Genomic DNA, 124,796 nt, shown 5'->3' with positions numbered 1-124,796 from the left:
TCATAGTTAGATAGTTAAATAAAGATGATTCCATTGCAAAATTGCGGTGTACTCAAATGTACTCATAATGTGAACCCAAATGCACTGTGAGGAAAGGATGTCCTCTAGTGGTCATGTTTGGAAAATTTGATTTATGAAAGCTAGGCACAATGGCTTGGAATATTCTTATATACTGTATTTCAGTGAGAAATAAGGAATTGTATTTGTCACCGTTTCGATCATGGAAACATTGATAGAAACATTGTTTCAACTACAGCCCTTATTCAGATATTAGAATCACAACTCATGCATGGTATGTGGGGAAAAAAGTGAGAAAAATATTCTTATAAGCATACTACAGTGTTGCTGTGTTTGTTGAACTGTGTTGATTTTGCAATGTAGCTGTTTTTCTGTATAAAACAAAGCCCATCTATGTCACCCTGGGAGTATAAAGATGCAGAACTCCCCTCAAGGTGGTCCCAGGCAGGAAGGAAAGGGGAAGTGGAGCAGCAGTAATTCACTTTCACAGCACAGCTTTAGAAACTGTTTAAGTGTTGCAGTTAATGCTCTGTTGAAGGTTTCACAGAGCAAAGGCGCTTGTAATCTTTGGATGTTCGTGGTCCACGTTGGCCGCCTGGCAACAATAAAAAAAACAATTGCCCTATCACATTTAGAGTCCTTGATTATTGTCATTTAGTCATTTAAAACACGAATGTCAAAAAAATGCCTGAGACAGTCAGCTTAAATTTGTAACTGCCACGCTCACTTGTCTGTACTAGATTCAGTTTGTAATGTAGTGTATAGCATCAAAAAAAAAGTCATGGTGAACGTCGTTCCAGAAACTCAGATTCGAACCAAAACATTCATTCATTCATTTTCTACCGCTTATCCTCACGAGAGTTGCGGAGGTGCTGGAGCCTATCCCAGCTGTCTTTGGGCGAGAGGCGGGGTACTGGTTGCCAGCCAATCACAGGGCACATATAGACAAACAACCATTCAGACTCACATTCATACCTATGGACAATTTGGAGTTGCCAATTAACTTAGCATGCATGTTTTTGGAATGTGGGGGGGAAACCGGAGTACCTGGAGAAAACCCACGCATGCACATGGAGAACATGCGAACTCCACACAGAGATGCCTGAGGGAATCAAACTCGGGTCTCTGAGCTGTGTGGCTTGCGCACTAACCACTCACCGCCGTGCAGCTGAACCACAACATGCTCTAACCAAATACACCCAAAATGCGACAAAACAGGTTCTAAACAGAAAACACAATTTAAAAAGATTTACAGTTATTGTGATACGTGTGGAAAACAATTCCAAATGAATATAAATGGCAACTGAAAGGAATAAATAAACATTTAATACCACTTTTACCTTGATTGAAGACTTAATTACTGACAAAGACAGTGATGTCGAGCAAAAAGGGAGGAGAATAGAGGTCCCAAATGAACGACAAACAACTCACGCCGTATCTGAGCTCGACACACGCAGTGTATAAACACGACAACAACTCTCACCATATTGTACGCTAACCAGAAAATGTACGCAAACCGTGGCAAAAATTTAGCCTACATTTTTGAATGCTTGCATGCTAACCAAGTCATCCACTAACCGAGGTTACTTTGTATTTGAATGTTTAGTAGCTGTGTCTCGGTTGTACAGTGGGTCATATATTTGTCTAAAAATTGTGACAATCTGGCCAGTGATGAACTCCAATTGTGCTAAAAACTATCATGACCAGCATGAAAAACAACTGTAAACTTTTCAGAATTTAAAAGAATACTCAGTATCACATGGTTTCTTGATCCCACATTGTGCTCCGGTGTTCTTTTCCCTTTGAGCCTGTTGGTGATGGTCAAGCTTTCCTAAGCTAATCCTTGGTATAAGGCAACACCGATGGTCTAGTAGTTGACGTGCCTGACTTCATTTACAGACAGTGCGTTCAGTCCTCACTCGGTGATGCTGTGAATGTGACTGTAGGTTGTCTGTCTCTGCATTTGCCCTGTGATTGACTGATGATCAGTCCAGGGTGTAGTTGGGCTTTGGCCCAAAGTCAGCGCAGTGCTAGGTGCCAGCTCCCTCTGCGACCTTGAGCAGGATAAGTGCTAGGAAATGGATGGCTTGATGGATCATTGTCATTTGAACTGTGGTCCTCCTCTTTTGTAACGTAATGCTCAAAGGTAGCATATGTTTTATTTTCAGTAATGCAGCCACTCAGTCCTTGCCAGACGAGACAATCAGTGAACAATCAGTCCATGGAGTTATGGCCTTTTGCTTCTGAGAGTAACAGAAGTGATTATCAAATGCATTATCCCTTCAGAGAAGGCAATAAAGGAAGTGACTCCTGCCCATGGTTCCCTTACTTGTCAGCCACAGATTTGGTCTGTCAGCTAATCACGCTGCCAACCAGCCTCTCTAATGAATTCACAAGGCCAAAAGGGGCTGCAAAGCTTAAATGAATTTCAGTCACCTCGATCTGATCAGGATTAAACATGGTTTGATCATTTAGATCTTGTACACACAAAGCAATTCAAATGGATATGATAAAATATTATGAACAATTTTGATGGGAGCATCCTTTGGTGTACCATTTCATCATAAAGAAAAACAACATACACAAATCCAAACAAAACAACTAAAAAAATTCCAAGAAATTTTTTTTTTAGACCAAGCTACATAAGTTCTATGTATTATATGCTCTATGTATTACAGTATTTATTATCCATCCATTCACTTTATATGCTGCTTATCATCACTAGGGTCTCAGGGGGTATGCTGGATCCTATCCCAGCTGACTTTGGGCAAGAGGCAGGGTACACCCTGGACTGGTCGCCAGCCAATCACAGGGCACATAAAGACAAACAACCATTCACACTCACATTCATACCTATGGGCAATTAACCTAACATGCATGTTTTAAGAATGTGGGAGGAAATCGGAGTCAGTATTTATTATAATAATTTTATTATAATCTACAAATTATGTAATATTAATAACTAATATTAATAACTAACATTATTACATTATTATTACATTGAATGGCAGGTCAGACTGCTGCCGCTGTGTCAATATTCAGACAAATAATACACATTACAAAGAAGTGGCAGTGCGCAAGGCAGGATTGGAATCGCACTTTAAACATTGCAATCCAACCTACTTACCTACAACCTACTCTGAGTTTTAGCCCATGAGGTGAGATCTTGCATGGTGCTCCAGAATGAGGGCTGTGTTGTTCTTGACTGCTGTTGATTCTTAACTTGCATTTGTTATGTTTTCAAATGATCTTACCAAAAGTGGTTTCTTCTCACCAAGCTTCTTACAAATTTGTGTATTTCATGGGAACATTACTGGTCGTTGAGGGTCAGAATTATTGCTGGCCAGGAAGAGATTAAATACATATTTCACTCAATGAAATACAAATACATTTGAAACCTTTATTTAATGTTTTTTTCCAGATTTTTTGTTGATATTCTATTTCTCACTGTTAAAGTGGACCTATTATGCTAATTCTGACAACATTTGTAGGTCAAAAAAGTGGAAAAAGCATAATAAGTCCTCTTTAAAGAAAACCTACCACAAAACTATGGACTGTTCACATCTTCTTAGGAGGGTAAACGCACAAGATCAGCAGGGGATCAAAATGATTTTCCACTTATTACGTCATCATTGTAATGTTGACGAACTGGTTCTAAAACCTTCACTTTTCTCACTACAACTTTTGTGACAAAACAGCTTGATAATGCTTTTTTTCAGAAATCTGTACAGTATTTAAATAAAACATCTCACTCAAAGTGTATTATATACTGTATTTAGAGCTTGAGTTTACTTATACCCAAATCATATCTACGGGAGCCAGGGCAGAAGCTAGCCACTGGGGCTGACCTAGGAGATGCTGGTTGGTCTATCACAAACCCCAGGAGGCCTCTCGTTGTTGAGATACCTTGACTTGAGCCAGGTATGGTTGAGTTCATTAGCTCATGGGGGTTTAAGTTTGTTTGGTTGTGGTACTGATGGCCAACCGCTGACTGCAGAAGAAGAAAGATAAAGTATCAGACAGAGCTTTTGGATTGATTGTAACTGTAAGTCATTATGTGCATGGATCTGGACCGTTACCTGAGGTTCAAAGATCTCACACTTCACATCTACAATCTTCCTGTTCTGGAATTCCTTCCCACCACTGAATCTGAAACCACCATCATCTACATCCTCCAAGTGTGAGGTCAAACAGAAGCCTCGATGCTGGGAGAAATACAACAAAAAACAATCTTAATTTAATGTCTGTAATGTTTCATACTTTATGGGTACATCCATTAAATTACCAATCCATTTTACATTAATATGTGTTCAGATTGCCAAAAAATGTGTGTAATATCTAAAAATTACACACCCTTGGACAGTCCTGCAGCAGTGGCGGAGCCAGAAATTTTTCATTGGGGTGACCAAGGTGAGACTATTACTTACATAGGGCAATAAGTTCCATCCATTAATTTTCTATACCGCTTATTCTCACTAGTGTCATGGGTATGCTGGAGCCTATCCCAGCTGTCTTTGGGCGAGAGGCGGGGTACACCCTGGACTGGTTGTGGCAATAAATTGATACTTCAAATGTCTAGGTGGCCAGTTGGATGGCCATAGAATGGCCATCATTGGCACTGCTGAGCTCATCTGTGGTCGCATCCGTCTTAGGAGAGGCAGTCGCTGTGTGTGACTGGCCAATCACAGAGTGTGAAAATGAGCATTTTCTTTAAACATGAATATGGATAATGACGAAATGTACTTGTTTCATACTCGTATCTGGCAAAAATGCACTCCTTAATAACGTGTATCCGGCTCATCCCTAGTACGTACCACAATACTTGATTTGTTTTTCACTTCTTGTCCACTTTACTCAATCTATGAAAGGATCCGAATGCCGTTGGCTTTGTGTTTTAATATTTCAGCCAACTGTCGCTGGAAGGGAATTGACTCTGTTGTTTCAATACAAAGCATCGCTGATGACACATCACTAATCCCAATGCTTCCAAAGTCCCCAAAGGAGCTTTGTCATCGACTGTTATCACTGTTAAAATAATAAAATGTAATGTAATATGATGAAAACACACTAGGAGTGGTAAAACACAAAATACTAGGACGCCTGACTTTTGGTTTATACTTACGGCAAACTGTGTGTCCATTGGTGGGCAGTTTCCCAGGTCACTGTCTTCTGTTTTATTGAGGCAAATCGTCTGTACAATGGTGAATTCAACAAAGTAGGATGGCCCCGCAACCCACTAATGAAGTGAAATCCACATGTTGAAACAATTCAGACTTTCCATATTCTACACACATTTTGACTTCAGTGACTTTTTCAACCTGTATACTGGCTCTTGTAATATTCTCCAATGTGAAGTAGTGGGCATAGTGGCGCTCTTCATTGAACCTCAGCAGAGAGAGCTGTGCTATGTCCTTGATGACTGGCTCATTCACATTCTCTGCTATGGGGCAGTCTGGACACATGTCCAAGACTTCAGTGGCTGGAACTAAACACAAATATGAACGGGTCAAAGGCAATCAAATAACAGCACCAAAAACATCCATCCATTTTCTGTGCCACTTATCCTGACTAGGCGCAGGGGTAGTGCAGCATATCTCAGCTGTTTTTGGCACACCCTGGACTGGTCGCCAGCCAATCACAGGGCACATATAGACAAAAAACATTCACTCTCACATCCATACCTATGGACAATTTGGAGTCACCAATTAACCTAGCATGTTTTTGGAATGTGGGAGGAAACCAGAGTCCCTGGAGAAAACCCACACACGCACGGGGAAGACATGCAAACTCCACGCAATGATGTCCAAGTGGATATTCGAACCCAGGTCTTCCCGATCTCCTTGCTGTGCATAATGCATAATGATGCAAATGTTATGTGTTTTGCCTAAATTAAGCATATTCAAGCATACAAATGGCTAAATGAACTACGATAACAATATAAGACATTCAGAAGATGCATTCAAAGATGTTGCAATGATGTGCAGTATTCTACACTGGTCATTTAAAACATAAATAAGACTAGAGTATAGGTTTGATTTATGTCTTAAATGCCTTTCTTACTCTAAACTATTTCTTACTATAAAACTATAATATAACTATATAACTATATAGTGTAATGAAGCAGAATGTACAAATGACGAGCAAAGAAACCCGATGATATACCTTCACGAAGTGCACAGGAGTAACTTTGAAGTCTGACTTTTGTGTCAACATAAACAGATACTTGACACTCCCCGTATACCTACAGAAAGAAAGCAATGCAAGGAAATATTCAGTCAGTCTGAAGGTGAAATGAAAAATGTATTTTTGTATGAGGTAAACATTTATTGCCATGTTTTACTTACAGGAACAGAACCAAGTCTTCGAATTTCACATTGTTTCCATGGTTTATTGCTTATGATGTGGCATTTAGTCTCAATTACATCAATGTTTAGCTTATAGAGAGACTCCCCTTTGTTCTGGATACACACACAAACACCTGCCAAATTATACACTTGACATTTGAATAGTATTGTGCAGATGAAGTATTGATTATCTGCTCACCTTTTCAGGGGTGTGTGAGAAATCATACAGCCTGTTGAAGCCCAGAATGTATCCTTGAGTCCGATCCTTATTTATTTGATCCAAGGCCTCCTCTGCAACACGCACAACTTCTGGGCTACTGCAGCCAGAGAAATTGGCTCCGGCTATGCCCCCATGTGGCAGCACAACCAGATACACAAACAACAGATACATGCTCATCTTCAAAACAAACAGGAAAATCACTATACTATCAGTCTTTCAAGGTAAATCACCATTTCTTGTTTTGCCTTGGTCTCTACACCCTATTTAAGACCCATAAACCTGTTTTTTCTGGCGCATAGGTGATTCTGGACTTTTCCCTCCCTGTAGGGTGAGTAAATAGGAACTATCTGATGCTCTATGGACCAAAACCTCAGGGTCAGAGTTCACACTCCTGCAGCCTGGTGTTTTTATCTGTCAAAATGTTGAAACTCTAGCTATACTGCCTTTGTGCATGCAGCCCCTGGACTTTTTATATCACCTTAGTGGAACAGGAGCTGTTAACAGACAAGTGCCATTGCAATTCAAAGATATAGAATGCCACATGGCAAGCAGCAACAAATGTTGAAATGATCCCAGTTTGGATAATCCAATATGTATTGGATTATCCATTTTGACCACATGGTGGACAAGTGGTGAGCATGTTGGCCACACAATCTGGAATATCTGGGTCCGAATCGCAACCATTCACACTCACATTCATATCTATGGACAATTTAGAATGGCCAATGAACCTAGCATGCATGCATCACATAGAGACGTCTAAGCAGAGAGTCGAATCCAGGTCATTCAGATCTCCTGCCTGTGTGGCCAACATGTTAACCACACCGCGCAGCCTATTCATTTGAATAAGTGAAAGTATTTCTATCAATAAACTTATTTGTGAACAATATAACAATAAAAATCGATTATCGCTCCCTCACGTATATCGCTGTTTCTTTTGCTAGTTTTCTAAAGTCAGGCACACGTCAATTGTCGCGGGGTACTTGAATAAAAATGAAAAACAGTTACTGCCTGATACTCAGTTACATGTGTGCTTGAACGCCTCAGCGCAGACCTCACAGTCACAACAAAAACAAGAAAAGAAACACAACATGAAGTTCTTCATTGCTCTGTGAGTGAGGTGAATAACTAAGCAAGTTTGGTGATTATCTTGGGCATTCAGAGTGGTTAATCTTCAAGGTTTCGTTTATATCGGTGGTATTCCCCACTAGTTATTTTCTGTCATATCCACCAGGGGACAGAATACCCAGATAGGTATAGATATGAATGTGAGTGTGAATGATTGTTTGTCTATATGTGCCCTGCCTCCTCCCCCAAAGTCAGCTGGCATAGGCTCCAGCATACCCTGTGACCCTAATGAGGATAAGCGGTATAGAAAATGGATGGATGGACTGATAATATCTATTTATAGATCTACACTGTACAAACTAAACTCAAAACTGAAACCAGGAAAATGTAATAAAATGGAGAGCTCTGAGCATACAAGCATTAGTTATTATTATGAGTTATACTACATGTTGAGTACGATCAATATGTACAAGTTGACTGGGCTGCAGAAACTTGGACAGTACTTCCTGCATCTCTCCCCTGACAGTTCACTGCGTATAAAACATTAAAAAACACCTAAAATATGCACAAATGGAGGAAAATATGCCAAAAAATTCTTTATTAGCACCAATTCTCAAGTACTGTGAATGTGCAAGCAATGGTGATGTGAGTCGCCAGTTCTGGGGATGTTGACTTTAACAGGTTTCACTTCACTTGACATTAACGTCAACATTAGACAAACAATGGTTTTCTATCATGTAATAAAATTATGCAACCAAAAAGAATCAGGTGACATAAGAACACACAAAAACGTCATGATTGGTGACATTGTTGTTGGAGAGTCAAAGACATATCTTTTTCTGTCACTGTGAGGAAATTCTGTTGGTGTGTGTCTATCTGCCATGTTAGGCGACCGGCTGGAACAAGGGGTCTTTGTCAAATAGTTCCTCCACGAGGGTTTCTCTTTTTTTCAGTGCTGCGCACTTAGATGAAACTGACGTTGGGAAGGCCTGAATACTTGGTTGCATCTCACCAGGGATCTGGGGATCTGGGATAAGAGGCAGGACAACTCCTACCTCACCTGAAGGTGTACTTGCAGGTGAGGTAGGGACAAGGTCAACGGGAGGAAGGCCGGAAGGCACCGGTTGCTTCATGGCAGGCAAGACCTTCACAGTTCCCTCTGGATGGTGATGTACTGTCGTCTCGTGGTCATGATCATGGTGATGATGGTGGTGCTCATGCTCATGCAAGTGAGCGTGTTTGTGGTCATGGTCCAGAGCAAGCTCATGGTCATGTTCATGAGTGTGAACCCCTGATTCATGTTTGTAGTCATGGTGATGGTTGGGTGAGTCATTGCTGTGGTCATGTGCCTTGGCATGGTGAGTGTGCACATGGTCATGTCCATGTCCGTGGTCGTGGGAGTGGTCGTGAGCGTGCTGATGAGCACTGCCATCAAGATGGTCGTGTGTGTGGTGGTGGTCACTGTCGCCAGCATGCTTAGCATTTTTATCATGGTGAGCATGAGTCTTGGTGTGGTCATGGATGTGGTCGTGAGTGTGTGCTGCGTCTGCAGCATGTGCTTCATCATGATTGTGGCTATGTGCGTGTGTGTCATTGTGACTGTGATCAGTTTCTCCACCCAAAAGGTGCAATTTCTTTTCACGGTCAGCAGCCTGGAAAACACAAATGAGAGTTGTGTGGTACCATAAATGTTTTGTATTGCCAAACACGCCGGGCAATTTTAAGGCTTAAAGCCAATTTAACGTACATCACAGGAATATTTTTGCAGCTAGTTATGTCATATTTCATTCAGGAAATATAGCAAGAACAGCTTAATTGTAAAATTTGGGTTGTGCATTACCATTAATGGCAAAAAATAAGCTTGTTGAAAATTAGCTAGAATACCACAAACACTATTGAGGAAGCCATATCCTGGGACAATCACATGACTGTGACATGACACCCACTCCAAAATGTTTCTAAGGGGCTTAATGAGTTAAAGTGAGACACACAAGCACTAGCCATTATCTCTGCAACAGACTTTTAGTACAGGTTTGACTAGTCAAACGGCAGGCACAACAATCCCTAATAGAAATGACTAATAAAATCACAAACTACACCACTGTTCATACCTCATGTCTGTTTATACTGTCTGTTTATACTGCTCATACTGTTAATTATTTAATTTTGTTTAGTTGTTGTAAATTGTTATTGTTATTTTTTACTTTCTGCACCGAGAAGACTGAAATTTCATGTATGCTGTATGTCGAGCATGTATAGCATATTTGACAATAAAGTTGACTTTGACTTTTGACTTATATTAGGTAATACTCGGTAATATGTGTTTACATGTGAGTATAGGGGTGTTAGTTTATGTCTACAGGGCTCTAATAATGATCAAAACAGTATATAGAGGGTCGTAAAAAGCTTTTCTATGTTCTAACTACAAAAATATTTGATTCATAAATAAGGAATCCTACATCTGAATTATTGATTGTGTGAATTGTGTGAATGAGATGGTGTTATAAAAGTACTTTTAATGTAAGTGAACCCATTTACATTTACAGAATGAAAACCATATGAGGAGATTTTTTTGTGGTCTTACCTCAGGCTCATAGATCTCACACTCTACACTGATGTCACCATCACTTACGGGGGTGTGGAAGTGGGAGGCCTTGCAGAAACCTTTGTGCTAAAGGGAAGGAAGAAGTCATGAGATGAAATATTTTTGTTTTACTTTTACTTTTACTTTACAAGTATTTAGAAATTAATAGAAAGGAGTTTGTCAAGACTCACAGTAAACTCGCATTCCATGAATGGACATTTGTCATCGGGGCCTACATCTGTGCTTTTGTTGCAGGTTGTCTCCTGGATGGTGTACTCCACATGATAATACATTCCCATCGCCATCTGAACAAAAATGAATAGGCATAGCAAAATGAAGGGCCATCACAAAGACCTAAATAAAAAAAAGAAGAAGCGGGTACTCAAATAATCAGACATTCAATTCGGTAACTATATTCAAATATTGCCTCCATATTTAGAGTATAGACATCATCCACATTAATAGGATGTGTTACTCTGTATCCATCCTGACTTTATTAAGAATGTAAGCCCAATAAGAGTTTACTGAATGTATGTAAAATATATGGTCAAGTGCAGTGGTTCTCAACTGGTTTGGCTGTGGGATCTATCATCAGCACTCAATAAAAACGGCAACCCCACTCAAATCTTATATTTAAAGGGCCTGTTTGCAAGTGGAGCGGCATAGCAAGCGAATAGATAGACAAGATCTCAAGGTGCATTAGACATTGGGTCATTACATAATTGTTTTATTGGCCGATGCAAAGATCCACGACCCACAAGTTAAGAATCACTTGTTTCTCTGCACACGTGTCTGTGCACAATATAAAAGTATGAAAAACAGGCACAGGAAGTCCTGATGTAGTAAGTAAGTGTGGATCATACCCCTGCAGTCGCTCTGGCAATTTTCAACAGAGAAAAGCGATTGGTCAGTCCATTCTCCTTGTTGAACTTCTCCAAAGATTTAGTCACAGTCTTCTGAATCTCAGCGTTATCAAAATTCACATGTGATGAGCAGTCTGGGCACACTTTAGACACCCTTGCAGCAGGTACTAAATAAAGACAAATTATACAGTATATTAACTATACATATACATTTGGGTGTGTGTGTGTCTAGCACAGACAAAAACCACAAAAAGAGAGTGTGTGAAATTTAAATGAATAAGTACCCTTTACCTGGTCTAATAACACAGTTGTACTTGTAGAGACGCACCACCCTGTGCACCCTGTTCATGTAGATAGCTGCTTTGCACTGTCCATATACCTGTATAGAAATGTTATAGGAATCATTCAAAAATGTATTAATTAGTGGGTTGGTCACAAAAGTAACATAGTAGAAATTAAATTAGTAGATTGCATATATTGTCATATGTTTGTTATATTTTTCATTGTGTTATTGGATATTTTATTTATCAACAAATATTGGTTTACAAAAAAATACTAGCATTTTGTTTCAATTCACCTTCACCTTCATTCAACTCATATGGATATAAAATATATTTATGTACTGTATGTGTTGCTACTAACAGGGGTATCATGCGTGGGTCGAGCCTCGCAGTCCTTCCAGTCCTTCTTGCTGAGGACACTGCAGTTGGTCTCCACAACATCCAAGGTTAGATAGAACACAAAACCAGTTTCTCCCTGCAACGCACATCACACACAATTAATCAATGCATTTATAGTATTTCTTCAACCGGTCACAAATTGTTTGAATTGAAGGCTGATGAGTGATTATTAACTGCATACATGTTCAAATTTAAATTGCTGTTTGAATGTTCCTGTCTTTTAGTTGTTAGTGTTATTTAGTAAAGTAGTAACATTTTGTTTTTATTAGCAAGTAAATTAACCTCAGAAGTACTTTGTGCTTCGAATTTTGCCTCTTCGCTCTATTATGGTTTTTAAAAATATCTATAATATATATAATAGTTAATAAATTGCTGTTTTGTGGTTGAAAACGACCCATTATTAGTCACAAATATCCAAAATTAAGCAACTCCTAAGCATATTGGTGCCTAAATTAAGCATTTAAGGCATTCTGACATTGCTATGATATGTTGTATTCTACACTGGTTATTTGGTGTCAGTAATGTTCCAGTATTATTTGGTGAGACACACACGTTTGTATTATTTCACAACAGAAACAATAATCCCTAAAACAAACTATTATTGCTGAAAACAATGCCAAGCTAAAACTCAACTCTGAACCCTCCCCTCCCCACACTTATATCTTAAATGACTTATTTTCACTTATTATGTCTGCTGTGTCATACGAGTGTAAAGTTAACTTTTGTGGTGTTAGTTCACATCTCGGGGCGTGAGTAATGCAAAAAAACATACTTAGAAGGTTGTAAACAGGTTGTGCTGTAAAATATTCCATTCATAAATACTAAATCCTACTTAACGGAAATTCATTTATCAGGAAGGGATTACTGGACTACTCAAATGTGTTGTCACTGAAGCCTGAAACAGCCACTGTTATTACTACACAAGAAGAAAACACACACAAAAGGTGCTATAGGTCTATTAGGAGTGTTCACTAGTGAGACTTACATGCTTAGAAGAGTGTGCATTGGACAGGCGGTGAAGGCTGAATATGTAGCCCTCCTGCCTTTCACGGTTGATCTTCGTGAGAGCTTCCCTGGCAGCACCCATAACCAAAGCATCATCACAAGACTCTGCCTCCATGGCATCCTGGTTCACTGGCATCCCATGGATGTGCACACATCCAAGTGCCAACAGTAGTGAAAACAGCAAAGAGTTCTTCATGGCTTCAGGCCTTGGATGTCTCTCTCCAAAGCATGCACACCCTGGTAGAAGAGATTTGGTTTATATCCTGCAGCTTAAACCCACCCCTCTGAAACCAACCAGCACACACACATTTGTATTGATTTACTCCTCATCACCCCTGGTAAATATAACCATTGACCTTTGACATGATTTTATCAGGGTCAGGCTGTTGTTCGACCTGTCGTTCAGATGGTCTGTTCATGTATAGACTTGCATAAGAGAGCCTCTTTCTCATTATAGTCTCACTCTTCACTGTGATGAAAGGGTCAGTCACTTGATCCACTCATGAAACTGATAGAAAAGAACCATGCAATATTTTTAATTCAATCAGACATTCATGACCACTGGGAAGCACACATCAAATAGAATCATAAGGCCCCCACATTCTAAAAGTGAGTGATTAATTAATTAGAAACACTGTTTTACCAGGGCTTTATCCATATGGAATTATTGTGAGAATATTTAATGCTGGGCTGGACGAGTGGTTGTCACAAGTAAGAAAGTACTCAAAAAAAGCCATTTATGAAGTAGGCTTGTTTAGATTTGTTTCTTTAGTCCTAAAAAATTGAGCAAAATGCAGAAGGGGCTACACGTGAAGTGGTGAGTGCGCAGGCCACACAGCTAGGATAGTTTGATTCCACCCTAGGCCATCTCTGTGTGGAGTTTGCAGGTGCTCCAGTTTCCTCCCACATTCCAAAAACATGTTAGGTTAATTGGCTATTCAAAATTGTCCATAGGTATGACTGTGAGTGTTTTTTTTGTCTATATGTGCCCTGTGACCAGTCCAGGGTGTACCCCGCCTTTCGCCCAAAGACAGCTGGGATAGGCTTCAGCACCCCCGCGACCTTTGTGAGGATAAGCGGAAGAAAATGAATGAATGAATTGCAGAAGTTCTAATGAAATTGGGTCTATGTTGGATTTTTACTTTTGGAAGCAGTACGTTTTCTATGAGCACAGGGAGCACAAACTATCTAGGGTTGAATTGTAGCAGTCTTTGAACTGTGGCCAACATTTGAGGCTCCTCAAAGTCCAAAGTAAAAATCAATATTTGTTGTTAAAATGCTGTTATGCAAGAATTAACGAATAGACTTACATAAGCCACAGCTCGCACATGACTATTGATACTAAAAAATCGTACTTCTTCAGTCCATGCACTCGCACACAGAAATTACAACTATATGAATGAAGCCAAACCACTGAGTGATGCAGAGGTGCTGAAGGACAGCATGCTGGCCTTGTGAACGAGGTGGGATCTGATGGTCAAATTAATAAATATATGATGCACTTTTAATTCACTTGAAATACTTGTTTTTATTTGATGAACTTTTATTTTGTTTGTATGACATTCTCCTTTATTTAAAACAGTTCAATGTTTGTGGAATACTATGTTGGAAAGTCATGTAAAACAAAAGCATTCATTTATCATCACTGGAATAACAATGTTTTATCATTATTCCATAAACATTACCAAGTCATGAACTATTTACAATTTTCATATTTTGAACAGAACTGTGTGTTTATGTGTGTGAAACTGTGTGAAATTTTTGGTGTAATTTTCGCAATCTTCATTTTCTCTGGGGTTCCAGGGTTCTTCAATAAGGAGTCTTAACATATGCAGGCCAGCAGGAGGCGCCAAATGTCTTCTGTCCAAGCAGCTGCCCAAAGATGGGCAAGTTGGCAAACAAGAGTTAAAATGCCAATTTTTAAGGAATTGGTGATCAATCATCCATGTGCACATGAGCACACACACACACACACACACACACAGCATTGATTCAGGCATACACACAACTCACCAGCTCATTGTCTCATCAATCATCTCACTGTGGCCATGTCAGATCAAAGCAGTGAATGCAGCCACCCAGCAAGGCTGCTTTTGATAATCATCTGAACCTGTATGCTGTTCCACACGTAGGCCCATCCAGCTCATTATGCCTCACCGTGACTGGGTTACTGATGAGCTCTCCGAACAAACTCAGCAGTGAGGCCTTATGTTAATAACATGAATAAAAATAAAAACACAATAATAAAAAATATATATTTTCAATGAAAATATAAACGCAACACTTATGGTTGCCGGTATCTCCAGATTGAATAGGCCTACAAAAAAAGTCTCAAGAAACTGTTCTCTCAAACGCACAAGAATATAAAATGGTCATTTTGGTTTGAAGCAATCTGTTTTGGTTGATATCTAGATCGAGTCCTCCTTGAAAATTGGACAAATTCCGACCAAATCAGAACCTTCATAGTCTAGACAGAAGGGTGAATCTAAATAGTGGACAACTTTGAGTTTTAGTGTTTGCGGCAAATTTTGAAAAACTTTAATAGATCAGCTCCCCAAGTTCAGACCTTGACCAGTGTCCTCAAATTTGAGGAACTTGAGTGTCCCAACTTTTGCGTGACTCCTAAATTCCATGGGGATGCAATCAACGCCTTTAGCACAAACAGTGAGTAAGATAGCGGTAATGCTGATTAGAGTTGATCAATTCAGAGACGAATAATGCAGGACCTAAACATGGATTTATGCATGTTCACTGAGGTAAATCAAATACTGTATTTTTAAAATTCCATTACTTTGAAATAGGTTATGCCCTAACATGGACAAGATTATTATGTCATTTTCTGTAGTGGCTTTGGCTGTCTCTCACCTGAAGTCAGCTGGGATAGGCTCCAGCATACTTGCAACCCTAGTGAGGATAAGCGGCATAGGAAATGGATGGAGCTTAAAAAAAAAGCACAATATGAAATAATGGATATATTTAGTCATCTTATTTGTTATACTGTGTAGCTTTTAGTCTGATAACAAATGCGAATGTAATGCTAAACGGACCGTAACAAATGTGTGCGGGTTTTTTTCTGTTTTGATCCAGGTCAGAGTAATGAATTACATTGTAAACATAGCCTTCATCTGCAGTATGTGTTTGTTTTTACTCACTGTGTTTGAATCTGCTTTTGGATCCTGAAGAAAACCATTACATGAATGTCCAATCAACCATGATACAAGTGTTTGCATACATTCCTCTTTTAAAATGGAACCTTTGGCAGCACCCCATGCCTTAAACACTCACATGTGTTTGTAACAAACCAGATACACAGATTCATGCTCTTGAGGTCACTTGCTGAATGAAACTCAAGATGCCTTCAGGCGTCAGAAAAAAGGACCAAAGATGTAGATATGATATCATGTTCTAAAATCCTAGTAAGTAAAAGGTTTTTGCACTAAGTTGTATCTCTTGTCATACTTTTATTTTAGCTAGTTGAGCTCATCAAAATTTTCTTGTTTTTCACAGTGAGTAGGCATTCAAGTTGCAACACTATAGATACTATATGACTTAAGCCAGTGGTTTTTGCAGCACTACCCTTTCATTTATTCATTCATTCATTTTCTACCGCTTATCCTCACAAGGGTCATGAGCGTGCTGGAGCCTATCCCAGCTGTCGTCGGGTGAGAGACGGGGTACACCCTGGATTGGTCGCCAGCCAATAACAGGGCACATATAGACAAACAACCATTCACACTCACATTCATACTTATGGACAATTTGGAGTCGCCGATTAACCTAGCATGTTTTTGGAATGTGGGAGGAAACCGGAGTACCCGGAGAAAACACACACATGCACGGGGAGAACATGCGAACTCCACACAGAGATGGCCGAGGGTGGAATTGTGGATGAGACTCCTTTTCAACCTGCCCAAAAATTGTCAACAACTTTCCTGTGTGTACAGATCCTTAGACTTTGAAAACTCTCATTTCAATCATCATTTACATAGAAAATGTGGGTAGAATTCTTGCATTGCATGGATTTTTTTTGCCAGGGGTCACAACAGCAAGTTGATCACAAGAATGTTTTTTGCTTAGTTGTTATGCCAGATGCCCTTTCTGGTGCAACCATGCCCTCTGCCATACAAGGCAGAAGATGCTTGTACGATTGCACCACAGTGAAATATTGCAATTGCATGAATTTTTATTTCTTTAATAACTATACTGGCTGATGTTTGGGTTCTTAACACTTACCACTTTGTGCTAGTGGATACTTTGCTTTACATTGATTATAATGAGATGTGATTCGGAGCATGTTTTGGCTGCTTTCCCAGCTTGTGTTTACAATGTAGTTCAACAAAATTCCGGTCAACACATATATTGTACAGCTAAGTTGATATAAATGTGTGGCTACTGTCCCAGGAATGTTCCTATTTCTGAAGGTGAATGTTCGTGGTTACATAAGATTACCAAACTATAACAGGAAATGCAGCCTTACAATTTCATAAAGGACATCCGGTGTTTGCTATATTTTACCTTCTCTTATTTGTAATAATTCATTACTTATACTATGATGAAGGAAACAATGAAAGAAGACTAAAAAGGCATCTGATGTCGACCTTTTTCAAACCACCCCTTACTCCCCAGGCTGCTGTGATTGAATTTCTGTCAGTGTACACCGCTGTGGGTGGAGACACCATCTGCATGCTATGTTAAACTGAAGAGTTCTGCTGTTAGGTACCACACTGTACTACTTCTTCCTCTTCAAAAATATTGGGATCCTTAACATTTCACAATGTGCAAAGGACTGGCAACACTTCCTGCAACATGCCTGAAAAGGTAAGATTAAGCAACAGCTAATTCAGGCTAATAAAAAGCTTAAATCCAAATTCCATTTGAAGACATTAATAATTTGTTTCCTCTTTGCATTATATTAACTTTAATGTAGAAAAGGAAAATATGCTGTTTTGCTTTGTTGCTCAAATCAGATCATCAATCCAACAAGGCACAATTTCAAACAAAATACAAATGTTTTATGTGTGACTCGATTCTTTTCCTTTCTGCAGTGCTAAAGACATCAAGCACAAATTAAGCATTTTGCTTCAGAAACAAGATTCTCAAGAAGCAGCTCAAAAGCAGAACACTCAAAAGAATGAAGCAACTGCAAAAAGGTCAGAAGAAATTTCTTTTTTTTTGGTTGTGTTTCAAGTGTCGGACTATGATATTGATGCTTGTACAGTAGGTAGGCATGTTGAGGGACATCTAATAATGGACGTCCGATTTTTCCAGTGAGGGCAACATACAGACATTAAAGACATTTCAGACAACCCCTTCAGTACCGATCATTTTAGACAATTGTAACCAAGAGTGCTCACACGTTTTCAGCCTGCAAGCTACTTTTAAAATGGCCATGTTCGTAGTGTCCATTAGACACTTCATGTATTACGTCCAGTTAGTATTTGCTGTCAAACAATGCCAATATACAAGAACTGAAAATGTTTATCAAAAAGACAATGCAGCCGAATTCAAGGCAACATATTAAAAAGCTTTCAGAAATGGGCACATTTTCCAATTAATCATGAAATAACAGTTTAAGAAAGGAAAGTATAGACAGTCAGAAAATCAGGACAAAGAACAGAGTAACCCTTAGTTAGTCTATCCATAATCTGAATAATAAAGATGAAAGGTGATAATAATAAAGACGTGTGTGTATCTTAAAACATCTGTTTACCACTTAATCTTTGCGGGGTGGGGGTGGGGAATCAGGAGGGGAGCTTAATGTCATCTGACATCTACAAAGTGATTTACGCAATTGAACCAAACCATAATTGCAATCGACCCGTAGCTCACGATCTATATAATGATCACCCCTGATTTTGACTGATATTTCAAAGCACACAGAATATTGTGTTCCAATTAGGAAAGTACTTGTTACATCAACTCATCATATGTATGAAAGACACCTGTCAGATCAGATCAGTTGATATTCAAATTTCTCTATCACCATAGGCAAGACAAAAGAGATGTCAAACAACCCCAAGGACAAGATTGTAGACCTGTAAAAGACTGCAAAGTGCTACAAGAGGCTGGGTGAGAATAAGACTAATTCTATTAGTATATAAGTAAGTACATTATGAGTTATAAGTAAGTATTATAAGTAAGTATGTTACTAAGAATAAGTATATTTTAAAATATACCTGTACATACAAGATAACAGCCAATTGCTGTTGCTCTGGGAAAAATAGTCACAGTATCAAATACTTTCTATACTATCGCCATTTTGGATTTTTGAAACTTCTTTTCTGCATTTCAGGGTGCCCACTGCTGCTGAGGTGGAAAAATGGAAGGAATCGTTCGTCCATGTGATGAACAGTGAAAGTGAGTGTGTGTTACACATGGAAAAAAATATGTACTGTAATTTCTCAATATGAAAGAATATAAAATTCCTGAAAATTACCTTTAACAATAACTGTCTAACTGATTAAAACGTCAACTCTGTGTTATTGGTGAGTATATATTAGTATCAACATTCAAGTTTTTCTTGTTATATTGCTCCTTTTGGTTGCCAATAAATAACTTTAAATACACTATTTGATGTTAATGTTAACTCAAATCTAATGTTGCAATGTTGCGGGCCAATATGACAGGACTATGCATTATGACATCATATTGATAACAAAAAAGGTCCAATGGATCCAGTGAGGTTACCCGTACAGTGTTTTTTTTCCCTTGACATGCTGCAACAACGGCTTGTCGGAACGTCCCCTTAGCTCAATTGGGAACAAACATGGCGTTGATCATATGGAACGTCCGACTGTTTCAGGGGAAGACATTTTGCCAGCATTGCTGTGACGCCTGGGGCTTGTTCCTATCGCATTAAGAAATAAAAGATTTAAAAATATATCAGTATAATATATCAGTATATGTCTTGAAAAGCCGTAAGTTATCAGAAAAACTTAAAATTTATTTTTGTCAAATTATAACATAATTGTTGCTTAAAGTCGTCATTCTGGTTAGACAATGTGGTCCTGTCTTGATCCAAAAACTCTTAACATATAGCCCAAGCTTTACATACATTCTCATGCTCTCCTTATCTGCTACGTGTCTCAGTGCATGACTGGATGGCCCCTCTGGGCTTTGTGACCAATGCTAAACAGCTAGTGTGTGTGTGTGTGTGTGTGTGTGTGTGTTGAAGAGCATTGCTCTTTCGGGAACCAGTTGAGATCTGTCTGACCTGCTCTTCCATGACCTCGTCCACTGAACCGGATGTCATGATGTTTTTCAGATGTCTGACTTGAAGTTTTTTCATAAATGTTTATGTAATAATTTCCTGTGGTCAAAGTTACAGTGAACCGAGTCTTCAATTTATGTTTCATAATTTTTGAATCATGATGAATCTGATTCAAACTAAATTACAAGTTGAGAGCCATCATTACTGTCGTGGTTCACAAACTTGCTCAAGATGAATTCCTTGGATTGCCCCTAGTCCGAGCATTGACTAATGATCTGAATAGGGTGTAGTCCATCTGTCACCCAGAGTCACCTGGGGTAGGCACCAGCTTCCTTATGAGCAGGCTTCATATAGATGATGGATGAACGAGTGTGACGAGTGTAACATCTGTGAAATGGGGGACCCAGAGTGTTCCAGGCTTCTCTCCTTAAGTCAGCTGGAATGATGAGGTCCAGCATACCCAGAATCCTAGTGAGGACAAGCAGTATAGACAATAGATATAATGATAGATCTTATAATGTATCTCAGGATTTTATCTTTAGAATATGACAATGGCCAATTAGAAAAAAAGAGCAGACCAAGAAATACCCCCTGATCACACTTTGAACACCTAAATTTCACGCAAACATTTGTTTTTAGTAAAGTGCACTGTACAGTTGTCCCTCACTACATATAAAGTTGCAAAATTACTCCCTCATTTTATCACTTTTTTCATGAATTAAATAATTGATAAATTATTGCTGTTTGGTAGTTGACTATGGCTTATTACTTATTATTCAAAAAGTATTGAAGGTCAAGTTATACATGGTATTCGGGTCACTAGATGTCAGTAATGTTACATTCACAAGACATAATATTGCATTTGATCATCTTCACATGGTATAGTCAGCCATGGCATGTCCGACATGACATAATGAAAAAGGTTCTGCTCCCATTTTGTGTGGAAGTGGTAAGTTTTTGTCCTTCTTCCCATCTCCTTCTCTTGTTAAATTATTTCCAGAATTGGACATTCATCTACTTGTTTTTTTTTAGAAAGAATGTACATGTATTTTGAAATCTGATGATCTGTAACCATGATTGACATTTAAATGGGATATGTTTTGTTTCTTTGTTAGTTGGTCAAGCAGTGTTTACCCACTTCTTGAGGTCAGAGTTCAGCCAAGAAAACATGGACTTCTGGGTTGCTTGTGAGGACTTCAAGAACACCTCAACTTGCAAGCTGGCGAAGAAAGCAAAGTTAATCTACCAGCAATATGTTGCTGTAGACGCTCCAAATGAGGTGTTTTACAGTTACAAAACATAACTTGTGATTTAAACCAATACAAATATCATTCAGTCTTCAATCATTTCGTCTTGTTGTGTCTCATCAAGGTAAACCTAGATGCTGTGGCCAGAGAGGAAACGAGGCAGATGGTTGAGACTGGATCTCTGTCTTGTTTTGACGAGGCTCAGAAGAAGATATACCTTTTGATGGAGAAAGACTCCTACAGACGCTTCCTAAAATCCAAACTGATTCAGGATTTATCTCAAGGCCCCAATTCTGCAACACGGAAGAACTTAAATAGTGACTGCCACTCCACTGATATCTGGAAAGGATTAGCTGGTGGTGCTTAGACAGGAACAAACATGTAAGAACATTTCAGAAACTTTCGAAAAGGATGATACAAAGACATGCATTTCATGTTCATGTTAACACAATCCGATGGCTTGCAAGGTGACTTTTCAACCTAAAATTAACTTACACTGAAATACGGCACAGCTTTACAGTTACACAGGAAGAAGCAGAGCTTACTGTATTTCACAGCAGTTACTGATAGTTTGTTTACTTTCTATGTTCATGTACAGGTTAGTATAAAAATAATAGTGTAATAGTGAAGTTAATAGATAGCTTATTTGTTAAGAAATTTAAAAAAGGTGTAAAATTGACAGTGTATTGCCCAGTGTGGTGCCTGTGTGACAGTTTGTTTATTTTCCATTTTCATGACGCAGTTCTGGTATTGTGCTCTTATTTTCACGCACCTGCTGCTAATTGTTATTTTGTTCAGCTGGCGTTGGTCTTGCTTTGTCAGAGCATTTCAGTCTTATGCCATGTGTGTGTTTGTTACTGCTCTTTGCAGCGATAAGCTTGTCCTGCGCTGCTGGTTCTAAAAAATAAAATAAATTTACCTGCACTTGGGTCCTGCTCTCTCTGTCATGGGGTTGCTGCCACTGAATTACATCAAGCCTAGATGTGACAGGCAGTAAATACAATAATAAGTACAGGAGTAAAATATGAAAATAAAACTAGATGAGGTGATGTCAGCAGACATTGCATGTGGATGCTGAAAAGCTGAAGCAAAACTGAAAGGCTTTGAAATAAAAATTTAGAATGAGCCCAGGAGCTGTTCGGAAGCTGAAGCTTGACTGAAATACTGTGGAAATGTGGTAAAACGTACAATGAATAAAAGACAAAATGGGTAGTTTATGCTCAAATCAAGAATTGAATCAACCATTTGTGGTTGTGGATCCGAGCACTCCGATTTAATGTGTTTTTTCACAACAGGACAATTCAAAGTGGTTTGATATCTTGGGACTTGCTCTTAGGATATCATTCATTCATTCATTCATTTTCTACCGCTTTTTCCTCACGAGGGTCGCGGGGGTGCTGGAGCCTATCCCAGCTGTCTTCGGGCGAGAGGCGGGGTACACCCTGGACTGGTCGCCAGCCAATCACAGGGCACATATAGACAAACAACCATTCACGCTCACATTCATACCTATGGACAATTTGGAGTCGCCAATTAACCTAGCATGTTTTTGGAATGTGGGAGGAAACCGGAGTACCCGCAGAAAACCCACGCGTGCACGGGGAGAACATGCAAACTCCACACAGAGATGGCCGAGGGTGGGAATTGAACCCTGGTCTCCTAGCTGTGATCTCTGCGCGCTAACCACTAGACCGCCGTGCCGCCCTAGGATATCATTACTTTACTTAAATATGAATACTGCATCAAAACGTTCTGCTTGGGAATGATATTTGTGGTGATGGGCATTTCCTTTTGCGTGTAGAAGATGTCGCTGTCCAGTGCTGAAATTTCGAGATGAGCAGGAATGGGCAATTCTTGACTCAGATTTTCTGGCCTCTTGACCTTCACATGGACATAAGAGCTCTTCAAAGCAGAAGATGATCTCAAGCTGAAACCAATGTGGGTTGATGATCCAAAAACACCAGTAAAGAGGACATGAAGGTAGTTGGTGTGAGAGAGACAGATGCAGAAGACAGGGTTGGATGGAAGCAATTGATTTGTAATGAAAGGCAATAACTGCAACTTACCTGAAAGAAGAAGCACTGCTGTCAAGAACCCAAGACACACGCTAATAATAAATACACACGCTAGAACAAGGAAGATGGCGTCAAGACAGTTGAACACAGGGTTACATGGGTCAAATGAGGGAGGCCTGCTATCTACCCGAGCACCAAAAGATGGCCCAAGTGGCAATTGATGGCAGCCTGCACAAGCCACGGTGAGGCTGAAAGTAAGATGGAAATCTCACGAGTGCTAAACGTGCATAGTGAAGTGGCATGAACAAGCTAAGAAGCATGTAGAACTCACCCACAAAAGCACAATTGTAATTACACCAGGTGACTGCTGCACATACAGCCACCCCAAACGCCATCACAAACCAACCAGAGAGGAGAGGAACTACTGCACAAGGGCAATAAAAAGCTTTAGTTTAAATGCCCTCACCTAATCAGCAAATGGTGAGCAAACAGGTGCACTCCAACAGGCAGGCAGGGCAGACGCTGATGAGTGCACATTGTGCATCTTATTTTGCCTGAAGCCATATTAGAAATGCTTGATCAGCCTCAGACTCTCAGCCTAAGCAGAGCTTCATTCAACATTAACCTGCTTATCAGTGAATGTTCTCTCCTGCCTCCCTCACATCAAGCAGCTGTAAGGCCTGCTAATGCAATCCTGACAGGATCTGGCCATTTAATGTGATCATCCATGCGAGGAAGCACGTAGACACAGGCACATAGAGGACCACCTGTCTGCTTCACACGTGCAGCATTACAGGAAACACAACACTTTTACATTGCTGGGGCTCCTTGTCTTACACCATTTTTATCCCTCATTACTCCATAACCCAAATTTTGTACTGCAGGACTGAAAAAAAACCCGTTAGTGATCCCGCATTGATAGCTGCTTTGTGCAAGCAGTATTTCCACTATCTAGAATGCAGAAAAAGGGAGGAAAAAAAATTCAGGTCTCAGTATTATGGATAATGGGCAACAAATCTTAAAAAAGTGAGAGAAAAGAAGAGTTTGCTTATCCCGTGGGCAGTATAAATATTAGTAAAAGACATTAAAAAATGCTAATTTCCCCACTGAGGGACAAATAAAGGTTATCTTATCTCTTAAAAATAAAGTAACTATATAAAAATGAAGAAAATATTGAAAATATACATACATTAAGGTAAATATGATCTTTAAGATCAGTGAAAAAATAATGAATATGGGAGTAAAAAAAGGACAGAAACATTGTATAATGCATAGATACCATATAGAATAGAATACCATATTATTTTATTATTATATTTTCACCAACACCACATTGTTGAGGACAACAGCTATAAGTGAAAACAATTATTTCACATGCTGATAATCTAATAATGCCTTAAAATATTAAACTCTTACACTCTGGGTCCCAACAGTCAAAGCAACCAAAAGAAATACCAAACCCCAAGGATGAAGTCAAGCTGCTCCCAGGAGCTGGGATCAAGATAAAGATCAAATGATAACTCTTACCTGTGAGTGTATATCCCAGCACTTTTCTGGAAGTCAGAATGTGAGGGAGTGAAATCTTCTTGTGTAGGGCAACTGCTTTTCGCCTTCTCAAGATTGTATTTTTATTGTACCATTGCTTCGGTGAATCACACTGCTAAATAAATCAACAATAATGAATCGGTAATTGGAAACCACTATGCGAGTCTTGATTAAGACAAATGGGTACCTGGAGGAGCGTGGCCCTGTTCTTTCCAGGATCACTCACAGGACTCCCTTCATTAGATATCATAATTGGTCAACAAATTACCATTGTTGATGTATAGTATCCATGGTTTACAGTGTTCCAAGTTTTGCCATTTAATTTTTGTGTATGCACTCCTATAAATTAATTACTTGTTTTTGGTCGGTAGGCGCAAGACTTGCTGTGTTTATGAAATGAAAGCATTATTTTATTAAATTTTCATGTGCTGCTCTCTGAGAAGCAAGTTTGAGACTAAATCTGACATGTAAAATACGTCAAACTCAATATTCACAAATGTCACTAAACCTCTTTGGGGCCTAAAGGCCACTGAGCCTTTCCAGCTATTTCTAGGAAATAGCAACGGATGTGAGCTTGAAAGCCTCTGACTGTGTTTGTGTTGGCAGACTCTCCCTCTGCCACATCTGTTTCCGTTCTGTTTTTCAGACATTTTCACATTCCAAACAAATGTATTTATCATAAGGCCAAATTTGTAAGAAAGAAAAAGTATTGTGATATGCTAACATAATCTTACTTTTCTTTACTTTTATTAACATGGGACCACAAAAAGCCATTTTATTGGACCATAATAATCTCCCATAGGGGATAGCTTGTTTTCCAATTAGTTTTCTCCATTGGTTACTGAGCCTCAGCTGGGTCACCACATCATGTAAAGTTAGCAGTGATACCATATTAGGACAAAAGCCTTCAACAACCTGTTTTTAATTACTGTGGTTCAAAGACGTCATCAACATTGTGTCCTATGAAAGCTATGTGGGAAGACGAGGGAATATTCTATTGTTAAACTCTGATGCACTTCACCAGGCTAAGATGCTGTGTGAAAGTTTAACAACATGTTTTTGTTTTGTTCCGGGCATGCCCAGCCAGGACAAGGCCCTTGGGCAGACCTAGGACAGGCTGGAGGGAGAGCTGGCCTGGGAACGCCTCGGGGTCCTCCCCGAGGTAGCTGGGGACTGAGAAGTCTGGACTTCCCTCCTGAGACTGCTGCCCCCGCGACCCAGACCCGGATAAGCGGAAGACAATGGAATGGAATTGACACGCTACACTGAGTGAGGGACAGGAAATCTAACAGCCCACAGTTAGGCGTCTACTATGTCAACAAATACAGTGCAGCCCAGCTTCTTGACATTGAGGGGCTGATGAATGCGGCCATGTATGTAGGAATTTTGGATAAGAACTGAAGATGGGTCGTGGATGTCTCTTCCAGCTTGACAATGACCAAAAACACACAGACAATGCAACAAAGGGGTAGTTCAATAAAGAAGCACATCCCGGACTGGCCTGGATAGTTTCCCGACCCTAATGCCATAGAAAATCTGTGGAATGATCTGAGATTTTACGATACTGTCAAGAAACCTTTAGGATTTGGAGAGCATTTGTAAAAAAGTGTGGATCACAATTCTCAGAGTTGTGTGTAACCCTGGCAATCACTTAAAACATGAGACAAGTAAATAAATCCAAAAAATCATTAGAGGAGTATGTAGTGGATATACTGTATTTTTATGTGGTCAAGACAAGACATACATGCAAGATTGTGTTGCATATTCAGCACTGTTCAATCTCTTTATTTATGGCAACAGACTGGCCAATCTATGCCACAATGCGCTCTGCACAAATGACTAAGTGCTGAATATGTAGATGATAATATTATTAATATTGATATGACATATATGCTTTCATAAAATAAAACAAAACAAAGTACATAGCATCACACTTTATGAAGTCGCATTGCATGCAAACATGAAATCCACCATTGTTCCCATCAATACTCACTTGCATGTGTACTTAAAATATATATATTGTATGTTGAATATACGAGTATGTTACTGAATTACTCAGTAATTTTAAATGCATTGGATATATCAGTGAAATTATGATTAATTACCAGTTAATGATACTTGCAGAACAGAAACACCCTATTTTTCATGTGCCAGGTTTTCTAATAGCTTTGTATAGACCTTGCGCTCCACATGTTCTATTCTGTGAGTCACTCCTACGTGATCTCCCATCTTAGCAACTTGCAGTTCAGCGGCCGAGGAGAATGACCACTGAGCCAACTCGCCATCATTGCTCTCACAGAATGGCTCTCAGCAGAGCCTAAATAGAAAGTTGGTGAGAGTCTTTAAATTGGTGTGTGTTGTGAGACATGAGAAACCAGAAAGCGAGCATTATATTTTTCACTGTTCATATGATACATTGTAATTTGCAGGGACACATTTTATTTTTTTTAACATGTCAATACCACAATAACAAACATGATTTTTTTGTTTACACCAGGAGTGTCCAAAATGTATTATGAAACGAGAAAGCATTTTAGCAGTAACACGGATAATAATATAATCTATAATATAATAATATGCTTTGACACCAGTAACAAGCAGCTGACAAGCAGCCGTGCATCGTCTTATGCTAGGAGTCCACTGGGCCGGTGCAATTTGCTGTGGCGCCTAGTGTCACAAGTGGAGCCAAATGTCGCAAACAACCCGCCTATTGGAATCCACTGGAATGTAATGGCGCGTGCCAAGTTGCGCCAATGATGCTCGGAGACCACTGGGCCGGTTGGTGCCAGTTCGTGCTGGTTATGTGATTGGCGCGCAGTGGCTCGCTGTGGCGCCAAATTAACGGCAACATGGCAACATGCCGAGCAAACATTAATTCAGCACCACAGCAAGCCACTACGCGCCAATCACATAATCTTTGGCGCGAACTGGCACCAACCGGCCCAGTGGACTGCGAGCATTAGAATAACTCCATAGTTTTGTTTTAACCTGTTTCCTACATTAGAAATGGCCCCGAATCATTTGATTTTTCAAGATGCAACCCTCAGTGGAACAAATTTGAACGCCCCTGGTTTACACTCATATATATTAACATTGCTCAAGAGGGACAATTAAGTTTTCAGACTTTTAAGGACAAAAGTATTGGGACCCCCACCCTTACAGAACTACTATTGTAGTTCTTCCTTGTTTCGTGGTTTCTTCTACAATCTCACCCAAAAATGCTTTTTTAGATATGGCCTTTGTACACTGGGACATATCATGCAGGAGTAAAATAAAAAAGTACAATCAAAATGAATTTTTCCTCTATGCGGCCTTTTGTGGGGGAAAAAAAGGTTTTGGCTTACTGTAAAGTGTCATATTGGCTTATTTATTGTCCCAAGACTTTTGTCCAAATAGTGTATTTTGTTTGTAAATCACTGATACAATGCATGCAAAATATAAAAGTTTATGTTTTCTGAAGCAAGTAAATGAATTTAAGTCTCTTGGCATGTAATTTGCTTATCTTTCCTTTTTCATTTTTATATACTCTTTTCTATACTCTATAACTTTAGTAAAGGAAGTCAAAGGATCCTTCCTCCTTTGGAGTAAAAGCAGATTTAGTCAGCCGACCCGTTTAATTTTTCAACATGGAAGTTTACTGACATCAGCTTTGTCCAAATTAATTATTTGCCAAAGTCGTTTTGTACTACAGAGAACAAAATTTGGTGATGTTACAAATACATTCTGAGCAGCTCAAAAGATTGGGATTCATGTTTGTTTTCAGTGGAGAGGTGGATGTCCTATTTCCAATATAGACACTCCGCTACTTACAAACATACCGCCGTGCTAAAATGTTTCTGCGTTCAGTGTAGCATGACGTGTTTGGTGTGATAAAATTAGCCCATCCATCATAGCTAATGGCAGGATTAAGGTGGATTATAATGGCAGCGGTGTTAAAATGCCAACAACCTTCTGGAACATAACTAGTTTGTAAGTACTGGAGCGTCTGTATAGTATTTTCCTTACAATTAGTTCCTTTAATGTTTAAGTAAGTTGTATTTATATGACATGTGATTTATTTTAAATTACAGTGGGACCTCGGTTAGGGTGTGTTTTTCAATTCATGTTGCAAATTTACACCAAAATTTTGCCTTGTTCTGCATACATTTTTTAGTTAGCCTACAATATGGCTCATGTCGTGTTGTTATTAATACACTCATTAGCAGCCTATTAGCATGCAAACAAAATGGAAACTGGAACTGAAAGTCATTGCTCAGTCGCCCATCTATGATATCATCAGCGTCTGATTCTGGAATTCTTTGCAAACAGTTAAGTGGACTACCATTATTACTACATTTGGGTTTGACCTTCTGGAACGGATTAATGACGCTAACCGTGGTTCCACTGTATTAATGAATCCCATTTTTCCAAAAACCTCACCTCCTAACCGAGCTGCTCAGTCTCCTGCTCAGGTTTAGTTGACCAGGAGTTCCTGGTACTGCTCAGATCTCAGGAAGCGACCAAAGGAGTCCTTTTCCATCAGTGAGTAGATCCTCTTTTGGGCCAGGTCAAAGGTTTGAGGTGACAGATCCACCAAATTCCTCAAAGTCACATCCTTGGTGGAGTGGTCAATGTTTACCTATGGCAACAGAACATATTATATGTCATCACTTGTTTGTCACCTATTCAGATTTTAGAGTCAGAGATGAATCCGAAGGATGTCATGTCAGTTACCTGTGATAAGTAACTGATTCTGAACAAAAGATGGAAGTATTCTAGCGCATATTTAGTGAGTGAAATGTACACACAGAAATGCATATTTCAAAAATCAATCACTAATCAACTAATCACATGCTCTGTTTCCTTGACATTCCTTGAAAAATCCTAGACCCTGACCTCTTTGGGTCCCTCAAACTGGATGTAGTCTTCATATATCATTTTGGCCTTGGCCGCCATTTTCAGCGGGTCCTTGGTCTTCTTGAAATCCTCACAGGCCATCCAGAACTCAATATTCTCATCACTGAACTCAGACTGCAGGAAGCTACGGAAAGCTGCAAGACCATCTAATGGAAAGATGGAAATAAACATTAATATATTCGTACGAGAGATTTACTTTATGTACTAGAATCATTTTCTGTTTTCATGATTTCATCTGGCCCTCACAGTGTGTGCTGAGAAAAAATGATGTCCCGTGGACAAATGTAATTGAAGTATTGCTGTAGCAAAATAAGCTTAAAGCTCTTGGGCTTTTATCTGCCATCTAAATGGGTGGCCTGGGTTAAAATAGCTTTGATTTGCAATCAGGTTGAGGTACAGGGACACACACAGATAAGTATACACACACATTCACTGATGACAAGCAACACAAACAATGTTTTAAGTATGCAATTTATTGCAAACAAGCATTAAACTGGCTGTCCATCAGATGATCAAAAATTTGATATCATAGCTCCAAAATAACCCCTAAAATAGAAATACAATTTTCGAATTCCAGACTATAGATGCTTGCCGTGATTGGAGTAACATTCCCACTAGCCTCCTGGAAACATTGGCATCAAGCATGCCCAAACCAGTTTTTGAGGTGATTAACAAGAACTGGAAAGCTACTCCTTACTGAGTCCTTCTTTGAAAAACGTGTTCCTATTATAGGAGGGTTTGGGTTTTTTAATGGTATAGTTCCAACAGTTGTATTCTTTCAAATAACCATTCCAGTTACAGTCTGGTAGACAGACACCAGCCTGCAAGAACACATTGTTTTTTTTTTTGGTTAGGAATGGTTAGTGTTCCATCATGGATGCTTTAAACAGTGATTCTCAACTTGTGGGTCACGGCCCACTGCCATTTTCAGTGGGTGTCTGCCAAAAACAATCAGTACTATTCGCTTGCTATGTCACCACGAGTAGCATGCCATGTTTATGGGCGACTCAGTTAAGCTTGAGGGTGGATTGTTGTACCATCCATAAATAAATAAAATATTTGAGAAGTTTACATTCAAAACGTTACACAATTTGTCTCGCCTTTTGTCATAGAAGGCTGATATTAGGTCCCACAGCCCAACCAGTTAAGAACCACTTCTTTCAAATAATGATTGTGTTATTATTTTGGTATAATGCCTATAGTAGTAGTAGAGTCACGACAAAAAAATCCACATTTACAATGTCTGTGATATAACTTGTATTAACATATTTTGTGTGTATGTGTTGTGAATAACTCGAAAAGAGACTAAATGGGACTGAAATAGCAAATAAAGTAGACCTACAATTGTTGTTCAAGACTTGGTCAAGACTCTCACGCCACTCAGCAGCTTCCTCACGTGAAGGCCTGCATACGGAATACTTCATGTTAACCAAACTGCTAACAATCACCTGCACACTGAATCTTTGCTTATCTCAAAGCAACAAATACAAATGAACCGTTGATTGTGGGCCATAAGTAACTACGCTCTTATGTTGTGCCATGCGTTTGTATAAGACCAAATAACCCTTTTAAATATACAAATATGGAAATTCCACACTCAAATTTTAGAACTGAAGAAGCCTTTTGGATGAAAGGAGAGATGTCTTAAATGTCCATCCCCATAGTCTGATTTAACAGCAAGAGTGGCTGTTGAATGAGTTGTTTTGCTATTTGTCAAGCAACCAACCTATTTTTTTTATTTGCTCATGATGCAAATATTAACAGTAGGTTAAAAATGGCTTCTCAAAAAATATGGTTGATGTTTTCTAACATGACAATTCACAGAGATACTGTTGTTGCTGCTGCAAATCTCATCTTCAGAGCCTTGCTAAATCAGACCATTCAACCATTTAATCTGCCTGGAAACCAGCTGCTACCAGTTGATTACATCTGGTCCTGTACTGTACAGTTTCAGTCACTCGGTCAGTAGTTTACATACACTTATCATGGGAATTCATTTTCCATCAATTGTCAATTTTAACTCAATGATTTGTTTTTTTGCTTAATGCTTTATTCATATGACAACATGTTATTTTGTGAAGGTAGTGCAGTTTATTTTTGTGGTCTTGATTTTTGTTGATTGCCTGTTTCTGCTGTTTCTTCCTGTTTTGTCTTTGCGTTGCAGGCAACATGTGTTGCAGCTGGGTTTGGGGCAGGCGGGGCAGGTGGATGCAATCAGTAATTAGTGGCATTCATAAGCCTTGCATCCGCACTGTGACTCTTCTTCCTGCCTAGTTTTCCCCTCAATTTTCCATGTTGTTGATTATTATTCACAATTATTCCAGTTTTTCTTTCAAACTTTTCTGATTTTCTTGCTGCGCCACACTTTGTTTTCGTTCTTTCTTTTTTCTTCAAGTTGTTTTCCATTTTTTCTGTGTTTGTTCTATTCATTTTTGGCCACAACAGTGGTTCACACCTATTTTATGCAAGGTAACTTTTTTCAGCTGCAGACAATCACTTTTTTACATTCACTCATGACTCTTGTTTTTACACTGTGGCCCCAAAAAAACAATGATTTGTTACATTTTCACTTACTTTGATAAACAAGAGTTTTAATTTACTTAGAGTTCTCCAAACATAAATAATAAAACAATTTTACTTAAAATATATTTATCATAATAAGCATACAATGGCTAAATGGACAGAAATACAAATGTAAGGCATTCAGAAGACTCATTCAAAGATGCTGTGAATGATGTGTATTATTCTAAACTGGTCACTAGGTGTCAGTAATATTACTTTAATGTTAAGTCACACAAGCACACACAAGCACCTGACTTGATCACCAGAACTACAGTCTTTGTTGTTATTTCGTGTTTGAATTATCTCAACAGGCACAATATTCCCTCACAAAAATACCAAACATTAAAACGGCTAATGTTGCAGCCGTAAGTCAAGCTAAAACTTAACTCAACCCTGATGTCTCTTCCTGTCCGCTCACCAGTCCTGTGTTATAGCAACACACACAAGCTGAGGTCTTATTCACGGCATACTTACTCTTATTATTTCTAGTATATTGGGTAACAGGAGCGACTATAGGGGTTTCAGTTCATGTCTAAAATATATAAAATATTAAAAAGGCTCTCTCAGTGCAGATCAGCTTATTTCCAGCAGCATCTAAGGTACTATTGCTGTAAGGTGGAAACATTTTTCAAATGTTTTGCTCTTTCCATCATGTTGTTGCAAGCTATTTTCCCACAAATGATACAATTACATACAATTCCCTCCCCGTTTTTCAGGACTTACTTCTGCAGCTTCTCCGGCTTCTTCTCACTCTTTTCCGGATAGGGAATGATGAGATCAATGGCATTTTCCGGCTTTTGCAGTAAAACTCCCAATTTTGACTTGATCTCTTTTGCCCTGCAAGACACAAAGCAGAGTGGGGAGAGAATAGCTTGTGTGACTCCTTTCACTCGCTCTACAACCCTAAAAACATGACATGATTATTTTTACATTGGGATTTGGAAATCTATGACATACCAGGGGAAAAACAGGAATTGAAAAAATCTTTTTCTACATAGAAGTTAATTACTATTTCTAACTTGAAGAGCTTAAAAACAGTCCCTGTCACCAATGTTAGCAATACTATACAGTATAGTGGTTTAATCAATGCAATCTGACAAAAGCATTTTCAGAGATCAATAACTAAAATGCATGTATACTAATCAAAAATCTTGATTATACTAACTATATTTTATGTTTTTAGTGAAATGCAAAGCCAGACAAATAAACAAGATTATATAAAGAATTAGGGCTCACCTTACAAGGCAGGTTTGGGGCAGGGCAGCTAAACCTTTACACATTTTGCAGAAACCTCAGACGCAGTGCTTAAAAAGCTGTTTTAATATTTACTATTTAAGTCCAAAGAGAGTCTGCGAGAGTTCCTCTTGCTTTCTGACCCTGGTTTTCAACACAGGGGGGGTTTTATGCAGACATGCTCTGGGCTGCTGGCCAAAAGTTAAGCCAATCAGACTGGAATGTGTGCAGCACAGGCGGCCGGAGAGTCTGGTCGAAGGAGAGCAAGTGTTTTACATGTGAACTTCTTTTTATGTAGATTGAGAGTGTGAGGGAGACTTTATTGCAGCATCCTCATCCTTAATTCACAGGAGCAAGCCATCCAAACTCCTTATCAAAGATGTAATCATCAAAACAATATTGCATGTGTTTCTGTAAACTGTCTACTTACATGTAAACCATGTCTGTTATGTTCTGTAAGACCATTACTCATCACCCACACACTGAGCATCAAAAAGTCTTTGGTAAATATTTGTCTCCACAGAATGATGTATGACAACTTGAACAACTTTGGCTTTTGAAATAATTGTAGATTGGGGGGATTCAGATTAAGTTACCAAAGTAGATATGCAGTATTCAAAATACGTAAGAAATTGTGGTTACATAACTAAAGATTAAAAATTATAGTGTTGCTGGGAAAACTTCCTGCTTCTCAGCTTTGCTATACTGCTTTGTAAAAAGTTGAAAATATGACTTGTTAAACGTTATGTAATGTATGTAACTCTAATCACTATTAGTGCACAACATAAACTTGCTATATCTCACACAAAGCAATGAAGAATTTCATGCTCTGTCGCCTTCCTTCTTTGTGCTCTGTGCTCTGAGACGTTCAGGTGCACCCGTAAATTGTCCCCACTTCGGGAACTTAGACATTACATAACAAAGTAGAAATTCAAACTCAGCTTTTGTTTCCTGCTGCTCATTTCCTACCTTGCTTGTGTATAACCCCCCCCCCCCCCCCCCCTTCTGCTCACTAAAGACTAATGTGTGGCTTTAACAAAAAAAGCCAAAAAAATCCGAAAGCTCATTCACTTCAAAGAGCCGGCTCTCCGAGTCGTTTGTGACTGACACCTCCCTAACTTACAGCACACAACAGGCTGAGAGCTGACCATTATTTGAAGCTGTCACCCGGGTAACCTCTTCACCAGAGGAAAAAGTATTGTCTGATATTGACCAATACAAAGTATAACCATACATATGTCTAAATGCAGGATGGCCCATATGTTTCCATACATAGGAAAATGTATAATGTACAATTTTCATGTTTCAGATCAGATCCTGAGATATCTCTATTGATTTATATTTTTGGGGGCAGTTGAAGACCGTGGTGTATCAGGTAAAGATACCAGACATCTCAAAGAATGTACCACCAACACCATTACAAGCCCATTACAAGAGTATAGGAAGACTAAGAAAATGGCAGTTTAAACAGAAGGGTTTGAGAACGGTCTGCAGAGTTCCTGATACAGTATGTAGTAACAGCAACAGCGAATGCTCGGTCCCCCAACATTTGGCACCTGGTTCTAGTTATGGGGGTCAGGAGAGAGACGGCGGTGGGGGGGGTGACGTCAGAGAGATAAGAGGGGGGTTTAAGGTTATTGAGGGCTTTGTAGATGACGAGGAGGAGTTTGTACTGTAGCCTGTGGAGCTGTTGAAGATAAGTAGAGCTTTGGTCTCTGGAAGGGGAAGTCTATTGTGGTAGTCGAGTCTGGGTGTTAAAGCGTGAAAGTATTTCTGTGGGGAAGACAATATTAGGCGATATTATGGAGATGAAAGAACAAAGTCTTTGTGGTGATATTGATTGAAAGAGGGTGGACTACATTCTGATACCAAGGTTGTGTTTCTTTAAGATAAAAATGTCTGATAGGTGTTGAACAGGGTTTTATTAAAAATATATATCATTATTATACATAGTTTAGTTGTGTATGTTGGATCTGCACCAAACTTGAGAAAAAAAGACATTGTAAATATATTTTCACTGATATAACTACAATTTCCCATGTGATACTCCATGCTGATACTAGAATTAGGAGGAAGAAACTGAAGCTGTTCAAGAGATTCGGTGGGATGCTTTTGTATGAAATGCCCCTTTTAATTACTACAAATTTCAGAAATCACACAAAACTTCTATGATGCCTTCTTATCAAGCTGGCTTCAATGAACTGAAGGTGACTGAACACAAGGTCGGGTGACTAAGAAGTGTCCAGTTTCTCAGCGCTTGTAGCACACTAATGTAAGAGGAAATTAAATGCCTCTTCCCACAGCACCATAAATTGTTTTCATTAAAATGTTTATTTGCAGAGGCTTTTCAGATGAAACTGTTTCCTAGCACAGGGGAAGAGAAGCTCTACAACTCCTGTTTAGGACATAAATATGGCAGATTCGTGACAAAAATAATTGCAAATAATGAAGTATTCGTTTGCATTCTTGCCTTAGAGAAATAAATGACATTCCATTATTCCGAGGGAACATTTTCCATCAGAGGTCAGTATGAAATACAAAGAGTGAGTGTTTCCTGGCTACTGCATGATGGAAAATGTATCATTCTTCCTCAAGCTCTTGCTGTGAGGCTGTCTTGTTGACACAACTCTGCAGTATTGTGCGGACATTGGGTGTGGTGCCTTTGTATTGACAGGCCAGGGTGTTAGTCCCCCTATTAAAGAAAGGGGACCAGAGGGTGTGTTCCAACTACATTGAACCTCTTTTCATATGATTCGGTTTTTGCATAAAGGTTTTGACCAACTTTTCCTTTCTTTCTTGTACACTGTTCTGATTATCATTTAATATTGCATGGAACTAACTTGCATTTTAAACCCTTTTGGTATGTTGAATCTTCTGGTATTTTTAAAGATGTGGATGTGCTACTTCCAGCATTGCTTGTTTATTCAACTGCCTTGGATCACACATCCAACTCCTTCAATCTCCTCCATCCAACCCCGTCTTCTGCATCTGTCTCTCTCCCACCAACTACCCTCATGTCCTCCTCCACCACATCCATAAACCTCCTCTTTGGTCTTCCTCTACACCTCTACCTGGCAGCTCTAAACGCAGCATCCTTCTACCAATATATTCACTATCTCTCCTCTGGACATGTCCCAACCATCTCAGTCTGGCCTCTCTGACTTTATTTTCAAAGCCTCTAACATGTAATGTCCCTCTGATGTACTCGTTCCTGATCCTATCCATCCTGGTCACTCCCAATGAGAACCTCAGCATCCTCATCTCTTCTACCTCCAGTTCTGCTTCCTGTCTTTTCCTTTGTGGCACTGTCTCTAGACCAAACAACATGGCTGGTCTCACACATCACACATCCAACTCCAAATCTTGCGATATTTAGTTGAATACAAAATACAAGAGTATCCTGTCAAGCTCATTCTAAAAATGTTACACAAACTAGTCCGCTCCACCGACTACAGTGCCAATGTACTGCATGAGTTTCACTGTGTTCGTAGCTTGTCTTTGTTACAAAACATGCCTGTGCGCAACAGGTTCAATGATTCAAATCCATAATGATTTCATAATACTTTTCAATAACTCTTATGAAAATAAAATTGAGGCACGACAGAAGACAGATATGTGATTACAGAGGAACTTTTAGAGTTACAAATGATTTAATATTCCCCTAGGGATTGTCCCCTCCTCCTAACATTCACTTAGTGAGTAAAACTATGACAAAATTGTGTATTTATTTGATATACTATTGCATTATGTATTTTTCTCTATTATATTTATTATTTTTTCAATGTACTTAATGTTGTATTTCCTTACGTCCTTCATATCGGCCTGGATTACTGTCATTTTCCAGACTTTACTTTACTTAACTTTCAAAATTTTTAATGTACTTATTTTGTTCCTCTATTGAGATCTTGTTGTTGCTTAATCTTACTCTTTGACATGAACATGCATTCAATACCGTACATTTACCATCTCCATTTGATTGCTCACTTCCATTTATTGTGCCCATCAGCTCCCAAATGGCGCCAGTGATTTAATTTCATTCATGTCCATCATGTCCATCTCCCTGTTTCTTGCATCCGGTCTTGTTGCTAGGCGGTCACCCTTAAGTTACATTGACTTGGTAGTGGCTAGTGGAAGTCACTACTCATTTAAATTCATCAGTACCAAAATGAAGGTGTCGGAAAGCAATCCTGTTCTTGTAGTCAATAAAGCTCCAAAATAGCCTAAAACCTTGGTTGCTAATGCAAACCTAAGCAGATGGGAGCATGCATTAAGAACAGGAAGTGTGGGGGGGTACACAAAATACATCTTTCTTAAATACAATTTTCAATCATAACTTACCATTTTTTCCATGAATGTAACTACACATTGTGTTATGCTCTCCAAGCCTGATGTGTATATGTCAGAGTAATAGGTTAATATTTTTTTTATATTAATCCATTTAAGAACTAAGGACAGTTAAATTGTAATATTTGCGGCTAAGGTAGTAAAATAAAAAATAAAAAATCATGGCTTTGGGAACTTTGTTCACCTTGTAAAAGCATTTTATGACCCAGTAAATAAATTCAGTTGATATGTTTGTGGCGTTAAAATGTGTCCCGATTCAAACGCACAATAATTTCACAATAATTTGAAATAACCTCTTTGGAAATAACCCTGAGCAGTGTGATCCTAAACACACAGAGGATGTGGCCTCAGAGGAACTTTTTCGAGTTACAAGTTGTTTCAGTATCCCCCATAGACGAGGGACTGTTTAGAAATTTCCCATGCTTGGATTGTCATATTCTTCTCTGTTCCCTTCCAGACTGTTTGTGCTCAAAGAACATCCCCTCAGAGGTTCAATACCCCCACCCCCCCCCCAAAAAAAATCCTGATTATCTGCTCACTCCAGACTCTGTTTGCTGGAGGAATTCATGGGGAGGAAGATCTTGGCTGGATGCTTTTTGGGATGGACTTGCATCACCATCTAGAGGAGGCTGAAAGAGATGCATCCAAAGGGAGGCAAGAAGCACCTCTAGAAATGGATGGAATATGTTCACATGCCATCACTTTAAAAAGTGATGAGTTCATGGAGAAAAAAAATACAGATGTGGTCAAGGGAATTTGTGAATATACCAGGTATACAGTATATCATATACCAGACTGTACAGGATAAAAAAACAGTGCTGAAACTGAGGGATCTTAAAAAAACTGCAACTAAACAGAATGAGGCCATGGTCAGCTCCTATTTCATTTACTCAAAGCACGACAAATTGTCTCTACAGACAAAGCAGGTCAATGCTCATCTTGCTAGATCAAGGTAGGTCTAAAATTCATTAAAAAAAAATCACATGAGTACTGGAGCACAAGTCTTGTGCTGGAAGACACAGACCTCCAAATGAGACTGGACATGAGACAAGTGTCGCCCTTGTCTCGAAATTGGAGTGTTCTAAAACTTTTGACTGGAGGTTTATTTTCATCTTTCATCAGGTCCATAATAATAAATATAGTTTAATGTTCCTCTCACTTATGTCTTCCACACATGTTCATCAGGAAATACTAAACTAACACTGCACAATCACCAAGGGTCTGGTAGCACAGCAGAACACGGTGGAGGCATCAGCTCCACCAAGCCCTCCCCAGACCAGAGACTCTACTTTGGTCTCCATTCTGACATAAAGTACCAAGGCTGCCGATGTGGAGATTAGCCAATTTATTTTTGCATGTGCATGAACAATAAAATACACTAGATGTCAGTGTAGCACAACAGCAAAGATCATACCAGTCGTCTGTGCATAGAAATAAAATAAACACATGAATTACAAAACGTTCAACACACTCTTCATTTGTTTTTTTTTTATGACAAACAGTGTTATAATTGTATTTGCATTTGTCTGTATGTATTTCACATATATTAAAATGACCTCGGAATTGGTGTCGTGCTTAATTGATATTGTTGCAATACGAAAATGGAGACAAATAGGATGTTCATCATTCTGTGTGAATCAAACGAACCAATATATACAGTACATGTTGTATGTATTTTATCTATCTATCTATCTTATCTAGTTCAGTCAGGGAATGGGTTTTGTCCCAACTTCCATTGGAAGTCTTGCAGACCAGTGCTTACAAGTGAGTGCCGAGTGTAATATATTTCATTTTTTGTCGTATTATTAGCTAAATATTGATCCAAAAACATGCTAGGTTAATTGGCGAGTCCAAATTGAATGAATGTGAGTGTGAATGGTTGTTTGTCTATATGTGCCATGTGATTGGCTGGCGACCAGTCCAGGGTGTACCCCGCCTCTTGCCCGAAGACAGCTGGGATAGGCTCCAGCACCCCCGCGACCCACGTGAGGATAAGCGGTAGAAATAGATGAATAAATGAATGAATGATTCTGAACTGCTCCAAATGTTGTTGTAGTGTAGAAGTTTGGAGTTGTTTAGAGCAGTGGTTCTCAGTTATGGTTCTCGGTTATTTTCTGTCATGCAGCCTCAGAAGACAGGTTTTCATACCACTTAGAATTGTTATACTATTGAGAAAGTATATGTCTATTTATCTGACGGACTGGAACAAGGAAAATGAAACAAAATCAAGAGCAGTGAAGCAAACACACGCATTCAAGAGTCAAATTGCATGTTGAGTACGATAAATTTGTACATGTTGGCAGGTCTGTACTAACATTGAAAGCACTGGTACTCCATGCATCTCACCTCACCCCCCTGACAGCTCGCCGCTTCCCTCTGGGGGTGGGGCTGGCCCCACTATTTGTGAAGCACGGCTAATGCACTATAATGCAATATAATGGAAGGTAAAGGATTAACTGTGTTTCTGACTTAAGAGTTAGGAGTTATTCATCCCCAATTCTGTAGTGAAAAGGATTGTTGTATTGCGTTTTGTATAATATTGATTGTTTGTATAATTGTTAACGCTTAAGTCCTCACTGGTGGCCAAGGTACATGCACCACCCCACTGGGTGAAAATGACATAAAACAATCAATCTGTCTAAAATGGTTAATAAAACAAATGTGCTTGCTTTCTTACTTAGACTTATGCTTATATAAAAATTGTAAGTACAGGGCTTTCCCTCGCCACTGTTCAAGGCTTACGTGCATTTGAACAAGGCATATGATTTTCCTGGGCAAGTTGGAATGCTGCCCACTGCTCCAATATGCTTCTCAAAGTGCATGCTTCTTGTAATTCACAAAAGCACATGACACATCTTGCGTACACATGCAAATATTATATAACAATACAAGTGATAGTTTGCTGTTATAAAGTTACTAATGACTGAATTCATTCTAAAAAGACTGCTTAGTCCCGCTACATGGTACATAAAGAGAATGACTAAGCAAGTAATGAATGTGCACACTGTGGCACTCTCATCATGACAACCATGTCAGAAGGTCACAATAGAGGGAAGTGGCATTATAAGCTTTTCATTATGCAGCAGGTCTGAGGACCAGCTGTTCCCTGCCTTCCACTGCCTCCGCACTATACTGATAACATTTGAATACGCAAAATAGACATTCAGCTCCAGGATTTACTGATATAGTTACTATATGATACAGCATATATAAATCATTTTAAGGAGAAAAAAAATCTGATATCCAACAGTATCTTAATCATATACTAGAGGTGGTAAAGATTTTTCTAATACCTCTTTGAAATTGAACGGCTGATGGAAAGAGTCATGGTTTTCCACTGTTACATCGGTTTTTCTACATTTTATTGCCCAATGTTGATGGCAAGTGCAAACAGTTGGGAAGATAATCATGTTTTATAGCTCTCTCTGTTACGTTCACACAGCCACTTTTCTTGTTGTCCTTCCTGTTTGCTGAAGCATTTCCTATTCTCATGGTTTCTAAGGTGAATAACAGCCAAACAAAACACAGGTTGAAGGATGTCATGGAAATTGAGCATTGAAAAGGATTATCACTTTTCCTGTTATGGACCGGTCAATGGTCTACAGTAATACTACAGTATATTACACATACTTCTTGCAGTTCAACAACACAGTACAATCACTCGTGTATACTTTGAGTAGACTGTGCAGGTCTAAGGGATCAAATACTTTCATTTTCTTTTAAAAATGAAAACTGAATTTTCCACATAATTTTTTAATGTATTAAGTTAATTTGGTATAAAAATACAACACTCACATAAATATTACTGTATATTGCACATAATTATAGTATTTTTTTGAAAAAATAAACAGTATAAAATACAAGCAATTCAATACAAAATCATAGCATACCCAGTACATATATTTCACAAACAATGTTGAACTTTGCGCAGACATGACAAACACAAGTATTTGCCTAAAGGCAAATTTTAAAGTGCTTTTCTCATTTATAATAAGTTCTGTGGGATGGTCTCAGCCTTTTTACTCTCGATTGAATTTACAGTCAAACCACTTTTGAGACGAGCTTTTCATTAACATTCCAGTTTGAGGAAATCTTTCTTCCAGGTTCAAAAGCAAATGCGCTGCGGTCGTGACGGTCTTTCACCTCTGTCCCTTGATGGGGTCTACAATGAGCGTTTAAACCTTCTTCTCCTGCTGAGGAAGTTTTATAGCCGTGGTGTTAGGCTTGGCCTGACTGACGAGATCCCGGTAGGCAGATGAGCGCAGAAAACGCGGGTAGCAGTCTTTAGCCATGAGCATGTAGATCTTGTGCTGCGCTTGGTCAAAGCAGGAGGGTGATGGGGACAGCATGTTCGCTTTAGTGACGTCACGGGTTTCATGGTCAATGTTAATCTAAGAAACAGAAACAGAACAAGATTAGTCTGTATCCATAATAAACTCATCAAAATTAATATTAGGATGTTCATTTTCTTTACCTCCCGTGGAGCATCGGTTCCTATGAATTCATTATAGATTTTCTGAGCTTTAGCAGGTAGCTTGGCAAGAGACTTGGTACTTCTGTAGTCTTCACATGCAAAGTAGAATGCAATGTTCTCTTCGCTGAATTCTGATAATAAGAAGGAAGTGAAGGCGCACAGTCCATCTGGGGTAAGAAAGGAAATTTAATTAGTAGTAGCACAATATGGCTGCTACAGTCATTTGCAACTGTGTCTACATTACTGTGTAATTGCTGCAACAATACACATGTATGAAGATATACTTACATTTGCTGGAAAGGAGTTCCTCAAATGACTCTTTCCACCTCAGGCATTCCTCTAGGGTTACCCTAAAATAAATGGTGCATGATTAGACTTGATCAAACTTAAACAAGGCACAGATATTTGTTGTGGTGATGCCATAGAACAACCTTAATGACTTTGCTTACTTGTTTTTTCCTACTTTACAGCAGATTAGACTCCCATCAGGTTTATGCAATATTTTTCTCAGCCTTGCCTTCAGCTCTTTGGCCCTGTGAAAAGAATATCAACAAAAAAAAGTCACATTTACGTACACATTGGTAAGCACAGCATTCATTTGTCTACTATGCACAAAAAAAAAACTGAAATTCTCTTCAACCTGCTCAATGACAATAAAGCAAATTGCTCATGGGTATACGCAGAAAAAAAGCAAACAGCAGCATTTCGGTAGATTTCCTGAATCTTCATGTACCTTTCCAAGCAGCAGGTAGGCAGTGATACTAGTCCTTTACACATCGTAGCAGACTGTGGCTGGTCCTGGACCTTGTCTCTCTTGTGTTGGGTGGTGGTTAAATATCCTCAGATCCACAATGTGTGTGTGTGAATCCAGCCGGAGTGGAGGTTTTATAGTCTTTGCCCCTGCCTCCAATGTGTCATCACACCTCACAGCGAATCAGGGTAAAAGGATGGGTGAGACTACTGGTGGAGTCAGCCAAAGGGAAAGGACATGAAAGGAGGAAGCTGGGAAATTTCTATCAAATGATAATCAGCCAGAGCTGACAAATATTTGTCCAGTGTGTCCCCGAAAACACCCTCCCTTACAAAACAAGTAGCTTTAAGAGACTGAATAAATTGTTATGTATTCAGTGTTTGAGTACACTCTATATGAGAGTGGTGTTTTATTTTTATTTTTATTTTTTTTTTGTCCCGTCCAGCCATTGGGGCGTGAGTGGTGTTTTATACATAATATACATATACTCAATAAACAAATCAGATTAATTTGTGCTACGTTTCCATTTTTCATGTCATTCAAAACTGTAAATGAGTCAAGTTGTTTTCTGCATTCAACCCACAGCCCGCAGAGTCTTAAGGAGAGCATTAGAATGGTCCAACCTGGGATCAAACCAGGACATGAGTGCTAACCACTGCCACTATGCCGCTATTTAGACAAAGAATAAATCATAGTTTCAAGCTTGTTTCATGTACAACATCAAGACACGTTATTGTCTAGTGGATTCCCTACTCTGACAGTCTTTCTTTGAGATGGTGCATTTCAGGACAGGCTATGCAATTAAAACACACAATGAAGTTCAGCCTTATTATGGGTTAAAAATACTTTTCATTCTCAGCAAAGCATTTCATTGGCCATGGCAGCCCAGGAGCTGCAATCATTCATTCAGATGCTTCTGTCAACCTTTCAACTTGTATTGTATATTTCCTACCTACCTACCTTTCTAGTGTTAAGTTGCTGTGTGACGATTGTAGCATTTTTTTTACAAACTATAGAGCTCACTTCCATTGTACAGCATCAAGAAATACCACAACCAATATACCAATCACATAATCTATGAACCAAATTCACTACCTTCCAAATTACCGTATGGAGCCTTGGATTTTTGGGTTACATAAAAATACAGCAAATGGAATGTCAAGCAACTCAATAGATACAAGACCCTCTTTTGATGACCCTCTTTCCCACTTTGTTATTGAATTCTTGTGGTTTGGGTTTCGTTATGTCAGAAAAAGTAAAAGTATGTTGCTTAGGAATTCATTTCAAATGATGCTAATAATTTAATTCCAGGTTAAAGTCATGAAAATACAGTAAGTGATACATCTGTAAATTATCTGCCTAAGATTGTATTGATTGGTAGTGATAGATTGGTATACTGGCATTTACATGACATGTAACTCTATGACAAAAAAAGAAGATCAGCTGACAAAACAGGGAAATTTTTATCAAGAACTAACTTAACAGATACCAAGAAAATACGTATGAAAGAGAAAACTGATATAGGATCCCTCCCCTGCAAGAAAACATTGAAGGCAGCTATGTAACAATTCTTTAACATGACCAGTTTTGTGGGGTATAATAGTGGTTCTGTTCTTGGTCTCCTTGTTGGGGATGAATTAGCGCTGTTGTTTCTCATGCAAGAACACAAGCAACTGTCTTGGTTTATGAACACAGTTATTGATCTTGTTCTTGCATAAGGCTGTAGACGCCTACAAATGGCCATGTGCCATTTAAGCATAACTTAGGTTAATTATGGTGTGTTACTGTCTTCTCATACTGACACAATAATGTACATTATTTAAGGATAATAAATTAAAATGTTCTGCATGAATTAGTTTTCGTTTTTTGGGCTGTCCTAAAGGAAGTTGTTGATATTTAGTATATATCAATAGACAGATGCCATTGTTATGTGTTGTCTGTAGATGTACAGGGTTAAGTAATACTACAGTACTACAAAGTGGCACTTTAACATGTAGATGGACCAATAGCGATGGGTGCATTTCGTACCTGGGCCTTCAGTGGGTACTTAAAAAACCTAATCAACCTTTTAATACCACCACCATGTCACAATCCCAATATTAATAGTTTAACTGACATCAGCCAGCATTCCTAACTCTGAAGGCCCTTGGCAGATTACATGGACATTACAACACATAAAGGTGAATTCTGGTGATTAGCCAATGCAACAATGGATATGGGTTGACTCTGTAGTTCTTTGCTAACTAACACAGTTATGCCATAAGTCACAAAAAAAGTTTCTATATTTTATAAGTTTATATATAAGTTTCTATATATGCAAGACATATTTTATGAGCATAAATTTCAAATGTGTATAACTGATGCAATTGACTTCTTGAAGGCAAATGTAACCTTAAAAGTTTGTCCCTTTCTTTCATCATTTATATGTACTGTATTTATATGCATTGTTTGTTTCATTCAGCTTTTTCCCAACATAATAACAAATATAATAGTAAAACCTTGAATACTAGAAAAAAGATTCAGTTTGAGTACAGATTAATAATGCTAGCCAAGGTTCCTCTGTACTTTCCCCTCAATCACGAAGACACTATTTTAAATGAGATACAATTTAAAGGTATGAAGGAAGGTTTAGTCTTATCTGTGCTACAAAAGACCATAAAGTACACTTCCTGAAATAGAATAATAGAATTTAGCCAGTGCTCAGTGTACCAAGACCAAGTATCACAAATTCGGTTGAGCCAACAAAAGTGGAGTGGATGGCCCCTGCTAGGACACAAAACTGCAAAACTGTATTACATAACATGCCCAGCACCAATGTGTGAGTGAAGATTTAATAGAAGCATTTGTTGCCAGGAAATTGAAGAAAGGCCGCCTGAGGGAAACCAGCCACCTCCACATGCACTCATTCTGTGATACCAGCACACCTTCTGTTCCAGTGGCAACAGGAGAAGGCGCAACTGGAAGCAAGACTAACAAGGAGGTTGACAATACCAATAGTGACAAAAACGACAAGTTGTATCATTTTTTAATTCTTTTTTCAAAATGTTTATTTTAATAAGAGGTTTGCTGAGTACCTTTGCATCATGTGGACAATCAGGCTCAATCAATGGCCTTTGCGTCATTTGTGTCCAGCCACCTCAGGTGGTTGTCATGGCAACAGCAAGTAATCACAAATACAGTGGATGACAGTATGTTCCGAGACCACCTGTAAATGCAGAAAAACCAAGAGTAAGTGAGACGACAATACAAATGTTTATTTTTGACACACTGCTCATTGCCGTGGACGTTCAATTTTGGAACATATGTTATATTAGATTCAGCTCCCTGCTGCACGGTGTACAAGTGGTTAGCATGCTGGCCATCATATCAGGAATATCAGGATATCAGGAAGACCTGAGTTCAAATCTTCATTGAGCATCTCTGTGTGGAGTTTGCGTTTTCTCACCATGTGACTCAAAATTGTCCATAGGTATGAATGTGAGTGTGAATGGTTGTTTGTCTATATGTCCCCTGTGATTGGCTGGTGACCAGTCCAGGGTGTACCCTGCCTCTTGCCTGAAATCAGCTGTGCTATGATCCAGCATACCCCACGCGATCCAAGTGTGGAAAAGCAACAAGCGCTCGTGCTACAACTGCACTTCTGTGTGGGGATAGGTTCCCAAAATACGTAGCCCGCAATAAGTGAAGTCCGTGAAGTACCCAACTGTATATGTGTGCAATTATTATACAAATGTTTTATGACTGTAAAACCACTCACGATACACTTCATACACTTCTTTTCTCAGACAGGCATGGCATTGAGTTGTAACACTCTCAAGCCGTGTAGCGTCTACAGTCCTTTAGCATGTCCAGAAAGCCTAAACTTTTTGTACAATGGTTTTGCATCCTCCTTTGTATCCTCCTTTGATGTTTCGTCGATATTGTGGGTTTTATCGGGGAGAAAATTGCAACCATACAAAGACTGCAAGCCAGCAAAACGAAAGGCGAAAGGTTGTTGTAAACAGAGTGGGGAAGCCACAAACTTACCACTTCCACACAGAATGTGAGGCAAACTAAAACACTGTAATGTCTAACTAATGTACTACATCCTACATTTGACTAGTTTTTCAATAATTAATGCGGCAAGATCGCTGCCGTATTGTATGCTAACTGGCAAATGTACGCAAACCAAACCATCCATTTTCAACTTAAAACAAAACATATGCTAACCAGGGTGTACGCTCACCCAAGTTAAACTGAAATAGGTCACATCTCACTTTCAGCTTGCTTCAGCCAGTGCATTGGGAAGGTTTGATGTTTGAGACCATTTGGGGCCATCTGCATGCTTGGGCCTTACTTTACCTCAAACCATGGTTTATCATTAGCTCTTAACCCAAAACAACCTGAAATTGCGTTCTTGTGTCATTTAATGATGCCCATGGACAGAAAATCCCATCTAATACACAGCATGCCCCTTCATCATTGCCCTCCACAGAGATGAAATACAGATGGGATGAGATTCATCTTTCCTTGAAGTGTGTTTTCATGTGGATCTTTTCACAGCAAATTATGGATTGCGTTAATTTTAGAGTGGCTGGCTTTTACCGGAGGCTCAGAGACTCTAGAAGAAAAGAAGAGCACAGGAAATAGTATGAACATGTATTTTTTTAATGAATGAAACTCTTACTAAACATCTTTTCATTTGATTGGAAGGTTTTCATAAAAATAGAATGTAGGTCAAGAAGAGCATATTGCTGCTATGCACAACTGGGAGCAGCATGGATATCCGATGCACTTGGAGTACACGTGAAACAAATGGGATACAAGAATAAAAAGAGTGATTTCACTGTGTTCAGTATATAGTATAGTGTTCAGTCATTAGCCATACCAGTATTTATAAGGATATTTAACAAAAATAAATAATATTCACAATTTTAGAAGCAAATGACAAAAAGTAAGCTGGTCAGGTAATCGCAATCTCAGTTCAGAGGGGCAAACAAATATCGTGTTTACCTTTTGCATAATCTAAAACTTCCGTTTTCCTTCCATAAAAGCCACAAACCATGAAATTGGAATTATGTTTGACTCAATGCTCAAACTGCCAACAGCTGCTGTTGCTTTTGAAAGAACAAGGTACAAAAATACCCCGTGCAGACAGCAGTTATTCCTGAGGGAGTTGTGCGTCAAGCTTTCTCGTAGGTTTTGTGAGTAGCTACGTCACAGAATTTAAAAAGCAGCATGCCGGTACAATTTCAGCTGGGGTTAATGTCGAATCATAAACAATTCAGATGTGACTGCAAGGTAAGGTGCTTAAAAATACATTTTTCCACAGGCACATACAGTATGAGGCTTAAATAGAGTCAATTGAAGTCATAGTTAGGTTGCATTTTACCTGATTGCCGGCTGTGTGATAATTTATGATGATGACTAACACTATTGTGATCTGCAAGACAATTAAAAGGAACACTTTTGTTGTAATTTTGCCCATCACCCAAAATCCTAAATCAGCTAGGAATGCATGTAATGGGACAAACTATTCCGCCTGTAAAGTCTTCTGAAAACGCCCCATTTGCCTACTGTGTATTAGCCAACCTACAGTGACGTTGCTATTATTACACTATATTGACAGTTACTATGGTACCCATTATGTCATTGTATGGTCATATCACCTCGTACTTCGGTACGAGGTACATTATTAAAAAAAACAAAAAACAAAAAAAAAACCTTAAACTGTAATATGGAAAACAGGAAGTGAACAAATGTAACAGTTACTGATTGTAAAAGTACCAGATGGAGGGGTAGGATTTAATAAGCTTTGCTTCTTCCTACTCCTTTTGGACATGTGGAACTGTGAACTGATTATGTGATGCACTCAATTGTAATCTGATGCATGTTCAAATGAAATAAGACCATTACCATTACCATAGTTATTAACATGGTTACACCAAAAAACTATGTTACTGCCGTAGTGACGCCTCACCACACCACACCGGCTAGTTATGAGCTTCACCTCACACTCGCTCGCAATGCGTCAGCACCACACTCACAATACCTCAGGCCACTACCCAAAAGTAAGGCAACATATTGGAGGTGCCGCCACTGCTGCTGTGTGTTTGTTTTTAGCTTTGGAGAAGTTAACGTGAGGTGTAGCATTTGTCTCTATGTTTCTCAATGCTTTAAATTACCCAAATGTGACAATACTGGAAGGCCTACTTGTTATCATGAATGTACCTGTTACTACATGGACCCAGCGTAAATGTACAACCATAAAACGTTGGAGGTTTTTGGAGGTACCACTCAACTGCATATTTTGATCTGTTTTTATATCTTTAGAATGCACAGAGAAAGACAGTTTTCCTTTTAAGAACACCCCTAGTAGCTTCTATAATGGCGCACAATTTTTATTTTGTGTAAATATGTAGTATGCTGCCCGGCTACAGATTTATATGTGTAGTTAAATGAAGAGAAATAATGTGGGTAAACTGTTGGCAGCACCAGTGTCAAATCATGATAAAAACAGCAGAGTGTGAGGATTGGGTAGAATTGATAGAAGATACAACATCCGTGTCAAAGGTCAATGCTACAGGAAAATTCAATGATGTTTCCTGAAATTACACTGGTCTGTTTGTTTGTTTTTTTTTGAAGGCCCGTCTGTGTGACTCAGTAAAGAGTGGAAGAGTACAGCTCAATGACCATTTGCCCGTAAATCAGGGGTGTCACACACTAAAAGATGAATGAATACTATTTTGTAAAGCAAAATAAATGCTTTTTGGTTTCATGCTTTGTTTCTCATAATACAATTACCATATTTTCCGGCTATAATTGGCATTTTTTTTCATAGGTTGGCTGTTCCTGCGACTTATACTCCAGAGCGACTTATACATGAAAAAACTGTTTATGTTACATAAACACTGGACACCTTTTCTGTTCATGTTTATTTTTTGTGTAGCTGAATAACCATTGTGTTAGCATATCGTACACCTATTCAGCCTGTTCTCTATTCTTTTATTGTTAGAACTTGCCTTCCAAGATGGCGTAATGTCTGTTTTGGTCAAGTAGTTTGTAAAATAAATTACCTGCAAAAAATGCGACTTATACTCCAGTGTGCCTTATGTAGGTTTTTTGTACCTAATTATGCATTTTTGGCCTTGTGTGACTTATACTCTGGAGCGACTTATAGTCCAGAAAATACGGTATATTCACGTAAAATTGTGCCCTTTTTCCTGATTAAAATATTACTTTTTCTCTTCATATTTTGACCTTCTCATAAAATGACTGCTGATTTCATTCAGCTAGCATTCATGCAGTAACATAAGAAGAGACCAGAGACTACGTTTCCATGCACTAAAGTAGTCCAATTACCAAAATACTATTTTCACACATAAGCATGAAGACCCTGTTTACATGCAGCAACTCTAATGTCATTGTTGTCCAAATACTGTACAGGAACTTTCATTTTTGTCTTGGAGCACACAAATATACATACAGAACACCCAAGCAACAATAATAAACACAAATGAAAGAAACTGACATAAACAAGCGAAAACGTTGGGCCTTCTGACAGATGGCAGAAAACCTTTTTAAAAACAAAGTTCTCTACAAGTCACAAGAAGATCAACAAGAAATTGGTCCACTACAGTATTCCGAAAGCGGAAGACCTCTCACAAAGAAGCTTTGTAGTGTAGGGAATGATTCTGAGAAAGGTGAGGCATTGGCCTAGAATATAGTGTAGGGTACTGTAGTTCTCAGAAAGAGTACTTTCATTGGAGCATTTTTTTTCTACTGATGTCAAACTTGTATCTCCTCAATGTAGGGTTGCTTTATCTTTACATATGAAAACAGAGGAAAGCAAGGAATTCAGTGGAATTCATATGGGGCAACAATGCTGAGAACCACAGTGTCTGTTATCATTATTGTGAATTATTTTTATTTTTTTTAAAGTTATCTATCATCTATTATATATTTATTAGAATCTTTCTCACCATATATTTTGATAGCAGAGAGAATGACCTCACAAAAAGACCAAACAATATAAGTTAGATAAATCATGCAATCACATAATATACTGTATTCTGTCACCCAACATGCTGAGGTAAAGCAATTATACGTATATGTGTCCATGGCTCACATTCTGTACAAGCTTACATTTTGAATTCATAAAGAGAGTAAACATACTTTACAATGAACTGGTGCAGACAAGCATTCACATCTTCAGTATTAATAATCTGAGGTCTAAATATTGTATTTATATGTGCGATTTTCATGTCCGTTTAACATATAGATTCAGTAGAATCAAACAGATCTCCGTTGGCCATGGGCGTGTGTCCTGTTGACAATATCCTGGTACATCTTTGATCTGAGGAATCGTGGGTAGGAGTCTTTCTCCATGAGACAATATATTTTTGCTTGAGCCTCATTTAAACTGCTGGGCGAGGGGTCCTCCAGGCTCCGTTTAGTCTTCTCCCTGGTGCGGTAGTCAATGTTAACCTGGCAGAATATAAACAGTAAGAGTACATTATACTGTTTGACTTCAACATCTTTGGTGTGGAAGACAAGATAACTCTAATGTGGCTCAGTATTCTATGCCAATATGATCAAATGTCAGTATGATCTGGGAATGTTCCTTGTGAGATCAAAGATACTTGTAGCAGATCTCCTCCTGGATCTGGATCAAGGTATCAGTCATCTCATCAACATCTGTGGTGATCAGTGGTGTGTGCAACAATTGATGATGTCACAGAAGGAGTTTACCATTATTTTCTATGTACAGTTGTCCCTCGCCACATCACACTTAGAATTTTGTGGTTTCTCTTTTTTTGGAAAAAATACTCTCAAGAGCAATCACACAAACATCATGCTGTTTCAAAACATGCATATTTAAGCAAATGTTAGATATTTATTTGCCCCAAATAAGCTTTAGTTAAACTCCAAAAACTATATAAACTTGATAAGCCCCGCTTATCTCATATTTCCGCAAAGTAGAACTCAATATTAATAAATTGGAAGATTTTTGTAGTTAAAGCATAGAAAACCTGTTTATAATATAAACAACAGTTAACATTATTAGAGTCCTGTAGACATTAAATAACACCCCTATAGTCATCTTTATACTGGTATAAAGTGACACAAGTACACAAATAATACAAGTAGAACCTGCAATACTCTCCAGCGTAGACCCGCAACTTTAATGAGAATAAGCGGCAAAAAAAATTAACTATGAGGGACTTTGAGTGTTTCAAAAATGCTCACACACTAATGTACATGCAAAACAATACTAGCATTTTTAATTTGCATTTTTGGTCATTTTTGTTGGGCATTTGGGTTGATTACCTTTTTGTTAGTTTGTATTGTGTGATTAAGGAGATCAATTTCAAGCTCAAGCAAATTGATGTCATATGCAGCAGTGCCTGGCAGCATATCCTGGACTTGATTATGTCAATACTGGACAGTTGGGTGCTCAATGCTTGTTTTTTGGCATTCGCGGGTGGTCTCGGATCATGACATCCTCCAAAAGCATTGTATACCAGTTTTCCTCTTCATTTGTAACAAAATATCACTAAACCACACTGACCTCTCTTGGTGCCTGAACATCAATGAATTCTTTGAAGATCTTATTTGCTTTTGATAGAAGTTTGCTCGAGTTCTTGATTTTTTTGTAGTCCTCGCAGGCCATCCAAAACTCAATGTTCTCATCACTAAACTCTGTTTTGAGAAATGTCCGAAAAGCAGCCAGGCCATCTGGACATTACAAGAGAAAGGAAGTAACAACAACAGAAGAAAGATGGAAAAAAATGTGGATTAAAGTTGCAGACTAACAAACGTAGCAATAATTTTGAAAGACATTTATGTAATGTTCGATTCCTCATAAAAGGATTTATTTGTTTGTCATCACTGAAGTACCGAGCATATGGCCATACAATCACAAGAAAAACGTGCAAACTCCACACAGTGCGGTCTGAGCCAGATTCGATCTCAGAACCTCATGGCTGTGAGGCAGATTTCTATCATGCTGCCCATGTGATAATAACTTTCATATTATTGTTGATATTTGTCCGGTACATAGACTGTGGTTCCTAGAAATGTAATATAGTTGTTGTTTTTTTTGGCACAGATAAATGAACACAGGAATATTTTATTTAATCCTTGGTCTGTCTTCATCAGTGAAGATAAATGATCAATTACTGTAATGTGCAACCACAGAGGCAGGGCATGTTTTTCTACAAGCACTGTGTCATGGTGGCATGTTATTTCATCCTTCTTGTCCCTGCTGTTTACCCAATAATGCTGGGCAGAAGGGACATGATGGTCTATCTGTGAATATGCAACAATACTGGTCACAACATGATGTTTTGTTTAGTCTGTTGACAGAGTAAATTTAAATCACAACAATAATAGATGTCGTAAAATGCCCAATCCACAAATTTAGTTGATAATGAATAGATATTTCAGTATTGTTTTTTTTTACATACATAAGTTGCATTTTTTCCATAATTTTTTATATTTAAGCAAATTGTACTTGTAGTATATTACTTATTTTCAAGCAAAAAGATGTCTGAATGACGTAAAATACAAATACAAGGTAGAAAAATCATAATCATAATTGTGAATGTAGTATTGGACACTAGGAGTCAAGCCGCCAATGTATGGGACAAAAAAAACTAGTTGACTTTAAAAAATAATAAATGTATATATAAATAGTTCAACGTAAAAGCCAGTGCATAAAGGTGCAACAGAACAAAATGTAGCAGTATTGTCTGCAAATAATACTACCTTTAGGTAGTATTTACAGATGTCATTTACATGTAGGGTGAACAGTTTTGGTTCTAGTATTGACCCTTGGGGTACACCGCACAATATCCAAAATATATACGCACCGAGTTAAAAGTCAAAACTGAGTCAAAACTGAAACCTTTGAACCATTAGACATATGCATTCAAAAGAAGGTCACTCGAAGTTCATCGTTTGTAGTACATTTTAGCATCCTAGCATATCTACAGTACGTGATTTGGTTTTAGCCCTTTTGCAAAATTACAAATATGCAAATGGAAAATTATTGGATTTTTTTTTATAAAGACACTCCTGGCCCAAGCCATACATTTGATGTGGTTACTTTATATTCTTTCAGCAACTGCTAAAAGAGATGGCACTCAAAGATGGACGCTAGAAGAGCCTTCTTCTGTCTCTTACATCAGATCACAACATATTGTGTGCCAAGGGAGTGACAGCCAATGAGGAGATGTTAGAGGTTTGTGTGTGTTTTTGTGTCTCAGCTTACTTTGTAAAACTCCAACATCAACAAAACACCCACATTTGACTTTTTTCAGACTATGCTGTCTGCCACACCTGTGCTCCCCAAAAGTATTGAAAAAGATTCACCCAGGGAATTTGTTCCCAGTGGGATGACGACTGTGGGCAGCTGCTCCAGGCAGCTGTTTTGAAGCTTACAGACAGAGAGGAGTCATGTTTGTCATTCTGGACAAGGTACCGAATTCACCTGCAGTGTGAGCTTTAAAAACATAACGCATACAGTTGAAAAGCATTTTTTGTCATTAATGTTTGTCAAAACATAGTAAAACTGAATACATTTTTCTTATAATAAATCATGTCAATCTACAAACTTGTTCTGGAAAAAACAAAACACGGACGTGCAGGCGTGGGTTTTCTCCAGGTACTCTGGTTTCCTCCCACATTTCAAAAACATGCTACGTTAATTGGCGACTCCAAATTGTCCATAGGTATGAATGTGAGTGTGAATGGTTGTTTGTCTATATGTGCCCTGTGATTGGCTGGCGACCAGTCCGGGGTGTACCCCGCCTCTCGCCCGAAGACAGCTGGGATAGGCTCCAGCACCCCCCGCGACCCTCGTGAGGAAAAAGCGTTAGAAAATGAATGAATGAATGAATGAACATTGACAATTATTTGTTTGACAAAAACAAAGCAAAATATGCTTAAATGATTATTAAATGGGTAAAATAACATTTAGTGTCACTATAACCTCTATTGAAGATGTGTAGGTGAACACAGTGATGGAAGGAGGGGTTGGAAGAGCCATCAGGATGCCACTTCAGTCTCGTCCATTACAAACTTAACTTTAAAGAGTAGATATTTAGATCTGCATACCTCACTTCAACATTATTGTAAATTTTAGCAGTGGGTACAATCATCGTTACACACACTGGCACTGGCCTTTATACCATTCCCCTGACAAATGGCAACCTTTATATTACAATATTATTGTAACAGATGCTACCTTTTTACTTTAATAAAGAAAATTAGAAACACTATTGAATTCAAGAAAGAACTCAGAGCAAAGTTCTGGCTCTCGCAATTTTTTAATGCAGAGATTCGTCTAGCACTTAGTCCACTTAGTCATCAGTGTATGGTAGAGTGCTTGAAAGGAGAGATGAAGGAGACAGATACAGAGTTGTTCATTGTTCTGGGTGTGTTCTATGAACAAATAAACCACCCACACACACATTATTAAGATGATTATATAATTCCCTGGTCGGGATCTATCTGTAGTGTCCAAACTCTAAAAGAAGCACTATATAGTCTTCACATGGAACGAGTCAACAATGATGCTTTGTCTGGGCACTCGACAAGTTTGTTAAATGCACTGTATGACAACTGAGACTGTGTATGAAAACCAAGACATATTTGTGGCATTAATTTTTGACAAAAACCGAGATTCCACTCTATATACTATAGGATGCTGCATGTGGTTATCATTCACACCAACATGTCCTATTTCTTACTCAGTACCTTCACAAGTTCACAAGCCCTAGTAGAGCATCTCCATTTTAAGATCTCGCTCTGTGAGCCACATGCCGTCTATCCAGTAATTAATTGAACATTCAGAAGGTTATGATTTATCCCATTAACTCCGGTGTGTCCAAACCTTTAGTACCGTAGAGATAAATTGACTGACACATGGGGATCACTTTGTTACATGTTGTGCATTAAAGACCTATCATATATGTGAATAATACAGAATATTACTAAAATATGCCAAGGCCCAATAAAATATGAGCTGTAGGCCGATTATGGCCCCCCCTGGCCACACCTTTGGACATCAATTTATCTCTGCAATAACTGACAGTCAACAGGGCCGTATCATTTTACTGTTTCAGAGCGACACTTAGGGTATACTAAAGCGTGGCGTGAACGCTAAGAACACATTTTATCTTCTGGACCCCGATGGCACTTTAAGACACGTACAGGACTGTTTCAAAGAGTTATTTATCAGGTGAGACCAGTGCACACATTTAATTGGGTCCTTCAAGTTTTTATAACCACCTCTGCTTCGTTTATGTCAACTGGATTGGGACGGCCAGCTGGAAGAAGCTGTGTATGTGAGTTAGTGACAACCGACTCGTTGTGGTATCCCTAATGGGTTGTGGTCAAATGGCAAGTCGTGCTCATGCCCCTCCAAAGATGTTTTGCTTGGTGTCGGCCATGTTTTTCATACAATCTTGGTCAAAGTTTACATGCTTGTCTGTCCCCTAAAGGTGTATAAACAAATGCTGTGGTGCTATGCTGGGTGTTTTGTAGACTGAGCTATGTGAGGAATGTCAAGTCAATCCAATTAATGCAGTTTAATAACTAAGTCACTAGAAAACAGTCTGGCAACAGGACAGGCAATGTTGACAAATACTGCAAGCAAAGGTTCGGTTGAGCTCATATGACCCAGTTTTCAGCAGAAACGATTGTCAGAAATATGTCTTGGTTATTGTACGGCCAAACAGTGCTCCCAAAAGACTAGTTTGTGTCCTCTTGTATCATTTAATTTGCTCAAACAAAGCATCCATGCGTCGGTTACTTAGTCTCTGTGAAGAATGGATAGTGGTTCTTTGAGAGTTAGACAGAGTGCAGCCAGGGAATCCTTTAATCAATTTTGTTATTATTGTGTGTGGGTGATTTATTTGTTTATAGGACACACACAGAATGATGAATAACTCAGTATTTGTCTCTTTTCTTCCTTTTATAAAACACTGTGCTCCTTGCACTGATGAGTGCATTGCATATTTCTGAGTGTTCAGACAGTTTCTGCTTTTTTTGAGTCTAACTTCGAAGTATTTTACTATGGAGCCAAAAAAGTTGCAGTGCCAAAACAAAAAGGTGGTGAGAAACATTTTTGAATTCAAGAAAGAACTTGGAACAATGTACCAAATTAGAATCATTCAAACACAACTTTTTGCACATTCCACCTGTTTGCCTTTTGTGTCATCTTCCCTGAAACCTCCTGGACAGAGCAGTTTTATGCGTCACCGTTCAGGCACGCGCTTCCTTGACAGTCGGGCAGTCCTGACGCAACCTCTGGTTGGATGCAGCAGTGCTTCTCTAGCCATGCGGGGTGATGAGGAGGGACAAGGCATCATCCTAAATTACCTCATAGCAGGCTGGTGAAATGTCTTCTGTACCTTTTTACACATTTTCCATGTATTTGCATAAAACATCTAATCCATCTGTCCCTGGAGGGGGTCCTGCTCAGTGTCACAGGTGGCAGAAAAAAGGAGTGCTTCATTTGCTCACCAGAAGTTAAATTCCTGTTGAGTGTGAATGTAATTTCTGGAATTTCTGAACATGCTACATTAAGAGTTTCAAAGTATTTGTGTGTATCCAGACAACATATACACATTATAAAGATGAATGCACCTCATTTCAGTGCCTTGACAATGAGAAAGTGCTCTTCAAAGGAAGTCTAGAGACATGTTTGTGAGTTAGAATTACATATATTGTGTTGGAACTGTACTACAGTTAATGTATACTAGGTCAGAATGACGTTGTTAAAGAGTATCTTTAAATGGTACATAAAATGGGAATGGTAGAGTAGAATTGATTTCACTGACTGAAAGGGAGGCAATAGAAGTGACTGAGTGACTATTAACTTTGGGTGCATATGAATCGTCCAGACAAAGCAATGCCCCCACCAAAGAGGGAAAAAAAAGAAATAAATACATGCACTTACGTTTATGAGAAAGAATTTGGTCAAATGAATCAGACCATTGAAGAACCTCCTCTGTTGACAATCTGATGGAAAGAAAAAAATTATGATGTCAGAAATATGTCTTGGTTATGATTCCAGAACCAGAACGACATAGGAACCTGAGGTCAAATGCTCATTATGTTTTGGAATGTAACAAATATTTTCAGGAAAAATGTGCCCCCTAAAGTCATAAGAACGTTGGAATTTGGTCTGCTGTTGTGCACATCATCCTCAGTAACACAAGACTTCAACTCGGTAAGCGTTAAAGAATTAACTTTGTACGCATGTTCTGCTTTTTCTTTGACGTCCGTGGCACTGATTCCAAAAGACGCCCACAGAGCAGCTTCTCAGAGATTACGTCATATGCAGCAGTTCCCTATCCATCCATCGATTGCCTCCAGTGCCTTCCATTCACACTCACTTCCACACCTATAGGCAATATAGACTCACCAATTAACCTAGCTTGCATATTTTTGGAATGTTGGAGGATGCCAAAGTATCCGAAGAGAACCTATAAACTCCACACAGAGATGTTTCAACAGATATATGAACTCATGATAATGCAGCGGTGGCTCAAGTTAATCTCCCAATGAAAACCAAGACATTTTCATCACTTTCTGGAAAAAAAAAAAAGGATGGCCTGGACAGGACGTAACAACTGGGTGTGTCCTGTTAAAATTGGACATTTGGTCATCCTATGTTAAATTGTTATGCAGCACAGCATTAATGTAAATATACTTAGAGATACTGTGATTGCCTAAAATGGGTGTATATAATATACACATATAAAATATGTGTACTATATGTGAATGTGGTAAGGTAAGAAATGTTCATACCATTTAATCTCTAATAGTGTTTGATAAAGCACACAAATTAATATTTAATTCAAGTTGAAACATGAGGTGGTTATACGTTGGTGATGTAATTAATATTCTTCATATTAAACTCAACTTCTTCCTTAATATAAACTGCTGCATCATTAGCATTTTTTGTAGCACTACACTGTATACATTTCATTTTTAATGGGTTTGAACTTCCAGCACCTCGTCTCTGCAGTGTGATGTTTATTATATCCACCGGATGCATCAGGGCCAGGGCTTATTGGATGCTGGGAATCCACAGTCTCTTGTTAATTCAAGGAGCAAGTATACATTAGTTCACATTGATTATCACTTTTGTGTGGAAAAGACGTGTATGCGTAGGTAAAACAGCTTTATGATATGGGTCATAAGAAATATGACAGATAATGTTGTTAAACCTTATTTAACAATGATATATGTTTATATGATGATATTGATCTTTGGACACAAGAGAGTGCAAAACTCTAAAGGATTTGAATGATTTGACTCACTTTATTTTGCTTAGACAATTGTCATAAAAGGGAATCATCATTATTTAGTTGATATATTGTTACATTGCCTTATATTGTTGTTTATACATTGTTTAATTGTTTTAGGGCATAGTGACATTTTAATTGCAACAATAATAAGGACGTTGTTACAAGTGTACTGCATGTGTTGGACTCACTTCAAACATCTGGCAGTGGCTCCCTGGGCTGGAGGCAGAAACTCGGAGAAATCACTGTAGGAGTCAGACTTGTGGGATAAACATCCTAGTCTGGTCTTCATGGCAGCAATCCTGCAAAATAAATATAACAGGAATGTCTACATTTGAAAAATTAGCTCAGCAGTCATAGCTCAATGTCCCTAATCTGTCTGATTCCTGTCTTTTGTGTCTGAAGAATAAATGACATTATTTTTCATCCATAGACAGTGTTTTGGCTTTCATGTTGTTTTTACCTCTAAATGCAGTCAACACAGGCATAGTTCATACTGAATCTGAAAGTGATTCACTGATAGAATAAGTCACTTCTGCTGACATGGAACAAACAAAAGGTGTTCTCTTTTAAGTTGTGCAACCGACCCAGATATAAATACCTGTTTACCTAATCTTTAATAAAGAGTGCAGGATGGAGCTACATGGGTACAGTTTTGTTGAATTGTGTTGGGCATGGTGAGCGGATGGACTGCATGCTATTTTAAGGGATTTCCAACCACTTGTGGAACGTGTGTCAGAGGAAAAAACAACTGAAGTGTTAGCTGATTGTTTCAGCTGCACTTTAGATCTGTGGTCTAGTTTCCCCAGAAATAGTCCTGTTACATATTCGATGTTACACATAAAACTGATGCACTGGACCAGCGCAGATGTGCATGTAATCTGTGAGTCATAATCTCAGGGGGAGAATTTCATTTACTAATGAATTGTTATTTTCAGCAAGGATTTTCTATATCTGCACATTGGATAAAATGAAACATTATGGTTCCCAGGTCACCTTTCATGTCAGAATCCTGCAGGGGGGGGGGACAACTGCACTAAATTCAGGGTGACAGTCAGCTTCCTCTTGCAAAATGAATGCATCGGAATTGTATTTCTGCAAATAGACATGATCTGTAATTGTCATATTTGGGCTTACTTTCTAGCTTATCTTTAAATAATGACATTGACATAATTTTTGTGCACTTGAATAGGCATTACTATTTTGCGATATTACTATGACAAAAGCCCTGTAAAATTGACTTTTAAAAAAGGAATGTAAAATTGAAAGTGTTATGAACTATAATAAGATTGAGAAATACATACAGGAATAATATCTATAGGGGAAAGGACTCTATTTGCTCAATTGGCAGCATATCATCTCATCTATGGAAAAATGCAAAAGGATTTTTCTTTTGTGTTTTTCAAAAGCTTTGCTTTCTCTGCTTACCAACCTTTCCTCTGCCTCTCCCTTCTTCCTTGGATATCTCAGCTTGCAGTGTGGTGCAGACACGTGCTGCTGCTGCTGAGCTATTTATATATATAAAAAAAATAAAAAATCCTGACAAATCTGTGTAGTCAGAAGGAAGCAGTGCATGTTCTATTCAGCCATGCAGCAAAGACTGGCTCCTGGAGGATAGGAGCTAAAAACAGCAACAGAAAGCCTCTCTCACACACAGAGACGTGCCTCATGACTTTTAAAGAACAAGCTAAATTGGTCATCCTGCTTTATAGGCTGGTGAATTAACAGACCCAATTGTAGATCATGAGGGGTTGTTTGTCATATTTTTGGTTGCTAACTTGGTTCAATGCAGGTTTTTTGGATGTTTTCATGTTACAGTCACCATGACAATTCTCCACTTGTATGACTCTTTTTTTATATTTTTGATGTTTTTCACAAGGCATAAACTGTACTGTGTTTGTGTGTCCGTCCTGAGAGAGGATACACTATTGCTCAGAGGATCATGGATGTTGTTGCCATGATGGTATACAATAACTATGACTAGCACCATGTTATATATTACTATATGCATGTCATGCTATTCCTTTTTTTCCTGTCCCTGCTGTCATCATTTTATCATTTTGTACCTCAAAGTAGCATAAAAAAATTACATTCTGCCTCAGGAGTGATTTTATTCTGCTGTCTTTTTCTTTCAGTTCAGTAAAAAATACCGGTAACTTCACTTTTGTGAATGTTGTGATTATTTCTGAAGGAGTTAATTTCCTGCAAAATGACGTTCTAGTGAGGCACTGACTCATTTAGAGTTATTTTAATGTTAATACAGGTTGCTCATTATGAGATAACACATAAGATAATAATAAATTTGTGTTAAAAGTTTTGATATTTTACGGTAAAAGTGTGATTACCTTCTGGTGAGCTAGGTTGTATAATGTATAACTTTCTTGTCAGTCATTCTTTCATTCAGCAAGGTAGGAAATATATTTAATGCATTTGACTTACTGCTCTCGCGCTGCTATGGTTAAAAAAATGCTGACTTTTCCTCTTTATTACGGAAGGATGGCAGTGACAAGCATCTTGTACCTCGCACACAACTCTTCAGAATGAGATCAGGTACTGCATCACATCATGTCCGATTAGCAACTAGTCAGACCAGGCTACAGGCAGACATTATTTCTTTATTTTGCGACCTATTGCTAAGGAAAGGACAGGAAAAGGCAAAAAAGTGGATTTGGTGTTATTTTCTATCAGGTATTCACACTATCATGATGCCCTGACGGCAAAGGCAAATAAAGCTTTCTTTCTATTGGTATGTTTTATTTTTATATTTAGTATTTTTTTTATTTATTTATTGTATATTTTATTTTATATTATTTTATAAATATTTTATAAAAATAAAATATATATTTTTATAAATATTGTTGGGTGTGTGTAGAAGATCAATTTGACTTACATTTTTTCTGTGAAAAATTGAGTTGGCCTTCTCAGAGACTCTCAGCTGTGAGCCCAAATCATCCAAAAAAAAAGGTTCTTCCAAAAGTAGAATGCCCCATCAAATAAATTCAGTTTCTAAATAGAGACGTTTTAGAGTGCAGCACATTGACCCAAAGTTTACGTCCCACTTTTCTAGCCTCGTCTGTGTCATGAAGGGAATACTAAAATATATCCACTCATCTGAAAAAGGTACTTGGAAAATATCCAATGAATCATGTCCTCTCATGTGAATAACGTACAATTTTTCTGCCCGTCTCCCGCTTTGGGGGCATCCTGAGATGACACCTGAGCTCTTAGATAATTTTTATGGTCTGATAGTTTTGAGTTGGACAAAGCCACCAAGGGACACTTGGATGCTACTTTCATCTACTCTCCTCAGAGAGGTACGTAGATCTATGTATGGTTGGATGGAAATCATTTCACACATTTTATCTCTTGATTTTGCTTTAAGGCTATTTGTTCTTTCCCAAACTTACAGGTTTCCACTCTTATTATAAGTTTACGTGTGGTAACAAAAGGTAATATAAGCTGAGTGAATTTATTATTTAGACACACTCAAACCACAACGACTGTAGTTTGTATGCTGTTCTACTTCTGACGATTTCCTGTTTCCTGGTTAACCATTCCATGCCATTATGTGTCATTTTTTAGTTAAATTTGTACTATTTTTTTTTTGTCCACAGTGCCTGCAGTTTCGTCTTTTGTTAGACCTTTTTGACTTCCTCTATTTTGGTTTTGTAGCTCTTTGGTTGTATTTTTAATTGGTAGACTATGGTCTATTATTAGTCAAACCATACTGAAATACAAGTGATATACAGTATTCTGGTCACCGGGTGACAGCGATGACACAAAATTGGGACACTATCTTAACACTGCATGAAGTCAGCCATAGCCTGTCTTACATTATAGAGGCAAAAAAAGTTTTCCTCCCATTTCATGTGGAAATATATATTTGAGGCTAACTGGTTAGCTCGCTTGCTGGCTAGAAGCTGTCTCGAGTCCCTGCAGCACAAGAGTAAGTGTAAACAGTGAATAATAGGAGTGTAAAGGTGTTATTTTGTGTCTAGATTGTGTCTAAGATTGAATCCTATATCACGGAAATTGACTGTATTGGACTTGTCAGTAAGGTTTTCCCAGGACATGACCTGCTTTCGCATCTTGTCCTGCTTTTTTTTTAGTTTTTAAAGTGATGAACATGTTCCTGTTTAAATTGGGCCATTCAATTGAGCGGCAATATGGCATCTGCATTTTGACCCAGTGTTAAAATACGTTGGCAATTATAATCAGGAGGGGTGAGGGATAAATCAATGTATTTAAAGTATAAGGCATGTGTAAATAAACTTGGAGTATCTCAAATTTGTGTACCTGACAGTGTGCCTGTTTATTGCAATGGGAACAAAGTACTGTTAATCCAAGTTTAGTCAGGTGGAGTTTTATTTTTTCTAGGATAAGCGGCATCGAAAATAGATGGATGGATGACAAATGACCACTAAATAGCAAAGACAATGGCCACAGTGGTAGAGTAGAGATCTACTTGGTAAATAACGTACTGTTCACTATAAGTAATAACAGTCATATCATATAATTTATGTCCAAGTAGCTTTAATAGTGATGATATAAGTTCAAGATCCCTGGAATGTCTTGAACTAAAAAAATACATTATTGGATAATTTATTTCCCATGTATTCATATTACAGTACGCGAAATCATGCATCAAATTAATTTCAGTCAAATAGTACAAAAATAGTTTCACACAACTTAAGGCAAAAAAAAAAAGACAGTTGGTTCCGTCAGCCTTAGCAACATGATGTCCCTTACTTTTTTGGCAACCCTACTCACCAGTCATGAACCTCACCGCACATCACTGTAAAGAGCAGTAGACCAAAAACCAAAATGTGCACAACTTCTAATTGTTAGATTGCTAATGTTAGATTGTTTAATTAGATTGTTCACGTCTTTGGATAGGGATAAACTTCCAAAATCAGCAGGGGAATCAAATAATTCAGTTAATATTCAGGTATACAGAAAACAAGAATTAGCAGGATCGTGGGAAATTGGCATTTACTCTTGTAAAAAGTTGTTTGTCTCCAGAAATAGTCTCATTGTTTCTGTGGTATTAACCATGCACACAGATGTCAAACTCTTCATCACAAGTGGTTATCCTGATTTAAAAGCAAATTTCCATTCAATGCAGTACATAATAATCAACCTGTAATCCATTAACACCAAAGACTCACATAATAGTTGAGCTCCATGTTCAGTAAGAATTACATAACACCGTCAGCCAGTAAATGAACATGACTACTTTACCTTGAATCTGTTGAGTCTGTGCAAGAACTGTTGAGATGCACGTCTCCCCTTTTTTATCACTGGCTATCCCAAACGTTCTAGTACGATGCAGCCTTCAATCCAGCCAAACAGTGTACTGCTCCGAAGTGAGAATATTGTGTATGCGTAATTGCAGCGAGTGTGAGACACAAGCAGCATGCTCATTGGGGTGAAATGTGGAAGAGATGGGACAGAGATGCTCAAGACAAAGTGGGTGGAATCAGAGACAAGTGCGGGGGAGAGTTAGCTTTATTTGCATGGTAGTATCTCCAAGGACATCTCAAGCACACCATTAAAATGGTGAAATGGCTTTTCAACACTTTGGGATTGACAGGATGGAAAATGAATGCTAAATACAGCCAAGATGGTTAATTTGCTGTCACATTTGATCTTAATGTTGGCGTCGTGAACATATGAACTTAGAGCTGCAAAACATTACACAGCTTATAAACTTAATAAATTACCTTAGGCATAACTAAATTCAGTATTGCAGAGTCCATGTGTAGACCTACTCTGAATTAATTTAAACACTAAACTCTATAAGCCTTTTTGAGTGGTCCCCAAATTTGTAATGGTAATGGTTTTATTTCATTTGAACATGCATCAGATTACATTTGAGTGCATCACATAATCAGTTCACAGTTCCACATGTCCAAAAGGAGTAGGAAGAAGCAAAGCTTATTTAACTTTTACAATCAGTAACTGTTACATTTGTTCACTTCCTGCTTTCCTAATATAGTTTAAGTTTTTATTATTTTTATTTATTTTTTTTATTTTTGTCACGTACCAAAGTACGAGGTGATATGACCATACAATGACATAATGTGTACCATAGTAAGTGTCAATATAGTGATATATATAGCACATCATGACTGGTTCAAGACTCTTCATCCTTGTATTTAGCAAACATCAACTGCTTGTTTTGTTTCTTGAATTGGCTCATCGTTGTGCATTGTTTGAGGTCCTTACTCAATCCATTCTATAGTTTGATTCCACATATTGAAATGCTATGGCTTTTTAACGTAGTCCTAGCAAGTGTTTCAAATTTAGTTCTTCCCTGTGTAAAATTAAAACAAAATGTAGCCAACTTCAACATAAAAAAGTGTTTGCCCAAGCACCTGTGCTGAATTATCATCACTGGTCATTCTATTAGGCATTCTTTCAGTTTCTGAACAATTTCCAGTTTATTCTTTAACTCAAATAATAGATGCTCTCATATATTTATGGACGATTCAGTCATGTATTCTACATCTGTGAATGGCTTCCCTCTCCTAACCATCTCATGTACAGCTGTGACTTTCCATACAATCTTGGTGCCTTTTTTTTCATTTGTTTTTATGGTATTTGGAGGCATAAACGTAAAAACATGTATTGTTCTGTGGTTGCTACCTGCTCCGGACACTCCCATATCCCCAAAACATGCATGTTTGGTTAATTTGAGAGCACATTATCCATAAGTGTGAGCATGGACGGTTGCTGTTGAAGTCTGCAGCTCACCTGTGAACCTAATGAGGATAAGTCGTATAAAAATGGATGCAAGGATGGAACTGAAGACAATAAAACTAACAAGCAATTGATATTGTACTCATTATTGACTGAAAATCTTCAGTTTCAGCTGGGTTTCAGTTTCAGGGCGGGTGAATAGATGGATGAAAATGAGCTACCAAGAAATACAACCATGCCAGTCTCAAACTGGTGTGATGTCTGGGCCACTTAAAAATGTATATTAAAAATACATAATTGCGTAACATCACTTGCACCAATACTTACTGGTACCAAAAGCACACTAAAAATGACGACTGATTGGTGGAACAGCAGACAGAGCAAAATGAAATACCTACTATAAATATGACTAAGAGTGAGATGGTGGTCATCTGGCATGAGACAGCTATTTCTTGCCAATGTGCAGTGAGGCGTTACATAGCACTCATTCTCAGATGTTCACAGTGTTCCTTCTGTTGCTCTACGTTCCATGTTTTTTCATCTCACTCTCTTATTTATGTACACATATGTAAGAATGGTGCAGTACATTCTGCACACGGATCATTAAGTTAGTCTCGGGTTTAAAGTATGCATGTGCTATATCTGTATACAATACATTCACATAAATGTTTCATTATTTTTTATTATATTTTTTATCATATAGGAGTCATCTTCTAATTTCATCCATGACACCACCATCACATTGACGGAGCACAGTAGTGTTACCTATTATCCTTGGCGTCGATTGTCTGAACTGGGGTCAATGTTAAATGTTACAGTCGAGCAAAACTTTTTTGTGTATTGAATGTGTAACATCCAACAACTAAAGCAACTGACATTTTACCACTGGAAAAATATTGAGTGTATTTATACATTTCTGGTTAAACTTGCCACACAGTAACATTTACAATACAGTTTTGTGAAATACCTTAACAGTAAATTACTGGATACAGTAAATACCTACTTGTACACTACACTTACAGTATACACTGCAGTGATTTCCTAAAAGTTGATGTCTTTGTCTGTCTCTGTGCTCTGGAAAATCTTAAGAATATACATTCATTCATTCATTTTCAACCGCTTATCCTCACAAGGGTCGCGGGGGGGTGCTGGAGCCTATCCCAGCTGTCTTTGGGCGAGAGGCGGGATACACCCTGGACTGGTCGCCAGCCAATCACAGGGCACATATAGACAAACAACCATTCACACTCACATTCATACCCAAGGAGTCGCCAATTAACCTAGCATGTTTTTAGAATGTGGGACGAAACCAGAGTAACCGCATGCACGGGGAGAACATGCAAACTCCACACAGAGATGGCCGAGGGTGGGATTGAATCCTGGTCTCCTAGCTGTGAAGTCTGCGCACTAACCACTTGACTGCCATGCAGCCTAAGAATATGCAGTATATTAAAAAAAAGAATATACAGTGGCCAAGTGTGACCATCTCTCCCCAGACGGACTGTGTAGATGGCAGCCACAGAGGAGCCTCATTCACATACACGGTGCAATTGGGAAGTAGCCTCCACTTTAATCTCATTAGGTTTGGTTTATATCAAAAGTTACTATGTAACCTTGTGCAGACACTCAACAACTCAATTGGGGTAGCATGACTGCTTTTTTCTTGAAATTTATTTTTGTCTTATTCCATAAAGTCCATGCTTGATGCCAGACAATGGCGGCCATACATTCTGCATGTATGGCTAAAATATTAGTAAGTAATGGCTAAACTATTACACCACTCTCAATACGTTGCAGCATGTACCTTGCAATCTTGAACTTTTTTCATAAAATACACTGGTTTTAACAAGACAGCGGGCACGACCGTGCATCAGTCACTGACGGTGTTTTTTTTCTTTTCGTCTGCTTGCTTGCTGGTGATATAAAGTCAGTTGAAAAACTGTTTGTAGCACTGAATGCAATGTTTTGAATGTGGGAGGAAGCTGAAGTACCTGGAGAAAACCCACGTACGCATGGTGAGAACATGCACTCTACACAGAGATACCGAAACGGAGAATCGAATCCAGGTTGTCCCGCTCTCCTGACTGTGTGGCCAACATGCTAACCAGTCTCAAGAATGTTTTACAATTAGTAGAAAAAGGAGTAAATAAAGAACAATTGTAAGGCTCAGTGCGCTGAAGAGAAATCGACCCATCAGCTGAGCCTTCTCTCTCCAGGATGGTGTCATCCTTCTTCTTTTATGGTGTCCTATCAGTTCAATAGGTTGGGCTTGAAAAAGGAATGATGTCAAATGCTGACGTTGACACGATATGGAAGGGTGACTTGTAACTAAGCGACTGTATGTGTATGTATGCAAAGATATGAACGGGGCGGATTGTGTTATAATCCTGGTAGAATAACATGCAGAGGCATAAGCAAACTAAGCACCTGTTTAGGGCCCCGTGACCAGTAGGGCCCCCCAAGAGCAATTAACTTAAAAATAAAAAAAAGTGGGAAAAGTGTTACTGACCGCTGAGGTATATTGCATGCTAAATAAACACACTCTTGCTTGCACACACATAACCCTGCTAAAATGAATATATTGATTTTTATCACTATATTTCCGCAGGCTAACTGTTGTATAACTATTTTATTGTAGCATAGGATACAAGGTCAACTGGTTAGATTTAAAGTGTCACACACAATCACTTAAGCAATTGACCATGCATGAGGGTCCGAGGAGGTATTTACAAGCAGAATAGCATCAATGGAGCCAGGACAGGCCAGCCCAGGATGGGTTACCATGGTGACACAGGCCAAATGGATGTGTGAAAGTTGGCCATAACACACGTCACACGTCACGTCATGTCACACATGTCAACACACGTTTCTAAAATAATACATGTGCAGTCTATAACTTAACAGTTATTTATTATACAACATTTGGGATCCATAACAATAAAACAATAAACCATATTTATAACAATAATAAATAATTTTGACGTGCTGACAAATGACTTCACAGAATGACTTACAACCAACCAGCATCCAAGCTGTAAAACACAGTTAATGCCCAAGAGTAGTAATGTCTCTTTTTGTTTTAGCAGATACTGTTCTCTAGTGGCCATTAGCACATATTACACTTCTACAATTTATGTCTCCCATTGTGTTGAAGAAAGACACTATTCATTCAATCACTGTACTCACTCAGTGATGGGTGGACATCTTTAACTATAACTACATATAATAATAATATACTGTAGTTCCTGGCATTCTTTCTACAAGTGAAATCAAATATGCTTCACATAATTCTCTAAAGGTCCTTACAACAAGTATAATTGACCTATTCTTTGTGAAATTAGCCATAATACATATTGTTATTCTCTTGGGATTCTTTTTGACCATATGTGGCAGTTTAAAAACACATCTTATATTGATAATGCATCAACAGTGACATGCGGTGATGGTTTTGAGGCACTGTCCCCGCTGGGTAGGTCACATTGCGCGGATGGAGCCCTCTTGTCTCCCGAGGATCATGCTTTATGGAGAACTCCCAATACAAACAAGAGCCAGAGGAGTGCCAGAGGTCCATTTCAAAGACTAGCTCAAAACGACCCTGGCTCAAACTAACAGCCAGACATCCTCAGGAACAAATTGCCAAGAACAGAACAGCCTGGAGGACTGCGATCCGTAATGAAACCAGCTCCTTTGAGCAGAGCCGACAACAAAATGAGGAAGAACACATTAAAAGAATATGAAATACTGCCCACCAACTTTCCACTAGAGCCATATCTGGCATTAACATCAGCCAATAGCATGAATAGAAACTGACCAAACCAATGCTAGGACATGATCTGGAGCCATGAAGATGCTAATACAGGCTGCTCATTAAGAAGAAAAAATACTTATTTGTCCCATTTATGTATTATTATGCTTTCCAAGTTCTGATACTTTGTTGTAAAAGTTTGATCAGCTTTTGTTGAGTTTGGGAGTATAATCCTCCATCTTGACAGTCAAATGAATTCATTCAGTAGAGTACTAAAATATATTTCATGTATTTTTTAATACAAGCTGTCCAAAAGAGAAAACAAAAATGTTGCCTTTTCCTCAGGATGGAAGGATGTCAGTGACAAGCATCCTCCATGCAGGCCCCCTCGCCTTCAGAATGAGGAGAGTAATGCAAGCACCTCCCATTTCTGTGGATCTTTCAATTAGGAATAATAATTATGTCACATTTATATTAAAGAATGTATAATACATGTATGACCAGGAAATGTGCAAATTCAGCAATATTTTTAGTTACAGTAAGAAAAAGATGATTGGAATAATCCAGAAAACACATTTATAATACTGTATAGTTTAATCGGGAAATATTTATTTTATCATTATTATTGATTTTCTTTAATTAATTCTCTAATTTTCCTTTTTCTCCCCTGACAGCACTTCTGATAACATTTTAGTCTGATAAAAAAACATACAAAATATCATCTAAAGCTAATCTGCCTGGAGTAAACTTGAATTTTTTTATTTTGGTTTGACGCTTACCTCCATCATAGTCACTGTTGTGTCCTTGGTCAAAGACACTTTACCCACCTTGTCTTAAGTGCAGCCCACTGGTGTGTAAATGTGTGTGGTTGGTGGGGGTCTAATAGGCTGTTGGCACAAATTGGCAGCCACGCTGCCATCACTCTGCCCCAGGGATCTACAAAGGTAGGAAACCACCACCATTGTGTGACTGTGGAGTGAATGAATAATGGGCTCCCTTTGTGAAGTGCTTTAGGTGTCTAGAAAGGCACCATATAAATCCAATCAACGATTCTATATATTACATATGAAATCATAACGTGCATTTCAAATTCAAATACTGCACATCTAGCTTGTCTCATAAAATGATGAGTTAAACTTGATTAATGAGCGACATGGGCAATAACTAGTGACTGTGCTGACGACGGGGGAGCTGGGACAGATACGATTGAACCAGCTATTGCTCATCTGATATTCAGACATTAATTTGATTCAAAATGTAAACAAATTAAAAGAATACCTTTCCCAAAATAACCTTAACCTTTTCTGACTGACAGATATCAGCAATCTATTGCAATACTGTAAACGCCTTACAGAAAATGATGTACTCATTTCAGCCACAAGATGGCACAGTGTAACAGTATTAGTTAAGTCATTGTGCCTTGGTCCCTGTGTTCAATGTCAAAGTAAAAATGTCCTTGTAGATGACAAACCACATATTCATGTGTTTTGGTGATAGAGCTGGCAAATGGCTTTACTCAATCAGCATATGGCACATGCATACTTTTGTATGTTGGTAAACTTCATTACTGGGAATGTTTGTTCATGTGCAGCGGTGTGAAAAAGTGTTTTCTTTTTTTTGTCATACAGATCACCAAACAAAATTACTTATAAAATGCATCTTTTTATTATTAAAGGGAAAAAAATTACATCCTAAATGGCCCAGTATGAAAAAGTGATTGCCCCCTAAACCTAATGACTTGTTGGGCCACCCTGAGCAGCCACAATTGCTATCAACAGTTAACTTGCAATGAGTCTCCTACAGCGCTGTGGAGGAATTTTGGCTCACTCATCTTTGCAGAATTGTTGCAATTCAGCCACAATGTAGGGTTTTTGTGCATGAACTGCCTTTTTAAGGTCATACCAAAATGATTCAGGTCAGGAGTTTGGCTAGGCCACTCCAAGGTTTTCCTTTTGGTGAGTTTTTTTTTTTGCTATAGAGGTGGACTTGCTGGTGTGATTTGGATCATTGTCCTGTTGCATAACCCAAGTTCGTTTCACCAACAGAGGTCACCAGCTTGAGGTCACCAACAGATGGCCGGACATTCTCCTTCAGGATTTTGTGGTAGACAGCAGAATTCATGGTTCCATTTATCACAGCAAGGCTTCCAGGTCCTAAAGCAGCAAAATGGAATGATGTTTTTCTGAAATGCTGTGTTATTTTTATGCCAGATGTAATGGGACACACGTCTTCCATAAAGTTCAACCTTGTCAGACCACTGAGTATTTTCCCAAAGAAAATCAATCAAGATGTTTTCTGGCAAAATTGAGACTACCATTAATATATTTTTTTTCTGCAGTGGTTTTCATCTCGGAATTCTGCCATGCAGGCTGTTCTTTTTTCCCAGTGTCACTCACCTTAACTAAGTTGCAGGGTTCACAAAGACAGGAAGTCCCACACATGGCAGACATGCTTGTTCCGAATGTTGTAATGGGGGTGGAGCTGAATTGCAGAAGGGATCGGCACTATAAAGCAATTATCGGACGATGTCCATACTGTGCTTTTTCACTGATATAATCAGAGAAAATAAGCTATTTAATACAGTTTACTTTGTTGGGAAGCAGAATCGATGATGGGCAGGAAACAGTGATCTTTGATCAAGTAATGTTTGCAAAATTGCTATAGAGTGAGGGAGTGATGTAGCAAGTGATGACTGTACCTTCATTACAAAAAAATAATCAAGGATTTTTTTTTCTGCTTTGAGAAACACACCTATGTCACTCATGCAGAGGAAGAAGATGGAAGAATGGAAGAAGATGTCAAGTTAAAAGAGTGGGAAGATTTAAGAGGCGAGAGAAAAAGTCCAGGCAACAAAACGATGGTATGTCCTTAAATTTAACACAACATCATACAATCCAATGCAATCCACTTTATATTTTAACCATACACAACACACATATTCCAAAAATCGAGTACAATGATTATCTATTCTAAAGATGACTTACCTTCCTTCTTCTACCTTCCATTCTGGAGTGTTTGTGTTCTTTTTGAATGAAATAAATGTTTTAAATAAATACAAATTTAAAAAAAATGACAATAATAAATGATCTTGTTCTTACTCACATACTTTATTTAATTATGTTGGCGTATACATATTCATATTTTTACTCTCGTTTGTCACCAGGTTTTCTCAGGGGTATTTTGTAAGGCTGAAATCGAAAAAAAATATATCACTCAAACCTTGTGGGAAATACCACGCTCAGGCCCCAAAGCGGGACTGCGTGTTCAGTGCAACTGTTTACAAGCGAAAGGCACACAGCTGGATATGGTTTACATAAAATAATTGCCTTTGGTTTCAGGGGAATACAAAAATGTATTGGTACTATAATCAATAAAAGTGCACAGGCTGGATGGCAGCAGCTGCTCTGCCCAACTGGAGATGAGTATAAGCAATTAAATAGGCTAACTAAAGTTGTTCCTATATCTACGGTGCTCAAGGGACTGTGAAATATGGGGAATAGAAAAGAAAACAGTATTTGCTCAGTCAATTTATTCAATTATGTCTTTTCTAGAATGTGTATGAAATGATGTGTTTTCAAGATATATGTCATGATATTTCCCCTGGGTCTTGCAACTCTGAACTGTTTAAAGTAGGTGAGGTATATGAATTATTTAGTTTTTTTCCTTAATAGGGATTTTATTTCCATCATTAGTCAAACAGTTACTTAATGTACATTTTTATACATTGTTGTCTGGGTGTAGTTGTGAATAAACTTGCTCTCAATGGTATTTCATTGTCCTGCAATGATTGTAATGAAGGTTTTTGCCACGTATTTTCATTGTGTCACTGAGCTCTTCTCCACTTTTAACCTTATTATTTTTCCCAGTATGCTTTTCTCTGGTCTTATACATTGAAGTGTATGAATGTTGAAGGTCAGGCACTGATATTAATGATATTGTGCATCCCTATGCAAAATTTAACTAACACACAAGCGCATTTACATTAAAAACTGTGTCTGTTGGCTCAATTTTTAAGCCAAAGAAAAAAAAAAGACAAGCGTGATGCTCCTGACTGCAGTACCACATCCTCCGTGTCCTCACGTCCGGCATCTGAGCTCCACGGCACCAATGATGCCTCTGACAAAATGTGTTCGACAATGAGTGCCACATGTCCAGCTTCTCCTGAGCTCTAATGCACCAGCGGTGCTTATGTTACCACTCTGAGTTCATACACAGTAAGTCAGGGGTCTGCAGTCAGTCACTCATGAGATGCCAGTAGCTCATAAACACTTGTCAATAAGCTCTCCAAAGACTTTATTCATTTATTATCAAATCCTACACCCCCTGTATTAGAAAGTGGGGGAGGGGGGGTTGGCAGGAAGCACAAATCCAGAGAAATACAGCTGGAATAAGAGCAGAACATTTAGAAAGTTTTCTGTGTGCAGGTTATTGTGTGTAGCTACTCTATAGGAGTCCACAACTCAATACAAAATGTTGAAAAATTAGCATAATACGTCCCCTTTAAGCAGACAATCAATTAACAACACATTATAACATACTATATTGGCGGCTGTTTTGCAGGTATAGCAGTGGAGTTAAGAGAGTATATGCGGCTTGCTAACCCCGAATCATCCCAAAAGGAATGGAAAGTGCCATATCCATTCACCAAGCCAAAGTAATGAAAAAGTGGTTCTTTTAAGGTGGACTGACTGTCAGAGCATGTGAGAGCAGAAGAAGAAGAGGTGAATCTGGGTGAGATTTTTTATTTCTTTTGAGTGAGAAATGGCTATTCTGAAAAACATGCTGCAAAGCCAAAGTAATCAGTAAGTTTTCAAAGTGAAAAGTGTGGACTGAAGAGTGGTTTAATCATGCATCGAATCCTGGCGTGCTTTTATTTTAATGGCAGAAATTACCTTAGTTGTTTTTCCATTTTTTCCTTCTTTTTTTTTAGTAAACATATACAACAAATATGTCATCAATTTCATGTTAAGTCAAACAAGAAAATTAAGATAAAAAATAAGATTAATTGGATGAATTATTGGATTAATTGGATGAAATAGTTACACTGCTTGTTTTGTCCGAGGTTTTATCAGGTTTTTAAACTATCAAAGAAAGGAGGTGTTTGATATCTCCATTTGGCTTGGGTTACCATGGCAATCCTGGCATCCTGTCCTGTCTCCATCAATGCTTTTCCACTCGTAAACAGCTAACCACCTTAGGACAACAGTTAACATGCAGAAATACAATAGTGAAGAATCAATGTATTCACTTTATCAAACAATTTTTCTGTATATTTAGCATGCTAATATATAATTAATTAATCTTTTTGGTGGACAGAAAGTGACAATCACAGTTTTAGCTTTGCGTGGGTTTCAGGTTTTGAATGCGTCTTTTGAATGCCTTATAGAATAATCCTGTGTTTATTGCGGTAATTGGTCCCAGAAACAACCGTAATTAGTGAATTCCTTATAAAGACAATACTTTTGTCGTTGCAACAAAGAAACCCTATTCAGGACCTTCTGAATATGACATAATTTAGATTCACATGTTAGCACTGAGAGAGTTCCTTGTTGTTTCTAATGTAATCCATTGTTCTGATAGAGTCACATCGAGTCTGACGTTCTTTTAAAGGCTTTTAATGGAGCGCTCCAATAGGAGTGCTCAATTCCAATTCAGAAGACAGTTCACCTTGCACACTTTCTCCTCCTCACTCGCTCTGTCTCCCACAAGAACAATTCCTCCTTATCCGCCAATAACATTAACAGCATTGTGCGTTCATGACCGTCAGAATTTAGAACGTCAACATTAGCACACCAACAGTTCCTTACGGAAGCATAAACTGAATGTTTACAGTTGTGGTGACAGACGTACAGTACATGAAAAGAGAAACCAGAGTTTCAAAACAGCACAGTAGAGCCCACCCAACCTTCATGACAGAGCCCGTGTAATGGCTTGCCCAGCTGGGCTTAATGCCGAGGTCACTGCTGAAGCGTTAATCTATTGTTCCTCTCCATTCCCGTGGGATCCTTTTTTGCCCAATGAGAGCTTAGTCTACTTCAGGCAGTTTGATCTCCTGAGATGTAGAAGCCCTAGATATCTGCAGGATGAGGCAGAACTGAACACCAAGTCCCATACTTGGCCATTGTTATTTTTCACCCACAAAGTTTTCTGGCCATGAGGGTGATAATACATTAAGATGAAATATGAGGTATGGCACTTGCAGGATCAAGCAGGTTATAATGAATGCCGTCTCCTCTATCTTTTCACAAAACACACTCCTCTCTGTACATATTGAGGAATGAGTGCAAGTAAAGAACAGAGAGTGTCTATAACTTTGGGGGTCTTTGGGCAGGGTATACTGAGTGTGCATTTATACTGCATCCATTTAGCATTTACCAATACTGTCCAGTGGGGGCCAGATGTGCTTGATGTATGTTTTACTTTGGCACATCAAAATAAAAACTGAAAAACTGCACTATGTTATGTTCATTGAAAAATAGTGGCAAATAAAACCTTGTACCGTACTGTGCCTTGTGGTTAGCATGTGGACACTGTCAGGAGATCAGGAAATTCTGGGTGGGGGGGTGTTCCAGTTTCCCTCCACATTCCAAAAACATGCATGTTAGGGTAATTGGCCACTCTATTGTCCATAGGTATGAATGCCATTGTGAATGGTTGCTTATCTATATGTGGCCTGTGATTGGCTGGTGACCAGTCTCGGCCAGTTGGAATAGGCTCCAGAATACCCCCGCAAACCCTAGTAAGAACAAGCGGCATAGAAAATGGATGGACGGGCTATAGCCTAGTTTCTTGCTTTGAAGCTGATGTGTTAGAAAACATAAGGTGTTCAAGGCACTTCCCACTCTAATTAATGCATGTGATGGTGGAGGACACAAAAAGTAGCTTTTTAAAGCTTTTTAAATTAGATTAGATTTGTGTAGTGGAAGTTTTCCAAACAGCACATCGATAATGATTTCTACTACAAGTCATTTTACATGATGCATATAGATGTGATTTTTAGAAGATGATAAGCAAAACCTTGAAGCATCGATGACACATAGACGCAAATCACTGTATTCCAAATTGACTCTTTTTGGATGCGATATAGATAGCAACTTGACAATCTTCAAGTTAGTTCAAGAGTCATCTCGAGGGCTTAAGACTTAAGGAAATAAGCAAGGTAATCTCTTCTACAGTTAGTGTAGCGTGTAATTTCAGATATCCAGTAGCAAATTATGACTCACCAGCTGGGTGTCATAATGCTGTGCTTCAACTGGCATGCTGTCTCAGGGACTTAATTCTCAAATCAAGGTCACAGCAAAACACATTACTATTCATATTCATATATTTATCTTCGTTATGACTTGGTGAATATATACAGAATAACACATTTTACCAATGATGTTGCCAAATTACAATTTCAATCTGGCTATACTGTATTAAGATTCATCTAACCCAGCTACATCATTCCAGGGTTTCACCTCAGACTTTTGCCGCTGCTGTGTTGCTGTGGCAGCATTTTTTTAAAATATATAAATTCACTGTAGGTAATAATGTCGACATTAGGGTCTTTTCACAGGCTTGAACTGGAAATCCATTAATTAACTTAAAATATGTTTGTCTCGGTCTTATCTGTCAAGTGCCAACAGGGCATATTCAGGTGAACATTGTATACAACATAAAGTGTAGTGAAATGTTTTTATGACATTTGATACTGATATTTGAAATTTTTGCAAGCTACATGTGAACAGATAACTTTTATTATAGATATATACCGTGGGCGTCTTACCGCTTAGTTAGTTTGTCTGTAATCGAAACAATAACGATGAAAGTTGCATTATCTGTGTGTGGCTTTGGACATCCACTTCTTTTGTCATAGAGGTACAAGAGCGAATCACACTACCTTTGCCATTGTCATAATGGGCACTGCTGATATCGCATTTATGTCCATTCATAGGATGTATTACTTAACATTGTTTTCACATTAGAAAAAAAAAATAATGTCAAGGTGTAGCAGCTGTTATTTAGCCGTGGCTCTGCGCCACCATCAATTACACGTAGCGGAAGCATTCATTCATCCATCATCCTTCCACTTATCCTGTTCAGGGTTTCAAAAAGATGAACCTTAATTCAGCTAAATTCAGGCGAAAGCAGACTGGGCTCCATTAAATCACGATGCATATATAGAGAGACAGCCATTATTGTCAAGTATCGGTGAGGGGAGTGAAGTATTTTATTTTGGAGAGCAGTGCTTGGTGACAGAATGCTGTTGCTGCATGTTTGAAAAAGGCTGATGAGGTTGGATGCAGTATCATTTCAAACTTCCTGAGGATAGTTGTTAGTGGTGCTGCGTGCAGTCCAATAACCATCAGATGACATCTGCAAGATGAGTGTTTTCAGAAGGAAAAGTGTCTCCGACAGTGCCACAAAAAGGCCCATTTGGAATTTGCAGGAGAGTACCAAACATTGGGCATTGAAAGTTTTATTCTCTTAAGAGAAAAAAAATAACCTTGACAAGGGTCCTGATGGCTTCAAATGTTACAGGCATGACAAGGAGATAACAGTGGGGGGTGTCATCATAATTTCCTTCAATGGAACAATAGAGCGTCATGATCCTGGTTAATAATTTTGGACACGGTTCAGTAAAAGGTATAGTAATGTAGTTTGCACACAGGAAAGCTACATTTACTGGCTGTTATTAGGTTTAGGTTCAATTTAATATAGGTCGGTCAGTTTAATTACAGTGCAAATCATGAATCTTTTGCTCATTTTAGGAGGAAGGCAACCACCGTTTTCTCTTTTGAATGTCACAGTTTTAATTTAAAATGTTTGCAGTTTGATACTCTCTTTACTCTCCAACTGCACATAAATGGAGAGTAATATACACTTCGACCTTAAGTGTTCACCATCACAGTCAGAGGCAGGTGAATTTCTGAAATTGGATCCAGTTCACATTTGGAATGGATGGCGCTCATCTTTGTGAAGGACATCTAAAGTCTCGTGCCTCAAGCTGTCTGTTTTTCCTATGCCAGCTCTGACTGAAATTAAATTGATTGCGAACGGTGAATGTGACCCTTTTCTAAGTTAGCTTTGAATTCTGTGGTTGATCCCTTGAGGAAGAAGTCTGATGTCTGGGTAAACCATAAAATATGTTTTGTGGGGGTAAAAACTGACAAAAAATATATAAATTATTGTCTGTGTTTCAATAAAATACCAACCATATATTCTTGTTTTCAATTCCAGTGGGTGCATTACTAATCATTTCATTTGACCTGTTGTCCTCATCTCTTTGAAGTTGGGGCATCCGACTTTGCAAGTGTTGAAAAAAGATTCCCAACACCTCTGCTTGCAATTTAACACATTTCTTCCCTGTTGCTAAAGCCTATGAATCTGCTGCAGTCAGGAATCTGCCCCTGAACCCGCAGGGAGAGTATGTGTGCAAGGATGTATGTGAGTTTTTATGGGGCTCAGATTAGCCTGTGAGCAATGGACCAACCGCTTCACACAACTCCTACTGTATCCCGTGATAAGGTGAGGAAACTTGATGTATATGTCCTACTGCCGTCGCCACATTTGTACATTATGGCTCACGTTGGACAACAACTTATTTTAACCAATCCCCTTACGACACATACCAATCAATGCTGCTACGGACTGCTATTTAATGGATCAATTTACTGGATTCAGCTGGTAAACACTGAAAGTAATTACCACATATGCTGAAATGTTTGAAGGAAAACTATATATTTTTTTTACTTATTCACCTGGCACATTCCATAAGAGTATTTCCCACTAGGTGGAGCTCATGCACCTGGAATACAACTCTTCATTTTTCTATTGAAGCGTGCAGATGACACAGTCCTGACAACTTTGACAATTTTAACGTCAAACGTGAGAGCAGAGCGAAGCAGCAAGTGATTGACACACTGATGGCTGAAGAGGAAAAAAAAATGCTGTCCTGGCCAAACATCCATCTGTCACATTCTGGCTAATTGGGTGGTAAGTGCTTCCACCGCAATAGCTCAATATTGTCTTGCAACATCTTTGAACCATCTACCAGTACATGTTTTCTGTGTTTTTTTTTTCAGCACAGCAATAATTCCTGACACTGTGGGCAGTTAAGCGAACACAGCTTTCTCTGTCGTACTAATCTACTGAAACAAGGGTTGTGAAGAAAGAAAGAAAGAAACCTTCAGCAACATATGCAAAAAGAATATTTTTGTACTTACAGCTAAGCCCCTGACATTTTGCTCAGTCAGCTATGGTTTGACTAATGATTTTCTGACACTTACAAATATTGGTACTTTCACTGCTTTTGCAGAAATAATAATCACCCTTAGAAATGTGAAAGGAAAAAAGGGCTCATTTCTCCCAGCTTTGATCAGAATCCATAATATGATGGATACACTTGGATGCTTCAACACTTCTGCTGTAATCAATCCTGGGTTAGAAGAAATTAATCTTATAGTTGAACCCATTTGTCAAAGAGATGAGTTCCTTATTTAATTTTACGTATCAATCAGATAAAAAAATGAGAACAATAGCATTTTTCATTAAGTATCCCAGAGTAGCTGTGTTTTAACCAGCTCTTATCACCACCTCAGCAGCCTGAACTAATGTATTCATCTGCATAGAAACGTGTTATCACTTTCCTGTGAAAACACTATTATAGAAGTGATCGGCTAATTGCTTACTTTAAACATCCAAGCAAAAATAGTAAAAACCTGTGGGCATTTGATTGCATAAACACAGAGAACAGAGACAATAGTGGAAAAGGCAAATAAATCACATGTCAATGAGGTATAAGTGAGAAAAACCGGGGCAATTGAATAGTGGACTTCAGGAGAATCCTGATATAAAAATCCAGTCACGCTTTTCTAGCTGATATATTTTAAACATTTAACTCACTTTTCTTACATTTAGCTCATTTTGGCATATTTGAGGTAGAAATTAAATGGTGAGTCTAAATCAGAGTTGTCCAAAGTGCAGCCCGCGGCCATCTGCAGCCCTTTTTATTTTGGCACATGGTGAAAATAAAATAAAAAAAAACTATAAAACCTCAACCTTCAACCTCATTACTAATAAAACAAAGCTTTGTCTTTAAATATATTCATCAATTTTCTATGCCGCTTGTCCTCACTAAGGAGGTGGGGGTATGCTGAAGACTATCCAAGGTGGCTTCAGGGGAGAGGTGTGGTACACCCTGGACTGGTCACCAGCCAATCACAGGGCACATATAAACAAACAACCATTCACACTCACATTCATACCTATGGACAATTTGCACTCGCCAATTAATCAAACATGCATGTGTTTGAAATGTGGGAGGATGATGGAGTTCCCGGAGAGTTCCCTTGCCATCCATATGTTCTCTACAGAATTGAAATCAGTGGAATATGTGGAATGGTCCAAAAGTCCTTGGTCCAGCAACCACTGTGAACTGCAGCGTTGTCCTGTTGAAAAACCCAGCAGTTACCACACGGACGAGGGCCCTTCAATGGGCCGGGTAGAAAAGTAGAAAACATCTCAGGTGGGATCTCCTTGTCATGCCAACGTTGGAAGCCATCTGGACCATCAAGGTTACATTTTTTTTCTCATCAGAGAATACAACTTTTTTCCACCATTCATGTTTGATGCTCCCTGGCAAAGTCTAAACGGGCAGTTTTGTGGCATTGAATGAGATGAGGTCCTTCAATTTGTTATTGATGCCCTTCTACCGTAGATGCCATTTGATGGTACCAGTAAGGGCTTTAATTTTAGTCGAGCAGCAGCCCTGTGTCTTGACGGACAGCCAATCGCATCCTCCGTGTCAGTGTTTTTGTGCATACACACATATTGGCTGGGGACCAGTTCAGGGTTTACCCCGCTTCTTGCTGGGATAGGCTCCACCATACCCCCGCAAACCCTGACGAGCATAAGCGGTATAAAAAATGGATGGATGGACTTTCTAAACTATAAATGTTAAATGTGTTGCCAAGTCTAAAGCTAAATATTTGCAAAATATGCAAATATTCCACGCCTCTCAGGGCGCACAGCCTCACCCACACGTCTGACTACCCGGGGTCAGAGGTTGCTTATGAGTGATGCAGTGGTAGTCTTCAGCTTCCTCCTACCGTCAAAAATATATCCGATTATTTGAAGACACTAAATTGTGCATACTAGGTGTGAATGTGAGTTTGCTTGTCATCATGTCGAGCTCCTTATACACATGCGGATCAAGATGGATTTAATATTGTCACAAAAACTTGTATACCATCGCACCTCAATGTTCTGTATTAAAATAACCTAGAAAAGTAATTCTGTGGTATTAAGGTAGCATCACATCTGAAATAAAGCCGGAGTCCATCCATGATCTCATTCTTTCAGTCACGACCCAACGCTCATGACCATAGGTAAGGGTGGGAACATAGATCGACTGGTAAATTGAGAGCTTTGCCTTTCGGCTCAGCTCTCTCTTCACCACAACGGTCCGGTAGAGTGATCGCATTACTGCAGATGCCGCGCCAATCCGCCTATCGACTTCACGCTCCAGCCTCCAACCTCACTCGTGAACAAAACCCTGAGATACTTGAACTCCTCCACCTGCGACAGGACCTCATTCCTAACCCACAGGAAGCAATCCACCCTTTTCTGATTGAGAACGACATCAACTATATTTTCAATACAGCTACTGAAGCTTTAATAGCAGCTTTAAATACAATAACAAGCAATCACGTATGCATACCCCAGTCCAGGGTTAACTGGGATAGGCTCCAGCATACCCATGTGGATAAGCGGAATATAAAATGAATGGATGGATGGATGGCATGTATGTATGCAGATTTTCTCAAATCTGGTATAAAGAGAGAATAATCAATTCTATTATAGTTCTAGTAATATGTATTTTGTTAAATGTGACCATCTGAGAAGACCAATCTCCCCCTCTAATGTTCAAGGTCCAAATGGGTGATTCTCCTGAGAGGGGTACCAAACTTACAACATACATGCATAATTGCACAAAAATATAGTATTTATTTGTTTTAGACATTCCAAGAAACACACTTTCATCAGTGTTTACATGCGTCCAGGAAAGTTCACAAGTTGTTTGAGTTCATGGCCTGATTTTCAGACCTATTTACACATATACCATCCAATGGCATTGCAAGGCTAACAATAGGGCCTACTGACTATGTAAATGTGGTCTTTAAAAAAAAACAACATTGGCAAGTTTGTTTTTGGGACAGCTAAAATCATTAGAATGAACAGAGGGTCTTACAGGGTTAAAGGCTGCAATGTTTTGATGAGGTGTTACATGGGCTGAATCCCAATTCCACCTCTTACCCCTTATCTTAGCTCTTAACACTAGGTTTTGCATGTTAAAGAATCCAATTTCATTCATTCATTTTCTACCGCTTTTTCCTCACGAGGGTCGCGGGGGGTGCTGGAGCCTATCCCAGCTGTCTTCGGGCGAGAGGCGGGGTACACCCTGGACTGGTCGCCAGCCAATCACAGGGCACATATAGACAAACAACCATTCACACTCACATTCATACCTATGGACAATTTGGAGTGGCCAGTTAACCTAGCATAACCTCCGGAGGAAAACCGGAGTACCCGGAGAAAACCCACACGTGCACGGGGAGAACATGCAAACTCCACACAGAGATGGCCGAGGGTGGGAATTGAACCCTGGTCTCCTAGCTGTGAGGTCTGTGCGCTAACCACTAGACTACTGTGCCGCCCCAATCCAATTTACTTATTCTAAATTTAAGGAAGTGTTTAAAATGGAGTGGGGTAGAAGGACAAAGCCACCACTCAACCCACTTCCACACGGAATGAGAGGTGAACCTTTTTTCCACTCAATCATTTTGGACTGCATGCAGTGTTAAGGTAATGAAAAACAATGTTATGTCCCATCACTGTTACATTACTGATGCCTGTTTAATTCAATTCAATTTTTAAGGTTTTCTCAAGACACATGAGGTCGGTTTATGATCACACTCCTTATAATTGAAAAGATTAAACAACGGAACCCCACTGCACAACTGGCACTTGGCGACGTGTATGGAGGATTGGTTGTCCCTTATTTTCCCCTATTTACCCAAAATGTCTCCTATTTTCGAATGCAAATGTTGACAGGTATGATATAATTAACAATGAATTAACTGAATGTTTAGAATATAATGAGCTCATGTTCGAAATAGGCCCCTGGGCCGCACAATCAGCACTTAAACCAAACTTATTATTTTTAGCTAACATTGGCCATTTGAGGGGCTGCACAGTGAATGAGTGGTTAGCACACAGGCGTCACAGCTAGGAGACCCAAGTTCAATTCCACTTCCAGCCATCTCTGTGTGGAGTTTGCATGTGTGGGTTTTCTCCGGGTTCCTCCCACATTCCAAAAACATGCTAGGTTAATTGGCAACTCCAAATTGTCCATAGGTATGAATGTGAGTGTGAAGGGTTGTTTATCTATATGTGCCCTGTGATTGGCTGGCGACCAGTCCAAGGGTGTACTGCCTGAAGACAGCTGGGATTAGGCTACAACACCCCTGTGACCCTCGTGAGAATAAGCGGTAGAAAATGATTGAATGGCCACTTGAAAGTTAGCACCCTCCATGCAGTACCTTACCAATGCCTAAACCTTACCTTTAACAAATAAATGTATTTAAAAATGAACTTTGTGTGGTAATATCCATGGCAGGTAAAGACACTATATCCATTAGGCGCCACACACTAAAAGTCATTCATGCTCATTAGGACGGCATGAGTGGAATGGAGGACAAATCAAGGTCACAACTAAAATGATGCCAAGTTTGTAAAATGCAGACGACACGTGTGTGCAAATAGAAGCAACAAAATCTTTAAATAATGACAAAGTCTGCTAGTTTTCGAGGGGGATGGTGGGTGACAAGGTGGTGTTTTGTGTTTGCCAGAGGGTTCCTATGGCGAGTGCCGGACAGCGATGTCCCCTTCACACAGCTGCCTTCCTTCTTTCCCTTGCACACACATCTCACTGATGAGGCAGACATGTCAGCACCCTTGATACATTTTGTCAGAGCTGCTCACTTATGTCTTACTTCAGTAGCCACTTCTGCTTTTTTTTTTCCTTGCCTCTTTGTCTCAGTGACTGTTTCTCACTCCAACAGTGTATGCTACTTCATGTAACTGTGAAGACACTGCATGGCTTTTATCATATGTAATCTTACAATATATGACAATATGTATATTAATGTAATGCAACCACCATTGATGATCCAGTTTGTTGATTTTAAATGGAATAAGGGAAAATAAGGTACAAAGAGGAGGTCAGTTTTTCATCCCCAAGAAAGGCCATTTTATGCAAGATTGTTTTATTCCAACATAGAGAAATTTTGCATGCCTGATTCACCAAGAAAACAAAAAATAAAAGTAAAAATTCATAGATTTTAATGCTGACCTTTAGCAAGTGTTTGTACTAAATGTGCTGCATTTTCTTTTCTAGTCATCTCCCCTGCAATTTGCAGTTGAGCTAATTTCCCATAAAACCTTATAGCTGACATTACACTGCACTCTGTGTTTGATAATGGCATGAATTATTCTAATGAAAGCAGGGAATCCACTTTAAGGTCAAAACAAGCTTCTGGCAGAGACATTTGGTATCGGACGCCATACCTCATGTTAATTAATACATTCATATGAGAGAGGTGGTGTACCAAATGTTACTTTCTAATGACCTTGCCATTCAAGGTAATCTCTTGTTGGTGCTCTCTTTTAATGAGATTGCCTCATTATAAATTAGGAGTGCATTAGTCATCATATAAAATAGAAAACAGACAATTAATTCCAGTGGTCATTTTGCAGCTATATGAATGCATGCTTCAAAATGACAGTGAGTATCTTTTATTTATATATCATTTATAGATACCCTGATTACACTAAGCGATAATTTTACAATTTTGCATTTTTTTTCAATTTCCATTGTAAAAGGTTCCCAAATTCAGACATTGTACGTTAGAAATTTTGCTATGTTTTGGCTATATTCGGTATGTATCCAATGGTACTGCAGTCTGAATGTTCGGATCTCGTATATCTGACCAATGCATCATCAAAAGGCGACAGACGTCACAATTTGTTGCCAAAATAAGCAAGTGCAAAAAGAAATGACGGTGTTTAGGAACTGATCAATGTCCCACCACTCCTGGCTTCGACCCCTCACCCAACCGCTCCTTGAAAAAGACGTTACAGAAACCCAACTGCCATAGTCTAAATTCTTGCTCTTGTCTTTCTTAATCTCCTATGTGAAATAATGTGGTTAAGAAAATGTTGGCTGTGTTTGCACAAAATCCTTGAAATTACCAGAAATGTGACATGACTACAACAAGTGGCCATGTTTACGTCCACAAACACACTCTCATGCATGTGATGTTGGTGTTATGTGTGTTACTAACTTAAAGTCATATTTTATTTGCTAATCTGAATGGCTACATAAAAACATTGGATTTTTAAAAAGATCTGAATTGGGCATTGTGCTTGCATGGGGGGCGATAGTTAGAATGTTGGCCACACAGTCAGAAGATCAAGAAGATCTGATGAGATGATGACAAGAAGAAGTTTTGCCGATATCGAGCTTGATTGCCCCTCTGGTGGTTATCCTAACTGGTCTGCTTTGGACTTAAACCAGTAACTCCTTTTACCAAAGAGTCATACTTCAATTGTCTAAAAATATGAGGAACGGTTTCTGTAACTTTACAGGCTGAGGTGCTGAGTTTCTTGTGTACATGCAGAAGTGAGAAAACAAAACCACACCTTTTAAACTCATTCATTAAGTCAGAATTTTACAAACAACTTGTTTGACATAAAAGACTGAAATTTGGCATCACTAGCTATCTCATCCCACAGCAAGGAAACAATGCCACTTGTAAAGCTTTTCTATCCTTGCAAACAAAAAGTAAGAATGTTAGGAATGGAGTCATCACTCCTTGCTTGCAATGTCTATGTGAATAACTCATCCCCAGTGGGAGTAAAGTTGGCAATGTACTGTAACTCTACACCACAGCGACCACAGTTCCTTTGCAAATGTTTTTGCATCAAGCCAGTGAGTTCATGTGACCAATGCTGTATGGAGATTAAGTCTAACATTGTGGAATCAACCCAATTTCCACACCACTTAAAGTACATGAAGATGCTACCTTGGCTGCTTTCACTTGGCATCCAGATCCCTCTGATTGGATGTTTCTAAGCTGTGCCAGTGAAGCATGGCGTGTGGTTTCATCTGCCAGGGCTTTCTGCCGTCGTCTCCACAGAACAGCACGAATCATAAAGTAAAAGCCAAAAAAGAAATGTATAATTAGGGAGGCTTTGCTTCAGTCCCATGTCGTTCTCATCTGGTCACAACCATACTTGCAAGAAATCACATGTCATTGCACGTTTTTACAATATCATCTTTAAAACATGTAAACGAAACAAAAACCCCCCACAAACGCACCCGTCAGACATTTGACCTTGACTTACCCTCTTCTTAATAGCATCTAAAATACTAAAATACATACAAACATCAATAAAGCCTCATTTTGGAATCTCCACTCATAGTGTCAGGTTTTCAACGCTGTGCCGTACGGGGATTAATTGGAACGCCAATATAAATTAAATCTTCAAGATGGAACACTCCTGATGCACAAAGTCATCATTCAAACTTACTTATTTGTTGATGTGATGCACACAGAGCAAGGAACAACTTGCCTCTGTCTCCTTCCTGCTGCTGTCTCATCGCACTGCGAGGCAATTTTGTAATTAATTCGTAATTTTGAGTGTTTGGTGCTAAATGTTTTTCATTTTTATTCACGTACCCCCTATGTCAATTGACGTAGCCCACTTTGGGAACCACTGGTTTACAGCCGGCTGCATGGCGCGGAGGCCTCACAGCTAGGAGACCCAAGTTCAATTCCACCCTCAGCCATCTCTGCGTCCAAATTGTCCATAGGTATGAATGTGAGTGTGAATGGTTGTTTGTCTATATGTGCCCTGTGATTGGCTGGCGACCAGTCCAGGGTGTACGCCGCCTCTCGCCTGAAGACAGCTGGGATAGGCTCCAGCACCCCCACTACCCTCGTGAGGATAAGCGGTAGAAAATGAATGAATGAATGATTGAATGCTTTACAGCCAATCAGGACTCTTGTGGCTGGCTAGACATACTGGGACGAACTGGAAAGGTTTTCAACTCTCACATTCTCAACACCTTTTACTGGTTAGCAGTTGTAAATACAATAGCACATATAACAGAGAACCAATACATCACTCTAAGATGCCACAACACACGTTCATACACTGTTAAAAAAGTTTTTAAAAATCTGCGAAGCAGCCAATCTGTGAAAGGTGAACCATGATGCACCATAACCCCAAGGCCAATAAGTGGCACTTCATCCACAAAGTTGACATCATCAAACCACCCACGCATACAATGGATTCATCGACAATGCCGCTCCAAAGTGCCAGACACAATCAAATGTGTGCATTTTCCCAATCAATTTGGTTGAACTGTAGTCAGCTCGATACCCTGATGAAAACTATGAGCTTTCTTAAGTAGGTTTCTGTCAGTTTGTGCAGATATTATGCCAACCGATGCTTGCAAAAGCTGTCTGGGAGTCTGGTCTCAGATGATTTTGGAGGTGAAGATGCTGTATGTGGAGATGCTAGGCTGGTGTGTTTACACGTGGTCTGCAGTTGGGAGGCTGGTTGGCTTTACTGCCAAATTCTCTGAAAAGCCTTTCAAAATGGCTTATGGTAGAGAAATGAACATTTAATTCACAACTCCGGTGCACATTCCTGCAGTCAGCATGCCTATTGCACACTCCCTCAACACTTGCCACATCTGTGGCATTCTGTTCTGTGATAAAACTGCACATTTTAAATTTAGATTGCTTCTATATTGTGGCCAGCCTCAGGCACACCTGTGCAATAAGCATTGTGTCTAATCAGCATCTTGATATGTCACACCTGTGAGGTGGATGGATTAACTCAGCAAAGGAGCAGTGCTCACTAACAGATTTAGGCACATTTATGAACAATATTTGAGTGAAAGAGGCCTTTTGTGTACAAAGATAGTCTTGAGTTTGATTTATGAAAAAAAAATAGGGAAAACCAAAAGTGTTGCGTTCATATTTTCTTGAGTGTAATTGCGTCTGAAGCCTGGTTACTGGATGCGCGACAATGTATTTGGAAGGCACAGGAGTGGAACATAACATTTTCACTTTCAATTAGGTCTATGAGAGCATACATAATGCACCAGGGAGGTTTGGTGCCCTCAGAGTGATGATGCAGCAGTGGTCAAATGAGCTGAGCTGACTGATTTCTCTGCATGGTTTGTTAGTATTAAGAAGGGAACAAGCATATGCACTTTGGGATGAGAAAATATGCTGGGCAAAAAATGTGGACTCAAGCCAATATGATAGATTTCAATCATCAGGACTGCAGTTATTTTGTCTTTCAGCCAAATTAGAAACAATAGGTCATCTGTGCATAAATGTTGAGCTGACAGACTGTGTATCCAGTCACACTGGAAAAAAAAGGTTAAAATGCTAATGAAAGAAATCTCAATTACCACTGGCTTTTTATATGATTTATTGATTTGTGAAGCAAATGTTAAGCAAAAGTTGTGAACTTTCTTTGATGCTGAATGTCTGTCATCATTCCACTTTCTTCACCTCTGACAATACGAACTCTCAAGCCTCCAGCGTTCATATTTTTCCTATTCTTGCCAGTACTTTGCAGTCTGTAAACCTCCTGGTTTTATTTCATTTTTGTCACATTTGTTGCTGTCCAGGCCTTTTGGCCATTGTGTCATCCAATAGATATTTAACACCCTGAAGTGGTATTCTAGTGGAACAACACAACACATCACCTTGGGGACAATCATCTTTATGGGTCATCTCTGATATAAAGTGTTCAGTATTCCATGATTTCTGTTTATGTTTTGTGGTTGTGAGCATTTATTGTTGGCCACCTTAAATTAGTCAATACATTTACTTGCATTATACATCTACCACTTTCTATGGACCTTATCTTCACTAGGGTGGGAGACGGGGTACACCCTGGACTGGTCGCCAGCCAATCACAGGGCACATATAGACAAACAACCATTCAAACTCACATTCATACCAATGGACACCGGAGTACCCGGAGAAAACCCACACACGCACAGGGAGAACTTGGAGCAACCTTCAGAGATGCCCAAGCGGAGAATCAAACCCAGTTTTTCCCCATCTCCTGACTGTGTGGCCAATATGCTAACCACTCGGTCACCAAGCGGCCCGCATTATCCTCATTATAAATTCTATTTGCAAAATGTATGAACTTGCAATCTCTTGCAATAAACCAACAACAACACAGTTTGTATATTTATGCACTTTATGTCATTTTCAGCAGAAGTTGAACAATTTCAGTGCAAAGTGACAGCTAAAGTAATTGAATTTGAAATATGAAATGTCCCTCTGAAACATGATCTAACCACTCTAGCTAGGTCTCTGGAACTGCTGCCAGTCTTTAAACAGTTTTTTGGACTGGTACCCAGAGAGGACTCATGTAAGCTGAAGGATGAAACATTCATGAAACAGCATCTTCTTAAGAAATGCTTTAAGCAGTTCATATCCCAGTTCAAACATTTTTAAAATAACAGAAGTTCCATAAGAGCTGATGCTTCACACATACAATTAAGTCATATAGAAATCGTATATTTGATGTAAATTTCAACCTTTCTTAGCTATTGTATGTGATTTGTCAAATCACAAATGCGACACTTTTGTAGATGCAAAGCGACACATTAAATAAATGGAATGTCAATCACATGAAGTCATGGTTTTGGCTTAGTTTTTCCCGATGACTGTCCTAACACAGCCCTTGCCAGACATCAAACCTATGCTCCCTCCCATGAAAGGCAAAAATATATACCATTACACCACCAGGGATGAATACAATGAAAATTATAACACTGTTACAACTGAAACACTGAAGTCATGAGTATCTAATTTGCATCTCACAAGGTCTGACCTAAAAGCATTCTTGTCAAACATATAAAAGAAGAGGAAAAACATGGCTTTTAACAGCAAGATATTTTTCAATAGAAGACGTGATAACAGTCTTGCCCGAGAGTCCCCAACCTTTTTTCAACAACTCAGATTGGGACATCGTGTTCAGTCTTTGCACTCTCTAATATTGACTTTGATGACTTTTCTCTATCGTTGTGACACACGCTCAAGCTCTTATTGTGTATTGGATATTGGTGTGTTTGAATAGTAGCACTGTAATGCAAGTAATGAATAATTGACTTTGTAGATCTTGAGTGATGGAAGTAAGGGGTTGCCTGGACAACAGCAAAGTGATGTTTTCTTATCCTCCAACACATGCAGTTACACAGTGTGATAAGGCCATGCAATTTGCTTCTGTATTAATCTCCAGACAGCCTGCACATAGACAGCCTTTAATTGTTTCGCTGAGAGGTACCCGCCTCACTTCCATCCCACCTTGGATGCACACAACCAAAGCACAAACACACACGGAACAGCGCATACAATCACACCTAATTGTTTGATGATAAGAAGATTGCCAGACAGCCCATATATTCAGGTCACATCACTATTCTCTTTACATGCACAGCATATTATCTTTACTTGACGAGCATGGTCTCAAGGTGAATTTGGTTAATAGGACATGGTTTGACTTCATAAATAAATATGATCTCCTCATGGATTTAGGTAAATGCAATTAATCATCATGATAATCAAGTACTGAGCATTCTACAATTGTGTAAAATTGAATAATTTAATTCAAGGTTCATAACAAACCATTACACCTAAACCATTACAGCTAAAGCTTAGCAGACTTTTAATTGGAGTCAAATGTGACCTTTTTCCTTTGAGCAATACTCTGCATAGAGCTAATGGGTTTATAACCTATTGATCACGGTATAGATAATTGTGCCTTGTCTTTATAATGATGTGGGTTTATGTTAGGAATGCCCGGTTTTATCAGTATTGGTTTATATGCTTATAATGATTTCCGCCCACGAGTGATGACATGCTTGGCACAGCAACAAGCTCACTAGCTCGGTAAGTCTGCGGTATGGAAGTTTTGCCTCGAAAGTGCTAGTTATGCGAGGGGGGGATATAAGGCGTCTTGCTTGAGTCCTTTTAATTAGGGATGTAATTACCAAGAATGATGCCACTGGCTGAAATAAATAAAGGGACATTCAAATTAGTGGCATGTACACGTAATCAGGAAAGTAAAGGCTACAGAAAACAGAAAGGGACAACACAGGAAGTGTGACAAAATAAAGGTATGAACTAAGACAAAAACCAAGAAATAAGCCAATCTGTCACACAAGAAGTCACGCAGGATGCATTGCTAATCACTCATCCAAATAAAGTGCTGGAAAATAATGGCATATCGGTAATAAAGCCAATGCTGTGCATCAGTTTCTTTTTAAAGAACAAATAGGCACAAACACGTATAACGCGTGAAGATCACCTCGAAAGCAAGAGCAGTTTTTCTTCTGCATGTCTCTATCGTCCCATCTTTATCCATTGCTTTGTTCATTAATCAGCCTTTTATTAAACAAAAGCAGCTCCCAGCACTGCCTAAAAGCTGCATAGATAATTTTGACATGAAGATTATTTACTCTCCATAGCCTCTGCCTCTGCACTGCATCCTGAATGTTAATGTGAAGAATGCCTGTAAAGTATATAAATAGTGATTAAAATTCACCCATCTTTACCATAATAATCTGGCTATTGTACTTGCCAAGTGCTGATGGGCTGGTATGAGATTCCGATGGTATGATAACCTTGGGGAAAAATATCACTATTGTATATATTCTTCATTGAAAAGAAGGGCATGTTTCTGTTGAACAGTCATTTTTAAACATTATAATAGAACATATAGATAGAATATTCATTCATTCATTCATTTTCTACCGCTTATCCTCACGAGGGATGCGGGGGGTTCTGGAGCCTATCCCAGTTGTCTTCAGGCAAGAGACGCGGGTACGCCTTGGATTTGTCGCCAGCCAATCACAGGGCACATATAGACAAACAACCATTCACACTCACATTCAAGGACATAAAATAACATAGCATAGTTAATTCATAGCATTCATAGCATGGTGAATGTCCAGGGGACTTGTCCACAACTGTGTATTTTTGAGTTTTTATTCATCCACCTGCATCATCAGGTTTCATTTCCATTTCCGGGTCATGCCGTTGTTGTTATCAAGTCAATTGCTAAGTAGTTCTTGCCCCCCCACCCCCCCGCCCCCAAAAGAGTAAACTGTTTACACCACTTGTACTGGGCTTCTTTCTTGTTCTGAATCACATCTCCACATTTGATGACCTTCGATGCGAGTAATTTGTCAACCGACAACTATGACAACAGCGCAGCCATACGGGTAGAATGGTGACACGTGTGCCTTCGATTTCTGCCACCATAACAAGGAAACTGTTGTAAATGGAGAAAATCCTTGGGAAGGAATCTTTCATGATGTACAATGTTTTCACTTCATGTTATATGCGCGTTTTGTCATTTACTATACGTTTTAAGCTGCAAAGTGTCGTGTCAATATGTGTTTTAAATATGTGTTTAAGCGATTAAACAATGACATTTGCGACTTATTAGGTTATGATTTTCATGTTATCATGTCGAAAATGTACTTAAATAGTGTTATGTGCAAGTCATGTGAAATACACACTAAATGTGCTACGGAATGCAAAACTCAGCAAGGCCAAACGTAATTGTCACGCCCTGTGTGGGTTCCCATGTGACAGTTTGTTTGTGTTCCCTGTCTGGGCTTTGGTTTCCATTTTGGACACTCTTATTTTGTATTGGACTTCCTGTTTTGCCTCGTCTGCCTGCGTTGCCATAGCCACCCACACCTGTCCCTAATTTCTGTGTGTATTTAGTTCAGGTGTGTCCTTCTCCCTGTGTGGGATCATTATTGTTTGTACGTCTGCTCCCTGAGTTGCTTTTTCCTGCTGCTGCAATTTTTGCAACAAATAAATATTATTTACCTGCATTCGGTCCTGCTCTCTGCATCCTGGGGTCGCATCGCAACACAGACATGCCGAACCGTGACAGTAATGGCAGCTAACTTCAGACTTTTGGCAATACAGCTCATGCCCAAGATTTCAGCATTTCAAAGCCCAGTTCCAACTACAAAGAATAATGCAAGACATGACAAAGTATCTCCACATCGTGGTCGCGCTCTGGACTTCCACTTTCTCTAATACCGTCGGATTTTATGACGAACTATTCCTGCAATTTTTCATGCCATGGTATACCTTGAAACCGGTAACCGGGCAATGCTTAAAGCTAATAGTGTAGTGTGCTGAAACCAAATGAATGGTCAATTCTCAAGAATTTAATTCTACTCATGATTTTAATTATTTAATGATTTTGATTACTCCACTGTTGAACTTCACAGCAGACAAAACTAGGCCAGGATATCTTTGAACAGCAGACAATTTAAAAGTGATGGTTTACTAAACTGTGGCAGAGGCAAAAAAGCATTCAGAGGGGGAAAAAAAAATGTAATAGCGTGAAAAGGCTGGATGGTGTGTAGCAATGACAATGGGGTGCTGGAAAGGAGCCCTAATAGGTACTTTCCTGCCCAGGGGAACACACTTGTGCCTTATTGGTCATTTATTTACAAGACAGCATTGCCTTCTCTTCACCACTAATCAACCAATTACAGGTGCCATAACAGGATGCCTGCTGGCAGCAAGGCAGTCTTTATGAGGCTTGCATCTCAGGCAGGGGATTGTGGGGTGTGGGATACGGCATGACCCTGTCTCCAAATCATAACTATGATAAATACAGCTGCAAGTTTATGGCAGGGCTGCTGTTACTGGTAATGGGAGGTGGATGGCGAAACAGTCATTCATGGGTACCCAGTAGCATGACCCTGTTACAAGCTTCAGCTCATGATCTAAAATACAGCAGAAAGAGAAGTTTCAATGGTATGGAGCTAATTAATTAGGGTGAGAGGAAAGACACGGCCCCCACATGACTTCTCACCGGCTTCTTATGAAGCCATTTAGGAAGTTGACACTAGCTTAGCAGACATTTTATAAAGTACCGCCAGTCCATTTTATCCCTTGATTTTATATCGGTCCATATAAATAGATGAAAATGAAACCATGAAGATGTCTCTTGGAATGCTACTGAATACAAGTGACTTTAAAGCACATTCTCGAAGCCTTGTGTGATGCTTAGCATCAGCATTTTACTATTTGAATTCTGGCCAGGTTAAACATTATCTAGCATTTGGTATCTGTGAACGTTTGGAAGTCTGTTAAGCTGCTATTTTAAAACCTCTGCCGGAGCAAAATAAGATTTATCTTGCAAAGATTGAGAATGGTACAGAATAATCATCATTCAGTACAGTAAGGGACGCAAAATATAAAAACGCTTAGTATTTCTGTAAAATTGTATACATTTTAAAATGGAACAAAAACTGTAAATTGCATTGTAATTGTAATTGTTATTAATTATAATATAATTTATCATTTAATATAATAATTCAATTATTTATTCATTCATTCATTTTCTACCGCTTTTCCTCACGAGGGTCGCGGGGGGTGCTGGAGCCTATCCCAGCTGTCTTCGGGCGAGAGGCGGGGTACACCCTGGACTGGTCGCCAGCCAATCACAGGGAACATATAGACAAACAACCATTCACACTCACATTCATACCTATGGACAATTTGGAGTGGCCTAATTCAATTATAATAATATTAATTTACAATATTTCTTTTTAGGTGCAACAGTTTGCATTAGTATTTTAATTTCAAGAAATGAACATGCCTTGCTTCATGAAGTGCAACATTGAATGGAACCTATTATGCTCTTTTTTCAACCCTTTGTATTGACTTATGGTCTCCTATAGAGCAGCTACACACAATAACCCGCATAGACAACTTTTTACATTTAGCAGAATGTGCATCTATTCCAGCTGTATTTCCTTTGATTTGTGCTTCCTGCCAAAGTGGTCTGTTTTAATTTATTCCACCCGTGGCCAGCCTCCGGGCATGGCTACTCCGCTATGATTGGTCACATGCCCAAAGTGCTGCCTATTTATGAACCATATAAGGAAGTCCATGTTACATTCCCGCGTAAATGAGTGTTTTGAGCAATCCCAAACTTCTTTCAGGGCTTACTTCCAAATGTGCAAAACTCATTATGTGAAACTTTGGTATCATTTAATTTAACGAGAATACAACATCAGAAAAGTGGAAAAAGCACAATAGGCCCCTTTAATACAGTCCTCAGCTGCTTGCCACCACACATGCCTGACACCATCTGAACCAATTAAGTTTTTCTCAGCCTCATCAGACCACAGAACATGATTCAAGTAAACTATGTCCTTAGTACAGTGGTTCTCTATCATTTTTTTCATCTCCCCCTATGAAATAATAGAGAAACTGACAATATCCATTTATTTATCTGTATTGTACAGACTGAACTTGAAACTCAAACCAGGAAAATCCAACAAAACGGATCACATACAAGCATATTTAAGAGTCAAATTGCACGTTGAGTAATATAAATTTGTACATGTTAGCAGGTCTACTCTAACATTGACAGTATTCCCTGCCTATCGTGCCTGTACAGTTCACCGGGATCCGCCCCACTATTTGACAAGCACTGCCTTAGTATGACTGTCTTCAGCAAACTGTTTCCAGCTTGTGCATCATCTTTAGAAGAGGCTTCCTTGTGAGATGACAGCCATTTGATACAGTGCTCAGTGTATAGTCTGAGCCGTGACCTCCCACCTCTTCAACCTCCGATAGGACACTGTTCACGTACACTCAGCTTCCTTGGCTGACCATGGCGAGGTCTGTTAAAGGGGAACTGCACTTTTGCCCATCATTCATAATCTTTCTAACATATTGGACAACATAACATGACAAAATCTTGTAACACTACTTTTACTAGAATCACAATAGTTTTTATTGTAATGTAATGGGGCAACAAAAAAGGCTAGTAATAATATCAAAAAATAAAACTTATACGGGCATGTGAAACAAATAGACAAAAATTCTAGAAAAAATAAGCTATATAACACACCATAAAATGTACTGAACATGTGATTCCAGATAATGCAATACTATCATTACTTGTACCACTTACATTATATATTTTATGAATATGAACTAAAATTTCTTTCTTGACACTTCACACTTGTCATAAGATGATGCTACATAAGCAACACTGCTCCATACCCGTCTGTCTTTTTTGTGAGGAAATCATGAATTACTTTCCACCCACTCACCCAAGCACCTACCTATCCCATTGATGTGTCAGGTGTTAAAGCACAATTTTCTGATAAGAAAAAGCACACATTGTCAGAAGATACTATTTACAGATGGGCCAGTTGGTCAGGTTGCAAACATACTTAATATATAACAGCCAGGGGTCATTGTAGCTTTTGAGTAAACCTAAAGAAGACATGCCCATGAATGCTGATGCATGTGATAAAGAAATAGATATGTCAAGCGCTAAATTTATGCAGTTCTATTTTAAATTTCACCACAGCACGTCTTCCTGTTTGATCTATGGGCGGTTGGAGCCTGATTCAACCTACTTAGTGATTCTCATTCCTTCCACAAAACAGTCAAGAGGAAACTGTCGTCGAAGCAGCAGTCATTTATTGCCCAAGCATGTGAAAATACACAACCACACCAATGAGGAAGCTAAGGTACAGTTAATTCAGTGGTTTCCAAATAGTGGGGCTCGTTTGCACATCGGCATCTTATGGCATTCAAGTGTGTCCAAAAGACGATAACATAAATAATACAAAACTTTGGAACTTATGGTGTGATTTCCGAAATATAACACCTCTCCGTGCACAAAAGGCATTTTGCTGCATCCAAAACATGTACTTTGACCAAACCGACAAAATGTATATGTGATGATGGTAACCTTTGTAGTTCACACACAATGTAACTAAAATGTTAGACAATGTGCAAATGATCACAATGTGTCACAATTTGGACAACAAATGTGACACTGATTCAACATCAGAAATACGGCTTATTTTCCATGATGCGTGTTAGATTTATGACTCTTATCGATTTATTCTGTCTGTTCAATGCAGTAGAACCACGGCTGTACGTCGATCGATCCATTTTGTCTTACCAATAGAACAGTAGAACCACAACTGTACATAGATCAATTTTTTTATCCTCACTAGGGTTGTGGGGGTATATGCTAGAGCCTATCCCAGCCAGCCAATCGTAGGGCACATACAGCCAAACAACCATTGCCACTCACATTCATACAATTTTGAATCACCAAATAACCTAACATGTTTTTGGAATGTGGGAGGAAACCAGAGTACCCAGAGAAATCCCACACACGCACAGGGAAAATCGAACCCAGGTCTTCCGGACCTCCTGACTGTGTGGCCTATGTGCATGATCATCACTTCGTACTTGGTGGAGAAATACTGTACTTGTTATTCGATTGCACTGATCAGTTATTGTGACACCCATCTCAACTTCAGGAAGATCATCAAGTCATCGTCATAAAAGTATCATTCTTCCTTTGGATGGCTGAGCATGTTTAATTTTTTTTCTTCATGTTGTGTTTACAATACAACAATATCATTATCATGATCAGTTGCTTAGTTAGTAATGTGATGTTCCGCCATGCTTATATAGACACGGTCTCTGCATGCAAGCCAATCTTTCATCACGAACGAGACCAGTTTCTATCAATTCATCACACGTATTGATTGAATTTTCTTTACACGGAGAAAAGCTTAAAATCTCCCACTAATCCTGTATATTCTCCATTGCATTATCTTATGCGAAGTTCATTCGTGCACCCCGCACACATCAACAAAGATCATTCTTTTGAGGGTGTAAACAGTTGCCTCGCTAGCTCTCTCTCCCTGTCTGGCTCGCCCACGCACACAATGTTTAACTTACATGTATTGTTTGTATATTTTATAATGATGTTAAATCACACATAGGAATAAATATGATAGTATTTGTTTTGTGCGCACAATTCCTTTACTTTTACTTTTTATTTGGTAGTTGTGGTTATTATTATTAATTCAACCTAATTCCATATGTTGTTAAGTGCAAGACTGTGAGACTGATAATGAGACATAAATCAGGGAATTGGTTGTGTCAGGGTGGTACCCTGGAAGGATTTAATTAAATTAAATATAATTGATTGTAATTATTTTTAAATGATTAATTAAATGTAATAACATAATTCAAACTAATTAATCCTCAGAGGCTAGTAGGTGTCGCAACAGCTCCTTTGGAAGCAGGCTGTATCTGCTCCCAAACGGCAGTATCACTCGTAGCCATCTATTTTTGGTCTAATTTAGCAATTATGCAGTGTGTGTTGTAAGTATGAAGAGTATTTTAATATTTACTGATATCTGTAAAACAAATCAAATCAAATCAAGCTACTAGCGTTGCTAAGTACTTTGTTTTTTCTATAAAGTAAAGTTGCAACTCTTGCAAGACGTGCTTTTTTTTAGGCTTGTTTTTTTCCCGTCTGTAAGAATCCCTTCTGATTATCTCCCAGCTCCCTACAATAGAGAAAATTGGTAGTTTGTCCTTTCTCTGCCTCCGTTTTTAGGTCATCGGACTACGACTTATTATTAGTCTAAAAATGCATATTTAAGCAAATGTCACATATTTTTGACGATAAAGCCGGTTGCTTGTTTCTGTCGTGAGACCTCTCTCTAGAGTATGAACAGGGGTGTTGATGACAGTGGAGATGATGACGTCTTTGAAAATGAGGATGCCATAAAATGTTGACTTCCACGTGGTTGAACAATCCTAATTGGGCTTTAGCATTGTGTGGATTTCAGTTCCTCTGTGGTGACCGTGCTTTTGTGGAAACACTACAACAGCCTAATAGCCTTCAGCTTGTCCCGTTGGTTTCACCATCCTCAGGGCATCTTTCATCATCAGGTTTATTGTGTGCGAAAAACATGGGGGTGGGTCCACTGCAAAATTCGTTGGGCTTGTATGTTTGCTGGGTTATCAGTGATACAGCACACCACTTTGTTGTGGACTTGCTGCTCTTAGTAGCTGCTCATGTTATGTATTGTACAGAATATCTCTTGGCATACTCACAACATTCAAAAAACCTACATAAACTTTTCAACTAAGAGATGGATATGTAATGTATATCATTCTGGATGCCCAGAAGTCAGCTGTCAAGCAAATGTGTGAAGCTTTTTCTGTCTTAAGGACTGTGCAAACGATGATTGTTTGTCTTTAAGTGCCCTGCAATCCAGGCTGCACCTCGCCTGGCGCCTAAAGTCAGTTGGGATAGGTTGCAGCACACACCCCCCCCCTTGACCCTAGTATGGATGGATGGGTCTGTGCAAAAGAATGAAATCCATGGTAACAGTTATCTGCTTGGCAATGGGTTATATGTTTTGGAATAAATGGACTTCTTTTGGCTTGAGTTGCAGAAAGACGTAGAATACCTGCACTTTTCAAAAAGATTTCTGCTACAGCAGAAGTATTTAGCAAAACAATAGGCTGTTCTTCCAGGGTCAGTGGGGGGAGCATGCCCTCTCTCCTCCGGTTGCATTTACATGTGGGTGGTTCTTTAATATGTGTGCGGTTTGTTGTTGACCCTAAACCAATGGATATTTTCATTTGACACATTCTGTACTCAGCATTCATCATTTTTAGTTTTTCTCATTTGTCTTTCCTGATGTTAGCTGTAGACACATACAGGCCTCTCTTGGCAAATTTTAGATAACATGACCAGAGCAGACTTGTTTACTTACTGTATCTGTATCACTTGCTTGGTCTTTATCATAACCTTTGGCATACTTGGTATCGACCGGCTCCAACCAGCTAAGACCACCGGGGGTCACACATAGAGACATACAACAAGATGTTTGCCCCCCTGCGTCAGGGTTCGGTAAGTTCGGTAAAAACAACTTCTGACCAGAAGAGTCTCGGAGTTGCTCCTGCACCCGTGTAGAAGACGAGTACCCATAGCTGTGATTCGTTCAACAAAGGGCTATCACATATTATGGTTTGTTCAAAGTTCAACATTGTAAATTACTGTTTGTAAGCACATATGTGTGTGTAAGAACATTATCAAATCAAGAGTGGGGTTTTTCAACTTAAATTTAAGCACAAATATTACCATGTGTACCTAGTGGTAGAACAGTGAAACTCCAAATAGAACACATTGAGAGGCACAGCATTCAGCAATCTCAGAATTCACACATGTTCCCCCTTTCAAGTTATTTTTCAAAAAGCATGCTTCTCTGTGAGCTATTCTGCAGGTACCGCTTCTCCAAAAATATAGTAATGGATTCATGCCATAATTTGCAACACATTTTGGAGTGAGAGACAAAACGCACTAAAGCAATCCTAATACACATCCAGCTCCTGTCTACTTCTGTCTACTGAATTTTTGACCACTGGAAGATTGGAGACAAATGTGGCATTTCTCTGGTCCAACCTTACATTTAGTTCCCTTAGAGACAACAACAACAAGGATTTTACGCCATTGCAGCATTTTCAAACATAATCGGATCAACAGATTGCACACACATCTCAATAAAGGCTTCATCACACAATGAATTCAGCTACGTTAACAGAAAAAGATTTCATTTAATCATTACGCAAATAGTCTGCTATCCACATGTGTCCCTTTTAAACATTTTGCCCGGTGGCCTGGAGGAACGCATGACTCAGTCATTCAGCAGAACAGCTCTGTGGGTGTGCGCCTCCAAGCAGAAGCAGTTGAGAATGGCTGCTTGATTGGTGAGTGTTACAACATTTCAAAGTTATTTTCTGGGCTTTGTATGGTTATTATAACATCTCTATAGGTGATCGGACATATCCACTAAAGCAGTGGCGAACAACCCCCAGAGCCAACAACCTACAAACAATCGACCTGTGAAAAGGCTGAATGGTTGCTTGTCCATTGAAGGGAGGGCACCTCAGTACAAGCTTGAAAAAGTCTGCAATAGACGAGGCTTCCCGCATTCAAAAGATGGAGGATCAAACAGAGATTGAGATTTTAGGTAATTCTGCCTGTTAGCTATCTTTGAAAAGGCACTCATTTCACATTGAAAGTGTGTGGGAAAATCCTCATCATTCAACACTTTAAATATTATTAACTTGTCATGCAGCCTGCGCCAGTGATTTGTTGACGTGCAATACATTGTTTGCGATGTTTGTCGGTTGACTCCTCCGCCGCCCCCGGCCTACACCCCTGAGGGCAGTGAAGCTTGCTTAAGTTTCTGAGTTACTGAAAGAACATCACAATATTGTTGTGTTTATGGTCATTTTCACAAATTTAAAGTGTTTAAATAAATGTCCATCAGCCCAGATTTTTATTTTAACTGCAACGTGACTGGTTGATATGGTTACGCTGGTGGAGTATCTGTGTGTCCATCAGTAATAATCAACATGGTGCTGTATACATGATGATGCAGGTAATACAGGTGACATGGGTGAACGCCGGGTTGTTGCTTGTACTCCTCCATTTAGTTATCATTTGTATTTGTGAGTGTGCTGTTTAGAATCGATATTGGCCTCAAAACTAAATGATTAATGTGAGAGCATGTACTTGAATGTTTGCTGCCCTTTAGGTTGAGACCTGCCCCAGTGGCATCAGGCATGAGTGATTCATGGATGTGTGGATCTCCACTCTGCTCTTAGGGTGTTGCCAGAGATGGGTCTCTGCAGGAAATACCCCAAAACTCTGCCATGGCACCATAAAAAGTAACAAGATTTGTCGCTTTTGTGAAAATATGTGGCCAAAAGGGTTTGGCAACACTGTTTACAATGGGCCTTCCAAGTTAGCTCAAGTCAGTTATATAACTTTTAAACTCTGTGCTTGTCCATTTCATGTTAAATTGTAATTTCAACTTGTATCTTTGTGGGGAATGCTATGTCACAAGGCCATACTCTCTATCCAGATCAATTTCATACTGTGAAGCTCACTAAGTAAAGACATCTATGCTATCTCAGCTCTGACCCTCAGAAAATGCATTTGCTGCACCTGTTTCTTCTCCTTCAATAAAATATTTCAATGGCATGTTGATTACGTTCCGCTGTAGAACAAGAAAGGGCAAATTGAACACAGGCTGACCTATACCCCTCTTCCGTCCCTCGCCACCGTATCTGATCCCAGCAGAATATACATTCATCTTTGGTTTAAAATGTGTGCTAGTGGTTCTCAGGTATCAATGTGTAAGGTTTGCAGTGGATAGCCTTGATTGACAGATATACCTGAAGGTATTTTTCCATTTTTGCCAAGTGAAATAAAGGCTTGACTATATACAGTAGCACTTGTGGGCTGTGAAAGGGTTTACGAAGACATTACATTACATTATATTATATTGTATTATGTTGGTTCATTCCAGTATTGGCGGACATTTCAACTTCACATTATCTTTCCCTATTATCTGAAAATATAAAAATGTATATCAGAAAACCTTGACTGACTCAGCTCATACATCAAGGCGTCATTTGTATTACATGTTTTATTCTTTTAATATAACCCTGGTACCAACATTCAGGTATTAAGCAGTATTAAAAAGGAACAGGGTTTCATGCTAAAGTCAGCTTTTTCTCTGGAGTTGTAACCATTTATTTTGCTCAGACAAACTTACTTAAGCAAATTAGTAATTAGTAATATGTTTGAAGTCATTTTACATTTTTAGCGTGCCAAATATAGGCTTGACAAAAGCATTTGTAGGTTGTGTTACATAATGGATTTAATGAGAAATAACATATTTTATTCTATAATTCATCCATGCATTTTCTATACGACTTGTCCTCATTAGGGCCACGGGTGAGCCGGAGCTTATCGTAGTTGACTTCAGGACGCCCCTGGCTGGTCGCCAGCCAGTCCCGAGGCACATATAAAACATTTGGATAAATAGATAGAGCTGCCAATTATATAATAATATGCATGTATTTGAGGTGTGGAAGGAAGCTGGCGTACATGGAGAAAACTCACTGATGGGTCGGACATGCAAACCTCACAAAGAGATGCTGATTTCCTGATTGAATGTTTTCCCCAAAACGCCACAACCAAATACTTACAGAAGGTGAGAGGTATCCTGAAGAGTCAGCTGAATACAGAAAGAGTAAGAGCCAGGTCTTTGACACCTATGCCCTACTAGTCATCAGATAACCCGCTGGTATAATACCCTGGGCATGGGAAGAGATTAAAGCCACTGATATCATACCTTACAATGCATGGAGGATTCCTTGCCATATCCAGCATCCCGAGGCTTCACAACGTAAAAGGGAGGGTCAAGAACTAGTGAGCGTCACAGATACTATCCAGGATGACACAGACCTCCAAAAATATATCAAGAAGATGGTCCCCAGGGAGGACCTGCCAAGTGAATGCCTCTGGCGCCAGAATCCCAGTAAGAAGGAGGAGCCTGATGTTCTGTCTTGGAAAACTATAATCAAAAAAACATACACGTGGCTGGAAAAGGCTGGACTGAAAGACAAAGTGGCAAAACTAATCATAGCAGTTCAACAAGCAAGAGGCCAGGCTCTACCACCTCAGACAGGACACAAGGCTCAGGCTGTATTAATAATTTATTACCGTATTTTCCGCACTATAAGGCACACTTAAAAGACTTTAGTTTTTTTCAAAAATCGACAATGAGCCTTTTAATGTGGTGTGCCTTTCAAAATCTGTAAACATCTTGTTGTTCTACTTGGGTCAGCGCTCCTCTTGAATGAGTGTAGACCATTTCCTGCTGACATGCTGACAGCCATAAACTACGCGAGTATTACACTAAATAAATATAATAAACTACAGAGAACTACACGTAATACACACAGCTCATATTTTAACGTCCGCCACACCTCCGGGGGATTACTATCTCTTCTGTGAAAAGCTAAGTTACGTGAATTGAGACCTCTGCTCGCATTCAAGGAGGGCCTTCAAAGTGACATTATGCCTGGCGACCGAATGGACGAATGGAACTCGGCATGTTTGATGGCAAATTGATGCGATGACGGTGGCGCTGCCGGGATGACTACCTAGACGACAGACTCTGACAATGATGAGAAGGAACCAGCAGTGAGACTGCGTCTTATAACACAGTATGCCTTATGGTGCGGAAAATACGGTATATGAAATCTGGTCTCTGGTCAAGTGTTACATGTGCTAATTAGTAGCAGCTGGCACTGTTGAGTTTTGGCCAAGTGTAAAGTTGAAAAGCACGCCATGAATCCCACTTTGATTTTTTTTTTACCTTTCTATGTCAAAATTCAACAATTTTTCAGGGCATATTGCAACAGTAGGCCCATTGATTTTAAACTAAAAGAAATCACATGACAAAGAATTACAGCGATAAAAAGAATATTCACCAAATGACAATGGCAGTCTAATGGGGGGGGACTAAACTAAGCAGTGCCTTGAAATGTAACAATATCTGTCTGCTCCCTGGGGTAAGGAGGCGTGGGAAGATGGCACTCCTGGTTGTGGGCGGGACCCCTCTCCTTCAAGGCGACTCTGAGCCCGCTGGTGTGTGGCCCATCTGCCCTTGTGCAGTGTGGTCTCTCGCTTGGGGGCTGGTTGTCCTTTGGCCGGTCTGTGCCCTGTTTCTGGCCGGGGGTGGGTCTCTACAGGCTTGGTCTTGAGGGGCCTGTCCCAGTTCTGCTCGACCCTGTGGGTCTGGTGGCTCTCTGGTGGTGGGGGCCTGTGCTGGGAGTGTGGAGTGGGGCTTGCTTGGTGGGGAGCGGCAGTCCCCCACCTTGCATACATTCTCTATGACACTTAAATGTATACAGTAAACCTCAGATATATCATATTCAATTGTTCCCACTGGTTTTGTCCAATATAAGCGAAATCCGTTATATGCGTATACCGGAAAATGTCCGCCACATTCATTACACAGACGCGCAATGCCATGGGGGAACTTTCTTTGGTCCATGTACATGAGCATGTACAACGAAATAAAAAAAAAATTCTCAAATCTGTAGAAATACCTTCTTGTTGCTATTAGGGAGGTTTAGAAACCAAACGATAATGACGTCACAGGCTATTGACAAGTCGGCAAGTTCCCATACATGTCAATAGCATGTGACGTCATTATCGTTTGCGTTTACGTTTATCGTTTGGTTTCTAAACCTTGCTAATAGCAACAAGAAGGCATTTCTACAGATTTGAGAAATGTTTTTTTTATTTCGTTGTACATGCTCATGTACATGTCTGTAATTCATACAAAGATGTTATAATCTTCAGCTTTGGCTGTGAACATGGATCAAAGATGGATCAAAGGCCACGATGCGGCCATCCGATATATGCGAGGGAAATTGGAACGGGACTGGAGATTTTGTCCGAAATAGGTGAAATCCATTATAAAAAATCCGATATATGCAATGAATTTTTATTGGAAATGCATTACAGAAAAATTGGTTCTTTTTTAAGAAATAATAACATATAATCACACTCATGGACCGATCGTAGCATCTGATGTAATTACTTCAGGTATTACGAGTAACATGACAGCAAACGAAGTGACGTAATCCATTATGAGTCACTGAAATTGTTTGTTTACTGCTTGGACCCACCCGTCCATCTATTTTCTTTGGTGCTAGTCTTGCAATAGAACCATGGCTTGCTCAAAAGTTGATCGAAAAAAGCCAATATTTAAAAGTGAAAAGATGGACTAAATTGTGTTCAATCTTGTTTACAGTGCGAAAACGCTGCGTCTCATATGCTCTGAAACTGTAGAGCCCAGTATCAAAAATCTATGAGAGTCATAGCACATTCATTCACAGCACAGCATCGTGCAAATGAGACTTCACGAAAGATTGTATGGATTATTATGGAGCAAAACAACAACATCTTTTGCTGAAGTGAGAGTGGTGAAGTTCAGCTGCAGAGATCTGGTAAGGTAAACATTGTACTGATAAACACATTTTTATTATTATAAATTATACAAGAATGACTGTAGTTTCCTACATGAATAACTGCAAGGAAAATTATAGCTGTGAATTAACCTCTGCGCTGCATTCAAAGATTTATAGTCCGTAAATGGAAAGAGGTTTGAGTTGATATACCATATGTACCAAGGAACATGTAAAAAATCAAACACAGATAAAATATATATTAAGCAAAAAATGTGTCTGTTATTTTTTTTATGTCTCATATTTAGCCAATTAAGAATTGCAGTGGGCTTATGTTATATGCAGTCAACTCAAATAGATTTAGAGAGAATTATTATTATTACCCTGTTTTACAGATGTAGTCTTATCATGCCATCTAAGATCTAATCTCAGTAAAAATTATGCGTACAGTATTTAACGTGGTTTAACAAATTCTAATTAATTGATTAAGATCTGAAGGGTGTGACAACTTTGATTATGTTGAAGAATTGGAGCATATGTAGGTATAAAAATAAAGCAGAATCTTTATTGATTTTTCAATTCCCATCATCAAGGCTTATTTTTGTCTACATTTGCCTGCATAATGCATTCCAATGAGTGTTAAGCCCCTTGTTCAGATGCTGCCTGCAAAGGGCACAGCATGTAAATGGCATCAATGATTGAATGAGCTCTCTGGTTGTGCAAAAGAAAAACAAGAGTTGTCTTTATTTCAGGTCAACAGTAAAAGAATGACTTTTAAATAACTTTTATTCTTAGTTGGGTGTCATGACACCACATGTTGATTACAACGTTACGAGCTTTCTCGTTTGGTAAGCCAGAAGCTAATCAGATTGTGAACTATGGCTATTAATGATTATAAAGTAATATGGAAGTCACAGTGAGCTTCATTGGAAGCTTCACGCAAACCTTGCAATGCACCCTACCTCGGTGCTGCCACCGACAGCGGGTGACACTGGGTCTGAGTGTTCATTATCTATATTCGTGTTTAAAGAAAATGCTTATTATGCTGAGTCTTCATGCTCTGTGATTGGCCAGTCACCTGGGGAGAGGCGGCAGCTCAGCCATGCGTCATTCATGTATATGTAATTGGCAAGTTAAAAATGGCTTGTTTTTCCTTCGTCACACTACCTCCACTTTTATCAGGTTTTCTTCAGCTCGCCACCTTTTTGGTTTGTATCAAAAGTTACTTGATAAACTTGTCTCATTATGTATGCGGGCTTTTATGCTGGCTTGTGTTACGTCAGTCACTTATGAATCAGCGCTATTGTGCATGAGCGATATTTTCCTTGAAATGTATTTTTGTTTTATGCAATGAATCATAAAATCATACACCTGTCAAATGTAGTTAATTTTCAGTTGGCAGCACACAGACAGTGTACTGTCGCATTGACTGGCCACAACATTAGGTACACCTGCAAAGTCGCTGCATCGAACACTCTGGTCAAATACTGCATTACACCTCTCTCAATATGTTGCAGTATTGCACGTTGTAATCTTAAACTTGTTTCATACGCCGCACGTTTCACAAGAGACCTGTGTACTGCTTGGTCATAGTGTCACTCCCTGTGTTCTGGTCTGCTCTCGTGTAATTTGGCTGGTGCGATAAGGTCACTTGGAAAACTTTGCTTGAAGTACTGAACGCTTTGTTTTTTTGAGAAAAATATACAGTGAACGAGGCTGACTGATTATTTCCATATTGCATGTTTATGTGATTCCTCAACTTCACACAGAGCGTTAAAAATAATTAAATAATAAGTAAAGACCACTTACACACATACACAGTACAAATATAACGAGATAATAATACATATAGCAACTTCTGATCAATCCATGTCAATTTCTGGTTAAACCACTCCTGTGCATGCGTACACAATTAAGAATGCATATTTGGCAATGATATACAGTAAAGTCTCATTATATCGATATCGGTTATATCGAAGTACTGCTTATTACGATACTATTTTCATTTCCCGGCAAATTTCTAGTCTTTTATGATATAATTAGTTCCGTTAGTACGATACCTGGTTATTATGATAATCCGGTTACTACGATGCCCTTTTCATCTCCCGCCAGCCAATTTGGTCTGCTTATATCGATACAAAAGCAGCTTAAATCAATCTTTGCTTCAGGATTTCAATACCAAAAAAGAACACGGCGAACGGCTGCTTCGAGTCAACTTTATTTTTCACACTTCCACCACCAGAGTGCAGCACACACACCGATTCCCGCACTTCCTGGTTCACAGGTCATGCTCAACCCGCCCCACATAGCTGGCCAAACACATGCCTGCAACAGAAGAACCAACTGACATAGCATACACACCTATTCAACGAAGACACAAGCGTACAAATACATGTATTTAATTGTGTTGTATTCAGATATCTTTTTATCGCTTGCAATAATCACTGTTTTTCATATGTACATGCTGGCGTTCGTGGTTTCTCTTGTGTGTATAGATTCTATATAGATTCTATTCTCTCGTTATTGCCCACTTTTAATGCAGTTCGGCGCAGGATCGGATATATCGACAGTCCGGTTATATCGATATTTTTTCTGACTCCCGACAATATCGATATAACGAGACTTTACTGTATATATATATATATATATATATATATATATATATATATATATATATATATATAATCACTTGATTCAGCAATCAGTGTGTTTCTTAACCTCTTTCCCCTTTAATTTTCAGTCCGATTGCTCTGGCTCCTTGGTTTCTGAAGAGTGACCATGTCAGTATCATTTTGCCTTCCCTTGCTTTTTGTTGATGGAACATTTAAGGGACGAAATGACTGTCACTTCCAACATGACCCACATGACTGGCCTGTGGCTGTCAGAGACAGATTTGAGCAGACAGTATGTTGACACTGAAGTTGGTAATGACTCGCAGGAGAGCAGCGCCACCTAATTCACAGTCATGACCTGAGCACACACAGACCTTTGGGGCTGCAAGACTGTCATATTCACCCAAGCACACAGTATTTCCACATAATGAGCACCGGTGGGTTGTTTGTCGCCACACTGACAAACATTTCTGGCCCGGTCCCAAAATGCAGTTAGAGTGGTGACAAGGCTTCAGGGTACTGGATGAATGCCGGAGCAGCTGTCATGACCTCACATATTTGACAGATTTTTTTTAGTGGGCAAGGATGCCAAATGAAATCCAAGAGAAAACCAACAGCTGACTTTAAATAGCATCAATGACTTGCCAGTAAGAATGACATCGATGTTTTGCAAGTTCAAAACATACAACATTTTTAAATACTTGGAAATGGGCAACACAAAAAGAGCTGTCTATATACTGTGACAAACGAGAACATGAGAGACAGATGGGCAAAAGGTAACCTTGCTTAGGCTGAACACCATCTGCATTTAGATTGGTTTCCCTTTTGTGTCTGCCACATTTAAAAACATCCAATATGCTTGATTTTTAGCACAAAGATTGGCAAGACTTACAACATCCTACATTTATTCCCAGGCTGCCTCCTCACGAGGTCCTCTTGTGTCTCTTGTGATGATGTGTAATTTGGGTGGGTACTTGGCATACTACGTTTTGTGCAGATCCAGTAGAGTAACACAGTTGTATGCAAAATGTGAGGCGTGCACCAGAGAGCTTCGTGGGAATGCCAGATAAGGCCACATTGGCAGAATGTGTAGAATACGACAGAAAACTATTCAAAAAAAGTTATGCACTTGATGTCCCACTAGACTTTTAAAAAGACTTTTAAATGACTAAGATCCAGTGTAGGACTCTGAAAACCCCCGAGCTACTGCACATTATACCTGTCGGTGGGGAAAGTCATTATTTTTACTGAATAATATTCATCAAATCCGTTTACCAAAGGGGAGAGTCCAATGATCAGATGATATGATAAAATTAACATTTCAGCATTAAATCAGCTCTACACATTGCAAAACCATTTTGCTTGTAGTCTAACCACCTTTTTTCTCAGGATTTTTTTTTTCTTGTTTGAGAAGAATCTAGTCTCTGCTGGTCTTGAACAAGTGTATTTAAGCCAAGCTGAATATCTGATGTGGACATGTGATTGACTTACTGTTTTTAGCGATTGTGTATGAGTGTTTCTTTTACACTGTGATTTTTTCCCCTCCTGCTGAATCAGATGCAAGCTGTCAGACATGAGGTGTCTGTTCATTCATAACCCAGTAGGTGTCAAAGCTGATTTCGTGGAGCCTTACATTGAGTATTTTGAAGCCATAGTTAGATCGACTATCACTCCCAGAGGGGTGAGTGACCCAACATTGAAGTTTTACCGTCACACTCAAGAACTTGAATAATTACAGTGTCTTCAAATTTAGCCACATCGTTGAACTGCTGGATTTATTAATGTGTTTGTCAGGATGGTAACTGTAGTACTGGAATTCGATCTTACGTAAAATAAGCAAAATAATATTCCAACATGATCTGAGCTGGCTGATGTCCTGGTTTTTGAGAATTCAAAATATGGTTACTCTAAAATGCTAATGTATTTATTAGGACTCCAAAATGATTAAAAGTTGGAAACTCATCTTAGCTGCTCTGATAACAATAATTTCACTCCCAGCATGCAGCAGTGACGGTACAATACAACAATACAAGCAGTTGATGTTTGCAAAATACAAGGAAAAAGAAGTCTTGAACGAGTCATGTTGTGTTTATTTGTCATTATATATCACTACTTTGATGGTTATTATGGTTACCATGATGTCACTATGTGGTTACATCACCTTATACTTCTGTATGTGTTAAAAAAAGAAATAACAACAAAAACAATTCACACCAGGAAGGCAGGAAGTGAACAAATGTAACAGTAACAGGGGTAGGATTTAATAAGCTTTGCTTCTTCCTACTCCTTTTGGACATGTGGAACTGTGAACGGATTATGTGATGCATTTAATTGTAACCTGAAGCATGTTCAAATAAAATTAAACCATTAACATGACCATAATACAGTTCAAAAGAGAAATATTAATATGTATTTAATGTTTTCTTGCCTTTTTTTTCATCATTAGTAATGATCAGTGTTGATGTCTCCTTGTTAGAAGGAATTCCTGGTATTGTCATCATTCCCTTGTCATGAATACCCGGAGTGGGCTACAGAATTGTGAAAAAAATACAAATAATACATTTTGTATAGCATATGTATGCACCTCTATATAGCCACAGCCCAAGTCATGCATTAAAGATGTTTCTTCTTTTTAATTAGAACTGAATTTATGATATAATTGTATATCTCACTTACTGACATACTTTTAGTATCGTAAAAATAATAATGGTATTTTCCCTACTGGTATAGTCAATTAGATTTTATGTAGCAGAATTACCAAAGCATTGGGATATGGAGTGCAGAAAAGGCAACTATGAGATGGAGAACATTTGCACTGTAAAATTGCCTCATTACAGAAGTTGTGTCAGAGGGAACTTATAAATAACCCCTCCCACAGGATTTAGTAGTGTTGAAGAAACCTTAGACTACAGTAGCAGGGACGAATCCTTATTTCACTCTGTTTAAAAAAAAAATCTATAAGTTAATTGCTCTGAGCCATACAGGGAAGGAATAAAAAAAGAAAAGGGGACAAATAGATGCAATACGATTTTAATAAAATTACTTCCTGAACTTTCAATATTATATAAAAAAATACAACCTGAGGCACACAAGGGTTCATTGTTTTTCTACAAATTACAGTGTCGGATTAGAGTCTTTTCAGTAGAGTGTGACACCTCGTCCAGATTGCCCTTCTTCACAGCGCTGTTATTAGATTATTTTTGACAAATGTTTGTAATTTAACCAGCACAACTTTTGGGGGGTTTTTACAGTACTGACATTTTAACCTGTGGTTATTTCTGGTTTTTAATATGTGCAGCGAGCGTGTATGTGTAAAACAGGCAAACCATGACGTGAGAAATCACAGAAAGCAATACATCACGTTAAAAGAAGACAAAGAGGGTTAAACCAGTCTACCTGTTCATCCATCCATCCATTTTCTATACCGTTTATCCTCACGAGGGTCGCGGTGATGCTGGAGCCTATCGCAGCTGTCTTCGGGGGAGCGGTGGGGTGCACCCTGGACTGGTTGCCAGCCAATAACAGGGCACATATAGACAAACGACCATTCACACTCACATTCATACCTATGGACAAATTGGAGTCACCAATTAACCTAGCATGTTTTTGGAATGTGGGAGGAAACCGGAGTACCCGGAGAAAACCCACGCATGCACAGGGAGAACATGCAAACTCCACACAGAGATGGCCAAGAGTGGAATTGAACCCGGGTCTTCTAGTTGTTCATATTGTGTTAATTAAGTTTGTGTTAAGATTGCAAATACAGTTTGTCACTCAAAATGCTCATACCAAAACCTTAACTGTATTTAAGATTCCTTGTTCAAAAAATATATTTTTACATGTCAAACACGTACATCCTTAAAAAACACTTAATTTCAAACATGCTATGAAAAAATCCCAGCTGGAAGTTGGCTTTTAGTAACATGGCGTGCCCATTCTCAGACTCAGAACGACTCAACTGGGGCCCATGCTTATAGATGCTGCCAACTGGGTTCTGGAAGGTCAAAGCAAGTGTCAATAGCAACAGCAGAATAAGCTGTTTGGCATAGACAGTGAAGATTTGGCACATTTTATAGTCTAGCAACACACTCAACAACAACCCAGTTATGTTGCTCACCCAACATCACACAAATGCATGGTCCTTATAAAAGGGAGTCATATAAAGATGAAATAGACAAGCTTCCAGTGGTGTAAAGTTTATTTGCAAGAAGCATAGTTACAACAGAGAGTTAAAGAGTTACATTATAGATAATAACGGCATAAGTAAACTGCATAGGTCAAAAGTCAAGCAATCTCTTTACAGTGCTGGGTTTGACTTGATTATCCTTGCAAATGTTAAATGAGTTTCAGATTGTGTGGAGAGTTACATCATTTAAGGACTTTATTGATGTACACAGCGATTTAATACAGTTATAATCTAGTCACAGACAGATTTAATGATATCAATTTATTGTTCCTCATGTTTCTCATGCTCCTGTGTTTCAAGAAACAGATAACAGATAAATATTATAACACCATCTTGACTGGAGTTTGGATCCCCCCATGATGAACAATTTCACATGTGCAAACAAAAACCTTATGGAAGGTTCTATCAAGGCAGTGTTTTCAAAAGAGTGATGGCTGAATCTTAATGAGATAAGTAACATGGCTGCTTGGCTCATTCTATAGTAATGTATGATTCATTATGACCTCAAGTGACTTGGAACCTCGATCTTCTCTGACAGTTAAGAAGGCAGTTGTGGCATATCCTGAGGAACGATGATGACCCCGGTGACTTCAACACAGATTGGCAGCACACGCTTTCCAAGGTCGCCGCCTGTAACAGCAAAGGTTATTCCTCTGTATTTAGCCGCTGCTGCTTTGATTCTCACATAAGCTCTTGGCTGCTCTCAACAAGCTCATCCTGCTAAATTCTTTTGAGCTGTTTTCCCAAACACAGCCTGACATTTGTTACGTTATCTGAGAGTTTAATACGATTTCAGTTTTCATTACCACAGGTGTCTCTTGCAGATTAGAAACCGCACAGGATAACAAAACCTAAAAGCAAAGCAAGGCTGAAATATAAGAATGAATTCCACTTCCATTCAAACCATTTCACTTTTACCTTGACAGATCCTAATACGTATAAAGCTGACAATGCTGTAATGACTTCAGCCTGAGACAGTCAAATATTTCACAAGAATATGGGCCAGAAATTAGTTATTGGCCAAAGCAGTCATGGAGATTGCAACAATGAGGCTCCTCTGACCTTGTGAAGGGCTTTATAAGAGGAAGAGGTGATAAAGTTGTTGTGCTTGCCACTGTAATAGAATGATATACTGACTCTGCACTTTCTGGATTATAAACCCTCCCCTGCTACATTTCAGCTCTTATCCCTGAAGTGGGAGAGCTCTAACTGTGAATGCATAACCTGTAAAAGGAAGAGGCAAAGGCAAATTAGGAGTTTTATATGTCCACATATGTACGTGAAATTGGAATTTCCTGTTCACAGGGTGAGCAACCAGAAAACATTCAGAATTTAAATTAAATTTCAGTTTAAACCAAAAGCAATGCTTCAGAAGTGTAAAATAATGTCAAATAATTTTGGTTGCTGATTCTAAATTCTATACCCTACACTGCCTGAACTCCTGGTCCATCTTATTAGTTCCCCAGCATAACAGATGGGAGAGTTGGTCTAAAAGTTACACTCTTCTGCACAGTGAGTATATGCAACCTGCCCCGCCTCCACCCACCTGTCTGACTGACAAAAATGACTCACTCCTTTCATGCCCTTGTTCTACGCCAAGGTACCGGAATCAATGCACGGAGGTGAGAGACAGACATGCATGCCAAGGGCAAAATATGGAACCCTGCAAAATTATCAAATTAATTTGCATTTATTGAGTGATTAATTAATGCATTTATTATTGTCCCAGGCCTAGTGCTCATGAGGCATTATTTTCTGAATGAGAAATCTTATCTTGTGGTCTCACAAGTTCTTGTGACATAGGATCTTGTGACAAACCGAGTGCATAGTGATTTTTAGACCTTAGGTGAGGACTCTGCTGAATGTTTTTTTCATGCAGTGTGTCTGTCACAATTTTACTGTGACATTTTTAAAAAGGCAGTGGTTTTCAAGCATTATTATGGTTTTTCAAAACTGAATTAATAAATGATTGCTGTCTTGTGGTTGGCTGTTGTCTATTAGTCAATTAATATTTAATAAATTGAAATTTTAAATTTAAATTTAATATTTAATTAATTGACATAGTCATATGGAATATTAAGGTCACTCGGCATCAGTGATGAGACATTGCTTTAGATTACATCACCTTAATACTGCATGAAGTCAGCCATGGCATGTCCGACATGACAGAGTGAAAAAAAGTTCTCCTTCCATTCCCTGTGGAAGTGGTACATTTTTGGCTTCTGACTTTGCCCTTCGTCCCCTGTGTCTTTGAAAGATTTGAGTATAGAACTAGGGCAAACGATTCAAATATTTAATCATGATTAATCACTTGCTGTCCATAGTTAACTCACAATTGGTCACAATTAATCACAGATTGAAATACGTTTTTATCTATAATGAGTAAATCCAGTGTACAAACGTCATTCAACGGTTACATAGTATATTGAGGTAGACAACCTCACATTATAAAATGAAGAAACCAATTCTATAAAAGTGGCCGTCTTACAGTATTTTCAAATGTGTATATTCCGTAATGCAGGGGGTCCCCAGCCATTGTGCCGCGGGAAACATTCAGGCATATAAAGTCAAATAATTAGTACATAACTACTTCAAATTTTGCATAAAGGGATATCAATTTTGGAAATATGGGCAAAAATAATATACAGTTAGAAATCCCAGAGTTTTTAGATAATTAATGCAGCAACAACTTGTCGCACTGCATTAGTATTATACAATGTGCTGTAAAAAACAAGAATATTGACTAACTATCGGGGTTATTTAATTGTCATAAGCAGATTTTGTATGTGATTACAACCAAAACATTCTCTTTCTTAGTATTGCGGTCGGGTCTGGAATCAATTAACCGTGATACACAAGGGAGTGTGTCTTATAATTTCACTTGTTTTTTGTATGATGCTTCATTATTTCCTGTCAATCACAGATGAAAAAAATAATACAATCTAGTCACAAAGTACTGGTACATGTTACAACACATCTGAAATAGTGTAAATTATTATTAATCTGCTACAAAAATGAAAAAAAAATAATTTATTCATGGGCCACCATAATTGTCTATTATTTATGGATGTGTGGTGCCTTTAATATGAATGAATTGGTGATTTACATATCATAATACATAAAGTTACAAACATAATCATCTGATTCTAATAGAAGAGATTGCATGGACAAAAACACAACACTGGCTGATTGTCTAACCAGCGATACAAAATGAGCAGTCAGTCTTGTTCTTGGCCTGCTGAAATGCACCTCAACAGTCGTCATGAAGCTTACTAGCTTAATTCCAACAACGAGCATCTCATTAACAAAACCATAACAGAGATGAAATTCCTTCTAATTGGTTTAGCAGTCCATAAACAAATTGTAGAAACGATACAAATAATAACAAGCCGATAAGAAGAATGGTTGAACAAATTGCCTTCTTCCGCACCCATGCATTTTATAAGTGCCGAATGTGCTTTTGCATCACGTTGATGAAATATGCATGTGCATTCCTCGAAAACAGTCTCGAAGGCAGCATTTGTTGCTGGGAAATCTCGCTGTGCTTTCAGCTTGAATGGGGCCATTCAAGACCTACAAGGTATTGTCCAGTGCACTGACAACCTCAAATGAAGTGCAGCCACAGGGTTATGCATTTCTTACATACCAGGCTGGTAAATACTTTTATATTTATTTTAATATTAAATAATATCTTTCATAACCCCATTAAAAACCAGGCCTCTGGTTGAAGTTAGCATTTCTGAAATTGCTTTGTGGGCACTCTGCAGGGGTCTGACAGTATTGCCTGTTATCTCCCTCATGGATCAGTGATGGTGGGGCAATGTGTCATTTTTTTCTCACTACCATGTGACCTGCTCCTGGGGCAGGATTAAAGGTCACATTCTCAGGGTCACGTTCACTGACAGCGCTGAGGCTTATTGCTCCATTGACTGCTCCAAAGGGGGGGGGCTGCACCTGCCACTGCTCAAATCTCTAAACCAGCTCTTAAACGTCTTCCCTCACTGCTTTCTCCAAACCACATACACCTGCCATTGATGCAAGATGCAAATTTATTGTAGCATGCCAATGCTACATGTATTTTCATTCTGTTCTCATCTCACAGATTTTGCTTGCAGCGGATTTTGCTTGTTACAGAGTTGATGATGTGTCATTATGATAATGAACACTAGAACCCTGTAAGCACTATACTCTTTAATGTATTTTGGTGAAAGCAAGTGTCTCTGTCAGTCTTATGTACTTGCACGGCACGGCTATTTCTGGAAGTAACTTAAAACACCAATACTTCAAAAGGTATTTGTGAAAACATAACTCAAAGCAAAATTCCCAACGTGCACAACTGAGTGTTGTATAAAGTAAGTCTGATCTATATTGGCCTTCTCGGGCCTTTTTCTTCACTTATGACAATGCAGATTTGCTCTCTGAATGAATTGAGATGAGTCTTCAAACATTTTAAGGGCAAGGGATGATGCAATTATGCTCATAAAACCTCAAAATTAGCTGACAGATCCCTCTAAATGTAGCATGAAAAAGTATTCATTCTGTGATTGCATATCTCCTCATACATAGTGATTATGCAACACCCCAGTGCACCTTAACAACCATGCAATGATCCAAATCCACTGCAATCTTATTGCACTGATGCATGACAACATTATCATTTAAAATGCCTGTGAAGCTTCAGTGCATTGGTCATAGCTAAGAAAAAAACGTTCTCTATGCCCATCTCTGGAAGTATAAGAATTCATAGAGTTCACGTGTAGAGAATCGTAGCAAAAGCCTCGTTACAAATTCTTTCAGGGGATATTCTTAAGTGACTGTACAGATTTGTGCAAATCTAACCTCCACAGAATGCTGTAAAAAGCTTTTTTTCTGTTGAGCTGGTTTGTAAGGCATATTGCAAAACACATTCACATGCATTTCGTGGCATCAGATTTTCAGTAGCAATACAGTAATCCCTCATTTATCACTGTTGTTAAAGAAGTGAATTTCCACCACATAGGATTTCTTCTTCATAATGGGATATATTTGTAGTTAGGGCGAAGAAAACCTGTTCACCTTCTAAATTTAGTTTTCAACATTATTAGAGCCCTCTCAACATGAAACGACACCCCCTTAGTCACCTTTACAATACCCAAATACCCAATATAGTCAACATATTAGACTAAAAGAAGACATAACAGAGTCACACATTAGCATTTGGAGAGTTCATTGTTTTTATGACTGGCTATGATGAAAATGTGCTGGTTTTCATTGTTTTTCATTGGGCCAATAAATTGAGCTGCATTAGGGCACCCTGTTGCATGTGACATAACCCCTGAGAGGCTTGTTGTGGCATGAAAACAGTATTATTGATTATGTTAACATTCTCAGACCTGACATGATCAAAAATAAGATGTAGCAGGACAGGCATTCCCACATCTAATTACATGGCAGAGTCAAATCGATAAGTGGACTGAAACTGCTCTACTTTACTCCATCATGGTGATAAAAGAATTCTAAACAGCAGTACAGATAGCTGTAGTTGTAATCTGTACAATGTGTACACCATCCATATTCAAGTCCACGATTTTGCCCTGTGTAGTCCAAAATTTATTGCTCAATGTTGTCCATAGGTATGAATGTGAGTGTGAATGGTTGTTTGTCTATTTGTGCCCTGTGATTGGCTGGCGAACAGTCCAGGGTGTACCCCGCCTCTCGCCCAAAGAGAGCTGGGATAGGCTCCAGCACCACCGCGACCCTCGTGAGGGTAAGCGGTAGAAAATGAATGAATGAATGAATATTTTTGGGGGAAATAAAAAAATATCATTGTGCTTGAGTATAAATGAAGATATGACTTCAAATACAGTCATATAATAAACATTTGAGTGAATGCTAACTTCATATTTGAATTGTTTTGAGCTGGGGTTGTACTGTATGAGTTAATTATCTCATATATTGTTGGCAGAGAAATGAGAAAATCTCATACCAACACAGGTCCGCCTTCCTCAACACAGAAAGCCACCTACTGTGCAAACTTAACAGGAAGTTCAGAATAAAGACACTTTAATGTTTTTTTTTAGCAGCTGTCTTAAAAACATCTTGAAGGTCCCTGATACATAAATTTAGTCCTCTTGTCAGAATCCACAATTTATGCCAGCTTCAGTGCTTGTATTGTTTCATATTTTATGACTAGGTGTACACTTCTTAATGTCCCTTCATAAATATTTCAGATGTCGTGTGTCATCATGGTTTATTTAATTTGTATTTGTTGTGATGTTTTTTGGACAGGGTTTTGTTTGGGATGTGTCTAGCATGCTCCAGTATTGGTAACAAACTCTGATATCTGTGTAATTCATGTATCGGTAATTTCTGATACCACCTGAGGAGATTTTTGATCCAGCCATGTCTGTTTCTGCTAAAATGAATCCAAAAGTGCCTCTAGTCTACTCTGCTAGCTGGGTGCAAAATGTGGAATGAAATTCCTGAGTGGAGCCCTGTCCTAATGAGACATGCCCCCATTCAGGAAATCCATTCCGCAGGTAGGAAGCAACACACATGTAGAGTAGAAACACCGCAAAGTAACACAGCAACATCTCTGCAAAATTATTGTACCGAGAGGCAGGATCCCTGTTGTGACCAAACAAACAACAAACTTAAGAGTGCATGGATTATTTTTTTTTATTTAGGCCAGAAAGTCAAAAGGAGTCGGCATGGATCACTTGTGGAGTCGTTTAATTGATAGTCTGAATGCCGGCACTCCCTTTCTTCCCTCTTCATGTGATCCCCAATGTCATATGATTGCCCTCTGCAGTCATTGAAGGGAATATCCAGCACCTCTAGTCAATTCAAAATCAGGTTAGCAAAGACCAAAAGTGCACCTTGATCTCAAGCTTCTCTGCCAGCGTTAGAGTTCTGATAACAGACATTTGTTCCTGGTGGCTCAGATCTGGTGTACAAGGGCTAAAAGTTCAACCTGCTTTAAGAAGTTGCCATTATTGTGACAGAAGTGAGTTTTGGCAATTTGTACTAAGTCCAAGGTTTCTTGCCAAAAAAGCAAGAACTTGCCAAAGATTAAATGACAGCAATGAGGCAAGTAAGAACCTCTCTCCAGCATTTCAGTGATGCTTTTTTAAGACACATTTTTTTCTGGTCAATTATCTTTCCTTGCTGAAATCTAAACTCTACTTTTTTCCATGTGGTTATATGCTTTATGGGATCTGGCGTGTTTTCATGGGCTTTTAACATGGCCGCCAGTGTTCATTCAATCAGACAATCCCTTTTTAACCAATGTGGATGTCTTTTATATCAATCATGCATCCGGGAGAAAAAAAACAAAAAACCAATGCGGGTCAACCTGAAATGGTCGACAAGCCAGATGGCCAGTCAAATGGATCTAGTGGTTGTGTTACAGACTCCCTCAGATTGATGTGGTAGAAGGTTGCAGGTTGTAAGTTGGAGTTGCCATCAGGCTAAATGATGTGGAAGGCTGTGGTACTTCACTTAAAGCTTCTGCAGACGCAGTCAGGCTGGATGTTGTCGAAGGCTGACCAAAAAAATACACTTCAGGCAATGAAAAAACATACATACAAAAGTAGCTACGGTAAAAAGAAATGCAGACATGTCATCATCCATAATTTTGGATTCATACAAATATATATATATATATGTGGTGATACACAACTGCCTTGTAAATTATAATGCACAATTATTACTGCCAGAATCTGGATTACATAATAAACAATCACCTTGCATGTGAGAACTCATCAGTTGTAATCCTATCAAAGGACATAGAGTTGATGCCCCTGAAGTGTCTGAGGTTTCCCTGCCAGCAGAGGTTGTCAACCCGTTGATTGTGATTGACCAGTTGATCTTTAGGACTTTACCGGTCAATCCTGGAAATACCCTTCTAAAAAGACAACGTGCAATATTGGAAAATCTGAGATTTTTCACTGTTGGCTCTTCGGGAGGTTCGTAGATCTTCAAAATGTAAAAAAAAAAGAGTGAGACAAAAAAAAATGTTCATTGTAAACAACCATTAAACTGCGAGCTGTTCCTCAACTGATCAAAAGTTTAAAACCATACCTGAAAACACCAGAATTCCCCCTAAAATTGAAATAAAATGAGATTAAATGTGATAATAATGTTACTACCTCAAAAACTGATTTTGGCATAAGATATGGAGCCCCCTTACACTGTCATGGAAGCTATGATGCATATCCTCTGATACGCCAATCTGTATTTGTGTCTGTGGTTATAGATAGTATTTTATAATGTATACATTTTCTATCCATACACAGGACACATACTTTAAATGTACTGAAATTTTAAGGCATCTTTGAGTACCTGAGACTGTGGCACACACACAGGACCCCTGCATATTTGCAATTCAGCATCCACAGCCACACAAATGTTCCGATTTTGAATTTGGATAAGGCATTAGACATAAATTAAGGTTACATTCACAGGAATAACAATGCATAGAGGTGGCTTCCAAAATGACAAACAGGAAAGTAATTAGTTGACACACACACACACACAAAAAAATCATAAGGTGTCTTCTTACTTAGGAGCACACAAAAACCTGATGTTGAAGTTGAGTATGGGCCAAAACCAACATAGAAACAGACAATTAAGGCGGTGATAAATTAGCACAATGAACAGTGCCAACATGTCAGCATGAACCAGGATATGTGCTGCAAGGAATGAATTGAGGATACTGCAGCTGTGCTTTGGAAACAGACTGATTGGATGCGATTTAGGGTTTACCCAATATATAATTACAGTCCCCACCTCTCCCACTCAATGAGGCCAGGATCCTCGTGGGAGAGGGCTATTTCAGTCCGGTAATGGAGAGCCCCTGCCCAGGAGTGTGGGATCAAATTGTCTGCATTTTTTTTTCTGATTATCCCCAAAGACATAAGGAGCTGACCTGAGTATTTTTACCTCTCTATTAGACAAAAGCCAGCTGTATTGTGTGTGTTATTGTGGATGCAAGATCATTTGACAATGTTCACCAGGCCTCGATTTGATGTATATGCTGTCAGGAAAACAGGCACATAATAAAGCTATTGAAAATAATGAACAAAATAACACACACACACAAATAATGCATACACATTCAATGTTGACCATGATTGATTGGTGATAACTAGAAATGTCCCAAGATTTCTTGTTGCGAAAAAGAAAAATCAGTATTGCGATAATAAATTAATTCATTAATCACAAATGAAAATTAACTGGATAATTTTGCTGGCCTCCATACATTGCCATGTGCATATATAGGAGGTTGGAAATGCTACATGCAGAATTGTAAATTATAAAGCCACCCCCACACATTTATTGTTAATAATTGAACCCTTACTAACTACTAATGTCTAGGTACTGTATTTCATTTTGACAGTGTAATAACATGTGCGCTGTGTAACCTTTGCTACTAGTCCAGATGGTGCCATAATGCATGTTTTTCTCTTTTGTTTTATTGTGTGTCTGACCTGAAGGTTTGCATATTTCTATTCTACAAACTCAGTTGAGAAGAATAAATTAAGGACAAATAATTAAACAAAAAACAAGTAAATATACTACGGACTACATTTTGTATCTATTATTTTCCACATTCAGGCAACCCAACAAAATTATTTTGCAGCCCACGGGTGTCCCAGCCCCCAGATTAAGAAAGGCTGCTCTGGAAGATAACGATACCTGACAGACTACGTAAATGCCAGGAAGAATGATTTTAATCAGGAAATCATTTTTAAATATCAAAAATGTGTATTTTGTGATCCTCCTTCAAGCAACATGTCAACAGCTATACTTGTCTGGTCCTAAACAGCCAATACAGTAAGTCCTTTATACGTTGATAAGAGTAAAAGTATAAACAATGCTGACTTTCTTGCTCCACCATGTTATAGTGTAAACTTTTATATTTGAATTGTCAATGAGTGTTTATTATTACCTTAGATCGTCATCTTGCTTTCTCTGGAAACCCCATTTCTGTCAGCCTTTCTCTGGCCTCTTTTGCACTCTAGGAAATGTATCCAGAATGAGGAACTTTATCCAAGAATTATGTGTGTTTGGACGAGGGCAAGTGTTGCCAAAACAAAGTTCCTGGTCATTTTTGTGGGCCAAAATAAGTCCCAACGTGGTGTAATGCTTTCTCAGTACCCCGGATACTTCAGCACTGAATACATCTCATTTAATGACTACTTTTTGCAATTTATTTTACATTTAATGATTTGATGCCTTGCTATGACGTGGACACAAATAATGCAATTTGGCTATTTCTCACACTATATTCTTCACAGATAATGGACACAGAAACATTTTAGTTCCAGGTACTACAATTACCAAAAAATAAAAAACTGATGTTGTTTACCAACTGGCCTTGTAGCATGAGTGGATGACTGTCGGCAGTGAGATTATCTCATAATCCCCATGGAAATGAATCTTAGAGTCAGGGTTTTGCTTTCTTCATTTGCTTTACTTGGCTTTTAATGAAGACATGATGGACCCTACATTTACAAAATGTCATGTAAAACTAATATTCTTATATTTATTTGTATATATATTTAATGTATATTTAAATGTATATAAACTTAAAGGCAAAGCTTCATTTTACTATCAGTTATTCATATCATATATGGCGGTCGTGTGGTTAGACCTCACAGCTAGAAGACCCCGGTTCAATTCCACCCTCGGCCATCTCTGTGTGGAGTTTGCATGTTCTCCCCGTGCATGCGTGGCTTTTCTCCGGGTACTCCGGTTTCCTCCCACATTCCAAAAACATGCTAGGTTAATTGGTGACTCCAAATTGTCCATAGGTATGAACGTGAGTGTGAATGGTTGTTTGTCTATATGTGCCCTGTGATTGACTGGCGACCAGTCCAGGGTGTACCCCGCCTTTTGCCTAAAGACGGAATTAATTTTTACAGTGTGTCGTGGACCAATAAAAAAACAAGCTGAAAATGGCCCCTGGGCCACACTCTGAACACCCCTGAACTAAGGTCAAATCGGACAGCAGGGCCCCAACACAGTAGCACTGCACAGAGCACCTCACCTTAAATGACGTTAAGTCATCACATTAATATTCCAACTGGAATGTCAATGTTCTCCAAGGGCTTTACAATAAAACAATAGGACAAGTATAACACAATTCATCAGAAAACACGACATTTATCAAGGTATAAAAATATTAAAGCCCTCTATTTGTGCCTCTGGATCTCGATTGTTATGTCTGATTTCAGCTGAAACAACAATGACTAATCTCATTTGCTGTGAATCGTAAATATCTAGGAGGTAGTTTGTGACCTCTATATATCCTCTTTTAATGGTTGCCATAATGGAACAATGCTGCCATTTCATCACAATCACAAACCTTTTCCCTTGGGGGAGAGGCCC

The 124,796-nt window shown here is 38.8% G+C and overlaps 6 protein-coding genes across 7 annotated transcripts; 1 reads left to right on the top strand and 5 right to left on the bottom strand.

Annotated features, from left to right (window-relative positions):
* Positions 1-3,404: 3,404 nt before the first annotated feature.
* LOC131129574 (fetuin-B-like) lies at positions 3,405-6,897 on the bottom strand. The gene is made up of 7 exons (XM_058073268.2): positions 6,562-6,897; positions 6,363-6,476; positions 6,181-6,259; positions 5,337-5,503; positions 5,141-5,254; positions 4,098-4,223; positions 3,405-4,009 (listed from the first exon to the last, which is right to left on the bottom strand). The coding sequence occupies exons 1-7, from the start codon at positions 6,757-6,759 to the stop codon at positions 3,794-3,796; spliced, it is 1,014 nt and encodes a 337-aa protein (XP_057929251.2). The 5' UTR covers positions 6,760-6,897; the 3' UTR covers positions 3,405-3,793.
* Positions 6,898-8,233: 1,336 nt separating this feature from the next.
* Positions 8,234-13,000, bottom strand: fetub (fetuin B). The gene is made up of 7 exons (XM_058073267.2): positions 12,763-13,000; positions 11,740-11,853; positions 11,389-11,476; positions 11,098-11,264; positions 10,426-10,539; positions 10,235-10,321; positions 8,234-9,302 (listed from the first exon to the last, which is right to left on the bottom strand). The coding sequence occupies exons 1-7, from the start codon at positions 12,976-12,978 to the stop codon at positions 8,535-8,537; spliced, it is 1,554 nt and encodes a 517-aa protein (XP_057929250.2). The 5' UTR covers positions 12,979-13,000; the 3' UTR covers positions 8,234-8,534.
* Positions 13,001-17,478: 4,478 nt separating this feature from the next.
* Positions 17,479-22,156, top strand: LOC131129621 (regulator of G-protein signaling 4-like). 2 transcript variants are annotated; one of them, XM_058073349.2, is made up of 6 exons: positions 17,479-17,600; positions 17,828-17,932; positions 18,771-18,851; positions 19,075-19,139; positions 21,108-21,271; positions 21,364-22,156. In XM_058073349.2, the coding sequence occupies exons 1-6, from the start codon at positions 17,557-17,559 to the stop codon at positions 21,604-21,606; spliced, it is 702 nt and encodes a 233-aa protein (XP_057929332.2). In that variant the 5' UTR covers positions 17,479-17,556; the 3' UTR covers positions 21,607-22,156. The 2 variants fall into 2 exon arrangements, with proteins under 2 accessions (XP_057929332.2, XP_057929334.2); XM_058073351.2 differs by lacking the exon at positions 18,771-18,851.
* A 4,342-nt stretch (positions 22,157-26,498) lies between these two features.
* On the bottom strand, positions 26,499-33,660 carry LOC131129963 (regulator of G-protein signaling 5-like). The gene is made up of 5 exons (XM_058073963.2): positions 33,494-33,660; positions 32,981-33,094; positions 31,038-31,099; positions 29,675-29,841; positions 26,499-29,417 (listed from the first exon to the last, which is right to left on the bottom strand). The coding sequence occupies exons 1-5, from the start codon at positions 33,535-33,537 to the stop codon at positions 29,253-29,255; spliced, it is 552 nt and encodes a 183-aa protein (XP_057929946.2). The 5' UTR covers positions 33,538-33,660; the 3' UTR covers positions 26,499-29,252.
* A 7,480-nt stretch (positions 33,661-41,140) lies between these two features.
* Positions 41,141-43,447, bottom strand: LOC131129438 (regulator of G-protein signaling 5-like). The gene is made up of 5 exons (XM_058073008.2): positions 43,042-43,447; positions 42,758-42,841; positions 42,597-42,658; positions 42,309-42,475; positions 41,141-42,225 (listed from the first exon to the last, which is right to left on the bottom strand). The coding sequence occupies exons 1-5, from the start codon at positions 43,083-43,085 to the stop codon at positions 42,010-42,012; spliced, it is 573 nt and encodes a 190-aa protein (XP_057928991.1). The 5' UTR covers positions 43,086-43,447; the 3' UTR covers positions 41,141-42,009.
* A 4,238-nt stretch (positions 43,448-47,685) lies between these two features.
* On the bottom strand, positions 47,686-64,821 carry LOC131130006 (regulator of G-protein signaling 8-like). Its single transcript, XM_058074018.2, has 5 exons — positions 64,602-64,821; positions 59,552-59,662; positions 58,007-58,068; positions 52,610-52,776; positions 47,686-51,525 (listed from the first exon to the last, which is right to left on the bottom strand). The coding sequence occupies exons 2-5, from the start codon at positions 59,650-59,652 to the stop codon at positions 51,331-51,333; spliced, it is 525 nt and encodes a 174-aa protein (XP_057930001.2). The 5' UTR covers positions 59,653-59,662; positions 64,602-64,821; the 3' UTR covers positions 47,686-51,330.
* Positions 64,822-124,796: the final 59,975 nt, after the last annotated feature.

This window comes from Doryrhamphus excisus, linkage group LG4 (genome assembly GCF_037039965.1).
Source record: "Doryrhamphus excisus strain RoL-2023G ecotype Guam linkage group LG4, RoL_Dexc_Guam_v1.1, whole genome shotgun sequence".
NCBI classification, from domain to species: Eukaryota; Metazoa; Chordata; class Actinopteri; order Syngnathiformes; family Syngnathidae; genus Doryrhamphus; species Doryrhamphus excisus.
This window is presented reverse-complemented; position numbering and strand designations above follow the sequence as displayed.

Bases quoted from the DNA above. Each gene is read 5' to 3' on its own strand.
- LOC131129574 (XM_058073268.2), bottom strand. From the start codon at position 6,759: ATGAGCATGTATCTGTTGTTTGTGTATCTGGTTGTGCTGCCACATGGG. The intron at 6,477-6,561 runs GTGAGCAGATAA...GTGTGTATCCAG, and splicing joins TCTCACACACCCCTGAAAAG to AACAAAGGGGAGTCTCTCTA. The intron at 6,260-6,362 runs GTAAGTAAAACA...TTCTTTCTGTAG, and splicing joins GAAGACTTGGTTCTGTTCCT to GTATACGGGGAGTGTCAAGT.
- fetub (XM_058073267.2), bottom strand. From the start codon at position 12,978: ATGAAGAACTCTTTGCTGTTTTCACTACTGTTGGCACTTGGATGTGTG. The intron at 10,540-11,097 runs GTATGATCCACA...ATTTTTGTTCAG, and splicing joins TTGCCAGAGCGACTGCAGGG to ATGGCGATGGGAATGTATTA. The intron at 10,322-10,425 runs GTGAGTCTTGAC...CCTTCCCTTTAG, and splicing joins TCATGGAATGCGAGTTTACT to CACAAAGGTTTCTGCAAGGC.
- LOC131129621 (XM_058073349.2), top strand. From the start codon at position 17,557: ATGTGCAAAGGACTGGCAACACTTCCTGCAACATGCCTGAAAAG. The intron at 17,601-17,827 runs GTAAGATTAAGC...TCCTTTCTGCAG, and splicing joins CCTGCAACATGCCTGAAAAG to TGCTAAAGACATCAAGCACA. The intron at 21,272-21,363 runs GTGTTTTACAGT...TGTCTCATCAAG, and splicing joins CTGTAGACGCTCCAAATGAG to GTAAACCTAGATGCTGTGGC.
- LOC131129963 (XM_058073963.2), bottom strand. From the start codon at position 33,537: ATGTGTAAAGGTTTAGCTGCCCTGCCCCAAACCTGCCTTGTAAG. The intron at 33,095-33,493 runs GTGAGCCCTAAT...TGTGTCTTGCAG, and splicing joins CCCCAAACCTGCCTTGTAAG to GGCAAAAGAGATCAAGTCAA. The intron at 29,842-31,037 runs GTAGGTCTACTT...TCTTTCCATTAG, and splicing joins CCAAGTCTTGAACAACAATT to ATGGTCTTGCAGCTTTCCGT.
- LOC131129438 (XM_058073008.2), bottom strand. From the start codon at position 43,085: ATGTGTAAAGGACTAGTATCACTGCCTACCTGCTGCTTGGAAAG. The intron at 42,842-43,041 runs GTACATGAAGAT...TTCTTTTCACAG, and splicing joins CCTACCTGCTGCTTGGAAAG to GGCCAAAGAGCTGAAGGCAA. The intron at 42,659-42,757 runs GTAAGCAAAGTC...CATTTATTTTAG, and splicing joins TGTAAAGTAGGAAAAAACAA to GGTAACCCTAGAGGAATGCC.
- LOC131130006 (XM_058074018.2), bottom strand. From the start codon at position 59,652: ATGAAGACCAGACTAGGATGTTTATCCCACAAGTCTGACTCCTACAGT. The intron at 58,069-59,551 runs GTGAGTCCAACA...TCTTTCCATCAG, and splicing joins GCCACTGCCAGATGTTTGAA to ATTGTCAACAGAGGAGGTTC. The intron at 51,526-52,609 runs GTCAGTGTGGTT...ATATTCTGCCAG, and splicing joins ATGTTCAGGCACCAAGAGAG to GTTAACATTGACTACCGCAC.